Source organism: Micromys minutus, assembly GCF_963924665.1.
Source record: "Micromys minutus genome assembly, chromosome: 2".
NCBI classification, from domain to species: domain Eukaryota; kingdom Metazoa; phylum Chordata; class Mammalia; order Rodentia; family Muridae; genus Micromys; species Micromys minutus.
In genome coordinates, this window is record NC_137971.1 from 57048649 (window position 1) to 57192827 (window position 144179).

The 144179-nt window shown below is 39.5% G+C and overlaps 2 protein-coding genes and 1 pseudogene across 3 annotated transcripts; 2 read left to right on the forward strand and 1 right to left on the reverse strand.

The window, feature by feature from the left end:
* Window positions 1-28573: 28573 nt before the first annotated feature.
* On the forward strand, window positions 28574-100762 carry LOC308417221 (THO complex subunit 4-like; annotated as a pseudogene). Its single transcript, XR_013975682.1, has 2 exons — window positions 28574-28659; window positions 99668-100762. The product of XR_013975682.1 is annotated as a THO complex subunit 4-like (transcript).
* On the reverse strand, window positions 43440-70980 carry LOC308417605 (solute carrier family 22 member 27-like; the record flags this gene model as incomplete). The annotated part of the gene is made up of 8 exons (XM_080912966.1): window positions 43440-43647; window positions 45364-45594; window positions 46211-46326; window positions 58657-58780; window positions 60777-60945; window positions 61036-61190; window positions 67992-68095; window positions 70579-70980. 8 exons carry the CDS (start codon window positions 70978-70980, stop codon window positions 43440-43442), a joined length of 1509 nt encoding a protein of 502 aa, XP_080769092.1.
* Window positions 78631-81292, forward strand: LOC308417606 (aftiphilin-like; the record flags this gene model as incomplete). Its single annotated transcript, XM_080912967.1, is given in 5 exon segments — window positions 78631-79267; window positions 79270-79551; window positions 79554-80707; window positions 80711-80836; window positions 80960-81292. Coding segments are annotated over 5 exon segments (2532 nt in total).
* Window positions 100763-144179: the final 43417 nt, after the last annotated feature.

Consider the following 144179-nt stretch of genomic DNA (forward strand, 5'->3'; position numbering starts at 1 on the left):
ATAAATGCTGTTATACCAACTTTACATAAATATTTTCTAGGTCACATTACACAGTGAATAACTGGGGAGGCCTTAGGTCACCAGCAAATATTGAAAGGTTCTGAGTCAACAATAAGAAACAAGGGAGTCTTTAGAATTTCTTTGAAATTAGGAAGTCATTAGGCTTCAGAGACCCTTTGAGAGGACATTAAGTCCTAGTTACATTCTTGGAGTCACATTACATGTCAATGGAGACCACCTTATACCTCAGTGATAACTTGGACAAGGTATTAGACCTGTAGAAATCATTGGGCCCTAGTGAACTTATGGGAATGCAACAAATTCCATTGATTACTGTAGGACTTTAGCCCAAAGAAAACATTACACCACTAGGAGATCCTAAAGACCTTAAGACTTAATGACAACTGATGAAATGCCCTGAGTTGCAGGGAACCACTCAGAAAGCCATTAACATGATGGAGAATCATGGGAAGGCCTTAGGCCCCATTGAGTCTGAGAATATGGAGATGAATTTAGGGTCAGTGAGAAACTGGGGGTGGCCATGAGCCCCTATGAGAACTTAGGAAAGCCTTAGGTCTCAGTGAATATGGTAAAAAAGCCTTGGGTACCAGTAAGAAACTTGAAATCTTAGGTCCCACTGAGTTACTGGACAAGGCTTTAGGATTCACTGAGATCCTGGGGACAGGTACACATGTCTGAGAATCTAGTACAAAACCTTAAACAACAGTGAATACTTGGGAAAGCCCTGAGGGACCACTATGAACCCAGCAGACAACTTGAGATAATTATCAGAGGAGGCCTTGGCCTATTCAGAGTGTGTAGTAAAGACTTGATGACCTAGTCAGAATGTGTGTATTCCTTAGGCAGCACTCAGAACCTAAAGAAAACCTTAGACCACAATGATACCCTGGAGAAAACATTAGGGTCAATTGAGATATTCAGGGAACATGGTCCATGGTATAAATGTGGAGAGGGCCCAAGACTACAGAGAAACCCTAGGAAGGCCTTTAATCTCTAAAAGTACATAGGAAGCCTAAAGAAACCCAGTGAGAACCAAGGTGGAATAAAGTTTTCAGCCTCAGTGATAACCTGGGCTATGGCATTACCATGTCAATATTCAGAGAATGACCTACACATTATGAAAATCTGGTGAAGGTCTAGGTGTCTTTGAAAATATGGGGAATGGCATTGTTCCCAGTAAAAGACTGTAAAACTGTTAGCATCAAATGCAATCCAAGGAATGGCTTACTATGCTGAGGACCATAGGGAGGTCTTATGCCCTGTTAAGTCCTGACAAGTTCTTAAGACCCATTGCTATTCTGAAGATGGTCTTTGACCCCAGTGAGAATTTGGGAAAGTCATATGTCTCATGATCATGTTGGGTAAGCCTTAAGTTCTGGTGAGAACCTGACAAGGCTGAGATACCAGTAAAACACAGGGAAAACTTAGATTCCAATGGTGTTTGAAGGAAAGCCTTAGGAACCTGTAAAGCCTTGAGAATCCATTAGTTTTTAATTAAAATCTTGAACAGCTTTAGATCTTACTTGGGAAGGTGTTAGGTCCCAATGAAAACCTTGAAAGACATTAAATCTTAGTTATATATGGAAAAGGACTCATGCCCCAGTGAACCTGAAAAGGCCCCAAATCAGAGAAAAACCTTGCAAGATATTACTGCCTTGTAATAGTTATTACTGGTATGCCACCGTAGTCATAGTAGGCATATAGGCTTTGGGCCTATGAGAACGTAGGGAAGCCCTTGAACCATAGAGAATTAGGCCATAAGATACAGAGAAAACCCATGGAAAGCCTATGATCCCAGTGAGAATGTGGAGAAACCTTTGTCCCCACTGAGAAACTTACGTAGCCCTAGAATCCCAAAAGGACCTAAGACATTAGGTATTTCTGGTACCAAGGTGTAGGTGGCAAGGACAAAGCAGATATGCCTTTAGGTACAGTGAATAACGAGCAAAGTCCTGAGGCCCAAGGCAGACATTGGGGAAGATATTCTGTCCTAGGGAGATTAGGAAGGGTCTGATGTTATATGCATATTTCTGGATATCATCAGATCCTAATAAGAACTTTAGAAAGACCAAGGCCACAGTGAGTAATGTGAAGAAATCTTACTTCTCCCTGAGTTCCTCGTGAAGCTCTTTCACTGTGGGTTACAATGGCACTCCACAGTGAGAACATGTGGAAACCATAGAGACCAGTAGAATGTGGCAGAATCATAGACTAATGAGTGTTGGAACGGATTTAGACTCCAATGAGAATTTTGAGAATTCCTTGGGTACCAGTGAGCACCTTTGAAGGCCTTAGATCCTAGTGAGACTCAGTAGAGGCCTTCAGGCTCCATTAAGAAACTGAAACAGTCATTTGGCTCTAGTTTGAAGTTCAAGAAGATTTTATGCAGCTGTGAGCACCTCAGATAGGTCATAGCCACCATTCAGACCTTTAACCTTAGACCCCAGTAAACCAGTGATATTTTAACACTGTGTTTGTAACAGCGTCCCAGAGCTTAGTTCCACAGACCTCAGCACCACTGTAGTGAGCCTGTAAATAAGATCTGGATGGAGTTGGATGTTACAGTGATGAGTAGCCAGCTCATGTCAGCTTTGTGGAGCAGAGGAGAATGAAGTAATAACCCATGATATAACTAATGCTAGAGTGTTACTGTGACTGCCCCTGTAGCTACTAAAAGCAGGGCTGAAGCAGGCAGGCAGAAATGTTGATGCTGTGACAGTGAAGACAGTCATCTTGCTCTCTGACAAGAGGACAACTAATGTGCTGCTTAGGCTGCATCAAGTAAAAGAACCCAGAGGAAGGAGCCATCACGTAAGACATCAAATGACAGACTGAGCTCTGGCTTGTGTGCAAGTCTCTGATGCTTGATTCTCAGTCAGGTACCACATGGGTGTGTTGTAGACTGATTCTTCCATTGTAGTGAATCAGTCTTGGAATTGAATGGTGTCTGGCCTCTGTCTCTCTTTCCAGGCCTTAAGACAAACATGACAGATGACCATTTGCATAGTTGACAGAATTCTACCTTTAAAGTAGGGTCCTGAGAATGAAAATGGAAACTTAAGAATTATTTCTGTCTTGAGCATTTTAATTTCTCTAAATTGGCAATGAGCTTCTGACCACACAATATTAACTACATCACAGGTACAGAACTAGTCAGAGCTATTAATAGAGAGCATCAAAGAGGGAAATCACTGATAATTTGGAGAGCAAGGTGAGGGACATCAACACCAGTTGAGTACCAGCAATTTGACAGAATTGTTGCAATATCCATAGGAAGGGCAAATTGTACAGGAAACCATGAAAGACTTGGTGGATCCCCTAGTGAAAATGGCAGATAAAATATTGGATAAAGTAATAATAAAACCCACCCAAACTTACTGTGTGAGGTATATAAAAAAGAGTATTTAAGATCTATAGTCCCAGGCTGTATGTTAACAGTAGAATTAAGAAGCAAATGAAGTGCTTGAAATGCATGAAAGTGAGACCAGATGCCCCAGGTCTGAAAAATGCAGTTTCCATGTAAGCCTACACTTTGCAGATAATCAGCTTTCCTTTGTGACACAATCAAATATTCTGAAACAAGGTACAACCTGAAGAAAATCATGAACTTTATTTAGAAAGTGTAGAAGGTCATAGGCCACTGAATAAATAGAGAGAATACAGAAGGGCTCAAGGAAAATTTTGAGAATGATGTAAGGAACAAATATAACCTGGAGAAGGTCTCTGACACTAGTGGAAAACCTGTCAAATGTATCGGGCTAGAAAAAGAAGGGGGAAATTTTCAGACTAAATTGTAGTCTGGAAATTGACTCATAGATGCTCTGAAAACATAGCAATAATTTCGGCTTCGGTGAATCCATCAGTTTACCATTAGGCTACAGTGAAACCCTGTCCATACTCTAAAATGAGTGACAAATATGTGAGGCCTTAGGTCCCAGTAAGGACCCCTAGAAGGGCTAAGACACCAGTAAAGATCTGGGAAAACAAAGGCCCAGTGAGAATTTAGGAAGAACATAGGACTCAGTAGACACTAGGGATGAACTGAGATGACAGTGTGCATCTGAAAAAGGATTTAGTCAGTAAAGAACGTCTGGTGGGATCATGACAAAGTGTGCCTATGAGTACTCATTCCACTCAACAGATCCTGTATAAAGGGACTTATTTGGGGACAGGAGAGGAGTGAGGACCTGGGGATGTGAAGATGAGGAGTTGAGCCATGAGTATGTGCGATATTGAAGTGAGGACATGGAGAATGGGAAGAGGCAGATGAGTGGACATGTAGAGAGGCAGAAGGATGGGGGCAGGGCCAGGAGTCAGAGAGGAGGGAGGCACAGAGAAGGACAGAAAGGGGGAGAAGGAGAACTGCTAGGAATAAAGAGAACAAGTTAGAAAATTTGGAACAGACACATATAGAAAAGGAAAGAGATGGGGAAAAAGAGAAAGAGAAGGATGGAAGGATGGAGGGAGGAAGAGAACACATGATAACATAGAGGGGGATAGAGCTGTAGTGGTGGGCAGTCCTTTTTTACATCTTCCATAATGGGCACAATTGGTGGCAGTGACAGTTTATAATGTAAGCATTTGCTAAGTCCCTGGAATGTCATGGTGGAATCACCTGTAAGCTTAACACTAGAAACATCCTTAGGTTCTAGAACCTAAGAAAGTCCACAGACTCCTGTAAGCTCTCTAGAAGGCCTTGTCCCAGAGAGGAACTAAAGAAGGCTTTGGACTCCAGTAAGTCCCAGGGTCAGTACTAGACCTAGTGAGATAATGGGGAAAGCTTTAAGACACAGTCTTCCTGAGACCCTGGGAAGGTCTTATGCCCAGGAATAAACTAGGTAAGGATTAAGGTGCCAATGAGAATTGCGAAAATTCTTAGGCTCAAGTGAAATCCAGGGGAAGGTCTGAGGTCCCAGTGTGATGCTGAGGAGGCCTTAGGACTGAATTAGAATCTCAGGAAGGCCTCTGTATAGCTCTGAGTACTGGGAAAGGCCCTGGGACCCAGTGAGTGCTCAAGAAGACATTAGTCCAAAAGGAAATCCTAGGGCAAGGCTTAGACCCTGTGATAATCTCAAGAAACTTAGATTCATGTTGTATTCTTAAAAAGGCCATGATCCCCGGTGAGTGTTATGAGAAACAAGATAGTATTTTTACTTGTATAAAAAGAAATAATTTGTGAGATTCTTAGACGGGTCACACTCATAATTCCTATCCACCATGGTAGGCCTACCTATTCAAGGCTGGTCAGCTTTATGGCCACCCTATAGTTTCATATGTGCTATAGACTCCCAGGGATTCTCACTGAACATACACCACACACAGCTTTTTCAGTATGATAAGTATAATTTTTTAAAAAACTTATTAATAATGAGATAAAAAGTTTAGTCAGGAAACCCACAATACCCAGGCTGCACCTAATAAGCAACATTCTGTTACATTACTTACCAAACATACTCAGACATGTGACTACATAAACTGACAACGCCACCTGCCAAATTGACAGTATATAAGTCCAGACCTAGAGCAATGCATATCACTTTGTCCCTTCAGGACTGCTGAAGACATTGCACTAGATACTATGTTGGTCTTCCCTATTGCTGGAGAGTCTCTGCTGGGATCCTGACCCTTGAACTGGAGCCTACCATGGAGAATTGACCTAAATTTTGGATAAGTTACCTCATGCAGGTGATCAGCTTGGGGAGATATGATTAGTACTTTCTTTGTGAACTTGGGGGTGTATACTTTATTTGAAGACCCTCAACATCAGAAAATACAAGTTCTGTTATACCAACTGTGCACACCTACCTTCTAGATCACAATGTGCAGTGAATAACTGGATAAGGCCTTAGGTTCAGTCACATCCTGGAATGGAATGAGTTAGACACGGGGAAGTTCTGAGAACCTCATTTGATCCTGGGATGTTTTGAGCTCCAGTGAGGCTGTGAGAAAACATTAGGTACCAGTTACATTGTGGAGACATCCTGACATATCAGTGAAAATCTATTGAAGGTACTCGGCTTTGTAAATAATTGCGGAATGCTTTGGTCCCTAATGAAATTATGGAAAGGCAGCAGGTCTAATCTAAACAGAAAAGATGTGGTCCAAATTGAGAATCAAGGATAACATTAAAACTCCAAGAGGTCCTTTAAAGATTTAAAGACATGGAGAGATTTTTTGATAGATCTTAGGAGAAATCCCAGAAGATAGAGAAATTAGTAAGAATCATGAAATTATTTATTCCTCAGTGAGAATTTGGAGACAACGTTAGGACCAGTTAGAAACTAGAGCAGACCCTGAAATTAAATGAGAATTTGGGGAAGGTTTTAGGTCTCAGTGAATAACTTTTGAAAACCTTGAGTGCCAGTAAGAACCCTGAAAGTTCTTATATTTCACGTAGTTGTTGGAGAAGGCTTTAAGATTCTGTGTTATTCTGGAGAAATCCTTAGACCTCACTGAGAATCTAGTGAAAACCTTAGGCCCAATGGGTACTTGGTAAAGTCCAGAGGCCCAGTGTGATCCTAGCAAATCTTTCTCCTAAGACAGGAACATGGAATAGGTATTGGGGTGTTTAATAAAGCCCCTGAGAGTTTAGTAAAGGCTTTATGACTCTGTCAGAACAGAACATAGATATTCCTTAGGCACTACTGAGAACCCGGAGAACATCTTGGATCATATGAGAACCTAAAAATAACATCAGGTGTTGTTGAGATACAGTAGAAAGCCATAGGCCTGTGGAAAAGTTTTTGGTTCCAGTGAGATACTTGGGAAACCTGGGCCTCAGGTTACAGTGAAAACCTTGGACAGCCTTTAGACAATTTAAGAACCTACAGAAGACCTTAGAAATTTCAGTTTTATATTAAAAATATACACTTTGGTAAAATAAAGCCTTAGTCCCCAGAAATAATATGAAAAAAAAAAGCCCTTACCATACTGATATTCTCAGAATGACCTTGGACAACAATAACGTTCTGGAAAGGTCTTGTCCATATTGGGAATTTGTGGAAAGGCACAGTTCCAGTAAAGATTTGCTAAGGTATGAGGCTTAACGGGTTCCAATAAAAGATTATTATAGTGAGAATCAGAAGGGGGTTTTAGGACACAGTGAAAATTCAGTGGTATTCTGGAGATGGCTGTAGACTACAGTGAGAATATGGGCAAGTCTATTATATACCCAATGAGTTTCTTGAGAAAGCCTTAGGTCCCTGACAGAACCTGAGAAAGACTGAGACACCAGTTACATTCAGTGAAGTCCTTAGATCCTAGTAAGTTTTGGGGGAAAGCCTTAGGTTCCAGTGAAGCCATGAAAAGCCATTAGGTTCTATTAACATACTGAAGACAAGCTTAGACCCTACAGGACCCAATAAAAACCTGGCAAGGCATTACATTCAAATGATTTACTAGGGAAGGGCTTGAGCTCCAGTGAAACTGAAAGGCCCCAGGTCACAGTAAAACCTTGGAAAGCTTAGGGGCTTGTGAGTGCTAATAATGGTTATATGGTACCAGTAAGAACCTGGAAATGTCTGGGACTCATTGAGATTTTAGTTAAGCCCTCAGTCCCCAGAAGATTAGACCAGAACATATAGAGAGAGCTCAGGGAAAGTCTTAAGACCCCAAAGAGAATGTGAAGAAGCCTAAGTCTGTAGTGAAAACCTGGTTTAGGCTCATTACCGATTAAGGATGAGATATCTTGAAGGCCCAGAGACAGCTAGGGAAGACTGTAGGTCCCAGTGATATTTGGGACATGGCTTCAGACCCTAGTGAGAACCTAAGGAAGACTTTAGACAGCAGTGAAAACCTCAGAAGTTCTCTCCCTAAGCCCCATGCAAATCATGTCATCCAGAGGCTGGGACTTAGGTAGCATCACTGTCACAGCAAGGTTGGGGTTCCCTGAACCTGAAGGAGGATCAAAGCCTCTGGGTCAGAACTGCCTGTGAATCAGCCATCACAGCTAATGATCAAGAGTTGAAAAAATAGCAGCTTCTTTCGAGAGACTTCTTATAGTCAAAGCAGGCTGATCAGGGATCACAATGAGCAAGCCTTCCTTTGTTCGCTTTATTTATCCTCCATGTCTAAACAGGACAGAGATGGCCAGACCTGCACCACACACTGCTTGTACTGCAGCCTGTTTGAGAATTCCAGCTGATATCCAAACACAGAGATGGCTCAGAAGCACAGAATATGTGAGTCCTTCTGCATATTGGAGAGTACTGCAGTTTCCTGAAGAGAGCAGTAGAGGGAGACAAAGCATAAACGGATCTGACTCTGGTAATAAGAATGTGTGTGTGTGTGTGTGTGTGTGTGTGTGTGTGTGTGTGTGTGTGTTTGTGTATTAAAAACACAGTTTGGCTTTTATGGAATACTAATTTGAATGGTTAAAAATAACTGGATTTAAAACAAGCTAACACCTTGCCAGTTATCATTATTAAATCTTAGGTATCTTCATTTACTATTTTTTTTCTCACAAGACACTGTCCTTGGTTTAAAAAAAATGAGTCTTTAAAGGAGATTAGAAGGTTTTATACAACGAAAAATAGAGGAAAATGAAGGTTGCACAGAGCAGCTGGAAAAGATATTAGGAAAAACATTATAAAATTTTATTTATCAGACTGATGAACAGAGAGATAGTAATAAAGTTAGGAAGCAGAGCCTAGAGAATGATTTCTTGGAGTTAGTAAATCAAAATAAGGTAGAAAATACAATATCAGAATGAGAATATAACAAAAAGTAAAATACTGGATGCAGGGCCTAAAACAGAAGATACAGAAATTTATAGGTCACTACGAACAACAGAGAAATTTCAGACTTAGAAAAAAGGTTTATAGGAATCAGTAGCACTAAAGGTACAGGAATTTATAGGTCCTGATAAACAAGAAAAGCAAGTGAAGATTGGAGAAAGGAGCTCGAGAAGGCACTAGAACAAAGGGTGAGACATCTCACAGAACAGACTGAGTTGCAGAGAGAAAAGGAGGAGGATTAGAAGGAAGCAACGTTTGGAGAGAAACTTTAAAGTTTAACCAATCAAAATGAAATAAACTTCAGAATATCAGAATTACAATTATTAAAATGTAGAAGCAGAATCTTGAACATCAGACACAGCAACTTATAGAACAGTATGAACATCAAGAGGAGAGATATGAATTCTGGACACAGAACTTAAGGGAGGAATTTAAAATAGTAATTATCGAAAGTACTCAAGGGGAGACAGAAGATAAAATTAGAGAAAACAACCAAAGATTGTTAGAAAACAAATTTTAGGTCATCCAGCATAGATCAGCAGCTGATGACCATATACTGATTTGTCATAAATTACAATGTCAGTGTGTGCATTTGTTGGGACTAAGGAAATTTAAGGGAGGTGTGAGTGATTTTAGAATGGATTTGCTGTTCGTAAAACAAATGCTGACTTCTTAGTCTTAGACACCAGTGAGAATCTCTCGAAAAACCTAGATTCAAGTTAGAATCTCAGGAAGGCCATAAGATCCCAGTCTGTATCATTGGCAAGGAAGTAAGTAAATGTACTTGTAGCAAAGTTACATCTTTCTCAGTGTCACAAGCATAATTTCCAAAACCAGAAAATGATTTTTAATCATGAGGCCAAAAAAAAAAAAAAAAAGCTTAAACACTAACCCCAGTATATGTAAGGCTTATTCTGAAAACCATTAACCAGTGATGTCATTTACTAAGGATAAGCAAACTTAACTATTGCATGAGCAGAAGATGATGCTCTGCCCACTTAAACTATATAAGCAGAGACCAAGAGAAATCACTTCACTTTGGTGCTTAAGGACTTCTGTAGACACTGGGCTATACACCATGTAGATCTTCCCTGTGTCTGAACAGTGTCTACTTTTACTCAGCCGTTTGATCTGGAGCCTACCGTGAGAGGATGTCCTCAAGCTTTGGATAAGATAACTCATGCAGGTGAGCAGTGTGCAGAGGATATAAGGTAGAGCCATAGTTAGAAGCTTGATGTATTTGAAGACCATCAGCATAAGAAAATACAACTTTTTTTATGCCAGCTGTGCCTCACCTTCTTCTAGATCACAATACACAATGAAAGTGGGGAGAAGGTCATAGTACTCAGTCAAGTCCTGGGATGGCCAGAGGCTGCAGTGACACACAGGGAAGTCCTTACAACCTAGTTTGAACATAGGGAAGTCATTAGGCCCCAGTGAGACTATGGGAGGACATTAGGGCTCACTTACATTCTGGGGACCATCTAAATTTCAGTGAAAATCTGAAATGTTATTAGGCCCCTGTCAATACTTGGGGAAAGCTTTGGGCCCTGGTGACACTATTTAAAATATAGAGGTCCTATGTAGATACTGGAGAACCTTGAGTCCAAGTGAGAACCATGAGAAACATTCATTACAAATGTTTACAGTGATTTTGTGCCTCTTCTTGTACTCTGGGATACAATGTCTTGCTCGGTATATCACTGAGTCATAATGCCTTGCCAGGTTTTCTTGAGAGTCCAAAGCCTTCACCAATGTGGTCTTAAGATTTTCTCCAGCATGTAACTCTCACTTAAGATCTTCTCTTGGCCTCACTGGGACAGAAAGCTTTTCCCAAAATCCACTATATCTAAAACTCCCCTGGTTTTCACTGTTGTCTCAGGCCATTCCAGGTTCTCTTCAGGGTTTAAGGCTTTCCCAAGATTGAAGAGACACCTTGTCAATCATTCCTGTGGCTGGAGTGTCAACCCTGAGATCCTCACCCTTGAACTGGATCCTATAATGTCAGAATGGACACAAGATTTGACCAAGATACCTCAAGGGGTGAGTAGCTTACAGAATTAGGGTTTGTTTAAACTAGTTTGCCTTGCCAAAATTTTCACTGGGGTCAAGATTATCATCTTCAGAATACCACTGAGTTGTAAAGCCTTCTCTGTTTTCATTGAGCTCTAAGACCTCCTTATTTATTAGAAAAGTTATTTCTAAATATTAGAAAATTTCTCAGTATTCTAAGCCTTTCTGTGAACCTTATTGGAGTCTCAGAACTTTTCAGGTTTTTCCTGGGACTTGTGAACTTCTGCAGTTACTCTAGAAGGCCTAAACCATTTCCATTTTCTCTATGGTATTGAAGTCATTCTCAGAATATAACTTTCCTTTCCCAGGTGTATATAGGAACTAAAGATCTTCCAACTTTTCACTATTGTCTGAGGCCTTCTCTAAATTTATATTGGGACCAGATGCCTTTTCAGATATCATACCAGCACCTAAGGCTTTATCCAGAAGCTTTTGGTTTTCCACCGTCTCTCAACAGCACCTGAGGTTTTTCCAGATTCTCATTAGAGTCCCAGGCTTTCTCTATGCTCTCAGTAGTACCTAAGGATTTACATGCATTATGATTGGGTCATAAAACCTTTATTACACACACTCTCAGTGGCCCAAGAATTCTGCAGTAACACAGTTGTAGGAAAGGTTTGCTAGGATCACACTGGGGCCCTAGGGCTTTCCCAATATTCACTGGGCCTATATTCTCTGTCAAGTCTAAAGCTTTCCTCAGGATCTCGCTGCATCTTAAAAGCCTTCTCCCTAAGACCTATGGCATTCCCAGGTTCTTAGTGGCACCCAGGTTTTTCAATATACTCACTGGGATCTCAGGCCTTCCTTAGCTTTCTCTGGTGCTAAGGCTGTATCAGTTTTCCAATTGGGATCTAAGGTATTCTGATTCTCACTCATGTCTGGGGCTTTTCATAGATTTTCCTGGGATCTCAGAACTCTTCACATATTCTCATAAAATCTTTGATCCTTCCTTAGGATCTTAGGAATACTTATAGCTGGAATATTTCCCCTGTCAAAACCAGGAAAGTTTTGAGGATCCCAGGTAAGCCCTTAGACCGTATATAATTCAGAGGTAACATACAGATAGATCGAATAACCCATGACCCCAGTGAGAATGTGGACAATCCTTAGTCCCTAGTGAGAAACTGGGTTAGGCCTAGTATCCAGTAAGATCCTGGGAAGGCGTTAGGTCCCAGTAGGGCCTTAGTCCCCAGTGACAAAATAGGTAAAGCCTTAGGTCTCACTGAAAAGTTAGTACATTTCCTTAATCCCAAGTGAGAAATAGGGGGAAGTATTAGATCCCCATGAGAACCTGGAAGTCTGAGGCCCTAGTTGTATTCTATAAATGGCATCATTTCCCAGTGAAACTACTGGCAACCTGGTAAGGCCTTAGGACCTGAGTACCAACCTATGGAATCTTTTAGGCCTTATTGGGAACATAAAGAAGGCATAGGCCTTAGATTGCAGTCAGAACCTAGAGGATGCCTAGGACACAGTGACATTCTGCAGATTGTTATAAGCTACAATAAGAACAATTGTAAGGAAGGGCTTCAGACCCAGTGAAACCTATCAATGACCACATAAAACCTTGAGAACAAGGAACAAATTTAGGCTCCACTTAAACTCTGAGTATTTCTTTATGTCCTTACAATTAAGAGGCAAAGCTAAGACGTAGTTTGAACCTGAGTGTTTTAGTTTGTGATTCCATTGGTGTGAAGAGATTCCATGGCAAAGACAACTTTTTCCAAGAATGTCCTTTATTAGGTCAGAGGTTTCTCCATCATTAATGGGAACTGTGGCAGTGTCCAGTCAGGCCTGATACAGCAGGAGTTGTGAGTTCCTCATCTTGATGCTAAGGCAGTGTGTAGAAGAACCCTGATCATACTTAGGTCTGTCTATGGGACCTTAAAGCCCCACCTCTGTATCAACACACATTTTGTAACAAGGCTCCTCTTCATCAATAAGGTCACACATCATAGAAGTGCTCTTTCATGTGGCACACATTCAAACTACCACAAAGCAGGAGACCTTAGTCTACAGGCCTTTGTTCCCTGTGAGAATCTGCTGAAAGCATATACCAGTGAGACTATGTAAAAGTTAGCTACCAGTGACAATTTGGGAAGACTGACTTCTTCAGTTAAAATTAGAAAATGATCTTAGGAATCAAGAAAGACTCTAGGCAGCTCTTATTCCTCAGTGGTTCTTTGGATGTCCTTCCCTTCAGTCTCTGTTCCACACTTTGTGTCAGCATTTCCTCCTGTGAGTATTTTGTTCCCCCATCAAAGAAGGACTGAAGCTTCCACACTTTAGTCTTCCTTCTTCTAGAGCTTCATGTAGTGTATGTATTGTGTCTTGGGTATTCCAGGCTTTCAGGTTAATACCCATTCATCAGTGAGTGAATACCATGTGTGTTCTTTGTGGTTTGTTACCTCACTCAGGATGATATTTTCCAAATCCATCCTTTTGCTTATTATTTCAGGTAGGCATTGTTTGTAATAACTCAGTTGTACTTCATTGTGTAAATGTACCACAATTTCTGTATTCATTCCTCTGTTGAATGACATCTGTGTTCTTTCCATCTTCTATCTATTATAAATAAAGCTGCTGTGAACATAGTGGAGCATGCATGTTTGTTATATGTTGGAGCATCTTTTGTGTATATGCCCATGAGTGATATAGCTGGGTTCTTAGGTAGTACAATGTCCTGTTTTCTGAGGAACCTCCAGGCTGATTTTCAGTTGCAATCCTACCAATAGAGAAGTGTTCTTTTTTTTTTTAATTTATTTTCAAAACAAAGATAAATGCACAAATTTTCAGCATTTTTGCATAAAAGTATACTAACACATTCTTTTTTCAGATCAGTTTTGGTGTATTTAAGCACAACACAATTCGATGAAACATTTCTGGTGATAATTAACTCAACCACGTGCGCACAATAAAGTTTATATAAACCTCTTTGAGGACCAAAGTAAGCTAAATAAAGATCAGACATGACCACACTGAAACCTTTGGAAAATCTGTGTGATGCCTTCCATAAATATGGTTTCTATAGATTGATCATGATAAACAATCCTATGATAATAGTCTATGGGAGTGTCCAGTGTGGTCTCAGGCCACAGAGATTGTACAAAGTTCACCAGGCTAGAATGCACATCTGTTCCCAGCCTTCTGGGAAGACAGCTTAGTGTGCATTCCCTCCCTTGAAGGCACAACACTGTGCCTACATTCCAGGTTCCCCCAGTGCTTATCTGTGAACACAGGCACACTGTGCTTCCTGTAAGAAGTCCTGTGCCTTTCTAAAATTCTTTTTCAGCTTTCTCAAACCATTCACAAGTAGGTTTTCATTATTATAGATCTTCACTTTCCTAATTTGGGAACACAGTTTTCTTTATGGAAAAAAACAAACTAACAAATGAACAGTACTTTCCCCCTTCTTCTCAACACATTTCCTGTTTCATAATTCTCCTTATAAAATCTTATAACATATGTCACAGTTTCTTTCCTTTTGCTTTGTTTTCAACAAAATGCAAAAATACATAAATCTAAAGCTTTTGTCAAACTAATATTTTAGTATTCTAACTTCTTTTTTTCTTTTTTTAACAACTTTATTTTAAAGAACAAAGATAAATGTACAGATTTTAAGCATTTTTTGCATAAAAGTATATAATAAATTTTTGTCAGTGCTTGGTTTTTTTTTTTTTTTTTTTTTTTTTTTTTTTTTAATGGTTTGATAGTGTGATCAAGGTCCCACCAGTTACAATGAGCAAAAAGTACATGTAAAACAAGATGCAACCTGGAAATAGTCAAAGTTTTCTTGGTGTGTAAAGATTTTTTTTTTTTAAACAATGAGCAGACAGTACATGTAATACAGGGTACAACTCGGAATTTGTCAATGTGTTCTTGGTGGGTAAGGAATGAGCATGACTATTTTTTTTTTTGTTTTCTTTTTTTCTTGGACTTCACACAGTCTGTGAGTTGTTTCTGGGGTAGTGCGAGCCTCTGGGGTTAGCTTCCTAATATCAGTGACTGCATATTATGTCTGTTCTTTTGTGACTGGGTTATCTCACTCAGGATGATATTCTCTAGATGCAGCCAATTTCTTAAGAATTTGGTTAAGTCATTGTTTCTGGTGGCTGAGTAGTATTCCATTGTGTATATTACCACAATTTTTGTATCCATTCATCTTCTGAAGGACATCTGGGTTCTTTCCAGCTTCTGGCTATTATAAATAGAGCTGCTATGAACATTGTGGTGCATGTATCTTTGTTGTATGTTGGAGCGTCTCTGGGGTATGCCCAGAAGTTGAATAACTGGGTTCAGGTAGTACTATGTCCATTTTTCTGAGGAACCACCAGACTGATTTCCAGAGTGGTTGTATCAGTTTACAAGCCAATCAACAGTAGAGAAGTGTTCCTCTTTCTCCACATCCTGGCCAGTATCTGTCGTCATCTGTGTTTTTGATCTTGGCCAATCTGACTGGTGTAAGGTAGAATCTCAGGGTTGCTTTGATTTGCATTTCCATGGTGGCTAAGGATGTTGAGCACTTCCTTAGATGTTTCTCAGCCATTCAATATTTCTCGATTGAGAACTCTTTGTTTAACTCTGTACCCCATTTTTTAATAGGGTTGTTTGATTCTCTGGTGTCTAGCTTTTTGAGTTCCTTGTACACCTTGGATATTAGGCCTCTATCTGATGTGGGGTTGGTAAAGATCTTTTCCCACTCTGTTGGCTGCCGTTTTGTTTTCGTGACTGTGTCTTAAGCCTTACAGAAACTTTGTAATCTTATTAAGTCCCATTTGTCGATTTTTGACCTTCGAGCTCGAGTCATTGGTGTTCTGTTCAGTAAATTTTCTCCTGTGCCTGTGAGTTCTAAGGCTTTCCCTACTTTCTCATCTAATAGTTTCAGTGTATCTGGTTTAATGTGGAGATCTTTGATCCACTTACACTTGAGCTTTGTACAAGGAGATAAGAAAGGGTCTATTTTCATTCTTCTGCATTCTGAGTGCCAGTTGGACCAACACCATTTGTTGAATAGGCTGTCCTTTTTCCATTGAATGTTTACAGCTCCTTTGTCAAAAATCAGGTGACCATATACATGAGGGCTCATTTCTGGATCTTCTATTCTATTCCATTGATCCATGTGCCAATTTCTGTACTAGTACCATGCAGTTTTCAGCACAATTGCCTTGTAATATAGCTTGAGGTCAGGGATAGTGATTCCCGCAGATGTTTTCTTGTTGTTGAGGATGGATTTTGCTATTCTAGGTCTTTTGGTCTTCCAGATGAAATTGCACATTGCTCTTTCCACCTCAATGAAAACTGGGTTGGAATTTTGATGGGGATTGCATTGAATCTGTAGATTGCTTTTGGCAAGATGGCCATTTTTAAAATGTTGATTCCTTTAATCCATGAGCATAGGAAATCTTTCCATTTTCTGAGATCTTTCTTGATTTCCTTCTTTAGAGGTTTGAAGTTCTTGTCATACAGGTCCTTCACTTGCTTAGTTAGAGTCACACCAAGATATTTCATAGTTTTTGTGACTATTGTGAAGGGTATCTTTTCCATAATTTCTTTCTCCACATGTTTGTCCTTTGAATATAGGAAGGCTACTGATTTGTTTTAGTTAATTTTATATCCAAGGCTGATCATCAATAATAACAGAATCATCAAAAAAGCCCACATATACCTGTTAGCTGAACAACGCTAACTTGGTCAAGGATGACACAAAGAAAGAAGTTAAAGACTTTTTAGAATTTAATAAAAATGAAGGCACAATGAGCCCAAACTTATGGAGCACAATGAAAGCAGTGCTAACAGAAAAACTCATAGCACTGAGTGTCTCCAAAAAGAAACTGGAGAAAGCATACAATAGCGCCTTGGTATCTCACCTAAAAACTCTAGAACAAAATTAAGCAAATGCAGCCAAAAGGAGAAGACGGTAGGAAATAATCAAACTCAAAGCCCAAATCAACCAAGTAAAAAGAAAAAGAACAATACAAAGAATCAATAAAACCAGGAGTTTGTTCTTTGAGAATATCAAAAGATACATAAACCCTTAGCCAGATTAACCAGAGGACACAGAGACAGTATTCAAATTAACAAAATCAGAAATAAAAACGGAACAGATACTGATGCAGAGTCCATGGAGGGATGTCACTTATTGGCTTGCTTTCCCTGGCTTGCTAAGCCTGCTTTCTTATAGAACCTAGGTCTAATAGTCCAAGGATGGCCCCACCCACAATGGCTGGGCCCTCCCCCCTTGATCACTAGTTAAGAACATGCCTTTCAGCTGGATTTCATGGAGGCATTTCCCCAACTGAGGCTCCTTTCTCTGTGATTAACTCCAGCTTGTGTCAAGTTGACACAAAACCGGCCAGTACAAACAGCCACTCTTGAAGCTGTTCTGGAAGCAAGTCTCTTGAAATAGCATCAGTGAGACAGATTCACACAGGGAGCTGAAACAGGAGGTCATCTCAGCATCCCTGAGGTCATGTAATGTCTACTGGAAACATTCCCCGAGTTTTGCTTTAGAAAGGGGGAGTAAAAGAAAAGCAGACATTGATTCATAAATTGGCCTAGAAATAGGCTCATAGAGAAAATAGAAGGGAAGAATGAAGGAAATTACATTGTTTTAAGAATAGAAGGGAGAAATAGTGGTAATTGTTTGTTGTCACGCGCCCACGCTTCCCGCCGCTAGGAACAGGCGTGCAACAAACAAACAGCTTCTTCTGCGGATAACCTTTATTGAACAGCACTTTGAGCAGGGGGCTTCTTGAGCAGGAAACTTCTCTCTGAGCCGGGGACTCCCTACCGAGTTCTACTGTCTAGACGACCTCTCACGCGCAGTCCCCCACGAGCGATCTCTCTGTCCAGTCTCTGTCCACGCGGGACCTCCCGCAATCTCTTTTACCAAGTCTCTCTCCACGTGGTGCCTCTCCGCCATCCCTCCACGTGGGGTCTCCCGCAATCTCTCCACTGTCTTCCTCTTCTTCCCACGTGGGGGAGAAAATGCACTGCTATATATGCCTAAGAGACTTGTGTTGCTACCTGATTGGTGCATCCTCCTGTAGCTCAATCACGTGCCCCGGGGGTGGGCTGTGACTATGTGGTTGCCAAGCAACACGAGGGGAAAGGTTTTTGTAGGCTGAACAATGGGCGGGAAGCTGGCGCCATCTATTGGCGCCAACGGCTTCCTACAGTTTGTCTTTAAGTATACAGGGAAGAATAAAAAAATTCAGGCCTTTGATTTTAAACATAGGAAGAAAAGGCACAGAATTAGAGTGTCCACAACATACTGATTGTTTGAAATGGTTTTAAGACTTTTGAATTGTTTTAATTATCACAATGAAGGAGGTTATAAGTTTGGTGGTATTGATAACATTACTAATCCTCTGGGTGAGAGGTCAGAGTAGAGCAGTCTGTAAGAATAAGAGGAAACTGCTAAATTGAACCAATTGATTTCGGGTTGCCAGTCTAAGGACATGCTATTTTGCGAGAGAGCCTCTATCTTTATGTTAATAGGAAAGGAGAAAACACTTTGGGCCCCTTTAAAGTAATGTGGATCAGATATGATGGGGAAGACCCTCTGAAGATCTTGGCTCTGTACAGGAAAGAAAATTTCAAGACCACCCAACAGGACAGGTAACATGAATTGCTGGTCCCTCCACGTGGGAATAGCCCTAAAAATAGCTTAGACATACATGATTCTAGCCAAATCTTCAGCTAAAATTAGACAATAGATTTTGCTGAGTACAGAGTCCTTAACATTCATCATTCTGTCCTTCACATGGCATGAATGATGATTCATTGCAATTAATTCTTGATCAAACTAATAAGTCAGTTGTCTTTCTGCTGCTCAAACAAGGAGCAAAAATTCATCCTTAACTGTGCACCCAGCACAAACCAAACAAATTTGGTTCTAAGATTCATATAATGGATTTTCGTATATTGAACCAGCCTTGCATCCCTGCAATGACGCCTACTTGATAGTACTGAATGAAGGTCTTGATGTGTTCTTGAATTTGGTTTGCAAGAATTTTATTGATTAATTTTGCATTGATATGCATGAGCAAGATTAGTCTGAAGTTCTCTTTTTTGGTTGGGTCCTGGTGTGGTTCAGGTGTCAGAGTAATTGTGCCTTCATAGAATGAACATTAGGTAATGTGCTACCTGCTTCTATTTTATGGAATAGTTTGAGAAATGTAGATATCAGGTCTTTTTAAAGGTCTGGTAGAATTCTGAGCTAAATTCATCTGGGCCTGTGCTTTTTTTGGTTAGGAGGATTTTAATGACTTCTTCTATTTCTTTGTGGGATATGGGCTGTTTAGATAGTTCACATGCTCATGATTTAACTTTGGTATGTGGTTTCTGTCTAGACAATCATTCATTTCCTGTAGATTTTCCAATTTTGTTGAGTATAGGCTTTTGTAGTAGGATCTGAAGAGTTTTTAATCTCCTCCATTTTTTTGTGGTTATGTCTCCCTTCTTATTTCTGATTTTTGATTCTGGATACTACCTATGGGCTTTTTAATTAGTTTGGCTAGGGATTTCTATATCTTGTTGATTCTGTCAAAAAAAATCTTTTGGTTTTGTTGATTCTTTATATTGTTCTCTTTGTTTCTGTTTGGTTGATTTCAGCCCCAAGTTTGACTATTTCCTGCCTTGTACTCCTCTTGTATTAGTTTGCTTCTTTTTTGTTCTAGAGCTCTCAGGTGTGCTGTTAAGTTGCTGCTCTGAAATCTCTCCAGTTTCTTTCATCAAAGGTGGAAGAGTGGGAGTTGCTGTTCATGTCCTAGGAGACAACCTGGTTCTCAGTGTAGCCCAGGATGCCCCGAAGTGGGTCCTCAGATGCCTGTTTCACCACTGTCTTGATGTCATCATACTTGGGACATTTCTCCACGTGGCATGTGAGATTCACAACAGATAAATTAGGGGTAGGAACACAGAAGGCCATGCCAGGGAGCTTCCTGCTCATTTCTGGGATGAACTTGCCCACAGCTTTGGCCACACCAGTGGATGCAAGGATGATGTTCTGGGCTGTTTTGTGACCATCATGCCACAATTTTCCAGAAGGGCCATCCACAGTCTGGTGGCAGTGATGGCATGGACTGTGGTCATGAGCCATTCCACAATGCCAAAGTTGTCATGATGACCTCGGCAAGGGGAGCTAAGCAGTTTGTGGTGCAGGATACATTGCTGACAATCTTGAGTGAGTTGTCATATTTCTTGTGGTACACACCCATCAAAAACATGGGGCCAAAGGGGCAGAGATGATGACCCTTTAAGCCCCACCCTTCAAGTGGGTCATACCTTCTCCATTGTGGTGAAGACACCAGTAGAATCCACGATGTATTCAACACCAGGATCAACCCATTTGATTTTAGCAGGATCTCACTCCTAGAAAATGGTGATGGGCTTCCCTTTGATGACAAACTTCCCATTCTCAGCCTTGACTGTGCCATTGAGTTTGCCATGGTAGAGCCATACTGGAACATGTACACCATATAGTTGAAGTCAATGAAGGGGTCCTTGATGGCAACAATCTTCACATTGCCAGATGGAGAGCAGAAGGAAGACTTTGTAACCAGGCACCCAATATGGCCAAATCTGTTCACACCAATTTTCACCATCTTCTCTGTGGGATGAGGCTGGCACTGCATGAGAAGATGGGGATGTCTCTGGAACAGGGAGGAACAAGGGGAGAAGATGCAGATGTCACTGGAACAGGGAGGAGCAGAGAGCCAGACACAGCTCTTTTAATAGCTGCTATTACAAAAATTTTCGGATGATTCAAATTAATATTAGACACTAATTTATTTAGTTAAAACAAGTGTTTTCAACATTATTTAAATAGATAATTGCTAAGAATAATCAATTTTGAAAATTTGGTCATGATAGATAGATAGATAGATAGATAGATAGATAGAAAGAAAGATAGATAGATTTCTAAAGCAATAGATCCACCAAAGATGACATCTAATGTTATTTCATTATTAAAAGATCGGTTGACTACTCTACGTATCTGCTCCTGACAGTACCCCCATCCCACTACCAGGAAGATATTGAGCATCATCACCTCCAGGAGGAGTTGCTTTTATTAAGGCAAGTTAGTCACTGGGCAAGAAATCCCCCAGTTTCATCTACAGACAAAATATTGTATAGAAAAAGACAAGTGAATACAGGATAGTTTATTGCTAAGCTCGTCCAAGACAAGGTAAGCTAGTCATCATAAATCCTGCCTCACTTAAGGTCTTTCAGATGGTACTGGGACAGAAGACTGAAGACAGATCTTCCAGTGTTTAAGGAATAATGGGAACTTTTCAGGAAGTCTACAGTCCCTGCCAATTGTATGAGTTTTGGAAGCTATGTCCTTGTGCTTCCTGCATATTCAGGTAATATTTGGTTCCTTTTCAGATGACAATACACTTTAAGATCAAACATGATCGAGGTACAGAACTGCAAACTTCTTTAGTAGCACAGGTAGTAAAAGACTTTATCTTGATTGCCATCCATGATGGACTAGATGTTCTACGTGTAATTCATACTTATAATGTCCATAATCGCCTCAAAATACTTCCTGCTATATATTGTTGGTTACTATAAGAGAAAGAGCATTTTTATTGGATAAAAGGGGGAAATGTTGTGGGTTATTCTTATGCTCTTTGTATTTTGATGTTAATTCTGCTTCATCAAGAGGGTTGTCCCTTCTAGCACTCCATCACATACTCAGGTGATTTCATGTGATACTTCTCCCCATGAAAGCTAGAGCCTGTGATTGGCAGTGGAGGGAAAGATGCGAAGGGAGGGTTCAGAGTGGGGGGCGGGTGGAGAAATAAAGGGTTATGTCTGAGAAGGAGGCATCTAGCCACAAAATCAGCATATTGCTCTTCACCCCACTGGCATACATTAGCCAGGGTGGTGGTTTTTGACCCCTTCAAGGGTGTCTCCAAGCCATTAAGGCCAAGGAGGAGATAGATGATAATAAGAAACTATTTTGGCAGCTTTAATTGCTTTTAAGAGTCAAGATATTCTCCTGTGCCAGTTAAAGCAAGGTAACTCACCACTTTGTCTTCTTCTTATTTTTTTTTCCTTAAGATTTATTTATTATGAACAGTGTTCTGTCTGCATATCTGCCGGCTTGCCAGAAGCCAAATCACTTCACAGATGTTTGCAAGACATTGTTTTTTGCTGAAAATTGAACACAGGACCTCTGGAAGAGCAGTCAGTGCTCTCAACCTCTGAGTCATCTTTCCAGATCGTCTTCTTTCTTAAAGTTTTTTGCAAACTTCTACTCATTTTTAACTTTCCATAACAAAAACTGTCCCACAGAGAGGCAGGATCAGGTCATCTGTTGCCAGTCTTGGGGAGTAAGCCAATATGTGGCTAGATTCCTAACCAAAGAGACCACATCAGGGACTATAGAGAATATTTTGTAGTGGCCTCTTTTGGTTGCTTCAGTAGTTTGTAGAGCACTGCTTCCCTGGTTGGCTCCTCCTCCTCAGGGAAGCTTACAGAACACCTCATCAGAGGGTCTCCCTGAATGGAGCATCCCTGCAGCAGTTCCCAAATGAAAGTGAAGTCTGCTGGGATTTTTTATTTTCAGTTTAATCTTTTTTGTAAAGCCATTGATCAGAGGAGGCCAATCTTCATTGTAATAGTTAACAAATATTATAATGAAGCCTGAAAGATATCCCCATCATCTAGGGGCTCTAAATCAAAATCAGTTTCCTTCTAAGAATTCTTGAATATTAGTGGATTCATAGGAGGAGCAGACGGCTTCTTGGTTTTTGTTTTTAACACAGGGTTTTTATTTCTGGTTAAGTTACTCACCAACCAGGCAGCATACACCAGCTGATATGAGACTCCCAACACATATACAGCAGAGGACTGCCAGGTCTGGACTCAGTCAGAGAAGATGCACCTAACCCTCAAGAGACTGCAAGCCCCAGGGAGTAGGGAGGTATGTTAAAGTGGGGTGGGTGGGGACATTCTTGTAGAGATAGAAAGGGGTGAGGGGGAGAGAGGGGAGGTATGGGATATGGAGCAGTCAGAGTGTGGACCAGGATGGTGATAAAGTCTAGATTGTGAAAAAATTAAATAAAATTTTAAAAAGAGACTTAACTTAGTCAGAAGAACTACAGTCTGACAAATTCTCTATAGTTTTAGCCTTTAAAGTTGATTTAATCATAGTGCATAAAATCAAAGCATGTCCAGGAATCCCTTCACAATCGTATGTTCGGACCCACTTCTTAAGGTCTTTCCCCACACTTGGCCGAATTTTTACACTTAGTGTTCTATCACAGTCCATGGCTAGCATGTTACTTGTTGTCTTTGACCGGTTTGTGATTACATGTCTCATTTGTAAGATTTTATAGATGTAAGTTCCTGACATCTATAGATTTTTGGACTTTTTAATGGTGTTAGAAATCTTAGAGTCTGTGGATTTTTTAGTAGGACTGTATTCATTCTTTTCATTATTAAGTGCCCAAGAAACAGTTAGAAAAGAGTAAGACTGTAGCTTACAGATGGTAGTTTTGGATGTCAAGTTAAAAGTAGGTAGCACTCTGGTAGTTAATCTTGTTTGTCAACATTCAAGTAACAAGAATCACTTGGAGACAGGACTATAGCTACACCTGTGAGGGACTATTTAATTCAGATTAGTTTCTGGGAATAGCTGTGCAGGATTATCTTGGACAGATAAACTGAGGTGGAAATATCCATCCTAATGGAATGGGGACATTGACTCTGGACTTGCATATTGGATTATATTAAACAAATAAATCTGGCTGAGCATAAGCACCTCTCATTCTCTGTATCTTGTCACCATGTATCCTTAATGCTGCACAATCCTGAAATTTCTCTTCTTAAGTCATTCAGCCTGTGCAAATAATTCACTCTCGTCTTTTCATACTATGATCAATATGCATTCATTATTCTAGCCTGGAAGAAATGAGAATGACCAGTTCCCAATAAAATCATTATTCCCATCTTAAGTCTCATGATTTAACTGTCATTATTTATATATTGGTCATCATTTTGGTCTTTTGAACCAAAACCTAAATCTTCCATTAGGTTCTGCTCATAGAATTCTAGATATTCTCTCTCTCTCTCTCTCTCTCTCTCTCTCTCTCTCTCTCTCTCCCTCCCTCCCTCCCTCCCTCCCTCCCTCCCTCCCTCCCTCCCTCTCTCTCTCTCTCTCTCTCTCTCTCTCTCTCTCTCCCTCATACTTTTTATATGAAGTATATATACTTCATACACGAACTCTTTTGTTCTGGCTAGGTTTTTGCCAACTTAACAGAAGCTAAAGCTACTGGAGAGTAGAAAATTTCAATTAAGAAAATACCTCCATAAGATTGGATTTTAGGCAGACCTGTAAGAAACTTCCTTAGTTAGAGGTTGATGTGGGAGGATCAGACCCTTGTAATGATGCAATTTGTGGGATGGTGGTTCTTTCTATAAGAAAGCAAGGTGAAGATAACTAGGACGTAAGCCAGTAAGCAGCATCTCTGCATGCCCTCTTCATCAGTTCCTACCTTGCTTCCATCTGTAATGGTATCTTTAGTTATCCAAATAAACCCTTTCCTCCATAACTTACCTCTTTTGCCATCGTGATTCATAGCGGCAATAGTAAGCACAACTAAGGTATCTTCCAAATTCTCCCTCCAAACAACCAGATTACAAAGAACAGCACAGGTATTTTTATCTGTGCAACAAACATACATGCATGGTACCTATTTTCTGTACAGGTTGCTATAGCATTATTATGACAAAAATTTCAGGCAAGAACAGCTTAAAGGTGAAAAACCTTAGTTTGTGTCATAGAATCAAGAGGTTCATTCAAATACCATGGGCAAAACATGGCAAATTTTATGGAGGCCAGTATTTATTGTAGAGGCTTCTCACATGATGAGCACCAGGAATCATGGACTATTGAGGACCAGATGATGAGTCAGGTATTTGGCAGGAAAGCCTACCTCATAAAGGTTCACACAAAACACATCATCCCCATTATTCCAAAGTCAACTTCTAAGAATATTTCAGATGTAATCTTTATACTTTTGATAATTTTTAGAGTTAATGCTAGGCACTGTGAAGCCACAGCATACCATGTTTTGCTTTAAATAGCATAGCTTCAAAAGTGAAAAGAGTCTCTGAAAACATTTATTTTTTCTGAATTGATTTTCAGTCATTAAGAAAGACAGCAAAGTCAACTTCAGCAGTACTGGCATTTAAACATAGTGATCTATGTGGAAAGTTGGAGCATAAGTTAAATCACTGCTCAGTTTTTTTCCTCCTACTACTTTTTTTTTATTGGATATTCTCTGTATTTACATTTCAAATGTTATCCCCTTTCCTCCCACTCACATCAACTCTCTACCTCCCCTTTCCTCCATGAAGGTGCTCCCTCTCCCAATCACCCTCTCCAATCTCAGCACCTTGACATTGCCCTACAATGGAAATAGGACCCTTCACTCAACCAAAGGCCTTTCCTCCCACTGATGCCAGACAATGCCATCCTCTGCTCCATGTGCAACTGGAGCCATGTTTCTCTCCATGTGTACTCATTGTTTGGTGTTTTAGTCCCCAGGGACTCTGGAAGGTTTGGTTGGTTGATATTGATGTTCTTCTCTTGCAAAACCCTTTCAGCTCCTTCAGTCCTTTCTCTACCTTCTTCATTGGGGTCCCTTGTTCAGTCCAATGGTTAGCTGTAAGCACCCTCATCTCTTTCAGTATGGCTCTCTCAGAGCCTCTGAGGAGGCATCCATATCAGGTTCCTGCCAGTAAACACTTCTTGGCATCAGCAGTAGTGACTGGGTTTAGTGGCTGTATATGGGATGGATCCCTATGTAAGGAAGTTTCTGGATAATATTTTCGTCAATCCCTACTCCTCTATTTGTGTCTGTATTTTCCCCTGTGATTCGTTTGTTGTTGTTGCTGTTGTTGTTCTCCCTTCTAGGAAGGACTAAGGTATCCCTATTCTGTCCTTCCTTCTTTTTGAGTTTCATAAGGTCTGTGAATTGTTACTTGGGTATCCCGAGCTTTGGGGCTAGTATCTGCTTAACAGTGAGTACATCCTATTAATGTTCTTTTGTGATTGGGTTACTTCACTCAGGATGATAGTTTCTGGTTCCATCCATTTGCCTAAAAATTTCATGAAGTCATTATTTTTAATAGCTGAGTAGTACTCCATTGTGTAAATGTACCACAATTTCTGTATCCATTCTTCTGTTGAAGGACCTATGGATTCAGGCTATTATAAATAAGGTTACTATGAACATGGTGGGACATGTGTCCTTGTTATATGTTGGAGCATCTTTTGAGTATATGCCCAGGGGTGGTATAGCTGGATTCTCAGGAAGTACTATGTTCAATTTTCTGAGGACAGAAACCATCAGAATGATTTCCATCCAGAGTGGTAGTACCAGCTTGCCATTGCACCAACAGTGAAGGAGTGTTCCTCTTTTCTTCACTTTCTCTTTTCTTGCCAGCATCTGCTGTCACCTGAGGTTTTAATCTTAGCCATTCTGACTGGTGTGAAATGGAATCTCAGGGGATTTTTTTATTTGCATTTCCCTGATGTCTAGGGATGTTGAGCATTTCTTTAGATGCTTCTCATCCATTCAGTGTTCCTCAGTTGAGAATTCTTCGTTTAGCTCTGTACTCCATTTTTAATATGATTATTTGGTTCTGTGAAGTCTAACGTCTTTGTATATATTGGATATTAGCCCTCTATCAGATGTAGGATTGGTAAAAATCTTTTTCCAATCCGTTGGTTGCCATTTTGTTCTATTGACTGAAGTAGCAATTCTTAAATGAAATAAAATCGACTTTTACCCAAACGTTATCAAAAAAGATAAAGATCACTTCATACTCATCAAAGAAAAACTCTATCAAGATGAACTCTCAATTTTGAATATCTATGCTCCAAATGCAAGAACACCCACATTCATAAAAGAAACTTTACTAAAGCTCAAAGCATATATTGCACCACACACAATAATAGTGGGAGACGTCAACACCCCATTCTCATCAATGGACAGATCATGGAATCAGAAACTGAATAAAGACACAGTGAAACTAACAAGTTATGAACCAAGTGGATTTAACAGATATCTACAGAACATTTCATCTTAAAACAATAGAATGTACCTTTTTTTGCAGCACCTGATGGTACCTTCTCTAAAATTGACCAAGAATTGGCCATAAAACAGGCCTCAACAGATACAAGAAGATTGCAATAATCCCATACATCCTATCAGATCACCATGGTCTAAGGCTGGTCTTCAATAACAACAAAAAACAACAGAAAGGCCACATATACATAGAAGTTGAACAGTGCTCTACTCAGTGACGACTTGGTCAAATAAGAAATAAAATAAGAAATTAAAAACTTTTTTAGAATTTAATGAAAATGAAAGCACAACATACCTAAACTTATGGGATACAATGAAAGCAGTGCTAAGAGGAAAACTCATAGCTCTGAGTGCCTCCAAAAAGAAACTGGAGAGAGCATACACTAGCAGCTTGACAGCACAGCTGAAAGCTCTAGAACAGAAAGAAACAACTACACCCAAGAGGAGTAGAAGGAAGAAATAATCAGACTCAGAGAGAAAATCAACCAAGTAGAAACAAAAGAACAATACAAAGAATCAACAAAACCAGTAGCTGGTTCTTTGAAAAAATAAACAAGATAAACCCTTCACCAGACTTACCAGAGGGCACAGAGACAGTATCCAAATTAATAAAATCAGGAATGAAAAGGGAGACATAACAACAGAAACAGAGAAAATTAAGAAACTTATCAGATCTTACTACAAAAGCCTACACTCAACAAAATTGGAAAATATGGATGAAACGGCTGTTGTTAAGCAACTTTTTTTTTCTTTTATGGCTTTTGTTTTCTTAAAGAAACAGAACTAGAAAACTACTTTGTACACAGGGCTGGCTTGATTCTCTTTTCAACTGGAATTCTCAGCTTGAATTCTCAGCCCCTTGGTGGAGCCATCTGTAACTGTGCTTTTCCTCCTGACAACATTGTTTCCGGAAATAACAACTCTGAGGCTTTTCTTTCTTTTTTGTTTGTTTGTTTGTTTCTCTCTCTTTCTATTTATTCATTTATTCATTCATTTGTTCACTTTACATCATGATCACAGCCTTGCTCCCTTCTCTCTTCCCAGTCCTACCCTTACAAATCCCTCACCCCATTAATGCCCAGCAACATTAAGCTCATCCTCACCTACTGAGGCCAATCTAGTGAGTGGAAGTGGATTCTCTTACGGGCTGGCAACAGAATCAGAGAAACCCTGTTCTAATTGTTAGGGCACCCACATGAACACAAAGTTCTGTATGTGCTACAAATGTGTAGGGGCCCTAGGTCCATCCCATTCATGCTCTTTGACTGGTGGTTCAGTCTATGTGAGCCCCAATGGGCCCAGGATAGTTGACTGCAGGCATTCTTGTGGTATTCTTGACCTCTCCAGATAACTCAGTTCTATCCCCCACTCTTCTACAATATCTCCCCAGTTCCCTCTGTTATTTGCTGTGGGTCTCTGCATCTGTTTGTATGCTACTGGATGAAGCCTCTCAGGAGACAGTGATGCTAGGCTCTTATCTAAAAGCAAGGCATACTATCACTAAAAGTGTCAGGGATTGTCTTCCTCAGATAGGTTGGGTCTCAAGTTGGGACATTCATTGTTTGTAAGATCTGTTAATCTTTCTTCCATCTTTTCCGATTTTGTAGGTAGAAAAAAATTTGATTTGAAGGCTATGTGTATGAGTTGATGTCACCTCTCTCCACTGGAAATCCTGCCTGGCTATAGGAAATGGCCACTTCAGTCTCCATATCCTACTGGTAAGAGTCACAGTTAAATTCACTCCCATAGACTCCCTGGATCTCTCCAGAAGTTCTTTATTGTACAGGATTGGTTTAGCTTGCCTTAGTTGTTTTTCTATATAAAGAAGAGAATTGCTCTTTCAAGGTCTGTAAAGAATTGTATTGGAATTTTGAGGGAATTTCACTGAGTATGGTGATTGCTTTTGGGAAGACAGCCATTTTTACTATGTTAATCCTGCCATCGTGAACATGGGAGATCTTTCCATCTGCTGTTATCTGTCTTTCTTCTGAGACCTAAGGTTCTTGTCATTCAGGTCTTTCACTTACTTGGTTAGAGTTGCACCAATTTACTTTCTATTATTTGTGGTTATTGTAAAGGTCACTGTTTACCTGATTTATTTCTCAGCCCATGTATCTTTTGTATTAAGTAGAGCTACTAATTTTTTTAAAGTTAATTTTGTGTCAAGCTAATTTGATGAAGGTGTTTGACAGCTGTAGGAGTTCTCTGATAGAATTTTGGGGGTCACTTATAAATATTATCATATCATTGGCAAATAGCAATACTTTGACTTTTTCCTTTCCAGTTTGTATCCCCTTGATCTCATTTAGTTGCCTTATTGCTCTAGCTAGAATTTAGAGTACTATGCTGAATGAGGAGAGAGTGGACAGCCTTGATTTGTCTCTAATTTTAGTGGAACTGGTTTAAGTTTCTCCATTGAATTTGCTGTTGGCTATTGCCTTTATTGTGTTCAGGTGTGTCCGTTGTATCCATGATCTCTCTAAGTCTTAACTAGAAGAGGTGTTGGATTTTTTTTCAAACAGCATTTTCATCATCTAATGAGATTATTATGTGATTTTGTTTCTTTCTGTTTGTTTATATGGTGAAGTTAGTTATTGTATTCTTGTATATTGAACCATCCCTGCATTCCTGGGTTGAAGACTACTTGATCATAGTGAATGATGTTTTTGATGTATTCCTGGATTTTGTTTTCAAGTATTTTATCAATATTTTTGCATCAATATCTACAAGAGAAATTGATTCTCTTTCTTCCTGTAATTTAGGTGTCAGTCTGACTGTGTATTCTGTGAATGAGTTTGGTAATGTTCCTTCTGTTTCTACTTTTTAGAATATCTTGAGAAGTATTGGCATTAACTCTTCTGGTATAATCTAGTAGAATTCAGCACTAAAGCCATCTGGCCCTGGCTTTTTGGGGGTGGGTGTTGTTATAATTTAATTAGTATTTAACTAGGGCAAAGCCAGTGCTCCAGATCCCCCTCTCACAGTGAGAAAACTTAAGTGCTTGACTCCTGGGTGCTCTGACACTACCAGGCCCAGAGGCGAGACATCCACATCCAGACACAAGACTCCTAGGGTGTGCCCCTCCAGGTTCATCAATTGCAGCTGAGCAAAACTGTCACTGTCTCTAGGAAACTCACTTGTCCACTGCAGCCCGTGTGGATTGCCCTGGTGCTGTCTGTACTTTGATGTTAATCCTGCTTCCCCAAGAAGGGCTGCCTAGTCTGTACACAGGTGACTTCACCAGAACCTTCTCCCCATTTTAACTTGTAAACTAAAGGCTAGAGCCAGTGATTGGGGAGAGGAAGGGAAGGTGGATCTGAAGAGTTGGAGAAAGAGAGAAGCTGGTGGTGCGAGGAGATGGATGAGGAGGTTGAAGGAAGATGGAGCTGAAGCACATGGCCTGGAGAAACTGTGAGTTATAAGGGATGTCATAGCAGGGGAACAGAGTAAGTGAAGTGGTAGATTGGCCCAATGTAGGCACATAGTTTATATTCATCCTGAATTTGTTTTACTTTACATGGGTTTGTTTGGGTTAGAGAGATTACTGCAACAAATTGGCACCCAACTTATCGATTTGAATTTAACTAACCGGAGATAAAAGTTCTCTGCCTTCCCCCTACCCACCTCCAATAGGGCTCTAGCAGTGATCTAAGCTGGAGCAGTGGTGGATTTTTTTTTGATTTGAAAGCTGACTGGGTCTGAGGGGTCTACAGAGAACTGCAGAGAGGCTCCCTTTCCCAAACCCCAGGCAAAAGCTACAGCCAGGGTCTGCGTCCCAGCCTAGAACTAGACTTGAGCAGCACCATTTAAGAATCACAGGGAGGGAAAAGAGACCCTGGAACACAACCACCTGTGAGGTAGTTTTCCAGCAGACATAGTGAACAGATTTGGGCTAGAGAGATGTTCTGTGTTCGCTTTCTCAGATCCCCCCACATCTACACAGGAAACAAATAGTCAAATTGGATCTCTGGACTTCAGGTTGCCTGAGATCAACACAAAAGCAAGAGCTGCCAGCTGCAACTCCAAGAGGACCCCTCCCTGGGAATAAAAAAAAAAAAAAAAAAAAAAAAAAATCAGAGAGGACTGTAGTGTTCTGAACTGAACAGCAGAGGGAGACAAAGGACTCTGGATCAGGTAGTACATTGATAGAGAACTATATAACATTTTGATACTTAAAGAAGAAAAACAGAATAAATATCTTTTGGGCCTTGTGGGGTGATATTTTAAATGGTCTGTCAGAGATGGATTTAAAGGAAATAAATGCCTCATTATGTACTAGTATTGACATATTTATTCACTTGATTTACTATGTCTTCTCAAAAACGGTCCTAGAATTGAAAAAAAAAAATTCCTTACCTTAGAAAAATTACAAGTAACATTAGAACTGAAGGCACAGAACTTTATAGCTCAAAATAAGCAACAGAAAGAGGAGAATGAAGGCTGGAGACAGGAGCCAGAGGTGATACTAGAAAAAAGAATTCAACAATTCACAAATCAGACTGAAGAGCAAGGAGATCGAGTTAAAATTTGGAAGCAAAGTTTAGAGGATAATTTACTAAAGCTAGCAAATCAAAATAAGGCAGATGCTGAAATATCAGAATTAACATAAAGAGAAGCTAAGATTATGGAAGCAGGGCTTAGAACAAAAAAGACTGGAAGTTGTAGAGCATCAGGAACAACAGAAAGAGAAATTTAATACTTGATAATGTGGCCTAGAGGAAACACCGGAAACTATAGATCAGAATAAGAGACAAAAAGTTTAAAGCGAAGGTGGGAGACAGAAGCTGGAGAAGATGCTAGAACAAAACATACAACAGCTCACATATCAGACTGGGCAGCAAAGTGAAAATAGTGAGGTATGGAAGCAACACTTGGAGAATAACTTCTTTCAATTAATCAACAACAACAAAAAAAAAATGAACAGCAGACCATCGGAATTGCAATATAAAGAAAAATTCAAAATGTGGAGGCAGAACACAACTCTACAACCCAATAGCTTTTCATACAGGTTTATATATTCAACTCTCAATCTACATACACATCCTCAAAACAACAAGATTGAATCAAAAAGACAGATACAAACTGCCCTTCTATAAGATATATTAGACCTGTAAAATCCTTAATGTTCATAGCCTTTTAACACAATAAATCCCACCTGTATCCAGCTGGTCCTTGGAAAGCTCCCTGGCCGCCCAGATCTCCCACTCACCAGTTTCTCAACCCCTAGGGGCTGGCGGTCCGCGTGGCAGATGGGCCGGGCTCTGTTCTGCACTCTGAAGTCGCCGCCTGGTGGAAACAGAAGTTCCCAAGTTCTCCCAAGTTTATTTTATATCCAGGCACTTTGCTGAACTTGTTTATCAGCTGTAAAAGTTCTCTGGTTGAAATTTTGTGGTCACTTAAGTATACTATCATATCATCTGCAAATAGTGATATTGGGAATTCTTCCTTTCCAATTTGTATCCCTTTGACCTCTTTTTGCTGATTGATTGCCCTTTCTAGTACTTCCAGTACTATATTGAACAGGTAGGGAGAGAGTAGATAGCTTTGTTTAGTCATTGATTTTAGTGGAATTACTTCAAGTTTCTCACCATGTAGTTTGATGTTGGCTACTGGTTTGCTATGTATTGCTTTTACTATATTTACTGGGCCTTGAATTCTGGATTATTTCAAGACTTTTAACATTAAGAGGTGTTGAATTTTGTTAAATGCTTTCTTAGCATCTAGTGAGATGATCATGTGGGCTTTTTTTCTTTGAGTATTTGTATAGTGGATTACGTTGATATATTTCTGTATATTGAACCATCCTTGCATCCCTAGAATGAAGCCAACTTGATCATGGTGAATGATTGTTTTGATGTGTTCTTGCATTTGGTTTGCATAAATTTTATTGAGTATTTTTGCATCAATTTTTATGAGGGAAATTGGTCTGAAGTTTTCTTTCTTTGTAGGGTCTTGGTGTGGTTAAGAATGAGTGTAATTGTGGCTTGGAAGAATGAGTTGTGTTGTGTTCCGTTTGTTTCTATTTTGTGGAACAATTTGGAAAGTATTGGTATTAGGTCTTCTATGATGGTCTTTTAGAATTCAGCATTAATCCCATCTGGTCCTGGGCTTTTTTTGGATGGGAGGTTTTGATGACTGCTTAGGGGCTATGTGATCATTTAGATGATTTATCTGATCCTGATTTAATGTTGGTACCTGGTATTTGTCTAGAAAATTGTCCATTTTCTCCCTATTTTTCAGTTTTGTTAAGTATAAGCTTTTGTAGCAGGATCTGATAATTTTTTGAAATTCCTCGGTTTGTGTTGTTATATCTACCTTTTCATTTCTGATTTTGTTAATTTGGATACTGTCCCTGTGCCCTCTGGTTAGTCTGGCTTAGGGTTTATCTATCTTGTTGATTTCTTTTAAAGAACCAGCTGCTGTTTTTTTTTTTTTTTGTTTTTGTTTTTTTTTAATTCTTTGTATAGTTATTTTTGTTTCTACTTGGTTGACTTTGGCCCTGAGTTTATTTCCTGCTGTCTACTTCTCTTGGGTATTTGTTTCTTTTTGTTCTAGAGCTTGCAGGTATGCTGTCAAGCTACTGGTGTATGTTCTTAATGTTGTCTTTTTTGGAGGTGCTCAGTGATATGAATGTCTGAGTATATGGTCAATTTTGAAGAAAGTGGCATGAGGTGCTGAGAAGGTTTACTCTTTTCTTTTCAGGTAAAATGTTCTGTAGATATTGGGTAAATTCATTGGGTTCATAACTTCTGTTAATTTACCTATATCATGTTTTCATTAGTTTCCATGACCTGTCTATTGGTGAGTGTGAGTTGTTGAAGTCTCCTACTATTATAGTATGAGGTACAATGTGTGCCTTAAGCTTTAGTAACCTTTCTTTTACAAATGTGGATGCCCTTGTATTCGGGTGATAGATGTTCAAATTTGAGAGTTCATCTCAGTTGATCTTTTCTTTGATGAGTATTTAGTGTTCTTCTCTTTTTTGATAACTTATGGTTGAAAGTCTATTTTGTTGGATATTAAAATGGCTGCATCAGCTTGTTTCCTGGAACGATTTTCTTGAAAAAGTTTTTTTTTCAGCCTTTTACTCTGATGTAGTGACTGTCTTTGTCACTGACATATGTTTCCTCTATGCAGCAAAATGCTTGGTCCTGTTTACGTATCTAATCTGTTAGCCTAAGTCCTATTATGGGAAATTTAGTCCATTTATTTGAGAAATATTAAGGACCAATATTTGCTACTTTATTTTTGTTTCATTGTTAGAGGTGTTATTATGTTTGTGTGGTTATCTTGGGTTTTGTTGTGAAAAGATTAATTTCTTGTTTTTTTTGGGGGGGGGTGTAGTTTCCCTTCTCATGTTGCACTTTTCTTCTATTATCCTCTGTAGGCCTAAATAAATATAGATGTAAAGGCAGATGATACAGATATATAGATAGATACATTGATTTATCCTGTATCTGCTTTTGGTACATACTGGTTTTAGTATTTTTACCTCATTTAATTTTAATACACCCCCCCAAATCCCCAAGGCTTATGTACTTCATTTTTCTTAGTGTAAACTTTATTTTTCATATTATTCAAAATGTTTGTTATCAATTATTTTATTTCATAAATTTTTTTCTCATAAAGTTTGGAGGGAAAGTCTCTCTCTCTCTCTCTCTCTCTCTCTCTCTCTCTCTCTCTCTCTCTCTCTCTCTAAGTTTAAACAAGAAATTTCTTTTTTCACAGTTCTGCAGTATAGAAATCAGAGATTAAAATGCTATGTTGCTTTGCACTGCTGAAAGTTTTTAAGTAAGTCACTTATTACTTATTTACTTTATATCCTGACTATAGCTTTCCATCTCCACTTCACAAAATCACCCCTCACCTCCCTTCCCTACAATTCATCCCTTCTCAATCTCTCCTCAGAAAAGGGGAGGCCTCCAATGAGCATCAACTTGCCTTAGTTTATCAATTTGCAGTGAAACTAGGCGCACCTTCTCTTATTAAGGCAGGACAAGGCAGTCAAGTTAGGTGTAAGAGTCCCAGTGTCTCGCAACAGAGTCAGAGACCACTCATGCCTCTGCTATTAGGAGCCCTACATGAAGAACAAGATACACAACTGTTACATATCTATAGAGGGCCTAGGTCAGTTCTATGTATGTTTTCTGATTGGCAGTTCAAGTCCTATGAGCCCCTATTATCCAGGCTAGTTGATTCTATAGGTTTTATTGTGGTGTTCTTGAACCCTCTGACTTTGAAGGCGTTGATTTTTACAGACATTCCTCCAGGGCTTCTGCATGGTGTCTTTTCCCTTTTAATGTTCTTTTTGGTGCATCATTCCCTACAGTATTTTATAAAATATCAGTATGGTAGATTAATTCCAACAGTAATAATTTCATTTAATTGAATTATGGACATAAAAATACCATTCCAGGTAAATCTCCACTTTCCCAATATGAGAATATGACTACAACATAAAACTGTCATTTGTAGGGGACAGAATATAGCTGATAATGCATGGTGACTAAGATTTGTGTTCATGCTGTTTGCACAAAGACAGGAACTTGAATTAACATAAGTTGCCCTGCAAGAGGCATTGCTAAAATTTGAACATTAATGGTAAAAAAAATATTACATGGAAATTTATTCCATTAGCTTTAATATCACATTTTCCTTCATATTTGAATATACTTTGACCAAATTCATATCTTACTCCATTATTCAAATCTTCTTGTGTCCCACCCCTCAGCTACCTCCCAGCATCAGGTTTAGTTTTTCTTCATTATTGTTGTACAGTTTTATCTCAAAAGGGTTTCTTTTTTTTTTTTTTTTTTTTTTTTTTTTTTTTTTTTTTTTTTTTTTTTTTTTTTGCTGCATGGTATTAACAGCAGGAAAGGACAACCTAACATCTAGTCCTAAATCAACTCTTCTTGTTTCTCCCTATTCTGTTGTCTTAGAGGGATCTCATTGGTGTTACAGTAAGAAACACAGGTGTATTTGAAAACACTAATTCTTTCTTCATCTCTATCTTTGTAAAGAGGAGTGATTCTTGTTTTCAATTTGAATAAAATCTACTCTGCTTTGCCACAGCGTGATTTTCTGCACTGACAATAATGTCCAGAACTCTCTCTCTCTACATGGGAAAACCACCTTCAATCTCCTGCAAGATTCTTTACCTTCTGTCCTGGACATGGTGCCAAAGAACTGGTATGGTGTGAGGGGTAGGGTAGGGAAACATTGTTCTAGGCTTGAGGGTCAGCTTTAGCAGTTTCTTTGCTAACATTTATGGATGTGAAATTTCTGAATTGTTGAAGGAATTTTGTTTTGGGGATCTAAGGAGATTAAAAGGGCACAGTAAGGTTAAAATTTTATGAGGGTCCATGTTAATGGACAGAAGCCTCAAAAGCTAGCTCTGAAATAATTGCTTAGCCCTGGAAATGACTCCAGGCCTCAACTCAAACAAGCAAAAGTATGATGAAATTTCAGAACCTCTTCTACAGACTTTCCTAAGCCACCACCTGTATTAAAAGTTGCTCTGTCATTGCCAGGTGGCACGATTTCACAGTTGTTCTCCCTGAACTCTGGGTTTTACAATCTCTCCACCACCCCATTCCTGAACTTTGGATATAGGGGATGTGGCAGAAATGGACCATTTGGAGATGAATAGTCCATAGTCACTTAATCTCTTCACTGATTATATGTGGTTATCAGTGTTAATCTAAGTCCACTGTAAAAAGATTTCTTAGGAAAGCAAGAGCTGAAGTAATCCATGAATATAAGGTTAAGATTTAGAAGGTTGTTAGATAGTGTATCAATTTAGCAAACTGATAATCTTTTTTCCCCGAATCTATGACTTTTCTAGCTATAGGATCATGAGCAGGTTAACAGTACTGAAAATGGATTCCCTCTTGTTGAGTCAACATTGAATACCACCAGATATCTACTGATTATCTTCCAAATCATTAATGCCTTTAGTGGGCAAATCTTTCTGGATGAGTTATTTGAGTTTTGAGTTTATAGAGTTCACAGCATATAGGTATATATATAGATATAGATAATATAGATATAGATATATAGATATAGATAAATGATAGATAGATGTGTGTTAAAAAGGTTATAAAGTACCTTATTGAAAATGTTTAATATTACTTATGCTTCTTCATGTCCTCCATGTATTACCAACCCTTCCATTCACCCACTGCTTTCTGCTCCCACCAAGTTATTTCCCTTCATTTTCATAACACCTTTGTTCCACTATCCCCTCCTTTAATCGGTTTTTTCCTCACCCACTCATGATGTCCTCTTCCTTTTTGCCTGGCTTCCATGAGCAATCCAGGGGAGTGTCACTGCTGTCAATGATTGTTTTGGTACTGTTAGTGTAATCACCCATCCTTTGCTTTGTCCTGTATTGTCATTATGCATATTCTTCTGGTCACACCTATGCAATCTACTGAGTGATCTCTGCAGTGAGTTGGGAACAGTTTTAAAATGTTGTCAGTCTTCTTATTTTAAATGACTTTTGTGGATTTAAATGGCTCTAAAAGTTTCATCTTCTGAATAATTGGTTCTCTCCATTTATTGCAAGGTGACTGAAAATTTGAAGTAGGGGGAACAGGTTGGAGGGTTACTTGGATAAAGTAGGCTCTGGAGGGTTGCTTTGAAGATTCTATTTTGTTATTTACTATATCAAGTTTCTTTTCTACTCTTTCCTTCAATGTGGTCTTTTTTCCTCCTTCAGTTCCTTTTCATCCTGTATTAGTGTTCTTTCTCTGGGTTTCTCTGTATGTCTATCACCATCACTTTGTCTGTTCTCTGTCTCTCCATCTTCGTCTCTGTCTGTCTGTCTGTCTGTCTGTCTGTCTCTCTCTCTCTCTCTCTCTCTCTCTCTCTCTCTCTCTCTCTCTCTCTCTCTCTCTAACTTCTACCTTATCATCGCTGTCTCTTGAGCTATCCATTTTCTTTGCCAGTGTGAAATGAGCATCTTTCTTCTACCATACTGCTGTTTTACACTATGGCTAAAATGACTGTAAATGACCATGAACTGAAGAAGCTAATGCTGTGAAAATGGGAAACATGATAAAGATTCTTTCCTTTACCCTCTCAGATATTTCATCATACAGTGGGAAGAAGGCTAATATAATTTTATATGAAAACTTGGTAGGGGTCTTTTTCAGGTTCATCTGCTGTTAGGAGCTGTGCCCTTAAACAAAAGCACTGCAAACATTGCATTGTTCTTGTTTGTGATGATTGTGAAAATTGCACGGGAGCTAGATCTGGCTAATTTTATTTCCACAATAAGTACACACTTCAGATGATATTCCTTGTGTTGGGCCCTTTTCAGAGTTTTAGCTGTGGCCTGTCTGAGTATGTTTGACTCCATTTTAAAGCAGGTAAGCCAATGGTATATCCCATTTTAATTTTTCTTGACACCACAACTCCTACAAATATTAAAAATAAACAGTCAGGATTCAGGGTCTGCCCATGGAAGGCTGAACTCCCAGAACAGCTGCACAGGAATTCTTCCACCTGTTCCAAGGGTGAGCCAAAGGCACAGGCCTGGGGAGGGAACACCGGGAGTTGTTGGAGTGCAGGGAGCACAGTGCTCTCTGGAAAAGGGTCTTTTCTGGCCCACAATGAGGGCAGGAATCCAACACTGGGACTCAGGATCTACCCATGGGAGGCTGAGCTCCCATATCAGCACATGTGTTTACCACCTGGACCAAGGGTGAGCCTGAAACACAGGCCCACCGGCTGTCTGGTGAGGGAACCCTGGGAGTTCTCAGAGCGTAGGGAGTGTGGTGCTCTCTGGAAAAGGGTACTTTTGGGCTTTTTAAATACTCCCATAAATCCTATGACATCAACATGGACTAAGGCTGGTCTTTAAAACAACAAAGACAACAAAAAGTGCATATACACATGGGAGCTGAACAATGGGCTATTCAACAGTAACATGGTCAAGGAATAAATAAAGAAAAAAATTAAGGATTTTTTATAATTTAATAAAAATGAGAGCAAAACATACCCAAACATGTGTGATGCAATGAAAGCAGTACTAAGAGAAAAACTTATAGCTCCAAGTGCCAACAAAAAGAAACTGAAGAGAGCATACACTAGCAGCTTGACAGCACACCTGAAACCTCTAGAAAAAAAAAAAGAAGTAGCTATACCAAGAGGAACAGATGGCAGGAAATAATCAAACTCAGGGCTGAAATCAACCAAGTACAAACAAAAATAACTATACAAAGAATCAACAAAACCAGGAGCTGGTTCTTTGAGAAAATCAACAAGATTGATAAACCCTTAGCCAGACTAAATAGAGGGCAAAAAGAGAGTATACAAATTAACAAAATCAGAAATGAAAGGAAAGACATAACAACTGATACTGAGGAAATTTAAGAAATCATCAGATCCTACTACAAAAGCCTATACTCAACAAAATAGGAAAATCTGGAGGAAATGGACAAATTTCTAGACAGATCCCAGATACCAAAGTTAAATTAGGATCAGATAAACCACCTAAACATTTTCATAACACCTAATCAAATAGAAGCAAGTCATCAAATCCTCCCAAACAAACAAAAAAGCCCAGGACCAGATGGGTTCAGTGCAGAATTCTATTAAACGTTCATGGAAGACCTAATACCAGTACTCTCAAAACTATTCAACAAAATAGATACAGAGGGAACACTACACAACTCATTCTTCGAAGCCACAATTACTCTCATACCTAAACCACACAAAGACCCTATAAAGAAAGAGAACTTCATACCAATTATCCTCATGAACATTGATGCAAAAATACTTAATAAAATTCTTGCAAACTGACTCCAAGAACACATCAAAACAATCAATTACCATGATTAAATAGGCTTCGTCCCTGGATGCAGGGATGGTTTGATGTATGGTAATTCATCAACATAATCCACTATATAAACAAACTCAAAGAAATAAAACATATGATCATCTCACTAGATGCTAAGAAAGCATTTGACAACATTCAACACCCCTTAATGTTAAAAGTCTTGGAAAGAGCAGGAATCCAAGGTTCATACCTGAACATAGTAAAAGCAATATACAGCAAACCAGTAGCCAACATCAAACTAAATATTGAAAAACTTGAAGCAATCCCACTAAAATCAGGCACTACACAAGGCTGCCCACTATCCCCCTACCTATTCAGTACAGTACTGGAAGTGTTGGCTGGAGAAATTTGACAACAAACGGAAGTCAAAGGGATATAAATCTGAAGACAAGAAGTCAAAATATAAGTATTTGCTGATGACATGATAGTTCACTTAAGTGACCCCAAAAATTCCACCAGCGAACATTTACAGCTGATGAACAAGTTCAGCAAAGTGGCTGGACATAAAATTGATTCAAACAAATAAGTACCCATACTCTACTCAATGGATAAACAGCCTGAGAAAGAAATTAGGGGAAAGATATTCTTCACAATAGTCACAAACAATATAAAATACCTTGGTGTGACTCTAACTAAGCAATGAAAGATGTGTATGACAAGAACTTCAAATCTCTGAAGAAGAAAATTGAAGAAAATCTCAGATGGAAAGATCTCCCATGCTCATGGATTGGAAGGATCAACATTGGCCATCTTATCAAACCAATCTACAGATTCAATGTAATCCACATCACAGTTACAACTCAATTCTTCAAAGAGTTGGAAAGAGCAATTTGCAAATACATCTTGAATAACAAAATGCCTAAGATAGCGAAATCTGTTCTCAACATCGAGAAAACTTCTTCGGGAATCACCATCCCCGACCTCAAGCTATGCTAAAAAGCAATTATGTTAAAAAAGAACATAATATTGATACAGAAACAGGCAGGTAGATGAATAGAACAAAACTGTAGACCCAGAAATGAACTCACACACCTATGGTTACTTGGTCTTTGACAAAGGAGCTAAAAACATTCAATGAAAAAAGGACAGCCTCTTCAACAAATGGTGTCAGTTCCACTGGAAGTCAGCATGTAAAAGAATGAAAATCAATCCTTTTTTTATCTCCTTGTACAAAGCTCAAGTGCAAGTGGATCAATGATCTCCACATAAAACTAGTTATACTGAAACTATTAGTATAAAAAGTTGGGAAAGGCTTAGGACACATAGGCACAGAGAAAACTTCCTGAACTGAACACCAATGGCCTATGCCCTAAGATAGTGATTCAATAAACGGCATCTCATGAAATTGCAAAGTTTCTGTATTGCTAAGGACAGTGTCAAGAAAACAAAATGGCAGTCAACAGACTGGGGAAGAATATTTCCCAGTCCACATCTGATAGAGGTCTAACATCCCATATATAAAAAGAACTCAAGAAGTTAGGCTCCAATCCTATTTAAAAATGGGGTACAGAGATAAACAAAAATTCTCAACTGAGGAATATTGAATGGCTGAGAAGCACCTAAAAATGCTCAAAATCCCTAGTCATCAAGGAAATGCAAATCAAAACAACCCTGAGATTCCACCTCACACCATTCATAATGGCTAAGATCAAAAACTGAGATGACAGCAGATTCTGTAGACGAGGTGGGAAAGAGGAACACTCCTTCACTGTTGGTGGGGTTGTAAGCTGGTACCACCACTCTGGAAATCAGTCCGTTGGTTCCTCAGAAAATTGGACATAGTACTACCTGAGGACCCAGCTAATCCACTTCTGGCATATACCTCAAAGATGCTCCAAAACTATAAGAACACATGCTCCACTATGTTTATCGCAGCCTAATTTACAATACCCAAAAGCTGGAAAGAATCCATGTTTCTGTCAACAGAGGAATAAATACAGAAAGTTTGGTACATTTACACAATGCAGTACTACTACTTAGCTCTTAGAAACAATGACTTTACGAAATTCCTAGGCAAATGAATTGAACTAGAGAATATCATCCTGAGTGAGGTAATCCATTCACAAAGAACAGACATAATGTGCAGTCACTGATAATTGGATACTAGCCCTAGAGAGCTCTGATTACCCTAGAAACAACTCACAGACCTTAAGAATCTCAAAAAGAAGGCCAAAATGTGCTAGCCTTAGTCCATCTTAGAAATAAAGGATAAAGAAAAAGAAATTGTGTACTTATCATATATTATCATACAACCAATTTTATGAGCTATAATACTTGATAAAATGAATTAATAAGAAATAAACAATAAAAAGAAAGCATGGTAGGTATACTTGATTGCAGAAATAGTCAAGGCAGATCACTTTGAATGTACTGTTTTTCAATTCACTTATGTGATGAATCATAGGTTTTTGGTAAATAGTAGTTTATTGAAGCACCTTCAATGTAATTCATGCTGTGTATCTTTTTTATTCATTAAAAGTTAGCTAATATCAATAAATAATTCTGAGTAATCATACTGGCATATTTGTCACCATATTTTGAATAACATTTTTTTCAATAGCGTTTTTATCAGATGTTAATTCCAGGAATTCCTTAAAACCTTGTGACTTTAATAATGAGATCGTCCTCCTTTGCTTGTTTTGAATCTTTCCACCTAGAACACACACAACAAAAAACATAAACAGAAAAGCAAAATCTGATAAAATGTAGAGAAAAAGAGGTAGGCCCTTTGTTCTTCAGAGAATGCTATCCTTTCACCTTTGTAACAAGGACTACTTCCAGAGTATTTGAGCAAATCTTGTAAAATCAATTCACTGAGAAGTTTTGTGAGTCAGCTTTGGTACTTTGGATTAGCCAATGAGTTTTGGAAGAAAGCATGTGAAATACACACATACAAAAAGTTAAAATTGGCTCCATTCATTTCTTTATGATCTCTTTATTGATCTCCCCATTCAACAATACCATGAAGATTCTCATTCTAAAGAAACCAAGATTACCAGAATGTCACATAAATTAAAAGAGTGCTTCCTTTAGATGCACAGTCAACTACAGCAGGTTATTTAGTCTTGTATATTATTTCTTCTGAATTATTCAGTGACCATTAATCAAGCATATAGATGCTGTCAGTTTCAGACAATATATCAGCATTAAATGAACTCAGAGGTAACTGGTTCTGAAGAATGAAATGACATTTATATTTGTGCAGGCTTGTGTGCTTGTGGTGTTTCACAATATGTCATATATATGCATATTGACATATTAATGAATATACTAATATAGATAAGAGATAGATAGATAGATAGATAGATAGATAGATAGATAGATAGATAGATAGATATGTCAGAGAGAATAACAATGAATGTGTCCTAGCACAGCTTTTACACAGGTAGCCTTTGTTACTTAGAGAGTTTCCAGGAACATCTGAATCCACAGTATCTGAATCCACAGAATAAAGAGATTAACAAACTTTACCCATTCAAAAATAGTGACCACAAGTAAACTCAAAGGGCAGTATATCTAGAAGTTACTGTCACCACTCAGATTAGTGACTACTATTAAATAAACCCAATTTATCTTGTCCCTTGTTACTGCTTTTTCTCCCTCCCCACAATCCATTAGCAAACAATTCCCCTAAAGATCAGGAAAAGGTTTTACTCACTCATTTCCCACATCATGGATGGATTCGGGAAGGGGCTGATTCTTGGTTTCAGGAAGGAGAAACACAATGAAGGCGACAAGAATGGAGCAGCTTCCATAGATGATCCAGGGCAAGGAGGCAGAGTATGCCACTAGCATCATAGTTAGGGGAGCCAGTAAAACTCCAGTATTACCAATCATTCCAATGATCCCTGAAGCTGTTGCCCTTGGGCAAGGAAAACAATGCACAAAAAGGAATATGATTAAGATACACACATGAAAATTGTGACTTAGGATTATGCTTTAATTCTGGGAGTCAGTAACCGGTGCAAAGAAACTTACAGATTTTGGAAACTTGTTTTTAATTCTCAAATTTATTTTATTTTTTAATATTTTTATCAAATTTAGAACATAAAGATATTCTTTATCCAACACAGAGGAAACAGAAATAGTATATGTTTTATCTTTTATTTAAATTCCATATTTTAGCTTTATATGCGTGTATACATGTGTGGGTTATAGGTATAGACTGTAAACCTGGGATGGAGATATTAAAGGGTAAAAACAGGTTTTAAGACATGTAAGAGTTTTAGTGTAAATGCGACATGAAAAGTAATGGGGTTTTCTGAGTAATAGGAAGGACCAGCAGAAATATGGATCAAGGACTAGCAGAGTTGGAGCAACAAAAAAAGCATCTCTGTAATAATGTCATAATGCAGTCAATTACACTATATGCAAATCCAAGGACCTATATCTTCACCTCTCACACCACAATAAATTAGAGTATGAGTCCATTCATTTGGAAAGTATAAGAAATTAAGTAGAAATAAGATGATCAGGGAGAATAATGAAAATGAATAAGATTCAAAAATATATTCTATACCTGTATGAAATTGCCTATAATAAATATAATTAAGATAAAGACATTTAGAGTATGAATTATGATACAGAACATACCTTTTCAGTGGCTCCAAATATTTACATGAGACTCTAAATAGCAGTCCCAACACAATGTGAAATTTCAGTATATTAAACCTATAAACATTATCATTATGGCTAATTGGTTAGATAACTACTCAGTCTTTTTTTTTTTCCCCCTTAAGTTATATAGAATGAACTGAGAAGTCTATTCTATAACAGACTTGAATTTGTACCTTAATTTGGTTGGAAATAACTCATTTGCATGTAAAGAATGACTTGCAGTACATAGTAAAGAAAGTGATCCTCCCAGTGTGGCCATACTGATGCGCGCAATCTGCATTTCTGGAGAGGAAGGTCAAGGAGAGTCGTTAGTTAAGCTTACCTGAACTAATTTGTACTTCACAGTTCCAAAACAGAAATAGAAAGGTGAGTAAAACAGAGAGAGAAAAACTGATACTAGTGTTCAAGGGCTGTAGAATCTATGATCGTGGAACTAAAAATGTAAGAAATAAAAACACATTTCAATGCTATATATTTGGCAAAGCCACTTGACCACATCAGTACCCCTACTTACTACATATATTCGTTTAATTTAGTGAACTCACTCATTAGAATTTTGATATTCAATCTGTTTGTGCTTCTGTGCACACTGCATATATTTTAACATGACTAAAATATTTTAGATAAACAGTTCAAACTGGCATAACTTTATGACATATACAGTTGGCCAGATATTGTTGTATAAACTGGGCCAGAATTATAATGTATAAACCATACATGGTAATAATAAAAGAAAATGTCATGACCAAAAATGAATAATCGCCAGTGGAAGTAATTACCTTTAACTGTAGTAAATATTCATTACTGAATTTTTAATGCTTTTTCATCTAGCACCTTAATGGAGAATGTGCCCTAAATATTCAGCATGGTCACCAGAAATTGTTTTATTAATGCTCTGACCTATTGTAGGTAGGGAATGTTGACTCCTGAGGAAATGTTGGAACATAAAATGTTTGCTTACCAGTTTTTTTCCTCACCTTCAGGCATAAATATGGCAATCAGAATGAAAATTCCCCTCAAGGACATGACAACCTGTTGGCCTACTCTACGGCCTATGTGATTTAGTACAAAATGTCCTACAAAATTCACTGGTATGGACACTGCACCAAGGAGAAACTGCAGCAGGATAATATTAGGAGTCAGGTGTTGGAGATGAACACCCATGCCAAAACCTGATAATAGCAATAGAAGTCTGTAGTGAAAAAAGAAGAAAATCATATCACAATGTGTAGAATTTATGTTCAATAGACATTAATATTATTAGACAAGATATCAAGTTTTAGTGGTTTCACTATGAAGATATCTTAATTTAGTTTTATTTTTGTTTTTTGTTTATTTACTTATAGGGGATAATTTCATACCTATCAAAGTAGCCATGTGATGAGGGAGTACATAATCACACTTGAAATTTTGGAAAGTGTTAATGGGTTTGTAGTACATGGTGAGTCCCAGCAGTACTTAGGAATTTTTCTAAATGTTGACCTGTGTGAAGGTTGCATCTTTACATCTATACATGTTTATGACTTAAATGTATTTACGTAATTTGTATTAGCATTTTTATTGTCTTTGAAATGGAACTAGACAAATGAGTAGCAACAACATTCAATATTGCACCATGAGAAGCATTCTCAGCATCTGTGATTGTGAGCCTGGCAGAGAGTTTGGATGCACAAACTATTCATCATGCATATTGCTATACTCAAAGTGTCTGACTACTTCTAGCTACAGAAATTTTTATCTTGTACCTCAAATCTGTCAGAAAGAAAATATAATTCTGCACTGTTTTAATAGGTACACTGTGAATCTACCTCACAAAGGACAGGAGACATATCCACTTGCGTAGGATGGGTGTATGGAACAAGTCTCTTGGAGAATGCTTTGTCTTTGCTGCCTCAAGTTCATTCTTCATGCTTGTTCTCACAACCTTTGTAAATAAAACCAACACAAAATGATGAAAATTCTGGGACATTCTGGACACTTGTAGATGACCAGATCAATAATTATTGCTTCTATTCACCAAAAATATGAATATCAAAGACACATTTAGAGTAAAAAATTAGAGTGAAATGAAATCCCAAGACACAAAGGACACTAAGGGGATTTCTACAGTGAAGCCCTACTAAACAAAGGAATTAGGTGACTATAATATGTTGAAAGAGTTCTCAGAGTTGGAGTTAAAGATTGGGAAGGAAAACAATTGAGTTATTTAACATAGTAATAGAATTTTCACATTGATCATTGAGGTTAAATACTAATGCAGATGAGCTTCAGTTTCACTGGTCCATAGTAACTGAAAATAAACCCAGGAAAAAAAATTTTTGCAAAGATTCTTTATTTTAGTTTATAACTTAGTATTATAGCAAAGCATGACAGTGCCTTTATGATGCTTAGAATTTATTTGAGAATGATATTAAGATTGATATCTCCTAGGTTCACTTTGGAACGCTGGTGGTGATATTTTGGATTGTGGTATTTATTTAGGAGGTAGGGTTCTTCCTGTCAATTTGGTCCCGTGTGGTCTGGCATTCAACCACAGTCACCTGGCCTGTCTCCCATGATATGAGAGTCCTTTGCCACAAATACACACCTCCCCAATTGTTGCCATGTTCTGTCTATTATAATTGATTGAATCTCTTAAATTTGTGACCCAAACTGATGTTTTGCCATTATCCTGTTCCTATCAAGGATTTAGGTTATTGTATTGTAAAAGTAACCACAAGAAAAAAAGTAACCAAGAAGAAAAAAAAAAAAAAAAAATATATATATATATATATATATATATATATATATATATATATAGTGGGTTGTGGTGTTTTTCAGGTTTGGTTGTACATTGGGGAGAATGGATTATGGAGTTATTAGAAGTAGGATAGAAAATTCCTTGAATTTAATGTGCAGAAACTAATAGAGTATTGCAGCTCCATACCGATATGAAAAAAACAAGTGAGGTTGAATTAATACTATGAACTGAATGATTTGAGAATAAAAATTTCAAGATTGTGTAGCATTTAGATTGTGTCTGTGGAAGTCAGACACAAATGGTAATAGATGTTTGTGCTCAAAAAAAAATTTGGTCTGTTCTCTATAATCTAAGCCTCTAGTCCAGAACTAATATTGCTATTCTTTTAGGGCTGAGCAAATCACCTCAGTTAAACTAGCAAGGTAATCTTGCAGAGGAATTTCAAGAACCTAACTAAACTAAACTAAATAGACCCTTATTTGTGCACTGCCAGGAGGCATCAAAGGGAACTAGCAGGTGATCTTCCTGAGATGGTTCCAGCAGGGACTGTTAAAGTTAATGATATCACTCTGGAATCAGTCTGATGGTTCCTCAGAAAACTGGACATAGTGATGCCTTAGGACCCAGCTATACCATTCCTGGGTATCTACCCAAAAGTAACTCCAATATCTAACAAAGACACATGCTCAAAATGTTCATAGCGGCCTTATTTATAATAGTCAGAAGCTGGAAACAACCCAGATGTCCTTCAACAGAGGAATGGATTCAGAAATTGTGTACTTTGAAATGGAGTACTACTCAGCTATTAAAAACAAGTTCATGAAATTCCTAGACAATGGATGGAACTTGAAGCTATTATCCTGAGTGAGGTAACCCAGTCACAATGGAAAACTCATGGTAGGTATTCACTTATAAGCAGATACTAGTTCCCCTTCCCCCCACAAAAAAAGATCTCGGAATACCCAAGAAACCATCCACAGAACTTATGAAGCTCAAGAAGAAGGAAGACCAGAATATGGAAGCCCCATTCCTTCTTAGAAAGGAGAACAAAACAGGGAAGGATATACAAGGTCAAATAGAGGAGCAGGGATTGAAGAAAAGATCTACAGAGACTGTCTCACATGGAGAACCACAGCATATGCAGCCACCAAACCCAAGCACTATTACTGATGCCAAGAAGTATTTACTGACAGGAAGCAGACATGGATGTCTCCTCAGTGGCTTTCCCAGTATCATACAGATGAGGATGCTTGCAGGTAAACATCAGACTGAACACATGGACCCCAATGAAAGAACTAGAGAATGAACTGAAATAGCTTAAAAGTTGGCACCCTCATGGGAAGAACAACATCATCATCAGCCAAGGCACTGAGGTGGAGAGGGTGATTGAGAGAAGGGGATACCTTCATGGAAGCAAGTTGAAGGGAGGAGGGAGTGGAGTGAGGGGGGAAGGGAATAACATTTGAAATGTAAATACAGAGAATATCCAATAAAACTTAAAAAAATAAAGTTTATGACATATTTGCTTCTTTAGGTAAGACCAAGGATATTTCATCTGAGGAAATATTTCAGCATTTAATATGCTTTTTTGTTGCTAGGTATTAGTCCACTCTTTTGAGCAGATGTTTGTAGAACAAAAAAAAAATATGTCTTGTAGTAATGCTATATAGACAAATAGATGATTTCTTAATGCTTAATGATTATCCAATAATAATTCTTAAACTGTATTAGTAATTACTAAGATGTTTTATAATGGGACTACTATTATGTACTTTCTGAGGTCAAAACTGCAATGAGAACTCTGCCAGTCTTCAAGTGACATGAGTTTATAGCTTCTGACATAGCACACAGGCATATACAACTGATACTGATACAGAGGCTATGGAGGAGTGCTGCTTACTGGCTTGCTCCACATGGCTTGCTCAGCCTGCTTTCTCATAGAACCCAGAACAACCAGCCCAGGGATAGAACCACTCACAGTGGGTTGGGCCCTCCACGTATCAATAGCTAATTCAGAAAATGCCTTATGCCAGATATGTTGGAGGCATTTTCTCAAGTATGGTTCCCACCTTTCAGATACCTCTAGCTTATGTATCAACTCAAATCCTTGTCAACTTGACACACAAGCACACCGTTATTAAGCCACAACCTTTCCTTTCTTATTCATATCGAGGATATCACATTAAAAATACAGAAACTTTTAAAGTCACACAATCTTTATAAATTCAAGCTCATTAAAATTTCAGTCCCTTAAGTACAGGTGATATAGAATTATAATAAAATATAGCCTATGTGTGACATAGAATATATTACTGTTGAACAGGCCACCCGGAGTGAAAGGAAAGATGGAAGGAGGGACAGATAGACCAACAGACAGACGATGAGGGCTAAAAAGAGGTGCAGAATAGATTTCTTTTAGAAAAATTGATGTAATTTTTCTTATTACTGATGTCTCTTAACCAGGTTCCTAAATCTCATGAAGAATTTACTTCTTCCATTTATAGTTAATGGTCTACTGAATGGGGAAAAAAGAAGGATAGAAAGGAACTATCTGTATTTATCTTGGGCAATTTTAGGTGCATAGCCTTACAGTATACTCTCTTCTAATTTCCCCCTGACATGATAAATTTGATTCCCTTGGTCTTGTTCGGTGAATTGGTAGAAATTGTGATTTACAGACACTAGAATGGAGTTTGACACTCACATAGCTACCATCCCTCCTCTCATGGTTTCCAAGAAGGCAGAGCCATGTGTATCATGCCAATTCCTGTGAGTTTTGTTACTTTTTTCTATTTTGTAAGTATTAGTTTGAAATGTTAGATAATTCTTAATGAAAAACAGTGCCAGAGGGTGGAGAACACCTCTGTTCTTCTAGAAGCTTGTTTCCCTATATTCATCTCCATGTGATCATCAGTGACAACAGGATCTTCCAGAATTATGCTTCTTAAAGGCAAAGTAAGGTAACACATTCACCAATAGCTTCCCCTAGCCTTACATGGTGTAAAGCCTCAGTTGCTCTCCTTGACTTCTTTAATGTCTCGAAAACCAGAACCAGACACAGGACTGGTGAGAACCAGGTGAGAAGGGATTCCTACTAGCCAGGGGGCAGAGAGATCTAAATCCTTTCAGATCACCATGGTCTAAGGCTGGTCTTTAATAACAACAAAGACAACAAAAAGCCCACATACACATGGAAACTAAACAATGCTCTAATAAACGATAGCAGGGTCAAAGAAGAAATGAAGAGAAAAATTAAGGATTTTCCAGAATTCAATGAAAATGAAAACACGACATACCCAAACCTATGGGATATAATGAAAGCAGTACTGAGAGGAAAACTCATAGCTCTGAGTGCTTCCAAAAAGAAAGTGAAGAGAGCATACACTAGCAACCTGACAGCACAGTTGAAAGCTCTAGAACAAAAGGAAGCAGATACACCCAAGAGGAGTAGACAGCAAGAAATAATCAAACTTAGAGCAGACATAGACCAAATAGAAACAAAAAGAACCATTCAAAGAATCAACAAAACCAAGAGCTGGTTCTTTGAGAAAATTAGTAAGATTGATAAACCCTTAACCAGACTAACTAGAGGACAAAGAGAGAGTATCCAAATTAACAAAATCAGAAAGTAAAGTGGAGAAATAATGACTGAAACTGAGGAAATTCAAGAAATCATCAGATCCTACTACAAAAGCCTATACTCAACAAAGCTGGAAAATCTGGAAGAAATGGATGAATTCCTAGACATATAAAAGATACCAAAGTTAAACCAGGACCAGGTAAACCATCTAAATAATCCCATAACACTTAAAGAAATAGAAACAGTCATCAAAAGCCTCCCAACCAAAAAAAAAAAAAAAAAAAAAAAAAAAAAAAAAAAAAAAAAGCCAGGTCCAGATGGGTTCAGTGCAGAGTTTTATCATACATTTTTTGATGACACAAACCCAATACTCTCCAAACTATTCCACAAAATAGAATCCGGTGGAACACTACCTAACTCATTTTTTGAGGCTGTAATAACCTTCATTCCTAAACCACACAAAGACCCTACAAGGATAGAGAACTTCAGACCAATCTCATTTATGAATATTGATGTAAAAATACTCAACAAAATCCTTGCAAACCGAATCCAAGAACACATCAAAACAATCATTCACCATGATCAAATAGGGTTCATCCCTGGGATGCAGGGATGGTTTAATATAAGGAAATCAATCAATGTAATCCACCATATAAACAAACTCAAAGAAAAAAACCACATGGTTATCTCACTAGATGCGGAGAAAGCATTTGACAAAATCCAACACCACTTCATGTTAAAAGTGTTGGAAAGAACAGGAATGCAAGGCCCATACCTAAACATAATAAAAGCAATATACAGCAAACCGACAGCCAACATCAAACTTTACAGTGGGAAACTTGAAGCAATCCCACTAAAATCAGGTATTCGGCAAGGCTGTCCACGCTACTCCTACCTATTCAACATGGTACTGGAAGTCCTGGATGGAGCAATTAGACAGCAAAAGGAAATCAAAGGGATACAAATTGAAAAGGAAGAAGTAAAAACATCACGATTTGCAGATGACAAGATAGTGTACTTAAGTGACCCCACAACTTCTACCAGTGAACTCCTACAGCTGATAAACAAGTTCAGCAAAGTGTCTGGATATAAAATTAACTCAAACAAATCAGTAGCCTTCCTATATTCAAAGTACAAACGTGGAGAAAGAAATTAGGGAAAAGATACCCTTCACAATAGTCACAAAAATCTATGAAATAGCTTGGTGTGACTCTAAGGAAGTGAAGGACACGTATGACAAGAACTTCAAACCTCTAAAGAAGGAAATTGAGGAAGATCTCAGAAAATGGAAAGATCTCCCATGCTCATGGATTGGAAAAATCAACATTTTAAAAATGGCCATCCTACCAAAAGCAATCTACAGATTCAATGCAATCCCCATCAAAATTCTAACCCAGTTTTTCATTGAGTTGGAAAGAGCAATGTGCAATTTCATCTGGAATAACAAAAAACCTAGAATGTGAAATCCATCCTCAACAACAAGAAAATATCAGCTGGAATCACTATTTCTGACCTTAAGTTATATTACAAGGCAATTGTGCTGAAAACTGCATGGTATTTGTACAGAAATAGGCATGTGGATCAATGGAATAGAATAGAAGATCCAGAAATGAGCCCTCACATATATGGTCACCTGATTTCTGATAAAGGAGCTGTAAACAGTCAATGGAAAAAGGACAGCCTATTCAACAAATGGTGTTGGTCCAACTGGCACTCAGCATGCAGAAGAATGAAAATAGACCCTTTCTTATCTCCTTGTACAAAGCTCAAGTGTCAGTGGATCAAAGATTTCCACATTAAACCAGGTACACTGAAACTATTAGATGAGAAAGTAGGGAAAACCTTAGAACTCATAGGCACAGGATAACATTTCATGAACAGAACACCAATGGCTCAAGCTCTAAGGTCAAAGATTGACAAATAGGACTTAATGAGATTGCAAAGTTTCTGTATGGCTAAAGACACTGTCAAGAAAACAAAACGGCAGCCAACAGAGTGGGAAAAGATCTTTACCAACCCCACATCAGATAGAGGCCTAATATCCAAGGTATACAAAGAACTCAAAAAGCTAGACACCAGAGATTGAAACAACCCTATTAAAAATGGGGTACAGAGCTAAACAAAATGTTCTTAATTGAGGAATATTGAATGGCTGAGAAACATCTAAGGAAGTGCTCAACATCCTTAGCCATCAGGGAAATGCAAATCAAAACAACCCTGAGATTCCACCTCATACCAGTCAGATTGGCCAAGATCCAAAACTCAGATGACAGCAGATGCTGGCGAGGATGTTCAGAAAGAGGAGCACTTCTCCACTGCTGGTGGGGTTGTAAACTGATACAACCACTCTGGAAATCAGTCTGGCGGTTCCTCAGAAAAATGGACATAGTACTACCTGAAGACCCAGTTATTCCACTTCTGGGCATTTATCCCAGAGACGCTCCAACATACAACAAAGATACATGCACCACGATGTTCATATCAGCCCTATTTATAATAACCAGAAGCTGGAAAAACCCAGATGTCCTTCAGTAGATGAATGGATACAAAATTGTGGTACATTTACACAATGGAGTTCTACTCAGCTATCAGAAACAATGACTTTATGAAATGCTCAAGAAAATGGATGCATCTAGAGAATATCATCCTGAGTGAGATAACCCAGTCACAAAAGAACAGACATAATGTGCAGTCACTGATAATGGGATACTAACCCCAGAATGCTCTGAACACCCCAGCAACAACTTAACAGACTGTGTGTAGTTCAAAAAAATATTTTAATTAAAAGAGAACTGAATCACATCCCCCCTTTTTCCCTACAGCCCCTCTTTGTTTTTCTCCTATCCCCTCAAATTAATAACCTTTTCCTATATTATTGTTATATATATACATATGTGTATGTATGTGTACCCACAAATACTTAATTACAACCTTAAAAAACGTATTCGTATACTTTTATGCAAAAAAAAGGAAAAAAAGAAAACCAGAACCAACTAGATAATTCTTATACTGCAATCCCAGTTGCTATCTTTCTCACTTCTGGAACACAGATTCTGTGTGCTGACCCTCAGGAAGCACATACCAGATTAGTTCATCTCAGTGATGCTGGTTTCTTCTTAATCATTGCTAAATTCTTAGTTGCTGTCATCCAGCATTGACTATTCCACAAAAGGAAATGTTTTGTTTTAGCATTTCTGACATCTTGTTAGTCACAGCAACAGCTAAGTAGAAAGACATCATTCACAAAAGAAGGCTGGTAGAGTCTTTGCTTCTTTTTGAAATTTCACAACCCAGACCTGAATAATCTGTACCTCTCTCAACATTTTTCTGTTCTAAGATCCTATAAAACAATCCACTGTCAATCCTTAATGGATTTTCTAGGTCAAATTTCTATGGCCTTTAATAATCATCACCCAAACTTTCTCAGGTTTGTCACTGGCACCAAGTTGTCTTAGTTGTGGTTTCTATTGCTGCAAGAAAACATGGTGAGCAAAAAGCAAGTTGAGGGTGGAAACATATATTCAGGCTAAATTTCCACATCTATGTTCATCACCAACAGCAAACAGGTCAGGCAGGAATGTGGATGTTTTTACTGATGCAAACTGGGTCATGGAGGAATGGCACTTAAACTGGCTTGTTTACCATGGCTTGCTCAGCTTGCTTTCTTATGAAACTCATGACAACCATCACAGAAATAGAACTGCACACATTGGCCTGGACCCTTATACAATCAATAATTTAGAAAGTCTTTATAGCCAGATCTGATGGACACATTTTTTTCAAGCAAGATTTTCTCCTTTCAGGTACCACTAGTTTATGTGTCAAGGTGATATGGGACTAGCCAGCACACGTTTCACATTTTCAGTTTGTGGTTTACAATAGAATGTCCTAGGTTTAAAAAGATTTGGTAGCCTACCTCTCCAGCTATGTTGTTTAAAACATATATAACTTTTATATTGAGACAGCTATACTCCATGAATGCGATGTGCTACAACAGACATTTCATGTTTCTGGCATCTACAACATCCTGAAGTCTCCAATTAAATACAGGTATTCAACTTTACAGATTTATACACTGATCTTAAGAGAATGCTGCAAGTGCTGTACCTGCTACACATCTTGAGGTTTCTGTTGCTCTTAGAACTGGATCAATACTCACTGATTCACTTTCTCTTGATTTCATGTTTGCAGAACTACTATTATGTGGTCACACGCTCATAGTCCATTAGCAGCTCAAAATGTAAACTGGCTTTAGCCGCAGATTTGTTTCTTTCCTAGTACAAGGATTCCCATGAACTGAGGCCAAGTGCCTGGTTCAAGCTTCTTCCCTTCAGAGGTTTTCTGCATTTTCACAAGTTGGATCATTTGATGACTGTTCTCTTGCACTCGGGGCTGTTTTCCTTCTGTCTGGTGTGCAGCATGATGTCTCACGGCTGGCAGTGGAAATTCTTAGCTAATTAATGTCTTAGCTGCAAACATTAACTTGTTTGATCACTTCTCTTTGACAAACTAGACATCCTTTTATCTTTCTGTCTACATTTTTCTTTTCTTTATAGTGTAGATCTGAACAAATGTAGTAAGAGCGGCAATAGCACACCCATTATAAAACATACTCTTCAAAACAAACCAGTTCATTATTTTCATATTGAACTTGATCCAGGGTCTCCGGATTTAAAAAGACTGAAGACAGGATCTTGGTCAAATTTCACATTATGGCTTTCAACACAGCTGGAATTTTTCTGGCCTCCTGAAGTGCATGACTTCTACCTCCAGTGCCTGTGCTTCTTTCATCTCATTTCCCAAGATGCAAGTTTCCTTGAGCTATACTTACAGCATCCAATTGCTTTTCACTACAAAGTTTTTAAGTCTTCAGTGCTTCTCCCTCAGTCAGGACAATGGTTTTGAGAGTGCATCTGAGCTTTTTCATGTCAAAGACCTCATCATCTGTGTCACTTTCTTTTTTTTTACTAGTTAGTGTTCTTGTTTGTGTGATAAAATACTCTTACAAAATCATTTTTAAGGAAGAAAAGATTGTTTGGCACCTACATGACGTGTGTAGTGGTTTCAGAAAAGGAACTTGAGAAGACACCTAGTTGCATTGTATATGCATTCAAGAAGCAGAGAGCTGTGAATATTATGTCCAGCTAGCTGTCTCTTATATACTCCAGGACAAAAGCAGAGGGAATAATTTTGTCTTCCCGAAGGTACTCATTTCTCATCAATTTTACTCATCGGGATAACCTAATTTGGTCATTCTTTTTTTTTTTTTTTTGTCAGTACTTTTTTTTCAGATTTTAAAATAATTTTTACATAAAACTGTGTGAATATATATTTTAGTCAGTACTTGATATTTTTAAAGGTTTGATAGTATGCATTGAAAACTTAATAGTTACAATGAGCATAAAGTACATGTAAAACAACATGTAACATGGAAATAGTCAAAGTTTTCTTGTTGTATAAAGATTTTTTTGTTTTGTTTTGTTTTCTTTATTTTTTGGACTTCATACAGTCTGTGAGTTGTTTCTGGGGCAGTGCGAGCCTCTGGGGTTAGCATCCCATTATCAGTGACTGCATATTATGTCTGTTCTTTTGTGACTGGGTTATCTCACTCAGAATGATATTCTCTAAATGCAGCCATTTTCTTAAGAATTTGGTAAAGTCATTGTTTCTGGTGGCTGAGTAGAACTCCATTGTGTAAATGTACCACAATTTTTGTATCCACTCATCTACTGAAGGACATCTGGGTTCTTTCCAGCTTCTGGCTATTATAAATAGAGCTGCTATGAACATTGTGGTGCATATATCTTTGTTGTATACTAAGGTGTCTCTGGAGTATATGCCCAGAAGTGGAATAGCTGGGTCTTCAGGTAGTATTATGTTCAATTTTCTGAGGTATCTCCAGACTGATTTAGAGACTAACTTAATATAAATAAGTCCCTGTGGACATCTCTGGTAAATCATCTGCCATTGATTAAAGATCCTGTACATTTTATACTCAGTATTAATGATCGCACCTGTACAAGTTGTTTTTAAACAGAATGAACATTAAGAGCCAATTATTAAATATACTACAAGTTCTGGTTGTTGGACACAGAAAAACAAAGCTGACACATTTTATTCCACCAGCATCCCTATGTTCCTCGCATACTCCATAGGTGAAGATGAGGATAATGAAGACATAAAAGGGACATTATCAAAAATACATTATCTACATATTTTTAAATATCAGAATGAAGCATACTAATATATATTACAAATATATTCCACTAAAATGGGTATTTTCAAAATTAAATCCTCTACAGAAGAATAGTACAAAAAACAAAGCAATGGAAATATCACTGATTTTATTCTCTTTAGAGTCCTTTTCTCTGCTGGTTAGTTCCATTGCACTGAGAGTTGTTATGCACATTGCTGCTAGACAGTAGTCTACATCATTTTATTCAACAGTGAATTTTTGTGCCAGATGGTAGATATATCTGTATATGCAGTGATAATCTCTTGGGCACAGATTGGGAGTGTTTCCTGTCAATAAATTCCTTATGTCCCATAATAAGCTGAAGCAGGATTAGAAGGTGGGTCATCTAGCAGAGAGAGAGGAACTCTGGGATAAAGTTAGATGGGGCAGATTCACCCAAGACTTAGAGGAAGTCAGACATAAAAAAACTGAGGAAAGGTAACTAGCCATGTGGTAGACAGAATAGTAGTGGGTTAACTGAGCTTTAAGCCAGTTGGAGAACAAGCCTGCCTTATGTCCTACACATTTTAAGATGAATAATAAGTCTACAAGTCATTATTCAAGAACTCCGGTGGACTTAGAAAAGTCCTAATTGTTACATGTAAACAAGATACGGTCACTGGCCCAGTGGTGGAACGACCATTTTGCCTGTAACTAACCACTTGATACCTGAATTTTAGGTCAGCTTCACAGGAAAAAAATCACATCTAATCCTTTATACCTGTTTAAAATGTCATGGCTGTTGTTATGGGCCCTAGTATGAGAAGTAATAGTTATTTAGCTTTGTAGAGATTGTGTACCAGGTGAATTGCCTTCTAAATGCTTTTGGTTAAGTCCATAGAATAGTGATGTTGTCCATTTGGTCAGAGAAGCTTGTTCTCACTCTTGAGGAAATTACTAAACAGTTATAACTCATCATTCTCTTGAGAAGTGGTGATTTTTAAGTGAGTTTGTCCCAACTAGATGTCTACAACACTATTTCAAAGGGTCAGAGACAATAATTAAGAAAAGTTCAGACAAAATATAAGATCCAAAGTAAGGTATGGGGTAATATGTAATGCTGTGTTCTAGGCATGACATGACCATTGTACACTTGAATTCTCAGTGGTTGTGATTATCTACACTAGACCTACCCAAAATTCAGACAATAAAATTCTATCATCTTGAGGAAGGATGAGTGATTACTGTTTGGTGGGATAAAGGGGAGGAATTCCTCAGTGTTGTCTCCTGTCTATAGGCCTGAATGATCTTCATTATACTCCTAAGAAATCTTCTTTTATATTTTTGGCTAATCCAAAAATAGAAGACAGAGAGAAGAAAGTTGTTGAGAATTTGTAGCAAAAGACTCCTTTTATTCCACCAGCGTCCCTATGTTCCTCTCACACTCCGTAGGTGAAGATGAGGATAATGAAGACATAAAAGGGAAATTATCAAAAATACATTATCTACATATTTTTAATGTCAGAATGAAGCAAACTAATATATGTTACTAACATATTCCACTAAAATGGGTATTTTTAATGAAATCCTCTGTAGAAGAATAGTACAAAAACCAAAGGAATGACAAAATCAGTGGGTTTATACTCATTAGAACAAAACTCCCTAATGTAGTGACAGCATAGTGCATCTTGGGCACTAACTCATACAAATGTTAAGCTTGAATTTCCTTTATGTCATAACCAACTCCCATTATGCTCACCTCCATGGTTAGGGTGTCTCCAGAATTCTTCATTCCATTCATGTGTGCAACTTTTCTAAGTTCCTTTAAGCCTTTCTGAGGTCTGTTGGTCACTATCAGCCACCGAGCTGACTCTGACAACCACCTGTCAAGGAAGATGTTGGAGATAGAAACATGTTTTGTGCTGTCATTTTCCATACAAAATTTACCAACTGTGATGGTGAGATGGCTCAGCAGTTAAGAGCACTGGTTGTTCTTCCAGACGTCCTGAGTTCAATTCCCAGAAACCACGTGGTGGATCAAAACCATCTATAAAGGGCAGATGTATATGCAACAGAACACTCATATATTAAATAAATAAAATTTAAAAACAACAAAAAAACAAAAGCAAAAAGCAAAAAAAAAAAAGCACCCAAAATTAACCTTCAAACTTTTTGTTCGTTAATGAATACCTGCCATTTATTCTGATATATCGATCTATATTCTTGTGTTGTATAATACCTTCAGTAAAAGTAGGGACTGATTTAGTCACAAAGTGCACTACACTTCTGCAACCTGGATCCACAGTGATCTGTTTCCCTCTACCTGGATATACATCTGTACTGTGGTTCATGGAATTAAACTATGAGGGATGCTTCCAGAAACATATACCAACATCCTTGTTAGGGTATAGGAAATACCACTTCATAATGCACTCTTTTCTCCAAATGAATTAGCTTGGATGAATTTTTATGCTAATTATATTATGTAAATTGCATCCATAACTGCACCCAATCAGTGTTGACATCTGGACACATGAGCAAGGTAAACTTCTGCTTCTCACTTGCATGATGGAAGCAGCTGCATAGCAGTAGTGATGTACATGTTGGGGTGATGAGACTGTGAGGCAGATGCGTCTGCAAGATGGAATTTGCACCTGTCTAAGTAATCCTAATCTCATCTCTATATTAACAGAGACATGTCATTTCTTAGAGTGACTTCTGATAAAACGTGTCTATTCTGATGACTCTGTGGTAGCATTTCTTAAATCTTATATTTTTAAGAGGAAAGAAAACGATTCAGTCATTAAATGAGAGATATGGGCACTTTTGTACACATGTTTTATCCTCCAAGTTTTTCTACATTTAATAGTTGTGAGAAAAATTCTCTGTTTATGTCCTTCATCCACATCACCTGTAAAGATGAAAGTCACAAAATTGTCCAAAATATTTTCCTTTCCAACTTTATTTGTATGAATAACACCACAATGGAAGCTTTTTATCTTCAGAGATTTTCTATTTGGAGGAAATGCTTTCTATAATATTATGTTACCAACTGGTCATTTAAGGCTTCAAAAGCAAGTATGTAAGTCAGAGCTCTCAAGTGTCACAAAACATATGGTGTAAACCCCCCTCCCTCCCTCCCTCCCTCTCTCCCTCTCTCTCTCTCTCTCTCTCTCTCTCTCTCTATCTATCTATCTATCTATCTATCTATCTCGCCCTATATATAGAGGGAGAGGGAGGGATATAGAAATAGAAATAGATACATAGAGATAGATATTCATGTACATAGATATAGATATATAGATTCAGATATATAGATACTATAGATATAGGCATATGGTTTTTAATTGGAATAACTTATAGTCATCAGTTCTACTAATGCAACAATGACTAGCTGTGAATTGGAACTCCAAGAATCAAGTATATGCTCAGTCCCAAAAGACTGGATGTCACAGCTGATCTTCTGTATTTACTAGAATCCTAAAGATGTGAGTTCCAATAGTAGTGGAAGTATAACATGTTCGATATTTTTAGTACACTTTCCTTGAAATTATTTGTTTATTCATAACATAAACATAATGAGATGTTATTCATTTCATCCAGTTAAGGTAAAACAACAAAAGCCACAGTTATACACAACTTTTATATAAAGAGTGATTTCTCTTCAATATACCGGTAACTGTTGTCATATGTATGTATGATTTTATGTTATTATTTAAGATCGCCTGAATCTAAGGCAATGTCCTTAGTTTTATCTGACAGTGGTCCTTGTCCTCCTGTCCCATAATTGCAGAGAGGAGCACACACTGCATTCCTTATGTCCTGCTTCCATGTCACTATCTTCACAGAATTCCATTACACAGGAAAGAACGCTCATACCTTGTGGGAATAAGGAGGAAGAACATTGGCACAGATATCGCCAGCTGGAGGTGGTGCCAGTTTTGAAATGCAAGAGCCAGGCCTGCCAATATCATGCTTCCAAAACTACCTCCACAAGATATAAGCACCCACATCATGGCTCGAAATTTAGGGTTTGTCCATTCTAACACTGAAAGAAAATGATATGTTCACTTGAAAGTGATTTGCAGGGACAAATCCAAAGTTTGAACAAGGTCCCATTTTAAAATCTTTGACTTACTGAGCAAGTTACCATTTACTACTATGGGTTCCACAGCCATCCCTACCAGGAATCGGAGTGAGCAGTAGATGAGGAAGGTGGGAGCAAAAGCTGCACAGGTTTCAGTGACGGCCATTTGTAATAATGCACATGTTAAAATGACCTTCCTCCCAAACCTGAGGAAAAGGGAGAAATTAGTTTGTGGGAACAATATAGTTTGCTTGAAACGTCAACACAACTATAATTATAATGGTATCTAATAAGAAAAATCAAAGTATGTGATCTCAAAATATTTTTTCATTTTTATGAACAGTGAAAAATCTCTATTTCTCACCAGGAATTTTCTTAAATTAAGACATATAATACCATATTCTGTTAAAATGAATATACAATAAAGATCCCAACCCAAATTATCCAATTAACATATTTTTCATTGTTTACAAATTTTCTTTTGAAAATTTTATTTAATCTTTTTACATACAAGCTAGATATGTATTTAAAATTATAAAATTAACGCAAATTTTAAACACTAAAAGTGAATCATTGACACATCAGAAAATGGATCAATATAGCCTCATATCTTATTAATTTCCTGATATATCAGTAAATTTCTCTCCAATTTGTTCTTATTCCTTTTAACTGCCTCTTGGTAGAACAATTATTCTGCAATCTCTTATTTTTCTATGACAGAGGTAGAAAAATTTACCACTAAAATGGCAGATGAGAGCTGCGTTTTTATATACAATTTTATGGACTTTTGTTCATCTTTGAAGCTGATAACGTGCACTCCAGATTTTATCTCCCTCCAGGTCCACCCCCTGACTGTTTCACATTCCATACCTGCTTCTCCCCCACTCTGTTTCCATGAGAATGTTCATACCCCAATACCTCCCCACTTCCTGGGGTCTCCAGTCTTTTGAGGATTAGATGAATCTTCTCTGACTGACCCCAAACCCAGAACTCCTCTGCTGTATATGTGTTAGGGGCCTCATATCAGCTGGTGTATGCTGCCTGGTTGGTAATCCAGTGTCTGAGAAATCTCAGGGGTCCAGTTAGTTGAGACTGCTGGTCCTCCTACAGGGTGACCCTCCTCTTCTGCCTCTTCCAGCTTTTCCCTAATTCAACCACAGATTCTGTCCATTGTTTGGTTGCAAATATCTGCATCTGACTCTTTTGGCTGCTTGTTGGATCTTTCAGAGAGAAGTCCTGATAGGCCCTTTTTGTGAGCACTTCATAACCCCAGTAATAGTGTCAGGCCTTAGGGCCTCCCCTTGAGGGGTACCCACTTTGAGCCTGTTGCTGGACCTCCATTTCCTCAGCCTCTTCTCCATTTTGTCCCTGCAGTTCTTTAAGACAGGAACAAATATGGGTCAGAGTTTTTGACCTTGGGATGCCAATTATCCCTGACATGGTCCCCTGTCTATCTGCTGGAGGTGGGCTCTACAAGTTTCCTCTCCCACTGTAGGGCATTTTATCTAAGCTCCTTCCTTTTGTGTCCTGAGAATCTCTTACTTCCCAGGTCTCTGGTACATTCTGGAGCACCCACCCACCTCTTACTTCCTGAGATTTCCTGATAGTTAACATATTTATTACTAGTTTGTTACACTGGTGTGACAAAATACTTTTAAAGCTACTTAATGGAGGAAAGACATTGGTAGAAAGTACAAGCAGACACAGTTCATCACAATGAATAAAGCATAGTAAAGGCAAGATGGTGCCATGAGCATGAGGGAGATGATATATTATTAAATGGTTGATCCAGTGAATGGAGTTCATATTAACCCTCAGATAGATATAGCCTTCAATATATACACAAGCAATTCAATTTCACCAACCGAACTCCACTGACAAATGTTTCATGTCCTCCCAAAATACCCCCATTAACTCCACTACAATGTCTTCAAACACATGAACCTTTGGTGGACACAAGAGTATTTTTGTGTTGTAAAATTTGGTACCAAAGCCAGCACATGTTAGTTTAGTACTGAAGAGATTGTGGCTACAATACTGTGGGAAGAACATTTGACCTGTGCCTTAGTAAAAGTTACTTTTGCTGGATGTGAATTTATTGACCTTGAAATTCCTGTTCCACTTTCCAGCACAGACTGTAAGATAGTCATAGTGCAGGGCAAGAGATTTTTCAACAGTTGCAAGGAGGGAAATGAGCAACACTGAGAATGAAGAATCATAAAACAGAGTGATTTAACATAGAAAAACAAAATTCTGCTTTTCTCAGAATACTAAAAATGCAGTACTTTATGTTGAATTGAACAAATCATTTGTACAGAATTTATAGGAGCAGCTGTGCTAACAAATGGGAACTGGAAAACGTATGTGTTATTTGCAATCTTATAACATGAATTATATCTCATGAGTACTATGGTGGTTTGAATATGCTTGGACAATAGGAAGTGTCACCATAGGTGTGGTCTTGTTGGAGGAAGTGTGTCACTGTGTGTGTAGGCTTTGAGCTCTCAGAGCTCAAAATCCACCCAGTGTGCAAGAGAGCCTCTTCTTGGCTGCCTGCAGAAGATAGAGTACTCTTGCCTGCCTTTATATCAAGATGAAAAGCTATCAACTCCTTCTCCAGCATCATGTCTGCTTAGATGCTGCTATGCTTCCTGCCATGTAGATACTGGACTGAACCTCCAAATCTGTAAGGCAGCCTCAATTACATGTTGTCCTTTATGAGTTGCCTTGGTCATGTCTCTTCATAGCAATGAAACCCTAACTAAGACAGGACTTATATGACATGTGTGCTATACCTAAAAATCTATCTCAGTATAGATTGGAGAAGAATGTATAAATAATTAGTTTGATAAATTGAGTGATTTTATCTAACAAAGCTGAAGCTTTGTCCAGTCATAATTTGAGACATGGACTTGAGCAATGGAATTTCCACTGGAGTTTTGCCATGACTTTTACTGACTTGATTGACTGCCAGACAGTCCTAGTCATTGTAAAGCTTGGTCAGCTAAAATGCTATACAGTTATATTAAATAAATTGTGTATATTTTCAAAGAAATAGTCATTTATAAAATTGGTAAATGTAGTGATACTTTAGATGGTAAACTTTTGGTGGTAGCCTGTTGTCTGTTTCCAAAAGTAGACTCAATAAAAATGGATATCTTAGACAACAGTCTTCCATTGTTCATGCACACTGCATTTGATAGATTTTGTTTTTCAAATTCAGTACTCTGTGCCTTCTGTGAGTTTATTAATTTATTTTTTAATAGCCTTCTTTGTGTTTTGTGTTGTTTCTGATATCTCTGTTTTGTTATATCACAATATCCAAATTTTTAACAAATGTTTTCTAGAATATTATTAAGTGTACCTCTCCTTTTTTGGAGTTTAAACATTTTTTGGTTTTCTGAAAAACAAAATAAACAGAAAAACAAATATAGCTCTATGACAACATAGTTTGACACTATTATTGAAATATATGAATTAATGTCTACTCACTTCAGATAGAGAACAGAAAAGAGACCAAAGAATTGATACCTTGAAAATCCAACTTGTTTGCACGTGGATCAAAGATCTCCACATTAAACCAGGTACACTGAAACTATTAGATAAAAAAGTAGGGAAAACCTTAGAACTCATAGGCACAGGAGAAAATTTCCTAAACAGAACACCAATAGCTCGAGCTCTAAGGTCAAAGATTGACAAATGTGACTTAATGAGATTGCAAAGTTTCTCTAAGGCTAAAGACACTATCATGAAAACAAAATGGCAGCCAACAGAGTGGGAAAAGATCTTTACCAACCCCACATCAGATAGAGGCCTAATATCCAAGGTATACAAAGAACTCAAAAAGCGAGATACCAGAGAATCACGCAACCTTATTAAAAAATGGAGTACAGACTTAAACAAAAATTTTTCAATTGAGGAATATCGAATGGCTGAGAAACATCTAAGGAAGTGCTCAACATCCTTAGCCATCAGGGAAATGCAAATCAAAACAACCCTGAGATTCCACCTCACACCAGTCAGATTAGCCAAGATCCAAAACTCAGATGACAATAGATGCTGGTGAGGATGTGGAGAAAGAGTAACACTTCTCCACTGATGGGAGAAGGGGTTGTAAACTGATACAACCACTCTGGAAATCAGTCTGGTGGTTCCTCAGAAAAATGGACATAGTACTACCTGAAGACCCAGTTATTCCACTTCTGGGCATTTATCCCAGAGACGCTCCAACATACAACAAAGATACATGCACCACAATGTTCATATCAGCCCTATTTATAATAGCCAGAAGCTGGAAAAACCCAGATGTCCTTCAGTAGATGAATGGATAGAAAATTGTGGTACATTTACACAATGGAGTTCTACTGAGCTATCAGAAACAATGACTTCATGAAATGCTCAAGAAAATGGATGCATCTAGAGAATATTATCCTAAGTGAGATAACACAGTCACAAAAGAACAGACATAATATGCAGTCACTGATAATGGGATACTAACCCCAGAAAGCTCTGAACACCCCAGAAACAACCCACAGACTATGTGAAGATAAAGAAAAAAAAGAAAAAAAAGAAAAAAAAGAATATATTTTAATTAAAATAGAACTGTATCACATCCCCCTTTCCTTCCTACAGCTCCTCCCTGTTTCTCTCCCATCTCCTCAAATTAATAACCTCTTTTCCTATATTATTGTTACATATATACATATGTGTATGTATATGTACTCACAAATACTTAATTACAACCTACTTTTAAAAAAAAAAAGAAAATCCAACTTGTTGAACCAATGAGTTTTATTGAGTTAATCAAAGGAATGTGGGTGAGAGGTTCCTTAAGGAAGTAACATAACTCAAAGACCGTTCTGTCACCAAATACATTCTAGATGGAAGTTAGCTCATAAAAGCTGAAAATACAGAGTGCCCTGCCCAGACCACAAGCTGTTCAATAGGTTGGTGGGTGACCTTTGCTGGCACTACAGTTGGTTTGAACCAATTCCTGGTAACAGATGAATTCTCTCTTTCCTTGAGTATTCAGTTGGTCTGAGCTTTTTCTAGGCAGATTAGCTTGTTGGAGCATATCTTTCAGAAATATTTACTACTTCTACATATATGGGAAATGAGCGGTCTAGTGAATCTGGTCAATTTTAGGGGCTTCTCAAGTTACTGATTTTGTTGGAATTCTTTATACCCCACTCTTCAGTTACCTAGCAACAGATAGGTATCCCCCACTCCTGAATTACCCGGCAATAGGCAGGTATGCTTGACACAGTGACATGACACTATAAAAGGAGGTGCTTGCCACCTCCTCCCTCTCTTGCCCTTTCTTGTTCTTGCTCTTGCACTCTTATTCCCCTTCTCCTTCTCTTCACCCCTCTCTCTCAATGTGCTCATGGCCTGCCTCTACTCCTCTACTCCTCTAATCCTCTCTTCTCTCTCTCACTCTGCTTCTACTACCCTCTTAACTTCCCCATGACCTGAATAAACTTTATTCTATGTTACACTATCATGTGGCTGGTCCCTTAGGGGGAAGGGATTTCCAACATGGATCCCCAAGAGGCATCCCCCTTACCTCCAGGCCTCCCTGAACCTCCATTGGCCATATCCCCTCCACTCTCTTCATCCTTTTCCTAACATTGGGATCGAAACTTGGTATGTCATTTTTTAACAACAGATTTACCTCCTGAGCTTCCCAGCATAGTGGAATTCTTTAACACCCCTAAAAGATCCTATTACTTTGATTCCCTGTAAACATCTTGTCTCAAAATATGTGGTTGTTTATCTCTGCTTCAACATCCTGTGTTTTAATGAGTGTATTTAAAACAGGGAGGAAAAATGAAGCAAATTGATTTGCTGAAATTGTCCATTTAAAGAAAATGTATTCGGGCACAAGATACCAACTCTTATTCCACAAGTTATTGCTACATAATTTACTTGCCTAATTACATATTATGAAATGTGTAACTATCAGAAAGCTTTATCAAGCAGAAGCAAGCAAAGAAGTGATAGATATAATTCACTTCAAAGAATAAGACTTAAATTGAAGGCTTTATTCTTTGAGCACTCAGGGAGGTAGGCAGCTCAGGATCTGAAATGTGCTCATGAAGGAAAACTCTGCAGCATTTTAAAAGATGAAATCACAAAGTGAGGGGGAGCTGGATGGGCCACAGCATTATCCAGCTCAAGGGTTTGAGCATGGTAATTTCCATTGGAGTTTTGTCCAGACTTGTGCCCAGCCAGTCACAGAAAGGGAGTGTGTTAGTAGTTGGGCCTCATTCAGGCTCCCAGGTTATAAGGATCTTGACTGGAGCCTTGGAAGTATAGAAAAAAATATGAGTGGACAGGCTGCATGTAGTCAATTAAGTCATGCATGGCAATCAATTATATACACATAAGACTTGGGTTTCTTAGTTTAGATAACAGGCATATTCTCTTTTTACATTCTTTTCTAATTTACTGGTTAACAGAAAACAAGAAACATCTGGAGAAACAGGATAGAAGTTGGTTTCTGGATCGGAAACATGAACTTATTTTGACCCAGGCAGCAAGATGGAGGTGTTATCTCTGAGATGGCTGGCCTCAGACAACTGCTTCCTTCAACCAACACATCCCCAATGACACATGGTTATATGTTTCAAAGGCATCAAAAGGCATTCTGCTTGTCATGATCAAGCAACTAAAATACCATATTTTTTTCACTTTGCACCACATCTGTACAGTTCATTGTCCAGAAGGAAGGAAGCCAAGTGTCTTGACAAAAGAAAACACTGTTTTCTATAAAATACATAAACACAGTAAAATTAATGGTATGATTTTTCTTAGTTTTGATCCCATTGATATCTTTTTCTGTATTTGTAAAATGTGTTGTGCAACCAACTTCTGAAAATCTTTTCATAGATTTTTTATTGATTTTATGACAGAACTAGAACTGTATAGTGTACAATCAACTTCAATGAGTCACAGTTGCTAAAAGTATATGTAGACTGGGTGGGGAACACTTTCAACACACTCACCTGTCTGACAGATGGCCAGATACAATACCTCCTACAAATATGCCAGCCATTACTAAAAATTTAGAGACAGAATTAAGGACCTGAGATTCACACACCAGGTCCCACTAGAAAAGAAGAAAATAACCAAATCAGAAATTAGAGCTACTAACCTTTTACCATAAGTACTGATTTTACTCTATGTCCCTATCTTACTCTTCAACATTGCTTTTGAATACAATGTGATTTCTAATATCAGCTAAAATTAGCTTTCTCTAAGTATCCTCATCTAACACTGTAGGTTGGGTTAATGATTTATAAACATGCTAAGAAGTACCATTTTTGGGCATATGCCCAAAATATGCTCCAACATATAACAAGGACACATGCTCCATCATGTTTATAACAGCCTTATTTATTATAATAGGCAGAAGCTGGAAAGAAACCAGATGTTCCTCCACAGAAGTGTATATATTAAAAAGTTCTCTCAAATAGGCTATGAAGTGCATATTTTATTTATATACATTTCAACTGTTATTCTCTTTCCCAGTTTTGATTTAGAAAAACCCTTATTCCATTCCCCTTCCCCTGCTTCTGTGAGGATACTTCTCCATGCACTCACTCATCCCACCTCCCCACCCTAGCATTATCCTACACTAGAGCATGGAGCCTTCATAGGACCATGGGCCTTCTTTCCCACTCATGCCAGATAAGGCCATCCTCTGTTACATATGCAGCTGGAGTCATGGGTCCTTTTGGTGATTGTTTAGTCCCTGGGAGCTCTGGGAGTGTTTGGTTGGTTGATATTGTTGTTCTTCCTATGTAGTTGCAAACCTCTTCAGCTCCTCCAGTCCTTGTCCTAACTCTTATGTTGGGGTCCACATGCTCAATCTGATGGTTGTCTGCAAGCATCTACATCTGATTGGTCAGGCTCTGATAGAGCTTCTCAGGAGACAACTATATCAGGTTCCTGTCAGCAATCATTTCTTGGCACCAGCAATAATGTCTGGGTATGGTGTCCCCAATTGGGATGGATTCTCTGGTGGGGCAGTCTCTGTGTGGCCTTTCCTTCAGTCTCTGCCCCACTCTTTGTCTCCATATTTCCTTGAGACAGAAGCAATTCTGGGTTAAAATATTGAAGATGTGTGGTTGGCCCCTTTCCTTAGACAGGGTGTCATGCTTAACCTCTGGGCATGGTTTTTATGGATTCTCTCCCCCCTTTGTTGGGTATTTCAGCCAATGTCATCCCTGTTGGGACCTGGGAGCCTCTTGCTTTCCTGGCATCTGGGACTATCTGGTGGCTAGACACAGATACCCATCCCCCATTTCTACACACTTTTGTTCAAATTCCTGACCCTCTGTACATCATCCACATCTCCTCTCATACATGAGCCTCTCTTCTCTTCCTCCCAAGTCCATTCTACCCTCTACCTCCTGTGAGTATTTTTGTTCTGCCTTCTAAGTAGGACTGAAGCATCCACACTTTGTTCTTCATCCTTCTTGACCTTCATGGTCTGTAAGTTATATCATGGGTATTCCAAGCCTTCTGCCTAATATCCACTTATCAGTGAGTACATGCCTTGTGTTTTCTTTTGGGACTGGGTTACTTCACTCAGGATGATATTTTCTAGTTCCATCTCTTTGCTCTCGAATTCCATCATGTTGCTGTTTTTAATTACTGAGTAGTGCGTGTGTGTGTGTGTGAGTGTGTGTGTGTGTGTGTGTGTGTGTGTGTGTGTGTGTGTAAACTGATAATATTCCACTAGGTGTAGATAGAGCACAGAAATGTCTGCATCCTGCTTCCCCCCCCCCTCTCTCTCTCTCTCTTTCTCTCTCTCTCTCTCTATCTCTCTCTCTCTCTCTCTCTCTCTCTCTCTTTCTCTCTTCCTACCTCCCTCCCTTATTTCTTTCCAACTTTCTTTTTTTTATTTTTGGCAAAAGTGAGTTTTTAACCAAATGGGACAGTGTTCTAACAATGAGAAACAATCTATCCTGTTACAGAGGTAAAATATAATGTCTTTTTCAGGTAATGCTGAGATTGAGTCCTGGATCACACACATGAAACATAATCACCCCACCTTAGGACAATAACCTAAGATGGCCTTGTGGTTTTATATAATCACCCAGTTCTTTTTAAAATTTAAATCAAAGATAAATAACACTCCTTTGTTATAGCATATCTAAGAAGGCACATAAGTATTAGATTAAAATAAAGTAGTACATGATGTTGAAGAGATACCTAAGCAATAGAAAGAGCACTTGCTGCTGCTGCAAAGAACCTGAGTTCTGAGTTTAGTTCTTAGCATACACATAGTGGCTCATAAACATTTGTAATTTCAGATGCTTGGGATACAACACCCTCTCATTATTTTTTCATACACCAAACACACATGTGGTATACATACATTTATTCTAGAAAACACTGATAAATAAATTAGTACATAATCTCTTGTCATCCTTAGAATAAAATACCAGAAGAATAAGAAATGTTTCATGTTTAATACATCAGTAATTGATGTTGGCTAAAAGATGAAGGTGGAGCTAAATGAATATACACTATGTGTGCTATTGGTAAAGCTGCATCATGAATTCATTTTGGGGAATTACATACCTCAGTCACAACTGTGGAAAGAAAGTTGCTCCTGTCATAAATCCAGCCATCCACACAGGGCTCCGTGTCTGCCTCTGTCACCCTGGAAAAAGTACCATTCAAACGAAGAAGATGCCACTGTGGTTGCACAAAACGACGACACTTCTCCAGTCTGAGGTTGGCGTCTAAGGGGATGAAGATCCTTAGGAGGTCATCATGACTCAGGTTCTCAGTGTCATTGTCTAGAACAGTGTCATTGTCAAGCATAGGAACCCAGCATCGATGACTAGGAACAGCTGCAGTAAAGTTCTCCAAGACAACATTAGCAATCACAATAGAATTGAGGATGCAAAACAAAACCATCTGAAAGATCTGGAATTTCCCTAGGCTTCCAACTAGATTCAGAAGTTCCTGAAAGGCCATTGATGCTGAATAACTATCTCCAAAAGGAGACAAATAATATTTTACTGTAGAAAAGTATTAGTACAAAACATTAAAAATTATATTTCACAAATAAACCCTCAATAGATCCTGACCTGTTCTTAATGTGTCCCTAGTCACTTCTGCACTGCTGACACAGAACAATTACCCTCTAGTGAGCTAAAAAAGGTTTAAAATGCCATGCCATTAGCAATGAGTTTTCCTCTATCTTTAGTTTCTTCTTTCAAAGACACTAAACACTCTACTACTGTTTTTATTTTTGCAACTGAATTTGTTAAACATTTATTTTTAAAGGTATTTTGTTTACACAATGCTCCATTGGTCAAATATTGACATTGATCTGAAATTCTTAGAAAAGAAAAAGTTAAAGTGTAACATTTTATGCACCACAGAACATGCAATTTAAAGGGCTACAACGTGACCCATGTTTTTATTCAAAGTATCATGCTTAATATTGCTTGTTTAAAAAGTTAAGGAAAAGAGTTCAAGTTAAGTTAGTTAAGATAAAACATGGTTAACGTGCTATTTCAAATAAGAATGCCCCTTCCAGATTCATGTTTTAATACTTGATTCTCAGTAGATGGAACTTGTTGAGGAGAATAAGAGGTGTGACTTTGGTAGAGGACATATGCCCTTAGGGGTTGGCTTAGAGGTTTAAAATGTCCATCTCATTTCTAATGAGCTTCTCTCTCTTTGCCTCCAACTTGCATATAATGATATAAGCTCTTAATCATTACGCCAGTGCTTTGCCTGCCAGTATGTTGCCAGGCTCCTTTCTATGATGAATATAGACTCATTCCCTGAAACTGTAAGCAATTCCTAAATTAAGTATGATGTTTTATAAATTTTCTTTTTTGTAGTGTCTCTTCATAGGAATAGAAAATTAACTAAGACAAAAGTTGTTAGCAGAGGATGGTATGTTTCTGCCACAGGTCTGGCTATGCAGGGTTTTTATAGAGAAATAAGGAAATTTGGAGGACTTTAGACTAGAAAGGAGGACAGCCACAAAGCTCCACTTAGTATTGGCTTCTATATAAGCTTGGAAGATATCAGTGCTAATAGCAATGTGGACTATTGAGCAATGAGGCTCAGCTCAAGAGTTTACAGAAGGGAACAGGATTAGCAACTGGGATAGTGACCATTCTTTTGATATTTCACAGAGAATGGACTTGTTTACTTCATTTGTCCTAGAAATCTGCCAGAGGCTAAAATCAAAGGTTTTGAACTAATTTCATTGGCAGAGATTTCAAGACAGCCTAACACTGACTCTATTGCATGGCTATTATGAAATAATAGAGCCAGTACTATTGTTGGCAGGCTATACCAAGATGTACGCCTGAAAAAAGTTCACTATGCAAAATATAATGCAAAATAAATTTACTGATGGAGGAGATGGAAGTGAAGACCTGGGAAGAGAACAAAAACAGACAAATGCATGTGTAGACAGACAGACAGACAGACAGGAAGCATAAGAGGGACAAGAGGATGTGAGGGGCATAGAGGGTCATACAGTGAGAACAGAGATAGGGAACACTAAGCAATAAAGATGGTATTGCTGATGGTAGTTTTGTCTGCAGAACACACTTGGTACACCTGCTGTACCTGTCATACTTTAGGCAGGGGAAGGTAAACCAATTGCTAGGTCTTTGAGAGGAAGCCAGTAGGCCTCTACCCTAACAATGGTTATTTGTGACCGCATTTGCAATGTTCTAACACGAAAAGACAAGCAAAAAAGAGATATAGAAAGTATGTCTGAGTTTAAAAAAGCACCAGAAAAAAAATCTAATATTGCAACCAAGTCTTGTTTTTAAGAATGGAAAAATATTAAAGATAAGTCTGATGCAAAATGGAATAGAGTGGTGCCTTTGGGGGTGAGAACCCCCATCCTGCAAGTTTACAAATCGTAAAAATATTGTTGATTGATCTGGGTTTATTTGGTTTAACAGGTATATTTCCTGGTGTGCCAATAAGCACTATAGAGAACCATTTTGTTTCTTATGCCTAAGTGAGTTTCCTTATGAGATGTGCCAGCATTTCAGAGATAAAGTGTTGTGTACTCTTTTTTGTAGCCACTTACTGCTGCAACTGCAAAGGCCCTGGAAGACTGAAATGCTAGTAGTCTCAAGCTAGGAGGGGACTTAGGCAATCGAGCCTACTTCTAAAGCACCATGTTCAATAATCCAAATAAAGAAATGGGGAGCAAACATATCAGCTCGACTGGTTGGCCTCAGCTTTCAGCAAATTCAGGGCTCAAAGCCATTTGAAGCGGTTTGTACTCCACAGCTGATTCCTGGATAGTTCGTCAGTCAAGTGAAAATCTGCTTAGACAGACATAGGATAGGGACAGAGGTTAAACTTTCGAACCTTGAGATATGCAGGTATTGAAACGAGCTGGGCTTAACGAGTCCATTTGATATGTGAGAGGTGGATCCCAGTCTTATCCTGGACTCCCTAAAGTTTAATCATGTAAACTTTAGTATGCAGAATAGAGGATTTAGGTATATTAGCATTACCATTTTCTGTAGTTAGTACTGAAATCCACATTGTAGAAAAAGCAGTTAACAGCTGTCTGTAAGATGAATAGACTCATGCCTTCCAGTTATTTAAAAAGCTATGGCTTTGGGTTACAAAGAATGAACAGAGTTTTCTCTGTACTGAGGGATAGCTACACATACATTGGAAAATGATGTTTTTAGCTTAATGAGAGAGACTTTTAAGTTCAAAATTAGAAGACTGTTGTTATTTCTTCATTACATGGGATGACTGTTTGAGTGTTTGGTTGGTTGGTTGATTAGTTGATCAAAGAGAGACGCTGCAGGATGTGTTTAGTTTCTCAAGCAGCAGGAAATCACCCTCTCAAAGATGAACCCCAAGACCTTTTAGAAGAGTGTCTTTATTGTTACACAAAGAAACCTTTAGTAAGCCAATTTCTGTATATCAAAATGTCTTATCTGATCAAGGTGTTGTCCTAAAAGAGCCTTGACCTTAAACAAATCTCAGACTTTCTGGTTTGTCAGGTATGTCTCAAGACTAAGTTAGACAATGGTTTTAAGAATCCTTCAAAAGAATAGCTCTATGAATTCTCCATCTCATGTGGGTTAGAGGGCACCAAGACCTGACCATATTGCTGATGTGCTTACAGACAGGAACTGTTCTCTGAGAGCTCTACCAGAAACTGACTGAGACAGACTTAGATACACCCAACATTGGACTGAAGTCAGGAACCACTGTGGTTGAATTAGAAAAAGGATTGAAGAAACTTAAGGGTTGAAGTCTTCCTAGGGAGACTTCATAGGAAGACCAGAAATCTCAACTAACCTGAGCACCTAGGAGCTCCCAGATACTGAGCCACCAAGGAGTCAACATGGGCTAAAATCCCTAGCACATGTAGAGCAGAGGACTGCCTTGACTGGTCTCAGTGGGAGAAGATGCACCTAATCCTCAAAAGACTTGAGGCACCAGGGAAGAGGAAATGCCTGGTGAGGAGGAGCACCATTTTGGAGGCAATGGGGAGAAAGAATGGGACGAGGAACTATGGGAGCTGAAACCGGGAGGTGGACAATAGGCAGAATGTAAATATATAAGTAATTTTTAAAATTCAGAAAACAGTCACTCAAAAAAAAGTGTGTTTTCAAAGCCTAGGTGCCATCACTCTGGAATTCACACCAGGTACAATGGTTCTGATAAAGTCTGCTATAGAATATAACCACGGGAAATTTAAAATCCTAAGTTTGTGACTGATAATGGTAGTTAGTGCTTTTTAAGTTTATCAGAACTGCATTCATCAATGTTAAAACCCTGAACTCCTGAAATCTGTTTATTCTCAGTTGATGTTAGTGGTTAGTAAGTTCATGTGGGTAAAGGTCACGGAAAGGGAATGCAGAATGCAGTCCAAGGCAAACACAAACATGCAAATCTTGCTTCTGACACTTCAGCTTGCCTAGAGCCATTTAATAATTTCTCTGAGAAGGTTTTTGCATTTTTAAATTAGGAATGTTAAAATAAGAATAACAGCATTGAGATGCACAGACACTTTTCCACCTGGACCAGCAGAGAACCTGTGTCACAGGCCTGGCAGGGTTGTGCCTTGAGCACACAGAGCACAGGGAGTGATTTTTGGTGCTTGTGGAAAAGCTTCCTCTCCTGCTCGCAGTTAGGGCCAGGCCTCTGTCAGAAGGAATCAGGATCTGCCCTGAAAGGCTGTGCTGGTGGTCTAGACACACAGGTTCTTTTCCACCTGGACCAAAAGAGAACCTGGGACACGGGCCTGGTGAGGTTGCACCATGAGTACCCAGGGTGCAGAGAGTGCTTGGCTGTGCTTGTGGAAAAGGTTCCTTTCCAGCCCACAGTAAGGCCTGAGACTTTGTCAGAGAAAACCGGGATCTGCCCAGAAAAGAAAGGTGCTCAAACATCAGATCAACAGATGCTTTTGCACCTGGACCAGAGGTGAGCCTGACAAACAGGCCCAGGGAAAGCCTGGGAGTTCTCAAAGAGCAGAGAGTATTGTACTCTTTAAAAAAGGGTCCTTTTTGTCCTAGAGAAAGAGTCAGTTCCCCAACATTACTACTCAGGAACTATGGGCAGGGGGCTGACCTCCCAGAACAGCCCCACAAGAGCTCCCTGAGCCCACAAAGACAGAGCTGAGTAAGTGTTACCAGAACTTACTGCTTGCCCACAAAAAGCCGAACACACAGATGCAATTTTCTTCCTGTGCATATGGGCCCTTAGAGCCACAGGAGAGAGAGGCACTAGTCATTGACAACAAGTCCATGTATAATCACAGATAAAAAAGATGGCAAGAGGGAAATGAAAGAACTTAAGCAATGGAAACCAAGACAACCTGGCAATATAAGAACCCAGCTCTCCCAGCACAGCAAGCAGTGGATTGCCAAATGCTCCAGAAAAAGAAGACTCAGACTTGAAATCATACTTCACAATGATGATGGAGATCTTCGAGAAGTGTGTGAATAACTGCTTTAAACAATAACAGGAGAGCACACATAAACAAACAGAAGCTCTTAAAGAGGAAACACAAAAACCAGTCAAGAACTACAGGAAAAACACAACCAAACCGGTTACAGAATTGAAAATAGAAATAGAAACAATAAAGATAACACAAAAAGAGACAACCCTAGAGATAGAAAATCTAAAACAGAAATCAAGAGTCACAGATGCAAGCATCACCAAAAGACTACAAGAAATGGAAAAGAGGATCTCAGGGGCAGAAGACAACATAGAAAACATAGACAAAACAGTCAGAGAAGATGACAAAACCAAAAAGCTTCTAACCCAAAATGTCCAGGAGATCCAGGACACAATAAAAAGACCAAACCTAAGAATAATAGAAATAGAACAGGGCGAAGAATATCAACTAAAAGGCATAGTAAATATATTCACCAAAATCTTAAAGGAAAACTTCCCTACCCTTAAGAATGAGATGACCATGAGCATAAAAGAAAACTACAGAACCCCAAATAGATTGGACCAGAAAAGAAATTTTTCTTGACACATAATAGTCAAAACACCAAATGTTCAAAACAAAGAAAGAATACTAAAATCAGTAAGGGAAAAAGAACATGCAACATATAAAGGCAGATCAATCAGAATTGTACCAGATTTCTCAACAGTGACTAGGAAAGCTAGAAGATCCTGGACAGACATCATGCAGACTCCTAAGAGAACACAAATGTCATCCCAGGTTACTATATCCAGCAAAACTCTCAATTTACATAGATGGAGAGACCTACATATTCCTGGACAAAACTAAATTTGTAAAATATCTGACCACAAATCTAGCCCTACAAAGAACAATAGATGGAAAACCCAACACAAGGAGGGAAACTACACCCTATAAAAAGCAAGAAAATAAGTAAGCAAGTAAATCAAGAGAAGAAAACACAAACATAATTCTACCTCTAACAGCAAAAATAGGAAACAACAATCACTATTCATTAATATCTGTTAACATAAGTGGACTCAATTTCCCATTTAAGAGACATAGACTATCAGACTGGATACATAAACAGAATCCAGCATTTTGCTGCATATAGGAAACTCTCACAGAAACAAAGACAGACACTATCTCAGAGTAAAAGGCTGGGAAAAAAATCCTTCTAAGCAAGTGGCCCCAAAAACAAGCTGGAGTAGCAATTCTAATATCAAATAAAATAGATTTTCAACCAAAAGTTATCAAAAATATGAGGAAGGACACTCTTTACTCATTACAGGGAAAATTTATCAGGAGGAATTCTCAATCCTTAACATATATGCTCCAAATACAAGACCACCCATATTAATAAAACAAACCCTACTAAAGCTCAAAACATACATTGCACCACACACAATCATTTGACAAAATTCAACACCCCTTCAAGTTAAAAGTCTTGGAAAGAACAGGAATCCAAGGCCCATATGTAAACATAATGAAAGCAATATACAGCAAACCAATAGCCAACATTAAACTAAACGGTGAGAAAGTTGAAGCAATCCCACTAAAATCAGGGACCAGACAAGGCTGCCCACTCTCCCCCTTCCTATTCAACATAGTACTGGAAGTCCTGTTGGCAGCAATTAGACAGCAAAAGGAAATCAAAGGGATACAAGTTGAAAAGGAAAAAGTAAAAATATCACTATTTTCAGATGACATGACAGTTTAATTAAGTGACCAAAAATTTCCACCAGAAAAGTTTTACAGCTGATAAACATCTTCAGCAAAGCGGCTGGATATAAAATTAACTCAAACTAATCAGTAGCCTTCCTCTTCTCAAAGGATAACAGTCTGAGAAATAAATTAGGGAAAAGTTACCCTTAACAATAGTCACAAACTATATGAAATACCTTAGTGTGACCCTAACTGTGCAAGTGGATGACCTTTATGACAAGAATTTCAAATCTCTGAAGGAGGAAAATGAAGAAGATATCAGAAGATGGAAATATCTCCCATGCTCATGGATTGGAAGGATTAACAATGGACATCTTACCAAAAGCAATCTACTGATTCAATGCAATCTCCATCAAAATTCCAACTCAGTTCTTCATAGAGTTGGAAAGAGCAATTTGCAAATTCATCTGGAATAATGAAAACCCTAGAATATAGAAATCTATTCTTTACAACAAGAAAACGTCTGCAGGAATAACCATCCCTGACCTAAAGCTATATTACAAAGCAAATGTGTTTTAAAAAAAAAAAACTTTGTGGTACTGGTACGGAGATAGGCAAGTAGATCAATGGAACAGAATAGAAGATCCAGAAATGAACCCTCACACCTATGGTCACTTGATTTTTGACAAAGGAGCTGAAGGAAATTCTTAACATCCTTAGTAATCAGGGAAATACAAATCAAGATGATGGGAGAGTGTGTTGAGTGGGCGGGGGTCTCTGCGGAGGAGGAGGAGGCGGAGGCGGTGGCGGCTGCGGAAGAGGGCAGAGGGTAGTGGGATGGGGGTCCCGCGCCAGCGCTGAAACTCTGGGTGGGCGTCCATGGCGCCGCGGCGCTGACAAGGCTGGGAGCAGCACCCCTTCTGCCCTCACAGCTCAGCGTCTGAGTAACCTGTCCTTCCGAGCCATGCCCATCGCGGCCGCCCGGGTCGAGCCAGGTATACATACATTAACAACTGGAAAGCTGCTGAATAATGGAGCCAGACATCATTCGAATGTACTCGTCATCTCCACCACCTCTGGACAACGGAGCAGAGGATGACGACGAGGATGAGTTTGGGGAATTTGGTAGATTTTCAGAAGTCAGCCCTTCTGGGGTAGGGTTTGTTGATTTTGACACATCAGATTATACCCGTCCCAAGGAAGACTTTGTACCTTCAAACCATTTTATGCCAATTCATGAATATTCAGAAAATGTAGGTAGCCTTACAAGCTTTAAGTCTGTTCACAGTGGTAAAGATGAGGATATCACCGCCGAACTTTCTACTCCTGTGAAAAGTCAATCAGACTTAGTTTCTACCACCAGCAAAGAACTGATTCGCACTACAACTTTAGACGCTTCCATCGATGGTATGGAAAGCCTGGGAGACTTAGATAAAGTTGTGGTGCAGGGACCAAGCACCGAGCAACTCAGAAGTTTATCTCCAGGAGATTTTAGAACTGATATGAACATTGTTCACCAAACCAAGCAGTTAGAGAGCTGCAACGGTGAAAAGCCTGCTTGTCTGGAAATTCTGACAAACGGGTTTGCAGGTTTGGAAACTGTAAATCCTCAGGGAACAGATGACCTAGACAATGTGGCAGATTCAAAGGGATCGAAGCCTCTTAACACTGTGGCACTGAGTGCATTTTAGAGTCTACAGCTAGTCCTGCTACGGAATTTGCAGATTTTTCTACATTTTCCCAAGCAGAAAGGACACCACTAGAAGAAATAGAATGTGCAGTTTTAAATGATGATGATGCACTGACCATTCAGGGAAACAGCAAAAGCCACAGAGTCAAGGAGCTAACTTGTATGAAAGAAGTGACTTTGAGTGGAAGCCTTGAGGATACAGGGGACAATGAAGGAGAGCATGAGGTCTGCGCCTCAGAGTTCCATCCCATAGCCGACAGAGGGTTGAAAAAGAAGACTGTCAAACACTGCAGCAGGATGAGTTTCTAAACTCAAGGATTCAGTCTGAGGCTTGGCACTTGGTAGACTCAAATGAGAATTCAGAAGCCATTAGGAGAGAATTGTGTAAAACTGAGGAAAATGACTTATCCATGGATTCTATTAAAACTTCTGATGTTGATGAAGTTGGTTCTTCCAAACAAGAAAATAGGAAGTTGACTAATCCCAAAAGCCCAAACCCTGATCCCACGGAAGAAAATGTTTTGGATGATTCTGCTGCAAGCATGAAAAATGGTGACAGTGGTAACGGCTTTGTGACTTACCACAATACCAGTGAGGATGATTTTGGTGATTTTGGCACAGCCAGTGGCACCACTCCACTCTTTGTTACTAGCACTCGAGATTCAATGAGTGACATCACTTTTGAAGACTCCTCAGAGCATTTTCTACATTGTAGTGAACCAGGTGATGATTTTGGAGAGTTTGAGGATACAAATGCTGTTTCTTGTCAAAAGGAAATGATATTTACTGAGTCAGACCTCAGACAGACTTCTGATGGCTTATTAGCAGGAGAGTCTGGTGGAAAACACAATAAACCAGACTCAAAACTGAAAAATGGTCAAGACAGTGAGTTTGGAAATTTTGATTCTGTGCCAAATATTCAAGGTAGTGCTTTTCAAGACTCAGATGATTTTGCAGACTTCAGTTCAGCAGGTCCTAGCCAAGCTGTAGACTGGAATGCTTTTGAGGATGAACAGAAAGACAGTTGTTCTTGGGCTGCCTTTGGGGATCAGCAGACTGAATCTCATCATCGAAAGGAGGTCTGGCAGTCACATAGGACAGAAGAAACAATGGGCACCCTGGGGACCCCTAAAATGCACAGTGTCTCTCCAGCAGCTTCCAAAGGAACAGTTGCTGGTGACCATTTGCAGGAACCCGCCACTTCAGTTCAGACAGCTTTACTCAACCGGTTGGAGAGAATTTTCGAAGCCTGTTTTCCTTCTGTATTTGTCCCTGATGCCGAAGAGGAAGTCACTTCCCTGAAACACTTGCTGCAAACAAGCACCTCACCAGTAAAAGCAAGAGAGGCCTTAGCTGAACGTGGTGAGCTGAGGGATGTATGGACCGAACTGCAGGATATTCATGATGCACATGGTTTGTGATACCAGTGGGGTGGCTCTCATAGCAACAAGAAGCTTCTGTGCTCCTTGGGGATAGACACTCGAAACATTTTATTCACTGGAAATAAGAAGCAGCCTGTTATAGTGCCCATGTACGCAGCAGGATTGGGTATGTTGGAGCCCACCAAGGAACCACTGAAACCACTATCTGCTGCAGAAAAAATTGCTTCTATTGGTCAGACAACCATTATGACACCATAAATGAACACGTGTACATCTGATCCATTCCAGGAGTCTCTCCCACCTGTCCAGTTTGACTGGAGCAGCAGTGGCCTTACTAACCCTTTAAATGGTGTTGATCCAGAGTTGTATGAATTAACAACTGCTAAGCTGGAGACCTCCACCTCAAGGCTCAGAGTGACTGATGCATTTGTGAAGCTCATGTCTACAGTGGAAAAGACAAGCACGTCAACCAGGAAACCAAAAAGAGAGGAACACCTAAGTGAAGAAGCCGTGAAGGTGATTGCCAGCCTTCCCGATCTGACCTTCATGCATGCCAAGGTGTTGATGTTCCCAGCCACACTGACACCTTCCACAGGCTCCCAAGAACATGCAGACGTGTAGCTGGTTGAGTCGGACAATTTTAAATACTCTTTCCTGTCCTCTATCCCTTCCCTACCATCAAAAGCATATCATCTGTAATTTAAAAATAAAAACATTCAAGTTCAGCTAATTGGTTGGTAAGCCACACTAGAAAGGTATACATAGTAATGTATATTTATTTACATACTGAAGTCCTAAATTTATATTAGAAAAAAATGTAAATAATTGGGGATGAACATTTTTGAAGATTTATTCTTTTGTGTTGCTGGGGTGTATACATTTATGTCTTTGTGAAATACACTGGTGGTGTCCTTCTTAAAAACTTTTGAAATAAAAAAAGAAAATTAAAACCTCAAATCTCCACCGTCTGAAATCCCCTTCAGTCTTTCCCTGCACTGACAGCTCTTAACTTCCCTGTCTTACATTCTGTTGCTCTTACTTTCTCAAAAGTTCTTCAAAATTCTTGTTTGATTTTCAGTTTTGTATATGATGGTTTGTTTCAGACCTGGCTTTTGTTCACTTTCCTGGGCTTTGTTTTCAGTCTTTTCATCAGGCATATTGCTGTGTGACCTTCTCAGGGGTCACTCCATCCATGTTGCTGGTTGTGGGGTGTGGATCACTGCTAGGATGTGATTGGAGGCTTGAAAGAGAATGTGCCTGTTCTAATTGGTGTGATTTGGAGAAGGACCAAATTATATGAATGTCGTAAAACTAAATTTGTAGAGATCTTTCTGTTCTGTCATACCACTATTTTTTGAGGGTTTTGCACAGTGTAAAATGACATAATCATAGATTGCTATGGTTTAGGCTGTATATACAGTAAAAACAAAAGACTGTGGGTTTTAAAAGCTTGGGGAAATTCCTATGGAAAAAAGAGAGACATGTAGAAGAGCCTCTGACAAGGTTAATGTGCATGCCCAAGGTTTTTGAGATTTTGGTGTGTAAATTTCCTTTTAGCTTATACAATAATAAAATAATTTAAAAGAAATCTAAAAAAAAAAACAAATCAAAACAACCCTATGATTCTACCTCACACCAGTCAAAATGACTAAGATAAAAAATTCAGGTGACAGCAGATGCTGGGGAGGATGAGGAGAAACAGGAGCATTTCTCCATTGTTGGTGGGGTTGCAAGCTGGTACAACCATTCTGGAAATCAGACTGGTAGTTCCTCAGAAAATTGAACATAGTACTACCTGAGGACCCAGCTATACCACTCCTGGGCATATACCCAAAAGAAGCTTCAATATCTAACAAGGACACGTGTTCTACCATGTTCATAGCAGCCTTATTTATAATAGCCAGAATCTGGAAATAATCCAAATGTCCTTCAGTTGATGAATAGATTCAAAAATTGTGGTATATTTACACAGTGGAGTACCACTCCGCTATTAGAAACAATGACTTTATGAAACTCCAAGGAACATGGATGTATCTAGAGAATATCATTCTGAGTAAGATAACCCAGTCACAAAAGAACAGACATAATATGCAGTCACTGATAATTGGATACTAGCCCCAGAAAGATCTGAATACCCACAGACCACATGTTACTCAAAAAGAGAAAAGCCAAAATTGGTAGCCTCAGCCGTTCTTAGAAAAAAAAATACAATAAGTGTGTAGCACCCTCTCAGAGTGATGTACACCTAGACCTTAAATCATTAATAACTTAAGAGCTAAGAAGATAGTCATGTAACAATTTTTGGTATTTAAAATTTTTTATGTTTAATCTATACACACCAAGAAAACTTTGACTAATTCCATGTTATGTTTTGTTTTACATGTACTTTATGCTCATTGTAACTAGTAAGATTTCAATGCATACTATCAATCTTTTAAGAAAATCAAGTACTGACAAAAATATATTCATATAGTTTTATGCCAAAATGCCTTTAAAATCTGTACATGTATCTCTGTTCTTTTAAATAAAGTTGTAAGAAAAAATGAATAACAGTATTATGCATTAAAGAGTTTTATTAAGATAATTAAACAAGATGATACACACAAATAACTTAGAAACTGTTTAATTTCCAGTTCTGAATATGTACTGTGTTTGACCAAGGATTCACTTCGTTCCAGACCCAACTCATGATGATAGGCCATTTTCTGAATTTTTAATGAAATAACTTGTTTTATTGACTTATTCTCTAAGACAAACAAATATTAGTTTCCATCTGTAAGGGACTTGAGTAGTTGGATTGCAATTTCCAGAAAAATCTTAACATGGGTGGCAAATCAAAATAGGGGAATAGAGATAAGGTCAGCTATGGAAACCACAGCTGTAACTTGGGTGATGTGTCTCCTCGTTGATGTGTTGTGATCCTTGAAGGTAGAATTAACAATAGTATAAAGCGGAGTAAATATGAAACTTTTTATTTCCTTAATCACTTTTTTAACCTTTAAAATCTAAATTTCTATTCCTTAGAACACTCTTAGACCCTCTGAACAAACAAAAATTTTTTTAAAATTAACCATTTACCAGACAAACAAGTAGTAATTACTAAGGGAGTCATTGCAATGCAAGTTCTTTTTTATTTTATATCATTTTATTGACAATTCTCTGTATGTACATTTTAAATATTATCCCCTTTCTCCCCACACTCCATACCCTTCCCCATTCCCTTGCTTCCATTAAGATGCTCCCACTCCCACTCAACTCAGCCCCTTGGCATCCCCCTGCACTGGGAAAAGAGCTTTCACTGAACCAAAGGCTTCTCTCCCATCGATGCTAGACAAGGCCACCATTTGTTACATATGCTGCTGGAACCCTGGTTCCTCCATGTGTGCTCATTGGTTGGTGTTTTAGTTCCTGAGAGCTCTGGAGTTTGGGTGGTTGATACTGATGTTCTTTCCATGTGGTTGCAAACCCTTTCATCTCCTTAGGTGCTGTCTCTACAGTGTGTAATCTGAGGGTTAGCTGTAAGCACCTTCTATATTAGTATGGCTCTGTCAGAGCCTCTGATGGAGGTATCCATATCTGACTCCTGCCAGTAAGAACTTCTTAGCATCAAAAATAGTGACTGGGTTTGAAGGATGCATAGGGGATGGATCCCCATGTGAGGCATCTCTGAATGGTCATAATTATGTGAATTATTTCTTGGGTATTCTGAGCTTTTGGAGCTAGTATCCCCTTATCACATGTGTGTTCGTTTGTGATTGGGTTACCTCACACAGGATGATATTTTCTAGTTCTATCCATTTACACAGAATTTCATCAAGTCATTGCTTTTAATAGCTGAGTAGTACTCCATTGTGTAAATGTACCACATTTTCTGTATCTGTTCCTCTGTTGAAGAACAACTGAGTTCTTTCCAGCTTCTGGCTATTATAAAAAATGATACTATGAACATAGTGGAGCATGTGTCTTCTTCTTATTTGTTGGAACATTTTTGGGTATATGTCCAGGAGTGGTATAGCTGGGTCATCAGGTAGCACTCTGTCCAGTTTTCTGAGGAACCGCCAGACTGAATTTCAGAATGGTTGTGCAAGACCTTAAGCCTTTCTCTAGGGACCCTTGTCCACTGACCACCTAGGAGTCAATTTTGTTGCAAAAGCAAGAGGATTTTATTATACAGATATGCTGGGGTTCAGTCACCTTGTGGAAGGAGTGAACCCGGAGCAGTAGTTACAGTGATTTTTTTTTATAGCTGAAGACCACAAACAGGCGGGGGTATCTGGGGAGCAGGGTATCAATGCCAGATGTTCTATTTCTGCTGGTTTTACCCTTTATCTATTGTCAGGCATCAGTTAAGGCCTTGCAGTTGGCGTTATCCTGAGACCATGGGCTCTGGGGGGTGTTATCAGGAGAGCAGCTGCAGCCCCAGTCCCTTGTTAGCTCTTTCTGAGGAGGAATGTTATCAGGTTCCTAAAGGGGCACAGCTGCAGCCTGTCATCAACTCTTCCTGAGGACACTGAGGGGGGCAGTTTGTATTTTTCCACTATTGGGGCCTTTTAGTTGTACCAGCTTGCAATCCCACCAACAGTGGTGAAATGCTCCTCTTTCTCCACATCCTTGCCAACATCTGCTGTCACCTGAGTTTTTCATCTTAGCCATTCTGACTGGTGTGAGGTGGAATCTTAGGATAGTTTTGATTTGCATTGCCCTGATTACTAAGGATGTTAAGGATTTCTTTAGGTGTTTCTCAGCCATTCTATATTCCTCAGTTGAGAATTCTTTGTTTAGCTCTGTATTCCATTTTTTAAATAGGAATGTTTGATTCTCTGGAGTCTAACTTTTGAGTTCTTTATATATATCAGATATTAGACCTCTATCAGATGTAGGATTGGTAAGAACTTTTTCCAGTCTGTTGGCTGCTGTTTTGTCATATTGACAATGTGTTTTGCCTTACAGAAGCTTTGATATGTCCTGAGGTCCCATTTGTCCATTCTTGATCTTAGAGCATAAAGCCATTGGTGTTTTTGTTCAGGAAATTCCCCCATTTCTGTGTGTTCTAAGCTCTTCCCCGCTTTCTCTTCTATTAGTTTCAGTGTACCTGATTTTATATGGAGGCCTTTGATCACCTTGGATTTGAGCTTCATACAAGAATATAAGAATAGATCAATTTGCATTCTTCTACCTGTTGACCACCAGTTGAAACAGCACCATTTGTTGAAGGCTGTCCTTTTTTCACTGAATGTTTTTATTTCCTTTGTCAAAGATCAAATGACCATAGGTGTGTGGGTTAATTTCTCGGTCTTTACTTCTGTTCCATTGATCTACCTGCCTGTCTCTTTACCAATACCATGAAGTTTTTATCATGACTAATCTGTAATACACTTTGAGGTTGGGGATTCTTATTCTCACAGAATTCTTTTATTTTTGAGAATAGTTTTCACTATCCTGAGTTTTTTGTTATTCCAGATGAATTTGCAAATTGCTCTTTCTAACTCTAAAAACATTGAGTTGAAATTTTGATGGGGATTGCATTGAAATTGTAGATTGTTTTCGCAAGATGGCCATTTTTACTCTATGAATCCTGCCAATATATGATGATCATGAGAGATCTTTCTATCTTCTGATATCTTCTTCAGTTTCTTTCTTCAGAGAGTTGAAGTTCTTCTCATACAGATCTTTCACCTGCTTGGTTAGGGTGACAACAAGGTATTTCATATTGTTTGTAACTATTGTGAAGGGTATTGTTTCCCTAATTTCCTTCTCAGCCTGTTTATTCTTTGAGTAGAGGAAGGCTACTGATATATTTGAGTTAATTTTGTACCCAGAAATTTTGCTGTAGTTGTTTAACAGCTGTATGATTTCTCTGGTGAAATTTTTGGGTCACTTAAGTATACTATCACGTCATCATCAAATAGTGACATCTTGACTTCTTCTTTCTAATTTGTATCCATTTGACAAACTTTTGTTGCTCTGGCTAGTACTGCTTCAAGTACTATATTGAATAGGTAGGAAGAGTAAGCAGCCTTATCTAGTCCCCGATTTAGTGGGACTACTTCAAGTTTTTCACCATTTAGTTTGATATTGGCTACTGGTTTGCTGTATATTGCTTTTTAATACGTTTAGGTATGGACTTTGAATTACTGATTTTTCCAAGACTTTTAACATGAAGGGGTGTTGAATTTTGTCAAATGCTTTCTCAGATTCTAATGTGATAATCATGTGGGCTTTTTTTCTTTGAATTTGCTTATTTAGATGATTATGTTGATGGATTTCTGTATATTGAACCATTTCTTCATCCCTGGGATGAAGCCTACTTGATCATGTTAAATGATCATTTTGATGTGATCTTGTGCTTGGTTTGCAAGAATTTTACTGAGTATTTTTGCATCAATGTTCATGGGGGAAATTGGTCTGAAGATCTCTTTCTTTATTGGGTCATTGTGGATTTATGTATGAGCATAATTGTGGCTTGGAAGATTGAAGTGGGTAGTGTTCCTTTTGTTTTTATTTTGTGGAATAATTTGGAGAGTATTGTTATTATGTCTTCCATGAAGGTGTGATAGAATTCTGCACTGAACCCATCTGGTCCTGGATTTTTTGGTTTGTTTTGGTTTGTTTTGTTTTGGTTTGGTTTGGTTCGGTTGGGAGAATTGTGATGACTGCTTCTATTTATTATTGGGTTACAGGAATGTTTAGATGGTTTATCTGATCCTGATTTAATGTTTGTACCTGGCATCTGTCTAGAAAATTATTCATTTCATCCATATTTTCTAGTTTTGTTGAGTATAGGATTTTATAGTAGGATCTGATAATTTTTTTAAATTTCCAGTTTCTTTTGTTATGTCTCCGTTTTCATTTCTGATTTTGTTAAATATTGTCTCTGTACCCTCTGGTTAGTTTGGCTAAGGGTTTATCTATTTTGTTGATTTTCTCAAAGAAAAGGCCCCTGGTTTTGTTGATTCTTTGGTTGTTTTTGTCTCCTCTTGGTTAATTTCCACCCTGAGTTTGATTATTTCCTGCCATCTACTCCTCTTGGTTGTATTTGCTTCTTTTTGTTCCAGAGCTCTCAGGTGTGCTATCAGGCTGTTAGTGTATGCTTTCTCAAGTTTTGCTTTTGTTTGGGGGGGTGCTCTCAGAGCTGTGAATTTTCCTCTTAGCACATGCCATAATTAGGATATGTTGTGCCTTCATTTTCGTAAAATTCTAAATAGTCTCTAATTTCTTCATTTCTTATTTTACCAAGTGATCATTGAGTAGATAGTTGTTCAGCTTCCATGTGTATGTGGGCTTTTTATGTTTTTCTTGTTATTGAAGACCAGAGTTAGTCCATTGTGATCTGATTGGATGTATGGTATTATTTCAATCTTCTTGTAGAAGCTGAGGCCTGTTTTGTGACCAATTATATGGCCAATTTTGGAGAAGACACAGTGGGGTGTTTAGAAAAAAATATTTTCTTTTGTTTTAGGATAAAATGTCCAATAGATATCTGTTATATCCATTTGGTTCATAGTTTCACTGTTTTTCTGTTCTGTTCAGTTTCTGTTTATATGATCTGTCCATTGATGAGAGTGGGGTGTTGAAGTCTCTCACTATTATATATGATTTGAGCTTCACTAGAGTTTCTATTCTTTTTTTTTTTTCTTGAAGAATGTGGTTTTCCTTGCATTTGGCTCATAGATATTCAAAATTAAGAGTTTATCTTGGTATATTTTTCTGCTCTTTATCTTTTTGATAACTTTTGGTTGAAAATCTATTTTATTCAGTATTGTTTCTTGGAACCATTTGCTTGAAAAAAAATTTTCCAGACTTATACTCTGAAGTGGGGTTGTCTTTGTTGCTGAGATGAGTTTCTTGTATACAGCAAAATTCTAGGTCCTGTTTTTGTATCCAGTCTTTTGGTCTATGTCTTTTTTTATTGAGGAATTCAGTCCATTTATGTTAAGAGATATTAAGGAATAACAATTGTTGCTTTCTGTTATTTTTGTTGTTAGAGGTAGAATTATGTTTATGTGCTTATCTTCTTTTGGGTTTGCTATAAGATTACTTTCTTGCTTTTCCTAGGCTGTAGTTTCTCTCCTTGTGTTGGTGTTTTTCATCTATTATCTTTTTAGGGCTGGATTTATGGACACATATTGTGTAAATTTGGTTTTGTCCTGGAATATCTTGGTTTCTTCATCTATGTTAACTGAGAGTTTTGCTGGACATAATAATCTGGGCTGGCATTTGTGTTCTCTTAGGGTCTGTATGATGTCTGTCCAAGTGCTTTTAGCTTTCATAGTCTCTGTTGAGAAGTCTAGTGTAATTCTGATAGGTCTGCCTTTATATGTTACTTGACCTTTTCCCCTTACTGCTTTTAATGTTTTTTTTTTTTTTTTTTGTTTTATACATTTGGTATTTGACTATTATGTGTTCAGAGAAATTTATTTTCTAGTCCAATCTATTTGGAGTTCTGTAGGCTTCTTGTATGTTAATGGCCATCCCTTTTTTAGGTTAGGAATCTTTTCTTCTATAAACTTTGCTGAAGATATTTACTGGCCCTTTAAGTTGGGAGTCTTAGCTTTTTCTACACCTATTATACTTAGGTTTGGTTTTCCCATTGTGTACTGGATTTTCTGAATGTTTTGGGTTAGGAGCTTTTTGATTTTTGCATTTTCTATGCAAAATGTTTTCTATGTATCTTCTACTCCTGAAATTTTCTCTTCTATCTCTTGTATTCTGTTTTTTATGCTTACATTTACAACTCCTGATCTCTTTTCTCGGTATTCTATCTTCAAGGTTGTTTTTTGTGTGTGTATATCATTTTTTTTATTGTTTCTATTTTATTTTTAGATCCTAGATGGTTTTGTTCAATTCCTTCACCTCTTTGGTTGTGTTTTCCTGTAGCTCTTTAAGCGATTTTTGTGTTTCCTCTTTAAGTGCTCCTACTTGTTTACTTGTGATCTCCTGCATTTCTTTAAGGGAGTTATCCATGTGCGTCTCAAAGCCCTCTACCAGCATCAGGTATAATTTTAAGTCCAAATCTTGTTTTTCTGGTATGGTGGGATATGCACTACTTGCTGTGTTTGGAGAACTGGGTTCTGATGTTCCAGGTTGTCTTGTTTTCTGTTGCTAGGTTCTTGTGCTTGCCTCTTACCATCTTGTTGTCTGTGATGTTACTTCGTCTTGTTGTCTCCAACAGGAGCTTGTCTCTCCAATGGGCCTCTGGATTTGTGGGCTTAGATGTGAGAGTTTTTCTGGGTTCTCAGCTCTCTGCAGGCAGGTTGTGGGTCTCAATGGAAGTGGCATGGCCCTAGCTCTGGGTGCAGATGGAGACCAAAAGGGTCTAGTCCTAGGCAGCGCTGCGATTCCTGTGCCCTGTGAGTTCCTGGTAGTCTCTCTTTGGATAGTGAAGCTAAATTGGGGTCTCACCTGTGGGTTTAGGAGTGAAAGCACTCCTGGGTGCTCATCTTTCTTTCAGTAGCTTGTGGGTTATGATGGCTGTGGGTTGGCCCTAGCTCTGGGCACAGATGGAGACTGGAAGGCACATGTTATTTTAAATAAAGAAATAGTAAAAAGTTACATTTGAAACCTATTTATTACCTTTAATATCAAGCATGTTAGCAAGGCAAACCTGTCTGATTTTCTCAACTGGAGTTCTGGTACCTCTAGAAAGAGCAAGACCTGAAGTTACATATAAAATTAAGTATCAAGGTAGCTGCAGCTTTGGGGAAAAGAGCAGCTTTCTCTCTGTTGTTAAACTGTCAAACTGACAAAGTTTGTTAGCCTAACCATCAATTGCATCAGAAATATGACAAAGATAACTGATAGCAGGAAGAGTAGTCCAAAACCCTGGGTATCAGTTACAATGACAGAGACTTATCCACTATCTAGATGGTTGCCTTAGACCATATGCCTATGTCAAGAGCAGTGGTTAGTCTTTGACTGTCACACAGAACAGAATTTGATTTTTAGATGCCACACAGAGTATCTGCTAGACCCAGGTTTGAGAGATTTTTCTACAGAGGAGAAACTGGGAGAACAGACCTTACATTGACCATGCAGAGTAGAGCCATCAACTCAAGAGTGTCCAAACATTGAGTAGAACCCTGTTGGCAGGTGAGGCATGAGGAAGAGTTTTTCAGTACTTAGTAATACCACAATCTAGGTGGAGTAGTCAGTTCCCCATTATCTGTTTGGGAAATCTTAGTGTTCCCTGTACAGCCTGACATTTCTCTCCATCCCATGAAGCTTCTTCCATTTAACATTATAAGTTCCACAATCAACAAATTGCTAAAGAATTTAAGGAGCATACCTAATAAGTATATCTGATTTTGGATGAAGTTCACTTCTTTTTAATTTCTGGCTTTTAGCGTCACCTTGAAAACATATATAGTAGGCTAAATAAAGCTTATTACTATAATTAAATACAGTTAAATTAGCATGACTAGTATAGTTTTCAACAGAGTAAATAATTTAATCATTTGTAAGGTAAGGATTAACTTGAGTGTCTTAAGCATCTTTAACAATTTATAACAAGTTAGTAGCTTTTACAAAAACAGGATTTTCACATTTAATTCCATCAAGTTTGAATATCAAATACTAACAATTTTTGAACTGAATATCAAAATAAAACTTCGAGTGATAATATATCTAGTCCATGGGGAGACTGGTAATTTGACTCGCATGACCCTTTATAGTACACCATTACAGAACAGTGGAGTTGTTTATAAAATAGCTAAAACTTAACGAAGTTAATGAAGAAAGGGAGGCTAGATAGATTCTCAAGTCAGCCTCTGTTATCCTGAATAGACTCTCAGTGAGGAGAGACCCTCTATAGACACTTTGCCACACTGCCTAGGTCATCAAAGATGGAAAGATCCCAGTTTCTGGTATTTATAATTTGATATTCATACATGTGGTCCTAAATATATAGCCTTTTGCTTATTTTTAAACATTGCAATTCACAGACCACATGAAGCTCAAAAAGACAGACCAAAATACAAACGCTTCAGTTCTTAGAAGGAGAAACAAAAATACTCACAGGAGGAAATGCAGAGACAAAGTTTGAAGTACACACTAAAGGAAAGGCCATCCAGAGACTGCCCCACCTTGGAATCCAGCCCAAATACAGCCATCAAACCAAGACACTATTGCTAATGCCAAGAAATGTAGGCTGGCCGGAGCTTGATATAGCTGTCTCCTGAGAGGCTCTGCCAGAGTATGACAAATATAGAGACAGACACTCACAGCCAACCATTGAGCTGAGAACGAAGACCCCAATAGAAGAGTTAGAGAAAGAATTGAAGGAGTTGAAGGGGTTTGCAACCCCATAAGAAGAAGAATACCAACCAACCAGAACTCCCAGGGATTAAATCATTATTCAAAGAGTACATATGGATGGACCCATGACTCTAGCTTTATCTGTAGCAAAGGATGGCTTTGTTGGACATCAATGGGAGAAGAAGCCCTTGGTCCTGTCAAGGCTCAATGCCCCAGTGTAGGGGAATGTCTGGCTGGGGAGGCCGAAAAGTGTGTATGTGTAGGAGGGTAGGAGGGGGAGCACCCTCATAGACTCTAGGGTAAAGGGAATGGAATAGGCAGTTTCTGGAGGGCAAATTGGGAAAAGGGATAACATTTGAAATGTAAATAAAATAGACCAAAGGAAAAAACCCCAAAATGTCTCATAGCCCTACTAATGCATGCATAGTAAAAGATGCCCCTTTAAAATACCCAGTTTTTACATTTAAATTTTATGTAAAACTCAAAATTGCTCTTTAAAGATTTTCTTTTAAAAATAAAAGAATGTATTTATTTAGGCTAGCAACTTTAACTTGTCTGTACCATTCCTAACAATGGGTATGGTACAAGTCAAATTTCAGGACCATGATTAGATAGGGAAGATCATGCAAAATGAATATAATAGTAAAATTTGTAAATGATATAGGTAGGAAAGAAACCTGATGCATGAAATCCAATAAAAACATAGCTTTATTTTGAACATCAGATTTAAGCACTATCATGCTTCCCTCCCCTACTCATATTTTATCTTAAGCTTAAAGAGAGTTTGTTTGACCAAAAACAACTTGAAACAATGAGGACTAGTGGATTAGGAAAGTGTACTAACTTAGAGAATAACATAGGCATATAAACTACAAGTGGAGGAAGTAGGCAAAATTGTCTGATATGCAGGCTAGGGTGGGGAATGAGGTATCTGCACCCACTCCTCTGTGAATTGCAACTTTCTAATACAAAGTTTCATTGGAAAAGTCAAATATTCAGTTAGGGTCCTAGCAAAGGAAACTTTTATCAGAAAGCCAAAGGATCCATATACTATATGTTGTATGAACTCCCAAAAATATGAGTGAAGCTTTGGTTAGGGCAGTAATAAACAAATGTAGACAAGTCCATGGAGTCATGAGAGAGATTTAGCCGGAGATGCTTCAATGTGTTGAGAAAATGTCCACAGAAAAGTGTTAGCCAACTCCATTTACCAAGTTTAAATCACAATCTGACAAAAAAAAATCAATATTCTCAGTTCTAAATTTAACCACAAATACTTAAGATCACTGGTGAACAGATAAAATAGTAGAGAGGGAAGAAAAAGTGACTAAGGGAGGAAGTATGGGCAAATCATTACATTCTTCTAAATAGCTAAGTTACTCAACCTAGTGAGAGGTCTTATTGCTGAATGAAGACTAGAATTTTAACTTATATTTACATGTCTTAAATTTTATATTCACTGGATATTTTGGATTATACATTTTGAAAGATAAAATGAGTATATAGTTGTTTATAAGTATTCATGTCCAAATTACAGTCTGCCAAAATTTCCAGCAGTGACCTGGAAAACTGACCTCAGAAATTAAAGAAGTTTAAGACTTTTTAACTGTAGGCTACTGTAATATCGAAAATAAAATGCCTATTTAAAAGTATCCCCCTTTTTACATTAAGAGGAATGAAATAGGGCATAACAACGATGAGGCAAAATCAAGCTCCAACTGTGCAACAAATCAATAGGAGAACACAAGTAAGCAAGCAGAAGACCGAAAAGAGAAAACACAAAAATCAGTTAAAGAGCTACAGGAAAGCACAACCAAACAGGTAAATGAACTGAAAACAAAAATGGAAACAATAAAGAAACCACAAAAGGGGATAACCCTGAAGAATAAAAATTCTAGGAAAGAGATCAGGAGTCATAGATGCATCACCAACATTATACAAGAGATACAAGAGAGAGTCTCAGGAGCAGAAGATAACAGAAAACATTTACACATCAGTCAGAGAAACTGAAAAACTCAAAAGCTTCTAACCCAAAAATCCAGGATATCCAGGACAAATGAGAAGACCAAACCTAAAGATAGTAGGTGTAGAAGAGAACAAAGACTGCCAACTATAAGGCACACTAAATATCTTCAACAAAATCATAGAAGAAAAGTTCCCTAACCTAAAGAAAGTTGATCATGAACATAAAAGAAGCCTACAGAAGTCCAAATAAATTAGACCAGTAAAGAAACCCCTCCAGACACATAACAGACACAACATCAATTTGCCATAACAAAGAAAAAGTACTAAAAGCAGTAAGGAAAAAACAACAAGTAACATATCCAGGCAAAGCAGAAAGAATTACACCACACTTTGTAACAGTATTAAAGCTTGGAGATCCTGGACAGAGGTATACAAACCAAAGGAGAACATAAATGCCAGGCCAGGTTACTATATCCAGCAAAAATGTCAATTAACATAGATGGAGAGACCAAAATATTCTAGGACAAAACTAAACTTTAAAAATATCTGTCCACAAACCCAGCCCTAGAAAAGATAAGCTGCAGAAAGCTCCAACACAAGGAGGAAGACTAATCCCTAGAAAAAGCAAGTAAATTAGTAAGCAAGAAAACCAAGAGAAGAATACTCACAGATGTAATTCTACCTCTAAAGCAAAAATAGTAGGAAACATTAATCACTATTCTTTAATATCTGTTAACATAAATGGGCTCAAAACCCCAATAAAGAAACATAGAATATCAGACTTGATACAGAAACAGAATCCAGCATTTTGCTACATACAGGAAACTCAGAGTTTAAGACAGACACTATCTCAGAGTAAAAAGCTGGGGAAAAAACTTCCAAGCAAACTGCCCCAAGAAACAAACTGGAATAACCATTCTACTATTGAATAAAGTAGATTTTCAACCAAAAGTTATCAGAAAAGATAAGGAAGGACACGTTTCATGCATTACAGTGAAAATCTATCAGAATGAATACTCAATCATAAACATATATGCTCCAAATATAAGAGCACCCATATTCATAACAGAAACCATACTAAAGCTCAAAACATACATTGCATGACACACAATAATAGTAGAACATATCAACACCTCACTCTCATCAATGAACAGATCATGGAAGCAGAAACTGAACAAGGACGCAGTGAAACCAGCAGACATTATGAACCAATTGGAATTAACAGACATCTAAAGAACATTTCATCTTGAAACAAAAGAACACAACTTCCCCTCAGCACCTCACGGCACCTAGGAATGTGAGGCAAGCTAGCACTGTACTAAGATGTTCTCAAAACAATTTAAAAAGTATGTTATGGAGGGACACGCTAACCCTGGGTTTTAGAAAGTTGGAGGGGATTTCAGAAAAATAGGAATACTGGGCATGGAGAGATTCCTCAGTGGTTACAGGGCATAAAACAAAGCTGCAGAATAAGACTATGTCTTTGTAGGGTTTACTGCTATGAACAGACACCATGACCAAGGCAAGTCTCATCCATAACAATATTTAATTGTGGCCAGCTTGAACATTCAGAGGTTCAGTCCATTATCATAAAGGCAGGAACATGACAGCAATCAGGCAGGCATTGTGCAGGAGGAGATGAGAGTTCTACATTTTCATCCAAAGGAAGCCAGGAACTGACTGGACATGCTCAGGCAGCTAGGAGGAGGGTCTGCAAGCCCACCCCCACTGTGACACACTTAGACCAGCAAAGCCACACCTTGTTCCATTCACTGGGCAATCCATATGCGAACCACCACATTTCACTCACTGGTCCACATAGGCTTGTTCAAACACATGAGCCCATGGGGGCCACACCTAAACATAGCAGAATGAAAAAGTACATTTAGCTCATCTTCCAAAGTCCCCATAATCTGCAGCAGTCTCAACAATGTTAGAAGTGCAAAGTTCAAAGTCTCTTTTAAGATCCATCCAATCATTTAACTTGAATTCAGAGTAAGACAGGAAAGCAGCTGGGGAAACTCCAAACCCTGCCATCTCCATGTCTGATATCAAAGCAGTCTTCAGATCTCTAACTCCTTTTTTATCTTTGTTGACTGCAACAAATTTCTCTCTCCTGAGCTGGTTCCACTCCCCATTTACAGATTTCCTTGGCAGCTATCCTGAGTCACATCTTCTATATCTTTGAGGCTCCAAAGCTTCCATGTTGCAGCTTCTCGTTCTAGTATTTGGGAACCACACATGATCTTCTGGATTCCTCCAAAAGGCTGGCATCACTCCTCCAGCTCTGCCCTCTGTAGCACTGTAAGCTCAGGTTGATCCACTATACTGTTTTTGTTGGTTTTGGTGATCATCCATGGCACTGGCATCTCCCATACAGTGGGGTCTGCCACTGCAAGTAGGCCTCACCAATAGCCTCTCATGGGTTTCCTTCAGAGTGCCAAGTCTCAAATCTTTTGCATGTCTCCTTCGTTCCTGGATTTTCAACTTCAACTTGTCAGGAGCCATAATGGAACAAGCTAATAACTAGCAGGTGAGCATCCTGAAATGGCCAGCCTCAGGTTATTATATAGTCTGAGACTGGTCTGCCCTTCTTGAGCAAGGCTGTAAGGGATTCATTTTAGGAAAGATCCCTGCTATTAATATGCTTTTCCTGTTATTATTAAAGATATATAACAATCATTAAGTTCTAGCACACCCCTATAGAGCAGATCTCTGCAAATCTACGAAAATGTACTGTCTTATAGTATTGCTAAATAGACTTAGAAATGACTTAAGTCTAAAGGATGATCCTATAAGATTCCTAACTTATAACTGATCATTAAGCTCTTTTATAGTGAGACTGCCATTGGGTCACTTCTGATAGCCCAAACTGCAATGAGAACATTGCCAGTCTCCTAAGTGACACCAGTTAATTTCTCTTAGATAGTAACTAGACTCTCTCCAACTTAGAGCAAATTTCAAGAGGTGTAAAACAATTAACCAAAGGTTATAAAAGAGGAACCAATGATTTATTATAGAAGCTAGGTCAAGGAATAAAATATTGACTGGGTTTATCTATCTATACAAAGCTTCACTAATAACATAGTTATGGTTTTAAACCCTCAGTGAAACTGTGGAGCAGAGACAGGTGATGGTTGTTTAGCCAGATAATTGCTCCTAATTGATATGCATATAAACATTTTCTGTTGTAAACTTCTATTTCAATTTATGATTTGAATTTTGGTGTGAACTTGTGATGAACTTTGTAACATGTGATCATGTACTCTGAAAGATTTATGGGTATTGAGGACAAAGAGAAGTCATTCATTCTATCTCCCCACCCCCCCTTTCCCTTTGGAAGGTTTTCATAGGACACATTTACCACATAGTAATTAACGTTATAATCACTTTGCTAAGTGTTCCTTTTTCTTCCTGTGACTATCTATTAGCAGACTAAAAGTTAGAGGTCTGCAGTTTCAGCTGAGCTAGTACAAAGTCTATTTACTTAATTGCTTGCTGTTTAGGAAGAGGTGCTAAGTGACAGAGACTGCAGTCTCTGGCCTCAGGAGATCACAGAAAGCAGGACAGCTAAAATAGCATAGTAACTTAGATAATAAACTTTTATTATACAGCAACCCTAAATATTTCATAAGACTCGGTCTTACCCTTGAATCTCATAAAACTAAATCTTACCCTCCACTAAAGCTCTTCCTCTTCCACTGTCTCAAGAAGAAAGACAAACCCTGATGCTGGGGCTGGCTCCTAGCAACATTGTACTTTCATCAGTGGCCTTCCATGGCCTCTCACAGTGCCAAACCTCAGCTGTCTTTCATGACACCTTCAAAACCAGTGGCACATGGGTGACTTAAATATTACCAAGTACAGCTGCAGCATGAGGTACTGAAAGACCCCCGGAGGGTATCTTCCGTCTGAAGAGACCCCTCCCAAAGGAGCAGCGAGACCACTCACTATGGATGCAAGTAGCAAGAGGTTTATTTACACAGGTACCTGTGGGCACACAGTCTCTCGGAGGACTTTCGCGCCGGACAAAGGGGCAGTCCCCTTTTTATAGGGCTTGGGGGGCAGAAGCAAGGTACAGAAGCAGAAGCATAGCAACAGGGTTTTAATTGGTTAATTTAAATGAAACTAGGGTGAACTGGGGACAAGCCTCAAGTTCTTCGGAAAGGGTGGCCTTGGTCCCTCCTCTGGAACAGGGTGCTGTTTTTCGTCCTTGTCTCAGCATGTATGGCAAAATATTGTGTCTTTACCCCGGTCTAGGTGGTCAACTGCAGACATCTTGTTTGGCAGGGACTGTGGCAGAAATATGGCTCCAAGGACACAACTCTTGGTACCAATCGGGGGCTGCAGCTTATCTGAAAGCTGGGCTTGTCTGAGTATCTCCCTTTCTTTGTCTATTGCAAGCTGGCCGCCCACCGGTATCTTGCTTGGCCACCTGGGACCCTGACCTAGCCTGCCCCGTGTGTGCACAGCCTTACAGACATGGCATTTACTGTTGCTAAGCGGGGGTCTTTCATTTCAACTACAGATATCTTGTTTTGACAGGGACTGGGCTGTCCTCTGGCTCACTCTTGTTTCAGTATTTTTCCATTCCTGCCTGTTCTGGGCCTAGCACAAAATAGCGTTATTGCAGCTAAAGCAGGAGGGGGTTTTTCAGTACAACCCTGGCTATCTCTGAAACACACTTCTTCCTGCTCTCAGGAAACACTTCCCAGAAGATTCCACCTCAGTCTGTTCTTCATCACCTCTGGTGTCTCAGTTCCAGATCGCCCAAATCAATTAGTCAATAGCCTCCTCTACTCTTGGCTATAACGCCAGAAACACATAGCCAAAGTTGTCAAGTTCTTCTGCTTGCAGAAGCTTGAAAATGGCCCTCTTGTTCTGTTACACTGTCCCTTGCTTCCTCTTTTTGAGGTCCTTCATTGATTAAGCTCAGCTGTACTGGATCTTGCTCTGTTGATTGACCTTGAACTCAGAAAACTGCAGGCTTATCTCTAAGGATTAAAGGTGTGTACCACCATTCCTGGATTTAAGCTTTTCTTCACCTAGACCTTTCCCTATCTCAGGCTGATCTTTAACTCAGAAATCTGCTTGACTTTATCTCCTGGGATTAAAGTGTGTATCACCTTGCCTGGATCTAAACTTAGGTGGGTAGGATCTTGCAAGAGGATTGCTAGAACTTAGAGTTCTGAAACAACCCTTGCTTCACAGCAAGACCACGTCCTGTACCACAGCCAAAAGCACCTAACAACTAAGCAACAGAAGAAAACAATCTTCAGATTCAGTGATTTTTTTTAATTAACAAGGGAAATACTTGAGAGATGGTGTGGTGTGGAGATATTCTCACAGAAAGCTCTGATTCTATGAATGAAGTGGATGAATGTTACATAGAGATTAAAGTAATGTGGAATGTAACCAACTAATCCACTTCCAGGTTGAGGTTGAGGGTGTGGCTACAATAGGGCGGGGCGAGCAGAGAGGTATATGAAACCTTCATTGGAGCCAGAAATCATATTCAGACGTAGAGCCTTGACAGCTGCCTGGTTTGGTTTGGACTCAGAGACCTATCTGTGGTGCTCAGAACTGGTATGTAACTGGATTTCCTTGGGTCAGTATTTTGACATAGACAACTTTATATTCCTTAATAGGACCACAATTGTCATTTCTGCCTCCTTAGAGGAACCGATAGAAGACCTTAGATGTAATTCCAAGTGAGATTTTAGCTTCACATCAATGTTAGCCTGTTGATATCATTATTATGCTTGATTTTGTTAAAAGGTCGTTCTATGGATCCGAGGCCCGAATCCGTGCCCGCCATGGAAGACAAAATGGACATATCTTTGGAAGACATCATTCAGCTGAACCGGAGCCAGCCAGGAGGCCGCGGTGTTGACCGGGGTCGAGGCAGGACCTGGTCCAATGGCAGCCAAGGCAGCGCAGAGCAGGACCCTGCACAGGTGAAAGGAAGCAGCAGGCCTATGTGGAACCGGCCCGCCATCTTCCGAGGCTTCGCAGGTGGCAGAGGCAGCAGGAACCGGCCAGCAGCATACAGCAGACCTAAACGCCTTCAGGACAAGTGGAGGCAGCATGACCTATTGCACCGCGGCTTCAGGGATGGAGCTGGTGTGGAGATCGGTGGGAAGCTGCTGGTGTCAAACCTGAACGTCGGAGTGTCAGACGCTGATATTCAGGAACTCTGCCGAATTTGGAACCTTGAACAAAGTCGCTGTGTACTATGATCGCTCTGGACGAAGTGTAGGGACAGCACTTGTGCACTTTGAATGGAAAGCCGATGCCCTGAAGGCTATGAAGCAGTACAATGGTGTCCCTTTGGATGGCCGCCCTATGAACATCCAGCTCGTCACATCACAGATCGATACAAGGCGAAGACCCGCACAAAGCATAAACAGAGGTGGCATGACAAGAAATGGTGGCTCCGGGGGTTTTGGTGGTGGAGGCACCAGGAGAGGGACTCGTGGAGGCACCAGGGGAAGAGGTAGAGGCACAGGCAGAGACTCAAAGCAGCAGCTTTCTGCAGAGGAGTTGGATGCCCAGCTTGATGCTTATAATGAAATGATGGAAACCAGCTAAACAACCGAGCAAATCCGCAGGAGCAACAGGACCCAGGAGCCTCGTTTCTGACGTCGAGAGGAGGGAGGCTTGAACCCGGACTGTGCAGACTGGTGGATTTGTTTTTCTTTTCTTTTCCTTTTTTCCTGTTTTAAAATAGGATCTAAAAACTCATGTAAAGGATTTCTTTTCTTTTTCCTTTAAATTCTGAAACAGACTTGTTTTGGACTGAGTTATTTTGGAGATACATTTTACTGGTTGCTGTTTAAAAGAATGTGTATTTTAAACATTGCCATAATAAGATAAAAATGTGTGTTAAAAAGATAGAAAGGTCTTTCTATGTTGTATACCTCTCCTAGAAACGGCTGTGTTTCTCTAGTTAGCTGAAAATCAAGATTCCGCTGACTCAGCAGCCTCTTCAGTGCTAAGATTAACAATAGCATGTTCCCTCCTATTTTCATTCTCAGGAAAGCTTGCCTGTGTTCGTTTCTGTGAGGTCCTGGCTCAGGCTGTAGAGCTGTAGACCATGTATGTTTGATCCCCTTTAGCTACAATAAATAATAGTATATTTGTGTGTTACTCAAATATCTTACCTTAGGCCTTGCACTGCATCATTTTAAAGTAGCTTTGGGGCTCTGCACAAAAGCCCATGTGGATGGTCCAATGCTCAGGCCTTTTGCCACCTGGAACAGCAGAGATCCGGGGGCACAGATCAGGTGAGATTGTGCTGTGAGTAACCAAAGCACAGAGAGCGCTAGTTGGAGCACTTGGAAAACGTGGGGTCCACAGTAGGGCCGGACTCTGGCAGAGGGACTGGGGATACACCTGGAAAGTCAGGGCTCACAGACTAAACACATAGGACCGCAGTAAGGCACTGTCTGCATTCCAGCCAGATCATACGGACTCAGAAGGTTTTTAGTTATCCCTTTCCAGAACAAAGATGTTGCGGGATTAAAATCCTCTACACACTTGCGAAAGATATTGGGCAACAGTGAGAGACAGAGTAATTCCTTAGTCTCTAATAAGAAACTTGGCAAGACTTTAGTGACAGTCACTTAGTGACTGTAGGTGGTTATGCCCTGATGAGAACCTTAGGAATGGTTTATACATGCATAAATTTTTAAAACCTACTTTTAATAAGGTTTCAACAGATCCTCTACACAATCACCAAGAAGAGGTTATCGAAGAGAAAAATTATTAGAACATGGGGGAAATGAACCTGTTGAGCAATAGTTGTTTGGGAGTAAGCTCAATCATCCTTGGCAGCAATTCAGTCTCATAGACAACACCAAATACTACTTAGCAGCAGCAGAAGTAAGCCCTCTAGTCAGGTGGACACCAGGCACAAACCAGCAGCTACCAGTCTAGTACTTTTCAGCAGGCTGCTATAGTTCAATCCTGAAGAAATTTACCAGGCCAACCAACTGGCCTAGAGAAACTTTTAGGCTTCGGGAAGACTATGGAGAAAACCTATGGTCTCAGTGACAATTCATAGAAAGTCAATGAGTCGTGGAGTTCTTTAGGATCAGAGGGTATTTTTTAGAATATTTTGGGTCACAGCAAGAACATGGGGAAGGACTCAAACCCAGTGTAAGACCACCAATGGCTTAAAAGACCCTATGAGAACTTGTACAATATTTTAGGCCCTAAGAAACCCTGAATAAATACCTGTAGCTCTACCAAGAACCTGGGTAAGGCATTAAGATGCAGTGAGAACATAGAAAAGGCTTAGATATCATCAAGAAACTGAGAAATCTTACTCCTTAGTAAATACTTGTAGAATGCTTCAGACATCACTGAAACCTTTGGGAAGCCTTAGGCCTCAATGAGAATTTGCTGAGGTCCTTAATTCATAGTTAGAGCCTGGAAGAGGTATCAGGACCAAATGGAACCTGCAATAACTTTTAGGCCACAGTAAGAAATTAGAAAAGTCTTCAGACCCAATGAAAGCTCTTCGTGTCCTAATAAAAATTATGAGAATTTCACAAAATATTAGACCATTGAATCCTATGGGAAACCTTTAGGCTCCTGTGAGGTCTGTGCAAGGTATGAAGACCCAGGAAAACATGGGAAATACTTAGGCCCCAGTAAATTATTGAGGAATTTTGACAGAGAACCTGTTGAATATGTTAGGCCATAGTGGGGCTTAATATACTTAAAAGGCTTCAGCTGGACTTACTGGCTTCCCCAGGTTCATACTGTAAAATAAGGATTTCTCCAGTGTCTCATTAAAGTCTTAAGCCTTCCTCAGGTTTCCACTGTTTATTTAAGGCATTCTTAAGTGTCTCAATGGAGATAAAGCACTTTTCCATTTCCCATTGGGGTTTAAAGATTCCTCAGTTTCTCACTGGATCATAAAACTGTATCTAGGATATTACAGAAGTCTATGATCTTCCCAGGTTCACAGTGTGGTCTAAAACATTCTACAGGTACTCACTAGCATCTAAGGCTATCCCAGGTTATCACTGGGTTAAAATGTGTCCTTGCTGGTCTCACTGGTTCTCTGAAGTCTTTCCCAGTTGCTCATTGGATTCTGGGGCATTTTCCAGGGTCTCACTGGTTCTCTGAAGTCTTGCCAAGTTGCTCACTGGAGCCTGGGGCATTTCCAGGGTCTCACTGGCACCTAAGATTTCTCTGAAGTTCTCACAATTTCTTTAAGTCCTTTAATATATTTTAACTGGGCCTGTAGGCCTCTCCTCATGTTCTCACTGTACCCTAAGACATTCAAGAGATTCTCTGAAGGCCTTTCCCAATGTCTTAATCATACCTTAAGGTTCTTCCCTGGTTCTCCCTGTCTCCTAAGAACTTTCTGGCTTCTTTGTTATTGCCTTAGGCCTTCTGTGGGTTTCTACTGGGGTGTCAGGATTTCTCAGGTTATTACTGAGTCATAAAGCCTTGCCCACTTTCCAAATGGAGCTTATGGCAATCTTCAGAATCTACTTGGACCTTTATGTTTTCATAGGAACTATAAGCCTTCCCCAAAATACTGTTAAAATCTACTCTGTTAACTCCATTAACTTCCTTGTTAAGAACCCTTAATCCACCTACACAGTACTCTCTACCTGAATCTTTTCATTTCTAGAGAAAACAAGGTGATTGGAATGTCACAGAGAATAGAAGCATGCATCGCTTAGATGCAGTTATCTTATGTTAGGCTTTACTTGAGCATAAGTCGACTTTGTGACCTAGAGTGCCTTGAAACACTTGAATCTACAGTATAAATGGATTAACAAATTTTCCCCATTCAAAAATAATGACAATTAAAATAGCCCCAAATATCAGCACATATAGGATACACTCCCCAATTAAAGGTAGTGATCACCATTAAATAAACCAAATAAACCATTAAATAAACCAATTTATTGCTGTTTTGCCTCATTCAGCATAGTCTATTAGCAAACAACTCCCCTAAAGGATACTTAGAGGTTTCACTCACTCATTTCCTACATCATGGATGCAGTCAGGAAGAGGCTGATTCTTGGTCCCAGGAAGAAGTAACACATTAAACCCATTGAGGATGGAGAGGCCTCCATAGTAGATCCAGGGCAAGTGGGCAGAGTGTGTTGCTACTGTCATAAACAGGGATTCAGGAATGAGTACCTGTTTCCTATCACTCTAATGACTCTGATAGCTGTTGCCCTTAGAGCAAGAATACAATGCACCAAAATTCTGGTAAAAATAGACACTTAAAACTTGTGATTTAGGATCATACAGATCTTTTTAAAAACCTTAAAACTTGTTACTTGTAAGAAATCAGTGCAATTAAATTTAAGATCTTGGTAATGTACTCTTCCTTCTCAGATTTATTTCATTTTGTAATATTTTTGGTCAGATTCAGACTATGAAGACACTTCCTTATCCAACACAATGAAACAGAAAGTAATACTGTATAATTTATTTTCTATGTAAATTCTATATTTTAGCTTTATGTATATATATACATATAAGTTATAGATATAGGCTCTAAAACTGGGAAGGAGATATTAAGAGAGATAGATCCCATCTCAAAATAGATAAGAGTTTGAGTATAAATGTGACATGAACATAAAGGTGTTTACTGAGCAGTGGATGTGAACAAGCAGAGGTGTGGATCAGGGACAGGCAGAGCTGAATCAACAGAAAAAAACATCTCTGTGGTAATGTTATAAAGCAGCTAATTATGTTATATGACAATTTAAAGACATGCATCTTCACCTACATGCACTAAAAACATTAGAGTATGAGACATTCAGTTGTAAGAAGAATGAAGTAGAAATAATAAGATGATCTGAGAGAATAATGAAAATGAATAGGATAGTTATATACAATGCACAAAGATGTCTATTCTGTGACTGACTTGAAACTTGTACCTTAATGTGGTCAAGAATAGCGCATTTATGTGTAGATGCTGAACACCATAACCTAGAGGAGAAAGTGCTCCTGCCAATGTGGCCATAATCATACGCAGGATCTGCATTTCTAGAAAGAGGAAGACCAAGGGCCGTGGATAGTTCAGCTTGGCTATAGTAATTTCTAGTTCTCAATTCCCATCATTAAGGGTGTGTGCATGTATAAAATACAGAGAGGAAAGCCAGCAAACAGAAAAGAAATCCTACAATGCCTAGCATGTTGAGAAAAGTGATCAATTTATTCATGGTGGTTTGTGGAGAATTACAGATTTTAAACAATTATGTTCACTCCTTCATGTTTCAGAGAGTGTTATGTCCAGGGGGAATTCACTTTTATATTTCTTCTCTAGGGTTTCAATGGTCCCTCATGCAGAATGGGGTAATCAGGAAAGAATCTAAACTCTTAAAGAACCATAGGCCATTGAAACCCAATAGATAGACAGGGGAAGAGAGGACACTCAAAATTTCTGACCCAGAACTGTTCCTGTCTAAAAAAAACTGCAAGGACAAAAATGAAGAAGAGACTGAAGGAAAGGTGGTCCAATGACTAGCCTAAAATGGTATCTATCCCATGGGAGGGCACCAAGGGCACTGATGATATGATGTGCTTACAAATGGAAGCCTGGCATGGCTGTCCTCTCTGAGAGTCCCTACTAGCACCTGACTGAGTCAGAAACAGATACTTACACCCAAGCAGTGAACTCAAGTCAGGACCCCTGTGGTTGAATCAGGGGACAGACTGAAGAAGCCAAAGGGGAAAGCAATTGCATAGGAAGGTCAGCAGTCTCAACTCAGATCTCACAGAGTTCCTAGAGACTGACCCAGTAACCAAGAGCATACAAAAGCCAGTCCAAGGCCCCTGGCACAGATGTATCAGAGGTCTGCCTGGTCAGGCCTTAGTGAGACAAGAAGAGCTTAATCCTGGAGCAACTTTAGGCCCCAGGGTTGGGAGAGCTCCTGTTGTAGGGCACACCCTCCCAGAGGCAAAGGATAAGAGGAACACAATGAGGAACTGTGGAAGGGAGGACTTGGTGGGGGAGGGCAATAACTTGCATGTAAATGTAAAAAAAAAAAAAGAAAGAAAAGAAAAAAGAAAGAAAGAAAAAGAAAAAGAAAGAAAACAATTAGCTAAAATTTTGGTTAGAGACATTTTTATGCCCAAGCCAGTTCTAGGGCTGTTTCCATGTGGACAGATCAACAATTCATGTTGGGTCTTTTAGAATTTCTTTTCTGACTGTTGCAAAGATCTTCAGGGGGTCTTCTGTCCCGCCCAACCTCCATCAGCAAGGAAGACACGACCTGGGGAAGATCTTTAAGCAGTTTATTCAGGAACCTTGTAAAAGCTTCTTCTTCAGCTTCTGCTTCTGACTCTGCTCCGGGGGGAGGGAAGGGAGCAGACTAAATACTCTAGACTGGCAAACCATAAACTGCCACGTAGGCAATGCAGATAGGTTGTAACCATGCGGAGGTTAAGGAGTCAGGCAAGTGCATCCAAATAAGGAGTTGTTTTTCACAGGGAGCGCTCGCCATTGGGAGGGCGGAGGGCTGCGCCATCTTTGGGGTGCGGCACAGCGCAGCTCCCTACAGTCTTCCCCTATCATACCTGATTCACATTACTTTGGAAGGGGTTCAAATGCTTTTTTCTTTCCTAGTAATACAAATACAGAGCCTCTCTCCCAAAACAGCATGTCCATTAGGTCAGCAACCCAAAATCTATTGGTTCAATTTAGTAGCATCCTGTCATAAGGCCTGCTCTACTCTGACCCCTCTCCCAGAAGATTAGTAATGTCATTACTACCACCAAACTTATAACCAAATTCGTCTTTATAATTACAATTCAAAACACCTACTGGACACTCTCTGTGCATTTGTTTCCTGTATTTGAAATCCAAGGCCTGGATTTCTTTATTCTTCCATGTATACTTAAAGACACTTAAACAATTACCACTATTTCTCCCTCCTATCCTTAAAACAATGTAATTTTCTTCATTCTTCCCTTCTATTTTCTGTATGAGCATATTTTCAGGCAAATTTATGAAACAATGTCAGCTCTTCCTTTATTACTCCTTCCTATGGTAGAAGACAACCTTTTCAAAAATCAGGGAATATTTCCAGTGGACATTACATGGCCTCAGAGATGCTGAGATGACCTCCTGTTCCAGCTCTGTGTGATTCTGCCTCACTGATGCTGTTTCAAGAGACTTGCTTCAAGAACAGCTTCAAGAGTAGCTGTCTTTAGCTTGTCCCAGGCATTTAAGGCTAAGAGACTTTATGTCAAGGTTTCTTCATCACATTCAGCCTGCATCTCTACCTCAGCAAAATGACCCCTCAAAGCAGCTGATCTTTAGAAGCACTGATACCCCTGACTTTGTCATGCATTCTTCTTTGCCTCTTCTCTCCACCATGAGAACCACTGTAAATGTAATGCAAGTTCTAATATTCCTTTTGTCATTTCTTTTCTGTCTTGGGGGAACGATTCTATTTTAATAGCCCATTCGTTTTACAAACGGCAAATACATTCCAAAATTATTATCATTTTCCTTAAATTTTCTCAGTTCTAACACATCACAGGTTGCCATTATAATTCCTGACAATTTTGTGGATAATCATCATCTGCTGGTCTTTGTTGTATACTAACTAAATAATTTAAAGTTTGTTTTCTAACACCCTTTGGTTATCTTTCTCTAGTTTTACTTTCTGTCTCTACCTATTTTCCCTAATTAATATTTTAAGTTCCTCTATAAAGGTCTGTGCTCATGTTTCATATCTCCTTTTCTTGTTCATCCTCTTCCATAAGTTCCTGCTGTATCTTCTGTTTAAGAACCTGATTCAACATTTTAGTTGTTGTAATTATGATATTCTGATCTCTTTTTAATTTTGATTGGTTAATTTTAGAAATGTTCACCTCTGAGCCTTGCTTCCAATCCTCATTATGTTCTCTCTGCTGCTCAGTCTGATCTATGAGATGTCCCATCCTTTGTTCTATTGCCTTCTCCATCTCCTGTCTCCAACCTTCATTTGCTTTTCTTTGTAGTTCATCTTGACCTATGAATTCCTGTACCTTTAGTTCTAGTGTTTCCTCTATACTCTGAAGCTAAGTCTTCAATTTCTCTCTCTGTTGTTCATTTTGCTCGATAAATTCCTGTATCTTCTGTTCTAGGTCCAACTTCAATAATTTAACTTTTTGTTATGTGGCTATTATCAATCTTATTTTGATTTACTAACTCTAGTAAATCATCCTCTAGGCTCTGCTTCAAAATTTAATTGCTGTCTCTCTATTGTTCAGTCTGATAATTGAAATTCTGTCTTATGTTCTATCATCTTTCCTAGCTACTGTCTCCAACTTTCATTATCATGTAATTTTGTTGTATAAAATCTTCTAATCTCTTTGAAAGACTCACAATTTTTACTGAGGGCCGTGTCTTGTGAGAAGACATAATAAACCAAGATACTCAACACTGCAATAATGATAACAGGCTGTGGTGCCCACACCACAAAAAAGCTACTCAGAATTGGGTGAAGGCTTGAGGGTTTGAAGAAAAAAAAGACACAACTCAATTATTTGTGTTACCTGAAAATGCTTTACTCCACCTTCAACTCCAACTCCCAACTGACTCCAGCTCTCCAGTATATACACTTGCAAAGGTAATTACAAAGGCAATATGCAAATTCCCTAGCTGCTGGGTGGAGGAGTCACCCCCCTGGGGTGAAGTCTGTATCCTGGGGTAGCCAAAAGCAGGAACAGGAACAGAAGTGGAGTAGGCTTGTGATTGGGCATTACTGTTACAAAGGAAGGTGTGTTGATCTCCCAAAGTCAAGGCATGCAAGTGGACAGTTCAGCTAACCCTTAGCAGATGGGGGTTGTGCATAACTCCCAACATTTCCCCCAAAATTATTTTTTAAAATTAGGAATTTTTCTTAGGCACCCACAGACGTCAGCACTTGCCTTACCCATCTTTGAAAAACCCACGTAACCCCTCCCCCCCTGTGGACTCAATGTCTTAGGTCGACAAGCATGCCCTGGGTTTTCCCATCTCTGGCCACCTAATTTATTCATGCTCCATTGAGATTGAGCTGGAGGGTTGCTTACTGCTAGTCGTCAGCAGACAGCTTGGCTCTGGGCTTGTCTTTTGCCTAAGCAACATAAGGGAGGGTACACACCAAAGCTGCTTTAGGGGCTAACATGCCCAGAGCAGGTAATAGCCCAGTCATAAGAGCCTCTTGAACCACAACCAGTTTTTCCTGTAACTGTACCGAGTTAATTCAAATTTAACATTCCCAATTGAATGCATACCCAATTAAATTAATGATTTCAAATTAACTTAAGTGGAGAGGGCCTCAGCCACTTCTAAAAATTCCACCGAGCAGCTGTGGCAATAAGGTGGAGAAGGGTAATCTCAAAAAACTGCAGCTAAAAAAGCAGCTGCTGAAACAGCTGGAGTCAAAATTCTCCTGTGCAGGCAAGAATCAGTTGATTCTCCCCAGTGTGCTCCACAGGAATGGGTACAGATTCTGGGGTCCTCGTCACCACTGCAAGGTCTTCACTCCCCCAGCGGCTTCTCGAATGACATCCTGTTGAGAACAGTTAAGACTATCTCTGTTATTAATATCAATAGTACTACTGCATGGGTTTCACAGGATGGACACATTGCTCAGGAACCCAGACAGGTGATTCCCAAGAAAAGACACAATTAAGGCCTCAGGCCCTAGTCAGAATAAGATCTGGTCTCCGCCATATCATTCCCAAAAAAATCCTAGGAAAAGCCCCAGATATGAGTGAGAATCTGGAGAATGACTTAGATCACAGTGAGAAAAATGATACAGCTTTAGGGCCAGAGAAAGCTGAGGAAGGCATTAGGTCCTAGTGAGTACTTTTGGAAAGCTTTAGGTGCCAAAAAGAACCTGGGAATGACTTAGGTCTTAGGGAGGTAATGGAGAAGGCTTTAAGATACAGTGAGATCCTGAGGAAAGCTTTAGACTTGACAGAAAATATAGGCCCAATGAATACTTGGGAAAGTCCTGGGAGCTCTATGAAATTCTAGCAAACCTTTCTTACAACTGTAGGAAGACCTACTGCAGAAGACCTTGAACCACTGAGAGTATTTGTAATAAAGGCTTTATGACCCAATCATAATGCATGTAAATCCTTAGGCACTACCGAAAACATAGAGAAAGCCTTGTACCCTAACGAGAATCTGGAAAAAGCCTTAGGTGCTGTTGAGATGCTGTAGAAAGGCATAGGCCCCTAGAGAAAGTCATAGATGCCACTGAGATAATGGGGAAGGCCTTTGGTCCCAATATAAACCTGGAGAAGGCCTCAGACAACAGTAAAAAGTTGGAAGATATTAAGTTTCTAAAAACACTAAAGAAGGTCTTAAGACCTAGTCAGAACCTAGGTAGAATAAAGCCTTAGGTCCCCTTGATAACCTAGAGAAAGGCCTTACCACAGTTATATTCTGAGAATGGCATTAGATTCCATAGAGAAAATGGAAAATGTCTAAGACCCATGGGGAATCTGGAGAAATTGACAGGTCCCAGGAAAAACCTGAAAAGATCTGAGGCTCCAATAAGGTTAACAGACAGGCTTAGAATAGTGAGAACAAGAGGGAGGTCTTAGGGCTCAGTGAAAACAGAGAAGGCTTTAAGACCCAGTATATTCTGAAAATGCTCTTGGACCCTAGTGAGAATTTGGAGAAGTCAAACTGAAAGACCTCCGAAGGGAGACCCTCACTCAAATCTCAGGAGAGGCGTGCACCCAGCAAGGCACCGAGACCAGACTTGCTGCCATCGCATGAGGAAGTTTATTGAAAGTGAAAGAGTGAGATCTCAGGCCAGCATGCTGGGGTCGAGACTCATACACCACGCAGGGGTAGAGGAGTTCGACAACAGCCTGAACTTGTAACAGGCTTATAAAGGCAAAAATCACAAAGGAAGGGGAGGACGGGCGGAATGAGGAAATTCAAAAGGGGAAGAATCATACATTTTTTATCAGTACACCCCCAGGCACACCTAGGGCATTGGAACATTCCACAGAGGTCATCCGGACCTTCTGTGGTATTTTGGGAACTCAAATCTCAAGAAAGTGGGATTTCCTGGGTGGGATTTCCTGGGAGCGATTTCCTGCAGAGGAAATCCCTAGGGCAAGGAATCAGTGTCCTTTGACAACCTTTTACTCTTCATTCCCCCGTTTTTCTTTTTGTAAAAAGCTCTAATCTTAGAGCGATCCCTCAGCTTCTTGCAATATCTGGTATTGTTGTCTTAGGACCATTACCTGTACAGCACTCACCCTTTCTTTTATAAAAGTCACCAGTCTATTGAGGATGCATGGTCCAAAAGTTAGGATTAGCATTAAAATGAGTAAAGGCCCGACCAAAGCAGAGACTAGCGTAGAGAACCAGGGTGACCGGTTAAACCAATTTTCATACCATCCTTGGTATGTTTCTCTTTCTTTTTTTCTGTTTTCTAGTCTTTCTCTAAGCTTTGCCATAGAATCTCTTATGACACCAGAATGATCTACATAAAAGCAACATTCTTCTTTTAGGGCAGCACAGAGCCCTCCTTCCTTTAGAAAAAGCAGATCTAATCCCCTCCTGTTCTGTAGCACTACCTCTGATAATGAAGTCAATGACTCTTCTAGTTTGGTTATGGACTGTTCTAATGCTCCCAGGTCTGCGTCCATAGCTGCTCTGAGGTTCTCTCTTGTATCGAGTATGGTGGTCAAATTCATCTATAAACGAGGTATCATCATGATAAATGACCCTGGGCACCAGTTGGACTAAAACACAAAAGTCTTTAGTACTGTTAAATAGTGAAGTATGCAGGCAGGGGGTCAGGCCGGTGCCACAAGCCCACCAGGTATCGGGAGGGGGTATTAGGTATTTATCTGAGCCTGCTGTCAGGTTGGAAATAGTTACATTACAGAGGGGCTGGTGTCTGGTAGGCACTCTTCCTATGCACCGCCCAGTTCCTGATACTGCAGACAGGGTCAGCTTTCGTTGGCTTCCCCAGGGGCAGAGTGAGTGGTCAGGAGTAGCATTATAGCTTCGTAGCTGAGCTATTCCTTCGTAGTAAGGGGGATTGGAAGCAAAACACAGCCAGCAGGACTGAGTAGCGGCAGGGTTAGTGTGGTTTAAAACAACAAATGCACTATCAAGCAGATTGAACAGGCGGTCCTCAGTTCTCATAGGGAGATAGGAGGGTGTGGTCAAAAGGCGATACTAGTCCTCCTTTGGTGACAGAGTTAGACGAGGAGGTCTCTCAGGCCTGGGTACAGGGTTATCAAGCACCGAATTGGGGCCTACGGGTCGTGTGGGCGGACTCTCTATCTTTATCTTAATAACAAAAATGAATCCAGGGTCCCCTCTGCCAGTATAGACTCTCCATCCCCAACGGTTTCCTCTTACCCACTGACGATCTTGTTTTACCTGTGGAGTGAAGCTGATATTTAGAGGGTTACAATAACTGTCTTTGCACGGTCCCTGAGGGCTACCCGAGCTTTCAGAGGCACATCCAGTCCTATAAGCCGGGTTTTTGGATGGATCTCTTTCCCCTTTCTCTGGCTCCCCTGGCCTACGACCCTTTTTAACTATAATTAGATCCCAAGTGGAGGAAGGGTTCCAGTAGGCTTCTCCCGTGGTCTCACATCCCCATTTACTACAAAAATAGTCTGAGGCCCCTCCACACCGTCTCTTCATTTCCCTGGTGTGTCCCTGTCCGGGGCAGACATAGAAGTCTGTTGCCTGAAGGTTGGCTTGGAAAAACTGTCCTGAACACCCCAATGTGCTCCCTATGCCATGAGGGACACACTGTTTTTCTGGGGGTGGCTTTTCTAAATTGGTATAACTGGAAAGATCCCAGGCTATAGAGCCGGCTGCTAACTTACAGACATTGGGTGCAAGATCAGGCCACCAAGTCCAAGGGGGGGTGCACTGCAGTTGTTGACCACACGATGTCGCCCATTTCATTAAGCACTTCCCAGGTTAATTTTTGAAGGGAATGGGGGTTATTACCCAAGGTTGGGGCTACGACGAAGGCACAGCTTAAGAGAATTGTCACCAGCTGCCACTGTACCCAACAGCAATCCGGTTGACCTTGACTGCCGAGGGGGTAGTCAATAGCACCAGGTAGGGTCCCTTCCACCGGGGCTCAGGCGTGCCAGCGCGATGTCATCTGACCAGGACTGAGTCTCTGACCTGGAACCCGTGGGGCACCGCAGTGGTTCCTGAAGTGTAGGCTTCTTTGATTCGACTCCAGATCTGTGTTTTAATAACTTCTAAGGCCTTTAAGTGGGCAAATAGAGCAGAGGAGGAGGGGGAGTTAGTGCCAGGATCCAATATCCCGCACGACTCCGTTAAGGGGGGCGGTCCCCCATGTAGGATTTCATAAGAGGTAAGGCCGAAACGCCCTGGCGAGTTTCAGTCTCTAAGAAGCGCAAAGGGGAGGAGGGTCACCCAGTCTTTACCGCCGGTCTCAATAGCTAATTTAGTAAGGGTCTCTTTTAGAGTTCTATTCATTCTTTCTACCTGTCCTGAGCTCTGGGGTCTGTAAGCACAATGTAATTTCCAATTGGTCCCCAATAAAAAAACTAATATCTAACTTACCTGGGCAACACAGATGGCCCATTGTCTGATCCATTACCTTAGGGGTGCCAAACCTAGGGAAGATCTCTTCTGCAATCTTCTTAGCTATGACCACTGCTGCCATTTCTCTCTTTGTGGGGAGGCTTTTACCCGCCCAAAAAATGTATCTATAAAGACTAATAGATACTTATATCTATATCTTCTTGGCTCAGTTCTGTAAAATCCACTTCTCAGTAAACCTCAGGTCTATCTTCTCTCCTCCCAGCCTTCTACATACATTTGCTTTCTAACATGGCACACAGTTATCTAGTCAAATCTGGCACAAAAGAATTTGACCTCAAGACAGTCTTTACAAGTTTGTCTACCTCTAGATGAGTCCATTGATGCATTTTCTTCAAGTCCAGTGCTGTACACCAGGTCCTGGATAGGGCAATGAGCTCAACAGGTTATAGGGGTTAAGTACTGTAAGGTGGAGTTCTGCCACCAATTTGTTTACCTCTCAGAGATCTTGAACTGTCCAGCAGTCATTGGTTCCATGTTTCCGCACCAGTAGGAGAGGCACACTTCAAGATGATGGACACATACGAAGTTGTTGGAGTAACCGAATGATGAGTGTCTTGATCCTGTCTCATGCCTCCTTTGATATGGGGTACTAACGCACCACTAGCCTGGAATTTCAGCTCCATATGGTCAGGGGCTGGTTCTTAGCCTCTCTCATTCCTGCAGTCTCCGCCCAGGCCTGTGGATATGCCTGCAGCCACCAGTCCGTCTGATCTGAGGCAGGTTGTTTAGAGTTGGTACTTGTCCTCCAACTGGATGGTTAGAACCTGCATAGGCTCCCCTTCTGGACCTCTAACCTGTGGTCCATCAGAGTGGAACTGAATCTGTGCTCCATCTTAGTCAGGAGGTCTCTCCCCAACAGGGTGCAGGGACAGTCTGGCATTACAATGAATAAGTGGGATACCCGGCCCACTCCGAGATCCACAGATCTTCGGGTAGTCCATAAATATTTAAAACTTTGGAGCCACATGTCCGGGGCTTCTGTTGCTGGTGTCCCCTTTATTTCTTGTTGGGGCAATTTTTTGTCTCAGTGGCCTTCTTCTTTATAGTAAGCACATTGACCTTTGTCAAGAGGCTCCCTCCTAGTGCCAGACTTGATTCCTAACTCCCTGGCCCTTCACTACTGTGGCCAAAATCCTACAAATTCCTTTTTTGTCTACTACCCTCCGGTCCTCTCTTTCCTCTGCCTTCTGCTTCTCTCTTTCTCGCTTCTCTTCCTCAGTCTCCTCCTTATGAAACACTTTCTCTGATTCCTTCACCAAATCCTGCAAGGTATAGTTTTGGAACCCCTCTAGCCACTGTAACTTTCTCTTAATATCTGATGCTGACTGCTGTATAAAGGCCATAGCCACCTCTGCCTGCTGACCCTCAGAGGTTGGGTCAAGGTATAACCCCTGTAAGCTTCCATTAAACGTTCAAGAAACACAGACGGCGGTTCAACAGGTCCCTGAAGAACCTCTCTTACCTTAGCCAAATTCGTGGGTCGCCTTGCGGCTCCCTTGAGACCTGCCACTAGAGCCCGGCGGTAGACCTTGAGACGCTCCTTACCTTCTGCAGAGTTGTAATCCTAGTCAGGGCGGATCAAGGGAAAAGCTGCATCTATAAGATTAGGGAGATTGGTGGGGGTCCCATCTGGTCCTGGAACATTTTTTCTAGCTTCCAGGAGGATCCTCTCCCTCTCTTCCGTAGTAAAGAGGACCTGCAAAAGCTGCTGGCAGTTGTCCCAAGTGGGCTGATGAGAAAACATCAGGGACTCAAGGAGTCCCGTCAGGCCCGAGGGGTTCTCTGAAAAAGAGGGGTGGTTATTTTTCCAGTTATACATATCAGCTGATTTAAACGGCCAATACTGTAGCGGGACTAGTTCTCCCGGAGCTGGGGCGGGTCCATAAGCCCGTAATGGTAGGGCAATAGCAGAGCCAAACCCCATGCCATTTCCCCTTGTGTTTCGACCCCGGGGGCTTTGGGTCCCGGCCGCTGGTCCTGTTTCAGAGGCCGTCTGGGAGTCAGTGGGAGTTGGCACCTGTGGGGGACTTGCATGAGAAGCCGGTTGAGGGTATGGGGGTGGAGGGTTGTTGAGGAGAAGAAAACCATCATCAATTTCAGGATAAATCTGCATGGGGGCCGATGGAGCAGGTGCCGGCTTGTTTGAGGCCACGGCCACCGTTGCCGTTTCTGCCCCCCGCTGTCCAGGGTCTCACCCAGGATGTCGGGTTTTGGACCAGGTCCTCCCACAAGATGATGTATGGAACCTGATCGGGGTGTCCCCCTGAAACCTGAAAAACAATTCGCTTAACAGCGGAGATGAGAGATAGATTAAAAGTTCCCTCCGAAGGCCATCCTACGCCAAAACTCGGCCATTTGGAGGAGCAGAAAGTCTGCACGGTCCTTTCCTAACTTCAACAGATAGATTATGGGCCTTTGTCTTAATGTCCAAAGTCAGTGTTAGTGGGGTTGTCACAGTCTGGCCCATTTCTAGTTCTGACACACACACAAAAAACACTCACAGATACTACAAAACAGAGAGACAAAGTCAGTCGCCGACCTCGAGTCGACCCGAAATCCCAAAAAGAGCCAGATGGCCCAGAATTGGCCCTCTGACACAGATCGTCAAGGAGAAAAACTGATCTCCTGACTTTTCCCGTGGGGGTCCACCAGGCGTCCCTGGTCCTCCCCCTGTCCTCCTGGGACGTCTCCCAGGGCGAGCAAACGGCGGACACCCGGACACGTCTATCCCCGTCCACTCCGCTCCTCCCTTGGAAGAGCAGACTTGGTTAGAGCGTTTGCGAATACAGAACTGCGATCGCACCAGACCTCTGAACAATCCACAAACACAGAATCACAATCTGGACACCACAAACACAGAATCACAATCTGCAAACACAGAGTCACAACAGGACAACAAGGAAAGAAAGGAAAGAAAATCCTTACCTCCAAGTAGGTCTAGGGCCCCTGGGTGGTCGCGCAAATCCCGGACGAGCCCCCAAATGAAAGACCTCCGAAGTGAGACCCTCACTCAAATCTCAGGAGAGGTGCGCACCCAGTGAGGCACCGAGACCAGACTTGCTGCAATCGCACGAGGAAGTTTATTGAAAGTGAAACAGAGTGAGATCTCAGGCCAGCATGCTGGGGTCAAGACTCATACACCACGCAGGGGTAGAGGAGTTCGACCCCGGCATGAACTTGTAACAGGCTTATAAAGGCAAACATCACAAAGGAGGGGGAGGACAGGTGGAATGAGGAAATTCAAAGGGGAAGAATCATACATTTTTTTATCAGTACACCCCCAGGCACACCTAGGGCGTTGGAACATTCCACAGAGGTCATCCGGACCTGCTGTGGTATTTTGGGAACTCAAATCTCAAGAAAGTGGGATTTCCTGGGTGGGATTTCCTGGGAGCGATTTCCTGCAGAGGAAATCCCTAGGGCAAGGAATCAGTGTCCTTTGACAACCTTTTACTCTTCAAGTAAAATTAAAATGCTCAGCACAGATATAATTCTTAGATTTCCAGTTTCCTTCTCAGGACCCTACTTTAAAGGTGAAATTCTGTCAACTATGCAAAAGGTCATCTGTCATGTTTGTCTTAAGGCCTGGAAAGAGAGACAGAGGCCAGACAACATTTGATTCTAAGGCTGATTCCCTACAATGGAAGCATCAGTCCAGAACACATCCATGTGGTACCTGACACAGAAGAAGGTGGTACCTGACCCAGAAGCAAGCAGCAGAGAGACTTGCAAGCAAGACTGAGCTCTCTCTGTCATTTGATATGTCTTACGTGATGGCTCCTTCCTCTGGGTTCTTTTACTTGATGCAGCCTAGGCAGCACATTCAGTTGTCCTCTTGTCACAGAGCAAGATGACTGTCTTCACTGTCACAGCATCAACATTTCTGCCTGCCTGCTTCAGACTCTGCTTTTAGTGGCTACAGGGGGCAGTCACAGTCTACCCAATCACACTCTAGCGTTGGGTTATTACCTCACTCTCCTCTGCTCCACACAGCTGACATGAGCTGGCTGCTCATCACTGTAACATCCAACTCCATCCAGATCTCCTTATTTACAGGATCACTACAGGGTGCTGAGTCTATGGAACTATTTTACACACTGATTGCTAAAATCTTCACTAGGTCTCACTGGGGCCTAAAGTTTAAGGATCTAAATGGAACCTTTGGACTTCCTGAGGTACTCACAGGAGCATAAAGTCTTCTTGAACTTCACATTAGAGCCAAATGTCTGCTTCAGGTTCTTAGTGGAACCTGAGGGCTCTGCTGGATCTCACTAGAATCTAAGGCCTTCACAGGTACCTAAGGAATTCCCAAGATTCTCATTGGAGTCTACATCCTTTCCAAGACTCATCAGTCTATGTTTCTGACACATTCTATTAGTCCTCTCAGATTTCCACATGGTCTCACTGTGGGATGATCATGGAATGGATCGTCAAAGGGCTTCACCAGGAATTTACTGAGCATTAAAATTTCTTCAAGTAGTCACTGTAGCCTAAGATCTTCCTAAGGTTCTCACTAGGGTCTAATGCCATCTCCAGAATATGCATATGGCCTCAAACCCATCCAGAATCTCCCTGAAACCAAAAATCTTCCCCATGTCTCCCTAGGGTCTCAGGACTTTGCTGGTTGCTCACTGGTCCCTAAGGGCTTATCTAGTTCTTCCTTGTTGCCTATCCCTTGAGCTCAAAAAGATGTAAAGTCTTCCCAGGTTCTCATGAGGTACTAGGGCTAATCATTATTTCAGTGTGGACATTTTCTCCATATTCTCAGTAGGGGCTTAGGCTTTCCCTGGGTTCTCTCTGTACCTTATGGGCTAATTGTCTATGGTTCAAGGGCTTCCCTAGGTTCTCATAGACCTGAAGTCTTTGCAAGATCTGACTAGTGTGGCAATAAAAATTCACAAGGCCCTAGGCCTGGCAAGGTATTTACTGTGATCTGGGGCCTTTCACGTTTACTGGGCGCAAGGTCTACCTTGTATGTCACTGAGACTTAATGCCTTTCCAGGATTTCAGTGAGGCCTAAAACCTTCCCAAGTAAGATCTAAGGTTTTCCCCAGGATGTAACTCATAACTAATGGCTTCTCAAGCCTTCACTGGTTCCTAAGGCTTTCCTCCAAAAAACACTAGGATCTCAAGTCTTTCCTGTGTTGTACTAGTATCTCAGCCTTTTCAAGTAATCATCAGCACCTAAGGCTTTCCTAAGATACTCATGGGAACTATGGTCTTCCCAAATTCTCACTGGGGTCAAAGACCATCTTCAGAATAGCACTGGGTCTTATGGACTTTTGTGGATTCACTGGGCCATAAGACCTCCCTGTGGTTCTCACCAGACAAAGCTTTTCCGTGGATTACATTGGACACTGATAGTTTTGCAAGTTTTTATTGTGACCTGTGCCTTAGAGACCTAGACCTTCACCGCATCCTCAATAATGTGTAAAACCATTCTCTGAATATTACATATTAACATTAATAAAGCATTCTCCCAGGTTATCACTGGGGTCTAAGGCTTTATTCTACCTTGGTTCTCAATAGGTTTCTTTAGGGCTTCCTAGGTAATCATGGGGATTAAAGACCTTACAAAGGATTCTCTAAAGTCCGAGGCCTTCTCCACATTTATACCATGGAACAAAGCCTCCCTGAGTAACTCAATGAAACCTAATGCTTTCTCTAAGATATCATTGTAGTCTAAGGCTTTCTCTAGGTTCTGAGTGCTGCCTAAGGAGTACACACATTCTGACTAGGTCATCAGGCCTTTACTATGAACTCTGAATAGGCCAAGGCCTCCTCTGGTAATTATCTCAGTTGAACAAAAAGGTTTGCTGGGTTCACAGTGGTTCCTTAGGACTTTCTCAAGTATTCACTGGGTCTAAACTTTTTGATTAGATTCTCAGTCATGTGTAGCTTTCTCCAGGATCACACTGTATGTTAAAGCCTTGTCCAGTAACTTACAGGGACCTAAGCCCCTCCCAGGTTTGTTTTGGCACCCAGGCCTTTTCTAACATATTCACTGAGACCTAAGGCCTGTTCCAGTTCACACTTGGCCCCATGTCCTATCTCAGTTTCTCACTAACCCTAAATCCATCCCTATATTCTCACTCTCAGTGGGACCTGAGGCCTTCCTATGATTCTCCATCATGTCTATGGCTTTCCTGAGTGGTTCCCTGAAACTAAGGGCGTTTCATCAGTTTTCAGCAAGACTTAAGGTCTTTAGGATCTCCTAGTGGTGTAATGTTTGCCTTGGGCTCAAGTCCTCCAGTGTTCACTGGGATTTGTTGCCTTCCCATAATTTCATTAGGACCAATGATTTTTTAGGCCTAATACCAGGTTCCCCCAATGAAGTATAAAGTGGCCCACAGAATGTAACTGGGACTTAATGTCCCCTCCTAGTGTCTTTGTGTCCTAATGACTTCCTAGGTTCAAAGAACTATCTAAGGACATCCTTGTGTCTCACTGGTGCCTCAGGCATTTTCAACCTCACTGAGACCTAAGGTTTCCCCAGTTATTCACTGTGTACTATGACCTAGAAAGCATCCATGTATAGTTGGTATAAGAATAGTTGCATTTTTTTATGCTTAGGGTCTTCACATAAGTTTTATACTCAAAGTGGTAACTCTAATCTCAGCCATATCTCCTGAAGATGCTTACCTGCATGAGGTATCTAAGCCAATATTTACGTTTTCTCTCTCATTGTAGGCTCCAGTTCAAGGGTCAAGATGCCAGGAGAAACTCTCTAGCTACAGGGAAGATCAACATGGTTTCTCTCCAGTGTTTTCACCAGTCCTAAAAAAGCAAAGTGATATGCATTTTTCTTGGTCTCAGCATATATACTGTCAGAAGGGCATGGTGGCCTTCTGTAGGTAATAACTGGAACCTAAGACCTCACAAGTTTGTCACTCATCTTCCAACCTGTCCAGGGTTTTCACTGAGGACTAAACCTACACTGAGAGATTCATTGAAGTTTAAAAATACTCCCAGCCTCTCACAGCATCTGTAAGTCCATTTCCAGGTTTTTATGAAGTCTGAAGACAACCCCATTCTTCTTCTTCTTGTGGCCTAAGAGTTTTGACATGTTTTCACTGAGAACAGGGGACTTCTCCCTGTTCTCAGTCCATCTCTACTGCCTTTTACAAAGTTCCTGTGAGCCCTTCTGTCTTCCCCCAATTCTTACTTTACCCTAAAACCTTCTACAGGCTCTCACTGAAGGTTGAGCTTTTTTTCCACATTCTACTTTGTTATAGGATATTTAATTATTGTATATAGGAAACTAATTGTCAGCAAAATATAAAAGCCTAAATAGATATTACAATTATCAGATACACATTCAGTGTGCTGCTCAAAAGCCCGTATAGATTAGAATGCTTAAATATATATATATGGAAAGTTCCTGCCGAATTGAAATCATGTTGCTTGCAAGAGGTGTTCTTGTCTTAGTTTTATGACTGGAAAATCAACAGAGCGGTTCAAGGTACCCAATAAAAAAGTTGAAATGATTCAGGGCCCACAACTTGGCTTGAAGCCACCACTACCATAATGGTGACATGGTTTAGTCTACCAAGGGTACAGCAGAAGGACTATTTATTTCTTCCATGTAAAGTAGACCTTTGATAGATTTTTTTTTCTCTCTTGATGTCCCTCTGTCTCTCTGCCTTGCTCTGTTTCTCTCTTCGGCTCTCATTCTGTGTGCCCGTCTCTTGGTCTTTCTTTCTTTCTGTGTCAAGGTAAGAAATAGTGTGTTGGCTTTTTTTTAAAAAATCTACTTTAATAAGTGTTCTTAAATATGTTAAGCTCCATTTTAGCACAACACTTACCAGAGATAGTAGAAATAAAAAAAAGATTATTAGGACATGAGGGAAGTTGACTTGTGTAAGAATAGTTCTTTGGGAAGATTCCAATCCTCTTGTCTGGATATGAGTAGTATAGTCTCCTAACACCACCAGAAAGAATCAGCCAATTCAGTCCCATCCACTAGGGATGTACCACACAAGAAGCATCCACAGTGGCTTGGTGTAGTATAAAGCTCGAGGCTATGTCAGATGAGCTATTAGATTATTACAAGAAGTATGTGTGTGTGCGCGCGCGCGCGTGCATGCCTGTGTGTTTGTGTGTGTGTGTGTTACTCTTTATGAAGTCATAACAAGTGAATATCAGGAACTCAATGTAAAACAATAGGATACATGAGTCTCATCAGTGAGGACCAACCTGGAGCAAGGCAAACCATTCTAGGCCCTATTTCTAATGTCTAAGGCTTTATATTTATATTCTTTCTAAACATCATGCATCCTGTCACCTGTGTCTGATTCACCAACACACACTTTCCCATGTTTGTTTTGGCAGAACATCCGTTCACCTGTTTTGGCTTCAGCAAAACATCATTATCTAAGGTCTCCAGAAATTTCCTCACTGTTGAGAATTTTCTATTGGGGATTGGAAGAACCACAGACAAGCATCTGTCATGGCAAGTAAAGCAGTATTCTATCAAAGAGAGCTATGGAATCCATTCAGGTTTGAAAGAAGTTAAGGGAAATTTGGACTAGCTATGTAGAAAGGACTGTTAGTAAGAAATTTATACAGAACTAGTAGTTTAGCTGTAGAATCAGGCTTATAAAAATATTTTGTATATAGCTCAGAAAATAAAGTAGTCTTACTGAATGAACTAGCCAGTTTTTATCTCAGTTTATGTTTCCTGTGTCTTTTCGAGTATAAATATTGTGTTGCTTTAATTTCCAAACCCAATAAAACCAGATAAAAAAATACAAATCAAAGCAACACTGAGTTTCCACCTTACACTAGTCAGAAAGGCTAAGAATAAAAACTCAGGGGACAGCAGATTCTGGCAAGGATGTGGAGGAATAACACTCCTCCATTGTTGGTAGGATTGCAACTGCAAATCAGCCTGGAGGTTCCTCAGAAAACAGGACATTGTACTACCCAAGAACCCAGCTATATCACTCATGGGCATATACACAAAACATGCTCCAACATATAACAAACATGCATGCTCCACTATGTTCATAGCAGCTTTATTTATAATAGACAGAAGCTGGAAAGAACACGGATGTCCTTCAACAGAGGAATGAATACAGAAATTGTGGTACATTTACACAATGAAGTACAACTCAGTTATTACAAACAATGACTACCTGAAATAATAGGCAAAAGGATGGATTTAGAAAATATCATCCTAAGTGAGGTAACAAACCACAAAGAACACACATGGTATTCACTCACTGATAAATGGGTATTAACCTGAAAGCCTGGAATACCCAAGACACAATACATACACTACATGAAGCTCTAGAAGAAGGAAGACCAAAGTGTGGAAGCTTTAGTGCTTCTTTAATGGGGTAACAAAATACAGAAGGAAATGCAGACACAAAGTGTGGAACAGAGACTGAAGGAAAGGACATCCAAAGAACCACTGAGGAATAAGAGCTGCCTAGAGTCTTTCTTGACTCCTAAGATAATTTTCTGATTTTAACTGGAGAACTCAGTCTGCCCAAATTGTCACTGGTACCTAACTTTTACATAGTCTCACTGGTATATGCTTTCAGCAGACTCTCACAGGGAACAAAGGCCTGTAGACTAAGGTCTCCTGCTTTGTGGTAGTTTGAATGTGTGCCACATGAAAGAGCACTTCTATGATGTGTGACCTTATTGATGAAGAGGAGCCTTGTTACAAAATGTGTGTTGATACAGAGGTGGGGCTTTGCAGACCCACAGACAGGCCTAAGTATGATCAGGGTTCTTCTAAACACTACCTTAGCATCAAGATGAAGAACTCACGACTCCTGCTGTATCAGGCCTGACTGGACACTGCCACAGTTCCCATTAATGATGGAGAAACCTCTGACCTACTAAAGGACGTTCTTGGAAAAAGTTGTCTTTGCCATGGAGTCTCTTCACACCAATGGAATCACAAACTAAAACACTCAGGTTCAAACTAGGTCTTAGCTTTGCCTCTTAATTGTAAGGACATAAAGAAATACTCAGAGTTTAAGTGGAGCCTAAATTTGTTCCTTGTTCTCAAGGTTTTATGTGGTCATTGATAGGTTTCAATGGGTCTGAAGCCCTTCCTTACAATTGTTCTTATTGTAGCTTATAACAATCTGCAGAATCTCACTGTGTCCTAGGCATCCTCTAGGTTCTGACTGCAATCTAAGGCCTATGCCTTCTTTATGTTCCCAATGAGGCCTAAAAGATTCCATAGGTTGGTACTCAGGTCCTAAGGCCTTACCAGGTTGCCAGTGGTTTCACTGGGAAATGATGCCATTTATAGAATACAACTAGGGCCTCAGACTTCCAGGTTCTCATGGGGATCTAATACTTCCCCCTATTTCTCACTTGGGATTAAGGAAATGTACTAACTTTTCAGTGAGACCTAAGGCTTTACCTATTTTGTCACTGGGGACTAAGGCCCTACTGGGACCTAACGCCTTCCCAGGATCTTACTGGATACTAGACCTACCCCAGTTTCTCACTAGGGACTAAGGATTGTCCACATTCTCACTGGGGTCATGGGGTATTTGATCTATCTGTGTGTTACCTCTGAATTATATACGGTCTAAGGGCTTACCTGGGATCCTCAAAACTTTCCTGGTTTTGACAGGGGAAATATTCCAGCTATAAGTATTCCTAAGATCCTAAGGAAGGATCAAAGATTATATGAGAATATGTGAAGAGTTCTGAGATCCCAGGAAAATCTATGAAAAGCCCCAGACATGAGTGAGAATCAGAATACCTTAGATCCCAATTGGAAAACTGATACAGCCTTAGCACCAGAGAAAGCTAAAAAAGGCCTGAGATCCCAGTGAGTATTTTAAAAAGACTGGGTGCCACTAAGAACCTGGGAATGCCATAAGTCTTAGGGAGAAGGCTTTTAAGATGCAGTGAGATCCTGAGGAAAGCTTTAGACTTGACAGAGAATATAGGCCCAGTGAATATTGGGAAAGCCCTAGGGCCCCAGTGTGATCCTAGCAAACCTTTCCTACAACTGTGTTACTGCAGAAATCTTGGGCCACTGAGAGTGTGTGTAATAAAGGCTTTATGACCCAATCATAATGCATGTAAATCCTTAGGTACTACTGAGAACATAGAGAAAGCCTGGGACTCTTATGAGAATCTGGAAAAACCTCAGGTGCTGTTGAGAGACGGTGGAAAGCCAAAGGCCCCTGGATAAAGCCTTAGGTGCTGGTATGATATTTGAAAAGGCATCTGGTCCCAATATAAATTTAGAGAAGGCCTCAGACAACAGTGAAAAGTTGGAAGAACTTTAGTTGCTATATACACCTGGGAAAGGAAAGTTATATTCTGAGAATGACTTCAATACCATAGAGAAAATGGAAATGGTTTAGGCCTTCTAGAGTAACTGCAGAAGTTCACAAGTCCCAGGAAAAACCTGAAAAGTTCTGAGACTCCACTAGGGTTCACAGAAAGGCTTAGAATACTGAGAAATTTTCTAATATTTAGAAATAACTTTTCTAATAAATAAGGAGGTCTTAGAGCTCAATGAAAACAGAGAAGGCTTTACAACTCAGTGGTATTCTGAAGATGATAATCTTGACCCCAGTGAAAATTTTGGGAAGGCAAACTAGTTTAAACAAACCCTAATTCTGTAAGCTACTCACCCCTTGAGGTATCTTGGTCAAATCTTGCGTCCATTCTGACATTATAGGATCCAGTTCAAAAGTGAGGATCTCAGGGTTGACACTCCAGCCACAGGAATGATTGACAAGGTATCTCTTCAATCTTGGGAAAGCCTTAGACCCTGAAGAGAACCTGGAATGGCCTGAGACAACAGTGAAAACCAGGGGAGTTTTAGATATAGTGGATTTTGGGAAAAGCTTTCTGTCCCAGTGAGGCCAAGAGAAGATCTTAAGTGAGAGTTACATGCTGGAGAAAATCTTAAGACAATATTGGTGAAGGCTTTGGACCCTCAAGAAAACCTGGCAAGGCATTATGACCCAGTGATATACCGAGCAAGACATTGTATCCCAGAGTACAAGAAGAGGCAAAAAATCACTGTAAACATTTGTAATGAATGTTACTCTTGGTTCTCACTTGGACTCAAGGTTCTCCAGTATCTCCATAGGACCTCTATATTTTAAATAGTGTCACCAGGGCCCAAAGCTTTCCCCAAGTATTGACAGGGGCCTAATAACATTTCAGATTTTCACTGAAATTAAGATGGTCTCCAGAATGTAAGTGAGCCCTAATGTCCTCCCATAGTCTCACTGGGGCCTAATGACTTACCTATGTTCAAACTAGGTCGTAAGGACTTCCCTGTGTGTCACTGCAGCCTCTGGCCATCCCAGGACTTGACTGAGTACTATGGCCTTCTCCCCACTTTCATTGTGTATTGTGATCTAGAAGAAGGTGAGGCACAGCTGGCATAAAAAAAGTTGTATTTTCTTATGCTGAGGGTATTCAAATACATCAAGCTTCTAACTATGGCTCTACCTTATATCCTCTGCACACTGCTCACCTGCATGAGTTATCTTATCCAAAGCTTGAGGACATCCTCTCACGGTAGGCTCCAGATCAAAAGACTGAGTAAAAGTAGACACTGTTCAGACACAGGGAAGATCTACATGGTGTATAGCCCAGTGTCTACAGAAGTCCTTAAGGACCAAAGTGAAGTGATTTCTCTTGGTCTCTGCTTATATAGTTTAAGTGGGCAGAGCATCATCTTCTGCTCATGCAATAGTTAAGTTTGCTTATCCTTAGTAAATGACGTCACTGGTTAATGGTTTTCCGAATAAGCCTTAGATATACTGGGGTTAGTGTTTAAGCTTTTTTTTTTTTTTTTTTTTTTTTTTTTTTGGCCTCATGATTAAAATTCATTTTCTGGTTTTGGAAATTATGCTTGTGACACCGAGAAAGATGTTTAGCTTCAGTGATCTCTAAGTGGCTGTAGGCACTATTGAAAACTGTGACTGCCACAAAGCTGACCATCCCTGAATAGGTAGACCTAGGATTGTGGTTAGGACCTTAAAACTGTCAAAAAAAACCTAAATATAACAAAATATAACTTTGCTACAAGTACACTTACTTACTTCCTGGCCAATGATACAGACTGTGATCTTATGGCCTTCCTGAGATTCTAACTTGAATCTAGGTTTTTCGAGAGATTCTCACTGGGGTCTAAGTCTAAGAAGTCAACATTGATTTTACAAACAGTAAATCCATTCTAAAATCACTCACACCTCCCTTAAATTTCCTTAGTCCCAACAAATGCACACACTGACATTGTAATTTATGATAAATCAGTACATGGTCATCAGCTGCTGATCTATGCTGGATGACCTAAAATTTGTTTTCTAACAATCTTTTGTTGTTTTCTCTAATTTTATCTTCTGTCTCCCCTTGAGTACTTTCGATAATAAATATTTTAAATTCCTCCCTTAAGTTCTGTACCCAGAATTCATATCTCTCCTCTTGATGATCATACTGTTCTATAAGTTGCTGTGTCTGATGTTCAAGATTCTGCTTCTACATTTTAATAATTGTAATTCTGATAATCTGAAGTTTATTTCATTTTTATTGGTTAAACTTTAAAGTACATATACACAATGGAATACTACTCAGCCACCAGAAACAATGACTTAACCAAATTCTTAAGAAAATGGCTGCATCTAGAGAAGATCATCCTGAGTGAGATAACCCAGTCACAAAAGAACAGACATAATATGCAGTCACTGATAGTGGGATGCTAACCCCAGAGGCTTGCACTCCCCCAGAAACAACTCACAGACTGTATGAAGTCCAAGAAATAAAGAAAACAAAAAATATACATATATTCACAAAACAAGAAGACTTTGACTATTTCCATGTTGGGTTTTATTTTGCATGTACTTTACGCTTATTGCAACTAGTAGGTTTTCAATGCATACTGTCAAGCCCTTGAAAAAAATCAAGTACTGACTAAAAAACATATTCATATGGTTTTATGTAAAATTTATTTTAATGTCTGAAAAAACAGTACTGACAAAAATGTATAATTTTAAGCAAAAAATGTTTAAAATCTGTACATTTATTTTTGTTTTGCAAAATAAAGTCGTTTTAAAAAAAAGTTTCTCTCCAAACGTTGCTTCCTTCTAATCCTCCTCCTTTTCTCTCTGCAACTCAGTCTGTTCTGTGAGATGTCTCACCCTTTGGTCTAGTGCCTTCTCCAACTCCTTTCTCCAACCTTCACGTGCCTTTCAATGTTATTTATCTTGACCTATAAATTCCTGTACCTTTATTCTACTGATTCCTATAAACCTTGTTGCTAAGTCTGAAATTTCTCTGTTGTTCGTGGTGACTTATAAATTTCTGTATCTTCTGTTCTAGGCCCTGCATCCAGTATTTTACTTTTTGTTATATTCTCATTCTGATATTGTATTTTCTACCTTATTTTGATTTACTAACTCCAAGAAATCATTCTCTAGGCTCTGCTTCCTAATTTTATTGCTATCTCTCTGTTCATCAGTCTGATAAATAAAATTTTATAAAGTTTTTCCTAATATCTTTTCCAGCTGCTGTGTGCAACCTTCATTTTCCTCTATTTTTGGTTGTATAAAACCTTCTAATCTCCTTTAAAGACTCTTTTTTTTTTAAACCAAGGACAGTGTCTTGTGAGAAAAAAAATAGTAAATGAAGATACCTAAGATTTAATAATGATAACTGGCAAGGTGTTAGCTTGTTTTAAATCCAGTTATTTTAAACCATTCAAATTAGTATTCCATAAAAGCCAAAGGTATCACTGTGTTTTTAATACACAAACACACACACACACACACACACACACACACACACACACACACACACACACACACGCATTCTTATTACCAGAGTCAGATCCGTTTATGCTTTGTCTCCCTCTACTGCTCTCTTCAGGAAACTGCAGTACTCTCCAATATGCAGAAGGACCCACATATTCTGTGCTTCTGAGCCATCTCTGTGTTAGGATATCAGCTGGAATTCTCAAGCAGCCTGCAGTACAAGCAGTGTGTGGAGCAGGTCTGGCCATCTCTGTCCTGTTTAGACATGGAGGATAAATAAAGCGAACAAAGGAAGGCTTGCTCATTGTGATCCCTGATCAGCCTGCTTTGACTATAAGAAGTCTCTTGAAAGAAGCTGCTATTTTTTCAACTCTTGATCATTAGCTGTGATGGCTGATTCACAGGTAGTTCTGACCCAGAGGCTTTGATCCTCCTTCAGGTTCAGGGAACCCCAACCTTGCTGTGACAGTGATGCTGCCTAAGTCCCAGCCTCTGGATGACATGATTTGCATGGGGCTTAGGAAGAGAACTTCTGAGGTTTTCACTGCTGTCTAAAGTCTTCCTTAGGTTCTCACTAGGGTCTGAAGCCATGTCCCAAATATCACTGCGACCTACAGTCTTCCCTAGCTGTCTCTGGGCCTTCAAGATATCTCATCCTTAATCGGTAATGAGCCTAAACCAGTTTTTCACTACAGACTTATGCTTCTTCACATTCTCTTTGGGGTCTTAAGACTTTCCCTGAGCTCTCTCTATATGTTCTGGTCTAATCTTCTGGGGACTGAGGGCTTAACTAAAATCTCAATGAGTCCCAGACATTTCCAGGTTTTTACTGGTACCATATAACCATTATTAGCACTCACAAGCACCTAAGCTTTCCAAGGTTTTACTCTGACCTGGGGCCTTTCAGTTTCACTGGAGCTCAAGCCCTTCCCTAGTAAATCATTTGAATGTAATGCCTTGGCAGGTTTTTACTGGGTCCTAAAGCCTTCCCCAGTAGGGTCTAAGCTTGTCTTCAGTATGTTAATAGAACCTAATGGCTTTTCATGGCTTCACTAGAACCTAAGGCTTTCCCCCAAAACTTACTAGGATCTAAGGACTTCACTGAATGTAACTGGTGTCTCAGTCTTTCTCAGGTTCCGTCAGGGACCTAAGGCTTTCTCAAGAAACTCATGGGGCCTATAATAGACTTGCCCATATTCTCACTGTAGTCTACAGCCATCTCCAGAATACCACTGAATTTTCACTGTGTCCTAAAACCCCCTTCTGGTTCTCACTATAATAATCTTTTATTGGAACCTGTTAAGCCTCATACCTTAGCAAATTTTTACTGGACCTGTGCCTTTCCACAAATTCCCAATATGGACAAGACCTTTCCAGAACCTTATTGTTGTCCAAGGTCATTCTGAGAATATCAGTATGGTAAGGGCTTTTTTTCATTTTATTTCTGGGGACTAAGGCTTTATTTTACCAAAGTGTATATTTTTAATATAAGACTGAAATTTCTAAGGTCTTCTGTAGGTTCTTAAATTGTCTAAAGGCTGTCCAAGGTTTTCACTGTAACCTGAGGGCCAGGTTTCCCAAGTATCTCACTGGAACCAAAAACTTTTCCACAGGCCTATGGCTTTCTACTGTATCTCAACAACACTTAATGTTATTTTTAGGTTCTCATATGATCCAAGATGTTCTCCGGGTTCTCATTAGTGCCTAAGGAATATCTATGTTCTGTTCTGACAGGGTCATAAAGCCTTTACTAAACTCTCAGGGGCTTTACTAAACACCCCAATACCTATTCCATGTTCCTGTCTTAGGAGAAAGATTTGCTAGGATCACACTGGGCCTCTGGGCTTTCCCAAGTACCCATTGGGCCTAAGGTTTTCACTAGATTCTCAGTGAGGTTTAAGGATTTCTCCAGAATAACACAGAATCTTAAAGCCTTCTCCAACAACTACCTGAAATATAAGGACTTTCAGGGTTCTTACTGGCACTCAAGGCTTTCAAAAGTTATTCACTAAGACCTAAAACTTTCCCCAAATTCTCATTTAATTTTAGGGTCTGCTCCAGTTTCTAACTGGTCCTAACGTTGTCTCCAAATTATTACTGGGGAATAAATAATTTCATGATTCTTACTAATTTCTCTATCTTCTGGGATTTCTCCTAAGATCTATCAAAAAATCTCTTCATGTCTTTAAATCTTTATTAGGACCTCGTGGAGTTTTAATGTTATCCTTGATTCTCAATTTGGACCAATCTTTTCTGTTTAGATTAGACCTGCTGCCTTTCCATAATTTCATTATGGCCCAAAGCATTCCGCAATTATTTACAAAGCCGAGTACCTTCCATAGATTTTCACTGATATGTCAGGATGTATCCACAGTGTAACTGGTACCTAATGTTTTCTCACAGCCTCACTGGAGCTCAAAACATCCCAGGATCAAATGAGGTTCTCAGAACTTCCCTGTGTCTAACTCATTCCATTCCAGGATGTGACTGAACCTAAGGCCTTATCCAGTTATTCACTGCACATTGTGATCTAGAAGGTAGGTGTGCACAGTTGGTATAACAGAACTGGTATTTTCTGATGTTGAGGGTCTTCAAATAAAGTATACACCCCCAAGTTCACAAAGAAAGTACTAATCATATCTCCCCAAGCTGATCACCTGCATGAGGTATCTTATCCAAAATTTAGGTCAATTCTTCATGGTAGGCTCCAGTTCAAGGGTCAGGATCCCAGCAGAGACTCTCCAGCCATAGGGAAGAACAACATAGTATCTACTGCAATGTCTTCAGCAGTCCTGAAGGGACAAAGTGATATGCATTGCTCTAGGTCTCGACTTATATACTGTCAATTTGGCAGGTGGCATTGTCAGTTTATGTAGTCACATGTCTGAGTATGTTTGGTAAGTAATGTAACAGAATTTTGCTTATTAGGTGCAGCCTGGGTATTGTGGGTTTCCTGACTAAACTTTTTATCTCATTATTAATAAGTTTTTTTTAAAAATTATACTTGTCATACTGAGGAAGCTGTGTGTTGTGTGGGTTCACTGAGAATCCCTGGGAGTCTGTAGCACATATAAAACTATGGGGTGGCCATAAAGCTGACCAGCCTTGAATAGGTAAACCTACCATGGTGGATAGGAATTATGAGTGTGACTCGTCTAAGAATCTCACAAATTATTTCTTTTTATACAAGTAAAAATACTATCTTGTTTCTCATAACACTCACCGGAGATCATGGCCTTTTTAAGAATACAACATGAATCTAAGTTTCTTGAGATTATCACAGGGTCTAAGCCTTGCCCTAGGATTTCCTTTTGGACTAATGTCTTCTTGAGCACTCACTGGGTCCCAGGGCCTTCCCCAGTACTCAGAGCTATACAGAGGCCTTCCTGAGATTCTAATTCAGTCCTAAGGCCTCCTCAGCATTGCACTGGGACCTCAGACCTTCCCCTGGATTTCACTTGAGCCTAAGGATTTTCGCAATTCTCATTGGCACCTCAATCCTTACCTAGTTTATTCCTGGGCAGAAGGCCTTCCCAGGGTCTCAGGAAGGCTGTGTCTTAAAGCTTTCCCCATTATCTCACTAGGTCTAGTACTGACCCTGGGACTTACTGGAGTCCAAAGCCTTCTTTAGTTGTTCCTCTCTGGGACAAGGCCTTCCAGCGAGCTTACAGGAGTCTGTGGACTTTCTTAGGTTCTAGGACTTAAGAATGTTTCTAGTGTTAAGCTTACAGGTGATTCCACCATGACATTCCAGGGACTTAGCAAATGCTTACATTATAAACTGTCACTGCCACCAATTGTGCCCATTATGGAAGATGTAAAAAAGCACTGCCCACCACTACAGCTCTATCCCCCTCTATGTTATCATGTGTTCTCTTCCTCCCTCCATCCTTCCATCCTTCTCTTTCTTTTTTTCCCCATCTCTTTCCTTTTCTATATGTGTCTGTTCCAAATTTTCTAACTTGTTCTCTTTATTCCTAGCAGTTCTCCTTCTCCCCCTTTCTGTCCTTCTCTGTGCCTCCCTCCTTTCTGACTCCTGACTCTGCCCCCATCCTTCTGCCTGTCTACATGTCCACTCATCTGCCTCTTCCCATTCTCCATGTCCTCACTTCAATATCACACTGTCCTCATGGCTCAACTCCTCATCTTCACATCCCCAGGTCCTCACTCCTCTCCTGTCCCCAAATAAGTTTCTTTATACAGGATCTGTTGAGTGGAATGAGTACTCATAGGCACACTTTGCCATGATCCCACCAGACGTTCTTTACTGACTAAATCCTTTTTCAGATGCACACTGTCATCTCAGTTCATCCCCAGTGTCTACTGAGTCCTATGTTCTTCCTAAATTCTCACTGGGCCTCCGTTTTCCCAGATCTTTACTGATGTCTCAGCCCTTCTGGGGGTTTTCACAGGGACATAAGGCCTCACGTATTTGTCACTCATTTTAGAGTCTGGACAGGGTTTCACTGTCGCCTAATGGTAAACTGATGGATTCACCGAAGCCGAAATTATTGCTATGTTTTCAGAGCATCTATGAGTCGATTTCCAGACTACAATTTAGTCTGAAAATTTCCCCCTTCTTTTTCTAGCCCGATACATTTGACAGGTTTTCCACTAGTGTCAGAGACCTTCTCCAGGTTATATTTGTTCCTTACATCATTCTCAAAATTTTCCTTGAGCCCTTCTGTATTCTCTCTATTTATTCAGTGGCCTATGACCTTCTATACTTTCTAAATAAAGTTCATGATTTTCTTCAGGTTGTACCTTGTTTCAGAATATTTGATTGTGTCACAAAGGAAAGCTGATTATCTGCAAAGTGTAGGCTTACATGGAAACTGCATTTTTCAGATCTGGGGCATCTAGTCTCACTTTCATGCATTTCAAGCACTTCTTTTGCTTCTTAATTCTACTGTTAACATACAGGCTGGGACTATAGATCTTAAATACTCTTTTTTATATACCTCACACAGTAAGTTTGGGTGGGTTTTATTATTACTTTATCCAATATTTTATCTGCCATTTTCACTAGGAGATCCAAAAGTCTTTCATGGTTTCCTGTACCATTTGCCCTTCCTATGGAGATTGCAACAATTCTGTCAAATTGCTGGTACTCAACTGGTGTTGATGTCCCTCACCTTGCTCTCCAAATTATCAGTGATTTCCCTTTTTGATGCTCTCTATTAATAGCTCTGACTAGTTCTATACCTGTGATTTAGTTAATATTGTGTGATCAGAAGCTCATTGCCAAGTTAGTGTAATTAAACTGCTCATGACAGATATAATTCTTAAGTTTCTATTTTTCTTCTCAGGACCCTACTTTATAAGTGGAATTCTGTCAACTATGCAAATGGTCATCTGTCATGTATATCATAAGGCCTGTAAAAAGACAGAGGCCAGACACCATTCAATTCCAAGACTGATTCACTACAATGGAAGCATCAGTAAACAACACACCCATGTGGTACCTGACTGAGAATCAAGCAGTAGAGAGACTTGCAAACAAGACTGAGCTCTGTCTGTCATTTGATGTCTTACGTGATGGCTCCTTCTCTAGGTTCTTTTACTTGATGCAGCCTAGGCAGCACATTCAGTTGTCCTCATGTCGGATAGCAAGATGATTGTCTTCACTGTCATAGCATCAACATTTCTGCCTGCCTGCTTCAGCCCTGCTTTTAGTAGCTACAGGGGCAGTCACAGTAACACTCTAGCATTAGTTACATCATGGGTTATTACTTCATTCTCCTCTGCTCCACAAAGCTGACATGAGCTGGCTGCTCATCACTGTAACATCCAACTCCATCCAGATCTTATTTACAGGCTCACTACAGTAGTGCTGAGGTCTGTGGAACTAAGCTCTGGGACACTGTTACAAACCCAGTGTTAAAATATCACTGGTTTACTGGGGTCTAAGGTTAAGGGTCTGAATGGTGGCTATGACCTATCTGAGGTGCTCACAGCAGCATAAAATCTTCTTGAACTTCAAACTAGAGCCAAATGACTGTTTCAGGTTCTTAATGGAGCCTGAAGGCCTCTGCTGAGTCTCACTAGGATCTAAGGCCTTCAAAGGTGCTCACTGGTACCCAAGGAATTCTCAAAATTCTCATTGGAGTCTAATTCCGTTCCAACACTCATTAGTATATGATTCAGCCACATTCTACTGGTCTCTATGGTTTCCACATGTTCTCACTGTGGGGTGCCATTGTAACCCACAGTGAAAGAGCTTCACGAGGAACTCAGGGAGAAGTAAGATTTCTTCACATTACTCACTGTGGCCTTGGTCTTTCTAAAGTTCTTATTAGGATCTGATGATATCCAGAAATATGCATATAACATCAGACCCTTCCTAATCTCCCTAGGACAGAATATCTTCCCCTATGTCTCCCTTGGGCCTCAGAACTTTGCTAGTTGTTCACTGTTCCTTATAGGCTTATCTGCTTTGTCCTTTCCACCTACACCTTGGTACCAGAAATACCTAATGTCTTAGGTCCTTTTGGGATTCTAGGGCTACGTAAGTTTCTCAATGGGGACAAAGTTTTCTCCACATTCTCACTGGGATCATAGGCTTTCCATGGGTTTTCTCTGTATCTTATGGCCTAATTCTCTATGGTTCAAGGGCTTCCCTATGTTCTCATAGGCCCAAAGCCTATATGCCTACTATGACTATGGTGGTATACCAGTAATAACTATTACAAGGCAGTAATGTCTTGCAAGGTTTTTCTCTGATTTGGGGCCTTTTCAGGTTCACTGGGGCATGAGTCCTTTCCCATATATAACTAAGATTTAATGTCTTTCAAAGTTTTCATTGGGACCTAAAATCTTCCCAAGTAAGACCTAAAGCTGTTCAAGATTTTAATTCAAAACTAATGGATTCTCAAGGCTTTACAGGTTCCTAAGGCTTTCCTTCAAACATCACTGGAATCTCAAGTTTTCCCTGTGTTTTACTGGTATCTCAGCCTTGTCAGGTTCTCACCAGAACCTAAGGCTTACCCAACATGATCATGAGACATATGACTTTCCCAAATTCTCACTGGGGTCAAAGACCATCTTCAGAACAGCAATGGGTCTTAAGAACTTGTCAGGACTTAACAGGGCATAAGACCTCCCTATGGTCCTCAGCATAGTAAGCCATTCCTTGGATTGCATTTGATGCTAACAGTTTTACAGTCTTTTACTGGGAACAATGCCATTCCCCATATTTTCAAAGACACCTAGACCTTCACCAGATTTTCATAATGTGTAGGTCATTCTCTGAATATTGACATGGTAATGCCATAGCCCAGGTTATCACTGAGGCTGAAAACTTTATTCCACCCTGGTTCTCACTGGGTTTCTTTAGGCTTCCTATGTACTTTTAGAGATTAAAGGCCTTCCTAGGGTTTCTCTGTAGTCTTGGGCCCTCTCCACATTTATACCATGGACCATGTTCCCTGAATATCTCAATTGACCCTAATGTTTTCTCCAGGGTATCATTGTGGTCTAAGGTTTTCTTTAGGTTCTGAGTGCTGCCTAAGGAATACACACATTCTGACTAGGTCATCAAGTCTTTACTACACACTCTGAATAGGCCAAGGCCTCCTCTGCTAATTATCTCAAGTTGACTGCTGGGTTCACAGTGGTCCCTCAGGGCTTTCCCAAGTATTCACTGTTGTTTAAGGTTTTGTACTAGATTCTCAGACATGTGTACCTGTCCCCAGGATCTCAGTGAATCTTAAAGCCTTGTCCAGTAACTCAGTGGGACCTAAAATTTCAAGTTTCTTACTGGTACCCAAGGCTTTTTACCATATTCACTGAGACCTAAAGGCTTTCCTAAGTTCTCATAGGGGCTCATGGCCACCCCCAGTTTCTCACTGACCCTAAATTCATCTCCATATTCTCAGACTCAATGGGGCCTAAGGCCTTCCCATGATTCTCCATCATGTCTATGGCTTTCCTGAGTGGTTTCCTGCAACTCAGGGCGTTTCATCAGTTGTCATTAAGTCTTAAGGTCTTTAGGATCTCCTAGTGGTGTAATGTTTTCCTTGGGCTAAAGTTCTCCAGTAATCAATGGAATTTGTTGCATTCCCATAAGTTCACTAGGGCCCAATGATTTCTACAGGTCTAATACCATGTCCAAGTTATCACTGAGGTATAAGGTGGTCTCCATTGACATGTAATGTGACTCCAAGAATGTAACTAGGACTTAATGTCCTCTCAAAGGGTCTCTGAAGCCTAATGACTTCCTACTTTCAAAGAAATTCTAAAGACTCCCTTGTTTCTCACTGGTGACTCAGAATCTTTCAATATTTCACAGTGAACTAAGGCCTCCCCAGTTATTTACTGTGTAATGTGACCTAGAAAATATTTATGTAAAGTTGGTATAACAGCATTTATGTTTTTTTATGCTTAGGGTCCTCACTTAAGCTTTATACCCCAAGTTCCTAACTCTAATCCTATCACTATCTCCCCAAGATGCTTACCTGCATCAAGTATCTAAGCCAATACTTGGGTTCTGTCTCTCACTGTAGGCTCCACTTCAAGGGTCAGAATCACAGGAGAAACTCTCGAGCCACAGGGAAGTTCTACATGGTGTCTCTCCAGTGTTTTCAGCAGTCCTGAAAGGACAAAATGATATGCATTGTTCTTGGTCTCTGCTTGTATACTGTTATGTGGGTAGGGTGGCCTTCTGTAGGTAATTACTTTAATTCCAGTATTCTGGTTTTTATTTTATTGTTTTTACTGATTAATTTTTAAAGGTTCACCCCAAGCCTTGCTTCTAATCCTCATTATGTTCTCTCTGTTGCTCAGTCTGATGTGTGAGATGTCCCAAGAGCTTTCTCCAGCTCCTATCTTTAAACTTCACTTGCTTTTCTTTGTTTATTTTGACCTATATATTCCTGCACCTTTGGTTCATGTTTCCTTTTGACCCTGTTGCCTAGTCTTAAATATCTCTCTCTATTGCTCATTTTGAATTCCTGTATCTACTCTTCTAGGCCCTGCTGCTATAAAATTTATATTTCTTTATTTTGTCATTGTGATATAGTAGCATCTACCTTATTTTGATTTACCATCTTTAGTAAATTACGCTATTGGATCTCTGTTCCATTTTTATTGCTATACTGATATACGGAATTCTGTATCTTTTGTTCTAGTATGTTTTCCAGCTGCTATCTCCAACCTGTATTATTATGTTCTTTTGTTTTAATTTTGTTATTGTTGTTCTTCTCTAAAACACTTTAATATTCTTTAAAGATTCATAATTTTTTATCTAAGGCCCTGCCTTGTGAGAAGACATAGTAATACAAGGTACTTGACATTGTAATAATAATTCTCTCATTATAGGCTCCAGTTAAAGGGTCAGAATCTCAGTGGAGACGATCCAGCAACACAGATGATCAATATGGTGTCTCTTCGATCGTGGAAAAGCCTTGGATTCTGGTGAGAACCTGTAAAGGCTGACGGTGACAGTTAAATGCTGTGGAAAACCTTTACCATATTAGTGAAAATCTAACAAGGCATTATGACTCTATTATATACTGGAGAAGGCGTTGTGTCTCAGTGAACATGAAAACGCTTCAGATCAAAATAAAATTTTGTAATTAAAGTTTTTCTTGGTTCTCACTTGGACTCAAGTCATTCTCCAGAATGTCCATATGACCTGTTCCCTCTCCAAGATTTCACTAAGGGACCAAAGCTTTCCCCAAGTAATAACAAGAGCCTAATAACTTTTTAGATTTTCACTGAATTCTAACATGGTACATTTATTTACTTTCCTGAAAATGATATTTCCCGGGACTTTTGGCCTTCCTAAGATTCTAACTTGAATCTAGGGTTTTACTGATATTCTCATGGGGGTCTAAGCCCTAGAAGTCAGCATTTGTTTCACAAACAGTAAATGCATTCCCAAGTCAGTGACACCTCCATTAAATTGTCTTTGTTCCAACAAATCCACAGTTTGCCATTTTAATTCCTGCTGATTCTGTGGATGATCATCAGCTGCTGGTCTTTGCTGTACTACCTCGATAAACTAAACTTTGTTTTCTAACAACTTCTGGTTGGCCTTCTCTAATCCATCAGTCTCTCCCTGAGTGTTTTCCTTAATCAATATCTTAAATCCCTCCATTATGGTCTGTGTCCATGTTTCCTATCTCTCTTCTTCTTGTTCATCTTCTTGTGTAAGCTGCTGTGTCTGCTGTTCAAGATTCTGCTTCTACCTTTCAATGAATATAATTCTGATGTTCTGATGTCTCTTTTATTTTGACTGATTAATTTTAAGAGTTTTCTCCCCAATCTTCATTACTTTCTCTCTGCTACTCAGTCTGATCTGTGAGATGTTACATCCTTTGTTCTAGTCCCTTCCCTATCTGCTGTCCATGAACCTCACTTGACTTTGTTTATCTTGACATAAAAATCCTTCTACCTTTAGTTCTATTGTTTCCCCAAGACCCTGTGGCAGAGTCGGGTATTTCTTTCTTGTTATTCATTTTTGCTCTATAAATTTCTTTATTCCTCATTCTAATTCCTGCAGGTAATAATTTTATTTTCATCATGTTATCATTCTGATTTTGTAGTATGTACTTATTTGCTTTGCCATCTTTAGTAAATTATTCTCTAGGCTCAGCTTCCAAATATTATTGCTATCTCTCTGTCTCTTTGTTATTCAGTCTGATATAGGAAATACTGTATCTTTTGTTCTAGCATCTTTCCCAGCTTCTCACCACAATCTTCATTATCCTATATTTTTTGTCAGATACATATACCTGATCTCTTTTAAATATTCATATTTTTTATCTTTGGCTGTGTCTTGTGAGAAGACATAGTAAACCAAGATACTTAATATTGTAATAATGTTAACTAGCAAGGTGTCGATTTCTTTACATTCATTCCTTTCATTCAAAATAGCATTTCAGAAAATCCAAAGGCTATCTATTGTGATTCTCATTTTTAGCTGTGTGTGTGTGTGTGGGTGTGTGTGTGTGTGTGTGTCTGTGTGTTTGTGCAAAATCAATGTATAATCCTTATTGCCTGATCTAAGCCTTATGCCTTTGTCTCCCTCTGCTGTTCACCGTAGGGCACTGCAGTACTCTCAAATTCTTTTAATTGCAAGGAGGAGCTAAGTATAAAAGGACCCACAGCATCTGTGCTTCTGAGCCATTTCTGTCTTTGTTTGAGATACTGTGTGATTCAACAAAACATTCTTTCACCTAATTCCTTCAAGATTCTTTCCCATGTCTGCTTTACCAAAACATTTCACCAATGTCTGCCTCAGTAAAACAGCATTAAGACCTAACTGTGTCTTCAGAAACTTTCACTTCTTTAGAGAATTTCTCTTTGGGATTGTAGGAACCACTGAAAAGCATATGGCAGGAAAAGGTAAACCAGGATTCTGGGGAAATAGAACTAAGGAGCCCTCTTGTGACTGACAGAGCTCAAGGGAAAGGTAGGCTAGCCAGGTAGAATGACACAGAGTTCTACAGAGCTGGTAGCGTAGTTATAGAATCAGGCTTGTAAAAATATTTTGTGGCCGGATCTCTGTCATCAGGACTCAGAGTCTTTATAAAAAGGTTGTGCTCGAAGATCAGCTGCACAGGCTCTTTTCCACCTGGACCCGTGGAGAGCCTAGGGCACAAACCCAGGGTGGTCACACCACGAATTCTCAGTGCAAAGAACACAGAGAACTCTGTGCTCCCTGGAAAAGGGTTCTTTTTGCATAAAAAGAGAGCCAGGTCTCTGCCAGTAGAACTCAGGGCCTGTGGACAGAGGGCTGAGCTTCCAGAACAGCCTCACAAGAGCTCCCACACTTCCTGAGCCCACGAAGACAGAACTAAGTCACTGCCATCAGAACTCACTGCAAGCCCACAAAGAGCTGAAAACCCAGAAGCAATTTCCTTCCTGAGCCCACAGAGCCTCAGATCCACAGGAGAGACAGGCTGCAGTCAGTGACAACAAGATCACCTATAATCACAGATAACAATATGGCAAAAGAAAAGTGAAAAAACTTAAGCAATAGAAACCAAAACAACCTAGCAACATCAGAAGCCAGCTTTCCTACCACAGCAAGGGTTGGACTGCCAAACACACTAAGAAAACAAAACTTAGCCTTGAAATCATCCTTCATGATGATAATGGAGATCTTTGAAAAACATGTGTATAACTCCCTTAAACAATTACAGGATAACAGGAAGAAATCACTCAAAGAACTACAGGAAAACACACCCAAACAGGTGATTGAATTAAGAACAGAAATAGAAACAATTAAGAAAACACAAAAAGAGACAACCTGCAAATAGAAAACACAAAAAAGGAAATCAGGACTAGAAGAGATGGAAGAGAGGAACACAGGGGCAGAAGACAACATAGAAAATATAGACAAAACTGTCAGAGAAGATGTAAAACAAAAATGCTCCTAACCAAAAATGTCAAGTAGATCCAGGACAAAATTAGAAGACCAAACCTAAGAATAACAGGTGTCGAAGAGGGTGAATTATATCAACTAAAAGGTACAGTAAATATCTTCAACAAAATCATAGAGGAAAACATCCCTACCCTTCAGAACAAGATGACCACAAACATAAAAGAAGCCTACAGAACTCCAAATAGATTGGATGAGAAGAGAAATTCTTCCTGACACATAATAGTCAAAACACCAAATGTTCAAAACGAAGAAATAATCCTAAAAGCAGAAGGGAAAATGGAGATTTAACATACAAAGGCAGACAAATCAGAATTACATCCGACTTCTCAACAGAAACTATGAAAGCTAGAAGATCCTAGACAGACATCATACAGACTGTAAGAGAACACAAATGCCAGCATAGGTTCCTATCTCCAGATGGAAAGACTCAGATATTCTAGGAAAAAACCAAATTGATACAACATGTGACTGGAAATCTAGCCCTACAAAGGATAATAGATGGAAAACCCAACACAAGGAGGAAAACTGCAGCCTAGGAGCAGCAAGACAATAACTTTGCAAAAATACCAAAAGAAGAAAGGCACACAAACATAATCCCACCTCTAATAACAAGAATAGCAGGAAACAGTAAACACTGCTTTTTAATATCCATTAACATAAATGGACTCAATTCCCCAATAAATAAACATAGATTATCAGATTGGATACATAAGCAGGATCAAGCATTTTGCAGCATACAGGAAACTCATCTCAGAAACAAGGACAGACACTACCTCAGAGTAAAAGGCTGGAAAACTACCTTCCAAGCAACTAGTTCTAAGAAACAAGCTGGAGTAATCATTCTAATAACAAATAAAACATATTTCAATCAAAAGTTATCAAAAAGATAACTCTCACCTATCTGCCAAGCAGAACATCATATGAGATAACTGAGTTTCCAAAGAAACCAGAATTTTCTACTTCAGATCTATTTGCTTTCTTCTACATGCAGACATTCAGTTTGAACAGCACCATTGGTTGAAAATGCTTCCTTTTTTTCATATGTATTTCCAGCTTGTTTGTAAAAAGTTAGGTTTCCATTGGTGTGTGGAGTGATGTCTGGCATGTCAATTTGATTAGATCAATGTATCTGTGTTTATCCTACTCCCGTGCATTTGTACGCTATTGCTCTGCAGTACAACTTACAGACAGGCACGGTGAGACTTCCTGCAGTTCTGTACTGACAAGGCTGTGTTAGCTGTCCTGGATTGTTGGTTTTTAGATGTGAAGTAGAGAATTATCCTTTCAGGGACTGCAAAAAACTGTGTTGGAATTTCGATGGAGATTACATTAAATCTGCATATTGCTTTTGATACAGTGGCCATTTTTACTATGTTAATCCTATTGATCCATGAGCATGGGAGATCTAATCCTCTTCTGATATCTTCTTCAAATTATTTCTTCAAAGACCTGAAGTATCATCATACCGAAATATAGAAGGGATACTGATTTTTTTAATAATCTTATCTTGCTTTCAGCTACTTTCCTGAAAAGGTTTATCAGATTTAGAAGTTCCTTAGTGTAATGTTTAGAATTATTTATGTATATAATATCATCTTCAAATAATTATAGCCTCATTTTTCCCTATTCAATTTGTATTACTTTGGCCTTCTACAGTTCTTTTATGTCTCTAGCTAAAACTTCTATATTGAAAAGATACAGAGAAATAAATATTTTCTTGTCCTTTATTATAATAAAATTTATTTTGATTGCTCTCTGTTTAATTTAATATTGGCAACAGTATTACTGTAAATTACTTTTATTATGTTTAGATGTGTGGCTTATATCTCTGATCACTTCTGAACTTTAATAAAAAAAAGTGTTTATTTTGTCAAGGCCTTTTTGCATATGATGAGTTGACCATATGGGTTTTTCTTTCAGTTTGTTTATATGGTTGATTACATTTATGGATTTTCCCATATTGAGCCATCCTTGAATATCTGCAATAAAGCCTCATGAATCATGGTCAGATAGCTGGAGGGTGTTTTTGACAAAATTTCCAATGTTTGATTTTACAAATAACAACTAGGGAGCCAAAAGCAAACATGGTCTTCAGCTTTGTTTAAATGTTTGTGCCATGTGAAATAGCACCACTGTGATGTGTGAGCTTATTGATGAGGGTTAGTCTTGTGAGAGAATGTGTGTTAATACAGAGGTGGGGCTTCAAGGTCTTATTGACAGGCCTAAGTATGATCAAGAATCTTCTACAGGCTGCCTTCGCATTAAGATGCAGAATGCATAACTCCTCCCATAACATGCCTGCCTGGACACTGCCACAGTTCCCCATTAATAACAGACTAACTTCAGACCACTTAATGATGTCCTTGCAAAGAATTGCTTTTGCACATTGTGTCTCTTCACAGCAAAGGAATCACAAACTAAGATACCTAGCCAGGGGGCTGAGAGATCTCTGTGGAGCGTGGGGAAAGTGTGCCCCTGCCCAGCTTGGTCCAGGGACTTAGGAACCCGGCTTTGGGCTCTCGCTTCCCAGCCATCAGCATTTGGGTGCACAGCAGGCGTAAGGACCATCCACCACCAGGAACAGAGAAGATCCATGGACACACGCCAGTTAGAGGGAAAGGCGAGAACCAATCACTGACAACATGATGGCAAGAGGAAAGAGAAAGAACGTACCCCAAGGAAACATAGACAACCTGGCAACACTAGAACCCAGCTCTCCCATCACAACAAACAGCAGAATGCCAAACACTCCAGAAAAAGAAGACTCAGACCCAAAATCTTACCTCACGATGATGATAGAGATACTTAAACAAGAACAGGAGGAAAAGCATAAAGAATTAAAAACTTTTAAAAGAAGCAAGAAAAACACTCAAACAACTCAAAGAACTAGAAGAAAACAGAACCAACAAGATGAAGGAATGGAAGAAGGAATTAAAACAGAAATGAACACAATAAAGAAAACACTAAAAGAGACAACCCTAGAGGTAGAACACCTAAAAAAGAAATCAGGAGTCATGGATGCAAGCATTTCCAACAGACTACAAGAGATGGAAGAGAGAATCTTGGAGGCTGAAGACAACATTGAAAACATAGACAAAACAGTCAGAAGATGCAAAAACCAAAAAGTTCCTAAACCAAAATGTATAGGATATACAGGACACAATGAGAAGACCAAACCTAAGGATAATAGGAATAGAAGAGGGCAAAGAATATCGACTAAGAGGTACAGTAAGTATCTTCAACAAAATTGTAGAAGAAAACTTCCCTACCCTCAAGAATGAGATGACTACGAGCATAAGAGAAGCCTACAAACTCCAAATAGGTTGGACCAGAAAAGAAATTCCTCCCAACACATAGTAGTCAAAACACCAAGTGCCCAAAGCAAAGAAAGAATCCTAAAAGCAGTAAGGGAAAAAGGTCATGTAACATATAAAGGCAGAACAATCAGAATCACACCCAATATCTCAACAGAGACCATGAAAGCTAGAAGAGCCAGGACAGACATCATGCATACCCTAACAGAGCACAAGTGCCAGCCCAAGC